The following is a 144179-nucleotide window of genomic DNA, read 5'->3' on the forward strand; positions in this document are numbered from 1 at the left end:
AAGTATGTTTGTCTCCATATACTCCTACCAAAAATATGTACTATCACCCATCTTCCTGAATTACTAACGGTTGATAACACTGAAGTAGAAACTATTTTAAGGTTAAAACAGAAATAATTTATATCTTCCAGCTCAAATTTTACTGATAGCAGATGTTATGGTTTGAATACTGAATGTACTCCCCAAAGCTCACGTGTCAGGAAGTGCAACAGTGTTCACAGGTGAAATGAGCAGATCATGAGAGCTATGATCCCAACAGTGGATCATCCATTGGAGGGTGAATAGTTTCAAATGAGTTAACGGGTAATAATGATAGGCAGGTAGGGCATGGCTGGAGGAAGTAGGTTAGTGGGGACATGACCTGGGGGACTCTCTCTCTCTCCTGGTCCTCCTCGTATCCTTTCTCTGTTTTCCAGCTGTCTTGAGCTGAACAACTTTTCTCTCCTGTGCCCACCTACCATGATGTTCTGCCTCCCTTCAGGCCCTGAGCACTGGAGTCAGCCTACATGGACTGAGACCTTTAAAACTATGAGCCCTCAATAAACCTCTTCCTCCTCTAAGTGGTTCTTGTCAGGTGTTTTGGTCCCAGTGATGAGAAGCTCAGTAACACAGAAGCCTTCTCTTTAGCAATCTGAATGATTTGAATGAACAAATAAGCAGCTATCAAACTGAAATCCAAGTTAAAAAAAAAAAAAACTCCTTCAACATTAACAATGATTAGTGATTTACTCTATTTAGCACACAGTTATTGCACTTTAAATAAATAGGTTCCTTGGATTTTGGCCTTCAAAGAAATGAAACACACTCATCTTGTGTAATCTAAAAGAGCTTTATTTAGTATATAATCTCCATACAATTCAGTACAACTTATATAAAAGCTCTTTGTAAGATTTTACCCATAGGATGTAAAAAACAGAAAATCAGTTGTCACAAGAGAGTAAGCCACTTTCTCACCTTAAAAAGACTCTTCTTCCATGAACAGACAAGCTTTCTCTTCTAGGTCAAAAGGTCGTCATATATGGAGCATTTGGGAGCGTGTTAACCAAGATACATGATCTGAGCACATTTTATTATCATCCTATTAACTCTAAGGATTGAATCAACATTTTAAAATTAAATATTTCTATAATTCTGTAGATTTGGGCCAACGATGAGCTAAATTTTTAACATCTTAGTCAAAGTTAATTCGAATCAGAACAAACATTTTCTAGTTAATTGTGAAATAAAGATGCAGATCTGATGAAATATTTACACATGCCCTTGCCCTGGCAGCACCCACCCAACACCACACACACACACACACACACACAAAACCAACTTATTAAGGTCAATTCACACAGGTCAGTCAGATCATCCTTAAGAGACAATGAGCAGCCTAGATAAACCTTTATTACATTCTTGGCCAACACATCTGAAATGAAGCCCTATCCTATAAATGCCTGTAATGAAAGTGTCCCCAGGGCCTTTCTACTGGAGTAGAATCTCTACGAGTCATTGTGATCTGTACTTATAGCTGGTCATTTAACAAAGTACCTAGGTTCAAGTAGGGAAGCATTACCTGCAACGTACAAATATACTTTCATTTGCCCATCTTTTCTTTCTTTCTTTCCTCCCCGGTGCTGGGGAAGGAACCCCGGCCTTTGCACATGTGAGGCAAATGCTCCTATACTGAGCTGCACCCCCAGTCCTTCATCTGCTAATCTTTTGATGTGAGGCTAATAAGGACTTTCTTCTGCATGAGGGTTCAGTGACTGTCGTTCACTTCTTGTACAAATCATACCAATAACACGATTTGGGTACATCTGACCACCTTCCTATTGGTTCAGACTTTTAAAAGGCAGAATGAGTACATAGAAAAATCTGCGATGCAATCTAAGTTCAGAAATTTTCTTGATTTTTATGTTTCCCTCAGTATTTCATGATTTTGTTAACCACATTAAATTTAAAAGTGATTTTTATTAGCAGTTGAAGTGTTTCCACATCAAAACGGTCAACTTAATTTTTACAGAAATAACTCTTTCACATCCATGTTTCCTAGGCTTATACACAGCTGACTGAGTTGTGTACTTATAATCAGAGGAACTCACATGGCGAGGTCTGGTGTGGGAATGAAACAGAAGGCGGGAGGGAGCAGGAGTGTTGGGAGCACCAGGGAGTGGCACCTGGCTGTGCTGGGCTGGAGCAGGTAGCTGCAGAGGGATGGAGACTCCAGGGCTCTGTGGAGTGATAAGCTGAGTCAGTTAAGAGCACTTCTATTGTACTTAGAGTTTCTCTTTGGGAACTAAGAAGCAAAATCTGATGTTTGTCTATTCACAAAAACAGAGCCTTCGTTTGAGGTTATTACCACACATTAAACAGCTACCAAGGCCTGTGTGACAGGGAGTTTAGGCCACAAGTCTCCTGCTCTGGCTTGCAGGGATGCTGAAAGCCAGAGCCAGAATCAGATGCTTTTTTTACTGTATGCTCCAATGAGAAGGTCATAAAAGAAAGAATTCTGACAAGTGCTAAAAAAATCTACCATGGTACTGTACATGGTCACAGTGTCTTGGAAAGAATGTATGCATGGATTCCGTCTTGCATGACTTTTTGGCACTTTATATTTTCACTGAAGACTGAACACTCAATGTGTTGGCAACAATGGCATTATGAAAAAAAATCACTACGCCATCACTGTTCGATGACAAGCATACAAATTTAAGTACATGATTCTTGTATACTGAGACTCTAAGTACTCAAATGCTTAGACTAATACAAATAGGAATATTTAAAATAGATTTAAATATATATGAAAAAGTAACAGAGATTTTTTTTTAAATGAAATCACGTAGTCTCAACATCTTGTACCTTACATGTGCTTGGTTTCAATTAGAGTAAGGCACTCGCCGAAGGATATACTGACCCATGCTGTCAGCTACAACAGACATGCATCATTACTGGCTTAATTAGAGTTTTAGTACTGATTAAAATGTTTTATTATTGTATTATCCTAAACTGCAGTGGTCTCCAACCTTATTAAGGGATACAGGAAAGATATAATTCAGGAATTTCGGTTGCATAATTTAATAACAGCCGGGTATTCTTGTGTCCAAAAAGACAATGTAAATTTTTTTTGAATGCTGCCTAATAAGTAGTAACTGAATATAAAATCATCTGAACATGTGATGCTGTCCATCTTGACGCCTATGGCAATTTACTTCAATACAACCACAAGGAGAAACATTTAAATCATCTCCAACTGGCAAGAACGGGGGAGAAAGTTAATTTCATTAGCCACATTGATTTAATTAAATGGACAATATGCTTTTATCAGCAACTTGTACACATCCCCCTATCATTAGAAATGAAGTATAAAAGCAATTATCAAAAAATTTTGAGCAGGTACATATAATCCCCTTTGTTGTTTACAAATAAGCATGACTTAGAGGCACTTGGTTACCTTTTAGTGAGGAAAACAATAACATTATCAGAGCCCACATGGTAAGATTGGAGACCCCAAGTCAAACCTGGTATGAAAATGCTATCTGCCAAAAATACTGTATTAATGAACTAGTCAAGATACAACACTGAAAAAATATTCAGGCTTTGCAAGGTTCTAGGCTGTAAAAAATACAAAGGCTAAAAACACAAAAGTTTACAAAATTTTGCAAACCCAGTAAATTGAAATGGGTAAGAAATGAAGCAGAACTATTTTACTTGCAAGAGAGACTGAAGAGTATCAATAAGGTTTACAATAATAAGAGTAAATAGTCTTGCTGTTTACTAAACAAATTCTACTTGACTATATCCACTTCTGCCCCTTTCAGGACTTACAATCTAGAACTTATACTTCTTCTGTGCCTAGCATTCTCACACAAACACACACACACACACACTCTCTCTCTCAATGTATGACACATACTATTGAACATATAAGATTTCAAAGAGAATACACGAAATGTTTAAGATACATACAAAGAGCTAACATGATTTTTTTTTTCACGTTAAAAGCACAATTGTTGGAAAACATTATAAAATTTTAAGGTGAAACAGCACAATAAAGAGTTTTTTTTTTTTTAAAAGCCACTGATTGGTTTTCACTAGTGAAATAATATTAAATAATTTAATTATACATCCTCTCAATTACACTCAACCAGTGCTGTCTTAAGTCCACCGAAAATCAAAGCATTTCAAATCCTGATGGGATCTCACTTTCTGGCATGGCATGTAGTTGTACAGGTCATCTGCGGAAAGCACACCACTCTCCCCAACAAAATCCTAGCTCAGGCATGTGAAACCCATTAAGCTAACGATCATTAATGGAAATGAGGGACGAGACAAAGACAGACTTAAGCTTGCCAAGATGCTTCCAAAGATATTAATGTTGTGTAAACATCTGCAGGACACCCTCACAGCACAGCTTTCAGGGACAGGCTGCCCACCACAAAGGAAGCGTCAGCTACCACGGTTCCTTACGTGGGAGTCTCAGTGTGTCAAAACAGAGATTGGACAGAGATCTCCATTACTTGCTCCTGGTCAGCTTGTAGACATGGAATGCTTTGTTCTGAAACACTCGAGTGAAGTGTGCCACGTAGGGGGGCAGGTTCCTCTTTATCTCTTCACAGAAGCGAGGGTGGTCTGCAGGCTTCAAATCTGGATCATTCTCTCCAGGGCCATCCATCATCTAAAACCCAAGCCAACCCAAATGTAATTTGGGAGGGGGTAAGAATCACAACCAAAGCTGGGGGCAGTGGCACATGCCCATAATCCCAGGTACTTAGGAGGCTGAGGCAGGATGATTCCAAGTTCAAGGTCAGCCTGGGCAACTTAGCAAGACCCCCATCTCAAAATAAAATAATAATTAGAAAAAAAAAAGGGCTGAGGATGTGGCTCAGTGGTAGTAAACTTGCCTAGGATGTGCAGGGCTCTGGGTTCAATTCCTAGTATGGGGGCGGGTGGAAACAATAGAAGCAAGAATAGCTACTAAGTTTCCTTAGGGATGATATGTTAGTGAAACTATTATCTCAATGTCAATGGCTACTAGAGATCACTCTTCTTATCCACCTTAGTTTATACTTTTGGAGGGGGAGTCCAGACTTCTCCCCCTTTGAAAGTATAAACTAAGGCAGATAAGAAGAGTTGTATCCCACAATGATCACCAATAATGGCAAAGTCAGGATTAGAACTTGAATCTCCTTGTTCTTAGACAGGTACTATACGGCTTCTCTCACAAAAATGAAATACAGATTTCTACTAAAATCAATATTCTCTAACTTGTCAGAAGGATTACTAAGAATAAGTTACACACAAAGCAAAATTCAAATGCATGTCTTTAGTCTGTATCACCTTTGAATTCAGGCTAGTTGCTATTATTTATTTTGGGCAAAATCTGAATTTCATAATCTGTACAGTAAAGTGTCCCCCCCCCCCAAATTTAGAGGTCTATCATTTGGTCCCACTTATTTACAAATAGCTGCTTTTACACAACAGTTATGGCAGACACCGCTCTCCCACAAAAGGAGAAAATTCTGTTGGCTCTACTTGAGACCCAGCAGAGCTCCAAGTATGTTTTCCTTGGGGGTAAAAGGCAGACACCATTTGCCATCTCTCTGGAGTGCAGCAAGGTACAGAAAGTTATTTCCATGGCTGTTCTCATGTGCAGACCAAGGTGGAACAGGAGGGCCTGACCCTCCTTCAAAGGGAACTAGCTTTTTGCTTTTATTTTTCTTTTCTGGCTGGGCTGGTGGCAGGAGGCCTCTGAGGCCCTAGCATCTCGACCCTTTCCCATGCCTGGCTGCTCTGCTTGGTGGAACAAAGGGAGATGAAGGTAGGGCAAAGACTGGGGCTGAGACTGCACCAACTGCAGTGCCAGCACCAGTTGCCCGCCTGCCAGGAAGGTTCAGGGAAGAAAGCAGTGGGTGTTTGTGGCTGCTGAGGCAACCATGCCACGTCCTGCCGCACCAAGCTTCGGACCACTCCTGTATCTTTCAATGTTCCTAATGTTTTACTGACAGCTCCCCTGGGTGCCCACTCTAGAGACACTAAAAAGTAGGCTAGATTGGGTAGAGATTGAGGGCTCCTGCTATCATCCACATGACTTGGAGCTGGGTGATAGTCAACACTATCACTGCTCCTAAAGTGTCACTGGAGGTGACAGCAGCTATGACTTCAGTCTCATTGCTTCTGTTGAAACTGTGGGAGCTGTCAATCAAGCAGCTTCCCCTTCAACAGTTGAGCTGACCTGTTATTGTGAACATTACAGCTACCCCAATATTCCCCACGCTCCTAATGGCTCCAGAAGATGTTGCTTTGGTTGCTACAGCTGTCCTAAACCACCCCAGGAGACCCGTGCCCTGGAATGGCTCTGTCTCTGTCTACCATGCATCTACTTCAGATGTCATCACTCTGGTCTGTGAATGATGACATCCATGACAGCCAGGACAGGCCAGCCTTTGCAGACTGGCATGATGGCACAGAAAGCCTGCAATTAGTGGGCAGGAGACTGTGTGCCTCTCAGCCTCACTGGGCCCATCTGGAAGTCCTGTTCCTTTGCTGCCCCTTTTGTGCTACAGCATAAGCCACAATGGTCTGGCTTAGTTTTATTTTGCCTATTCATGATTTCTATCTACAGCAGAAATAGGGCTGCCAGCCCTGAGAACACCTAGCAGTCAGAGAGCTGCGGAAGAGCTGCTGGGAGCTGATAGCTCTGACTGCAGAAGGCTGTGAGAAGCTGTTAGCTCCAGCTACTGAGAGTGGCTGGGATAGAACCAAGAGCTGCTGGCACACAGAGCTCCGAGCTGTTAAGACTAAAGGAGCACAATTTGCCTTTTTGTAATTTTTTTTTTGTGGGGGCGGGTACCAGGGATTGAACCCAGGGGCACTCGACCACTGAGGCACATCCCCAGCCCTATTTTTACTTTATTTAGAGACAGGGTCCCACTGAGTTGCTTAGTGCCATGGTGTTGCCGAGGCTGGCCTTTAACTCGCAGTCCTCCTGCCTCAGCCTCTTGGGTCACTGGGATTTAAAGGTATGGGCTACCATGCCTGGCCCTTTTTGCAATGTCTATCTGAAGAAAGAGAATATGTTCCAGGGCAGGCAGAAAGAACAGTAAGAATGGACCACCACCACTCACTCATGGAGGAACTAACATGATGCTTTGGAGCAGTGTTTTGAAGTTTGAAGTTTTGTTTTCAGTAGGAAGTTCTTAGAAACAGAGCTTCATCATGCAAACCAGCCAAAAGCAGAGTTACTGTTAAACACAGAATCGGGGACCTCAGAACTGCTCTCTCCCCTTGCCCAGCTCCTGTGGCAGTCACAAAAGTGCCAGGGCAGAGAATTCTGTAGAATGCATATAAATATAATTCTTGTGGATATATAAGGGGACTCTAGTCTATATGAATTTAAATTATAAAAAGATTTACATTACTTAGGATTCATATTGGAATTCCACCCCTTTGAGAGATTCCCTGCATGTGAGGAGGTGACATGCTCACGTGTCCATTGGCGACATCAAGCAGGTCCCGCAGCCGGCAGCCCCGGTGGTGCCTGCGTTCATAGCATATGCTGTCTTCCAGGATTATGTAGTCAGTGCCGAAGGACCTTAGAAGGGCATGCACGTCCTCTGGGGACCTCTTTGCGTATATCTGATAAACCTTCAAAATGAGATAAAAATGGAATATGGCAAAATACATCTTAATTGCCTGAGAGTTCATTGAGAAATATGAAGTAACCCCCATAAGGGGGTGAGCTAAGACCTAAACACACAGGTTTCCCACCTGCTGCCCCAGTTACTATCACTTATCTGCAGTGCTGGAATGTTGTATATGTGGGAATGGCTAAAAGAATACTGTAATTATTTACAGAGGGAGAGTGAGTCATGCTGAATACATTGAGATTCAGACACCAAATACACTTGAATTTGGAATGTATTATTTCAAATTATGAATATATTCATCAGTAGATGCCATGTCTAAGAATGCTTCATAAAGGTAATAACAACACAGGAAATAAGATAACATATGTGTTGGTAAGGAGGAGAGCTAGCTTCTGACGATGACAGGTGGGAAAAAGGACCCCTGAATGGGGTCCCTGGTCCTAGGTCATGGAAGCAACTGCTGCTATGCTGCTTCTCCCTTGACTAGGAGACGCTGACATCCACCTCCACCTCTCATCCTTCCCTGGAGCATGAGTAACCTGTAGCCCCTGGGAATTCACTCCTAGTGCCAAGGGCCCCAAGTAAATGCACACCCTTTTGAGTGTCTTGTGTTCTGAGACCTGGCATTGGGAAGAGGTTGTGTGGGGCAGAGTGTGTGTGAAGGTCTTAAGAGAGATGCTGCTTCCTTTGCTATTACCCAATTTCCAGTTAGGAGCCCTGACTTATGGGACTGGGTGTGAGGGCCTGATTCAGGATGTTCACATGGAGAGGTGAAATGGTAGGGAGGTGAGCTGCTGCTCCTGTGAAAACTGAGGTTGGCCACCCCTCAGTCTAGCACAAGGGCTCAGATGGAGGTGTTCCATGCATGTGAAGGTCACGACTAAGGACAAGCACCAAGACTTGCAGGAGGTCAGTTATAAGGGCATAACACGTGGTATCTCTTTGCAGGGGCAGTACACAAAAGGACAGGTCTTTCTATGGCTCTCCAGCCTACACAGCCTAGGCTATCTCCGACTGAACATTTCATTCTTCTTCTGAACCTGGAGCTGTCTGGAACACTAGGGCCATTTGAAAAATTCCAATTTTAGCAGGAGTCTAAGTTCAGATAATTTCCCCTAAAAATAGGGGATTTAGTAAAAATAATTTGCTTTAAAGCTAGTTATATCTCACCTAAAAATAAGACTCAACTAGTAACATTGAGAAATGACAAATATGAAACATTAAAAAGTTCGAAACCTTGCTGATGAGGACTAGGGAAGGGTAAGAGGTATCCTACTGCATTGTTAACTAGAATGTGAATTGATATAACCTGTGGGGGGGGGGACTTGATAATATCTAGCTATCTAAATTACAGATGCCTATACCCATTGGCTTAGTGATTACACATCTAAGAATCTGATGTACAGATGCAAATATGCATATCTAAGCTTATTATTTGGAGCACTGTATAGGATTGCAAAAAGACAGGAAAATGGCCAATAGTTAAATAAAAATTGCTACATCCACATAAAGTATTATGCAGCTTTAACAAAAACAAGGAAGCTGTTAATATGTTGATATAGAATGAGCTCCAAAATAGTGTTGAAAATGCAAGGTGTGCTAGGCACAGTGGGGCACACCTGATTCCTAGCAACTTCAGAGGTTGAGGCAGGAGGATCCCAAGTTTGAGGTCAGCCTCAGAAAATTAGTGGGAACCTCTCACAAAGTAAGGGGGAAAAAAGGAGGTGGAGCTGGAGATGTAGCTCAGTAGTCAAGTGTCTCTGGGTTCAATCCAAAGTACCACAAAAAAAAAAAAACAAAAAATAAATAAGTAAAATAAAGAAAAAAGCAAGGTGTAATATGGCTCATTTTTTTAGAAAAAAAGGAGGAATATATGTATACATATATTCATATTCTTCAAATATGCATACACATATACATATACACATATATTCAAATGCATTCTTTTTTTTCTTTTTTTTAAACAAAGAAGGAAAAAAGAACACCTTGCTTTTTTGACAATATATTTTGGAGATCATTCTATATTAGCAAATTGACAGCTCCTTTGTTTTAAATACACACACAATATATATTATGCATGCAATATATATATATGATTGTTGGTATATTAGTAAAATACCTTAGGGAGGATACCCAAGAAGCAATTCACATTATTTGCTTCAGGGGAGGGGCACTAGTAGCTGGAATACAGGGATGGGAGGAAAACTTTTCACTAATTCCCCTTTATATGTCCTGAACTTTGAACTATGTAGTCAGCATTATTTATTTTAAAAAGAGCAACAACAATAATACCACATATTAGAAAACATCCCTTAAAATGGTTTATAAAACTGTGACCAGTATGCCTCCACTCCTTTCCTTCCCTCCCCAACTCAAAACTCTGAGTGCTTTGTCCTAAACAATCTCTTCTGCACATCCCAGGCCATTTATCTTCTCAGCTATTCCTGTGAGAGGAGCACGTATCCTCCTAAACTGCCTCTATTTATCTGTCTATCTATCTATCTACCTACCTGCCTACCAATTCATTCATTCATCCATCCATCCATCTTGGGGATTATTGACCCAGGGGACTTGACCACTGAGCCACATCCTCAGCTCCTTTTATGCTTTATTTTGGGACAGGGTTTCGCTAAGTAACTTAGGGCCTCACTAAATTACTGTAGTTAGTCTTGAACTTGCCATCTTCCAGCCTCAGCCTTCCGAGTTGCTGGGATTACAGGTGTGCAGTGCCTTTCTGGGCACCCTGAACAGCCTTTAGCAGATGGGAGCAGGCTGAAACCAGAATAGGAGACCAAGCCCCAGTTCCTTATGTGAACCTTTACCAACATGGATAGCCTGGGCCTTGACTGTCCACAAGCAGTGGGCAAAGGTTGAGATGGGCCTTACCGCTTTGGTTCGCTCTCTCAGGCTGTTGTCTTCATAGTGCGGGTGGTTGGTCAAGGTCCTGCCCGTGCACAGCTTGACTCCGGCCAGCAACTGCATGCTTCCAGCAAACACAGCCTTCCTTGGAGTGTGAGAACTAAAATATTAAGAGTCAGAATTCACTCCACTGCTAAGATTTCCTTGAAGACATCCAAGAAGACAGTACCACACTCTCAGAATCACCTAGTTCTGCTAGGAAGTATAAGATTGGCATGGCCTATGTTCTGATTTACATGCCATCGATCTCACATTAACTTTCATATCCGTGCTTGACTATTCACTAGAACAATGGTCAAGAAGCATCTGACTTTCTGCTTTGATGCGTTTACTTTTATGATGAATTGTCTCAGGAGGAAGGCAGATATCTCCTGAATCTGAGGTTTCTGGGCTAACATCCATAGTTCTCTTCTCTTCTGCTCCTGTACCAAGGAGGCAGATTCTAACAAAGAGAACTCAGAAGATTGCCATTGTTTTTCATATTAAATGTAACTAATGGGCTGCCTAAAATAAACAAACTAGAAAGCCAGAAGATCTGAGATATTATTATGAATTACTTTAAAAGAAAAAAAAACATAATTAAAAAGAAAACATGGAAAGAAGATTCTGAAATAGCATATTTTTTACCAATCAGTATGGGGATGTACACAATTACTGATGTGGAATCATTCCTTTTCTTTAGTTCTGATTAAAACTATATGCATTTAGGAGACCTTATATTATATTACAATCTCGCTTTCCAATTACCACCAAGCTATGATTCTTTGCCTCCCTTAGGGTAGTGGGGTTGAGGGCCAATGATGGAGGATCAAGGAAAGATTCCCAAAACACAGTGAAAGCATTTTTCCTCTCCTGCTACCCAGGAAAAAAATAATCTTAGTACAGACCATTTAATTTCCTTCCATTTTTTGGAAACCTGCAAACCAATGAGGTGGTGTTGTTTTTCACCATGAGAAACACAACAGCTCTTCTAGGCATTCTCTCTTGTGCGGAATTCCCCATAGAAGCCACTAGGAATGTTGCAAGGTATGTTTATCTGTCTTATATTAACAAAAGGAGTCCATGTCTGCTGAACTGAGCTAACGCGATAGAGGCTTGAGGAGTCTATCTGAAGCCATTCAAGCTCAACCACCTCTGCAGGAAAAGCAATAGGAGAGTCTGCTCTCAAGGTTTTGGAGAGCAAAGCATGAAACTTGCTCTGCTGCTGAGGTTTCTAAGAGACGCCTCATCATATTCATATATCCCACCAGGATGTTCTATTTATTCCAGATTAATGCTAAAACTACTGCATGAATGCCATCCAACAAAGGCCTTTGGATGTCTATGAGCAAGACATCCTACTATTCAAATGATGACATGTACAAATAATTTACTTTTTGAAAAATTCAAGATTTTCTCTCTAACTATGACACTCCCTTTCACTTGCATTCCAATAAGCCTTCTTAAGCAAGGAAAAGAAGTAGATGGAATTACAATGAGCACACAAGGAATGACACATAATCTGCATTTTCCCTCACCCATGCCAGAGTCTAGAATGTGGATTCCAACAGAAAAAAGTTGTGCATGCGCTTGGCTGTATTTGATAGGTTGTCATCATTCTGACAATGAGACCCAGGAACACAAGAACAAATAGATCTATGCTCTGTCCCCCCTCACAACAATTTACACAGAGTCTTTGACACTTGTCCCACGTGGTCAGAGTAATAGGGTGGTTTAAATAAAAACATGAGAAGGTACACAGTGCTTGTGAAAGGTCTTACAGAAATTCCATTTAACTCAATACCTACTAAATACTTATTCTGGGCCTTATCTACAACGTCACTCTCATTTACAGTGTATCATAATTGCTAAAGAGGATAAATATGAACAAATATGAATTTTAAAAAGAGCCATCATTTTTCCAAGCCATTTACAAGCCATTCTTTCCTTTTGGAAACTCTCAACTGGCATAAGCCATTCTGCTGCAATAAATCATAGAGTCAACATCATGTATTAATGCCAAAAAGTGGATGGTCCTCGAACTGGACAGATTAAGAATGTAAGAAGAAAATGATCCTGGTTTCTATGTCTGGCAGAGCAGAAGGCAGAGGTGAGAGCTAACAGGCAAACAGTTCTGGCTTCTATAGTTTCACTGCCTCAAGATGCCAGGCTGGTCTTTCCATACAAAAGACACATCCAACAGCTGAACTTCCAACATCTATTCAAATCACTAGCCTGTCTGGGCATCACCATTTGGAATATATAACAGGAATCAGTACCAAGAAGATGCAAAGACCTGTTCATAGTGTGCATTTCCTAATTATGACAGAGACAGACGACGGACCCTCTTATCTATTCACAGTTAATGACCAAGGTTTCAGCCTGCTTCCTGAACCATAATCGTAACTCCTGATGAAGGACGAGTTCACAAAGGTTTGAGTGTCAGAAGTCCTGAACTGCGTGCTTATTCTCTATTCATTCAAAACATATTACTGAGGGCCCACTAGTGCTCAGCTGACAACTTGTCTTTGAAAAGCTGGTTAAGAGAGTCAGAAGCAGCTCCCACTACAGCAAATGCTTCAAAATACACCAGAAATTAGTCTACTGTATACTTACTAATGCTTATTGTGAGCTTTCAACTCTGCTGGGGTCTGAACACATCAGACATTAAACAGGATCTCTTCAGTATGCCCTACCTGCACCTGAGCAATGCCCTCCCCTGAGCCCCTAGCAGGTGCAGCCCCCGAGGCAGCAGCAGACCATCAGCAGGCAGAGTAAGAAGCTGCCATAACTGCATACAGGAATTGAGAAAACAACGGAAAACACATTAGACTGTAGCATGTCTTAAATGTTTGGTCTTAATAGCAAAAACTTCAACAAAAGTCTAAAAGAAATGCTATCTGTTTAAAACGGTTAGTGCAGCAATCTCTGGGTTGTTAACATACACTTTTACTGCAGCCCTTGGTTTTATTTTAAAATAGTAAAAATGAAATACTCTAAGGCCTAGAAAATGAATTAGAAATAATGCTTGTTTGAAAACTATTGACGTCCGAGGAGAGCAGAGATGACGTTTATTCACTGTATTCGGTTTGATCTGGTTTTATGTGCTGGGCTCATGGTAAATCTGAGTTATTTCACTGCTACTTTAAATATTTAACTTTACTGGTAAAGCAAATGCAAAAGTCAAAGCAACAAGCACAGTAAAAAAGACAAAGAATAATCACACATTTTCTAAACTTTAAAAAAAGTCTACATTTGTTGCATTTTATATTTTTTGTGGTGAAATCCACAGGCAAAGGGAGAATGGATTCTTTGTCCTTAACTTAGAATATGCACAATGACAGATCTGAAGACAGGCATTCTCCCTTTACAGACACTTGCACCTGATACAGTCTGTGGTCTGTATCTAAAATAGCTAATGTGCTTTTAACCATTGAATGACACTTCTCTATTATAGAAAAACAAAGCAAATTTTACAAATGTTTGAACAAATGATGTATAAAATGAAAGGATAATTTGTTTTTATAGCTCTCTGCCAAGCTCCATAGCAGGCTGCCCAACCTGCGAAGAATTTATTCTGTAAGAAATGTCACTAAATAATGACAAGGACTCACAGGTCAAATGGATTTACATTATATAATTTAAATGTCATTCTAGGAAGACCTGATGGCATTTTGAACAAATAATCTCATTTATTTTTGAAGCTCTAGGCTTCAACAAGTTAATTACTGTTGAACTAATGGGTAAACTGAGCATTATAATATCACGTGTGAACGTTTGCTTTATCTACACTTCAAAAATTTATAGAATTATGCAAATACCAAAAATGATTCATTGAACATCAAGGAGGTTTATAGGCACTTAAATTCTGGACTTAGCCCACCTCATCTTTAAAATATACAGTAATTCTTTCTACTTTGATTAAATACTTTGATTAAATCTCTGCATTTTTTCAGTCCCATTGAGAAAATACTGTGCATACAGGATTCATTATGGAAACAGAGTATTTCTAATGAAAATCTTCTAAAGCCAAGAAGTCAAAATGACATACCTCAAAATATTCAGATCTCTCTATATTAATTCACTACATCAAAGAAAACTTTCAGGAACCAAAAATGAGACTCTCAGGACACAAGGAATGTGGCATGCACCAGGCTGTTACTGCATTTGGCCCTACTGAGTGCTGCCTGGATTTTGCTAAGATACTGGAGAAGGCAAAAAAATCCAAGTATCTTACTTTTGTCCCCAGAAACATTACCAGCAATGAGGGCAAATATGAACATCTGAATTTCCCTGTGCTTGGGTGTGAGCCAGCCAGGTGACCACAGGAAAAGTGAGTTATTGTACCTGGGGGCCCACTCCCACCAAAATCCTCAAGGATTAAAATGACTTTAATTAAAACACCACAGTGAACCCACTATTTTGTATAATTACTCTGCACCAATGAATAAATTTTTAAGAATTTACAGTATTCTGGTAAAACAGAGAAATTTAATCCAGAAATATTTTTGGTTTTAAACCTAAATCTCCACTCCTTTAGAGAACTGGACAGGAAAGCATAAAACAACATTTCCTCTGACAAAAACTGGGACTCTAAAAACATTTTCCCACTAAACCTGTTAAGCCTTGAAAAATCATAAAATGGAGTGGAGAGCGGAAGAGAAGAACAAAGAGATAATGTCGAGAGAAAGTTTATTGCTTACTGCAGCTAAGAGGCAGTTAGAGCGGATGGCCTCTCAATGTTTACACCTTCAATACAATGTCCTGTATGTGCCTTTGGTGCTCAATAAGTATCTTTTGGATTGTGTTAATAATTGAGTAACTGTAAAACCGTGAAAACACTACAAGGCCTTCAAGACTTTCACAGAAATCCAGTCCTGTTTGTATGGCCCCTCTCATAAGTGAGATCCTAAAGTAACATACTTTGTTTTCCCTTGAGTTTCTCTCTTTACCTCTAAAAGGTTATAACCTCAAAAGGAAAAGAAAATAACTACCTGGGCTGCAGCTGAAGCTACGGCATTTTTCAATCTACCTCTGCAGCAGAGAAGCCCCCAAGAGTCCATGCCTTGAACCAAAGCTCAGTGGCCTTGGAGCACAACAGAGAAGCCTGACATGGTGTGTGGTCTACAAGGTGTAAAGCCTGGGAGATGGTAAGTTTCTTCTCAATACTCCCCAAGAATCACCCTGTGCCAAAATGAGGGGGGGGGTCACTTGAGGTATCCCTTAGAAATTCTGCAGGTCATCCTGAGGCAGTCATCCCGAGGCCTCCTGTATTGCTGGCCTGGAGAGATGCCATCATGACTGCCCTGACAAAGGACTGACATCTGAATGTGCCCACTTTGGCTTAAGACAGAGAAGACAGGATGGTGAGGACTGAGGCATCCCTTGCCAACAGGTCTGGGTCCCCCCAGGTGTCTGGAGCTGCTTTCAGACCCACACTGTGTATCCTTGGATTGCTGCCCTTCCTTTCGTGCAGTTCAGACTTTTTTTCTTTTTGTACCAGGAGTTGGATCCAGGGGCACTTAACCACTGAGCCATATCCCTTTTTTATTTTTATTTTTGGGACAGGATCTCATTAAATTGTTTAGGGCCTTGCTAAGTTGCTGAGGTTGGCTTTGAACTAGTGATCCTCCTACCTCATGCCCACCCCCTAGCAATGGGGATTACAGGCATGTGCCACTGCGCCTAGCCACAGCGAATAACATGGACGAAGTGTGTCCGTCAAATTAGTAAAGTTAAGTTGAAGGTCATACTTTATGTTTCAAAGATAGAATAAACCAGAGAGGTTAAAAGAATATTAAATACATTCCCTTGTGTTTGGAAAGCAAGCCTACGGACAAGAGCTGGTTTGAATGTTGATTTAAACAAACATATTTTGTGTCTAAATAGACCCTATTTTGGCATACATTCATCATCACTTAAGCTTATTTTACAAACATGCCTAGCAGCTATTTTTACAAAAATGATAATTTAGATTTGAAGAATTTTAGGGGAAAACAGGCAAGATTAGATGACAATGGAGCCATTTTTTTTTTTTTTTAGAACAATCTAAATCTTTCAGTTGCTGAGAAAGAAAACACCAACCAACCAAAAGACAGTCAAAGGGGTCTGTCTACCAGGGCACTCACTACTCAGGGAGAGGAGCTGCTGGGCCAAGGAGAATCTCAGGTGCAAAGACCACGTCCCCAACAGGGAGGAATAATAGATTAAGGGCTGCCATTTTCACACCTGAATAATTTCACACCCACAATTTTTCAGAGCCAGAAATGTTATTTTGATTTTCCTGGAGAAAAAGCATAAAAATAAAGGTACAGCAAATAAGCACATCCAGTTTGAGACAGCCAAAGACAAACTATGGCTCTGATAGAATACATTTTTAATGATTCCATAATTTTATAATTTCTGAATTGGGAAATGCAAATAGGGAAGCTTATGATGCTAATCCAGGCAGATCTGGAAGCTCCACCATCTTCAGGATGCTACCACAAGTGGATGCCCTGTAGCATTAATTCCAAAGGTATAATCTTAAAAATATAAAATATCAGTCTCACCTTCAGATGCATGTATCGTAAATTCCCAGTTGACTACAGTTAATGCAAAAGTAATTAGCTTTCTTTTATATGGAATAATCTTTCTTCCTCACATACAATAAATACTGAAGGAATTATTTACTCTATAATTGTCTGCCATGATTTAAAATTAAATAAATAAATAAAAACCCAGCACCGCGTACCACTCTCAGCACTAGAAATATGTGAAAAATTATACTCATTGCATCTAGACAAACCCAGTCCTACACTGGGACCAAAGCCACATATATATTTTAGACATAAATCTCTATAAAATCCATGCATTGCACTCAAGAGACCTCAGCTATCAAACATTTACCATCTCTTAATACACAAGCAGCACTAAACTGTACTGGTTAGTAAACATTAGTCATGAGCAAGTGCCAATACGGCTACTAAAATTCAAAGTGATGGAGACAACAGGGCCAATGCCTTCAGAATATGTCACACAAGATTTGCAATGTCTATTTACCTGTGAGTAATCACACTGCTGCTTTTTGGTTATAAAGTAGAGAGATACAATATTACAGTGTACAGAAATGCAGGTCAGGGTAGAAAAGTTTATTTTTGCTTGTGGGAGTCAGGTTTCATGAACAAAGCTTTGAAATACATGGATTTCACTCTGAGGCTCAGGCTGAGGCAAACCAACCAAATGCAGTAAAAATAAGAAACAATATAATGCTAAAGTATTTTATCTTCAAGAGAGGAAGAGCCCCTGTTTTATATTTAAAATTCTCCTGAGGCTCATGGATCAGTGAAAATGAAATCTGCAACGAGCTATTATGATTCTAATGAATGGTAGTTTATACTATAACTTTAAAATAATTAACAAGGAAAGAATACTTTCAAGCATCACCATTACCAGAACTTGAATGGTATTAAAGCGAAACAATAAAGGCAAAATTGGCAAAGAGTAGAAAACTCTTAAGTTTTAACATAAGTAAAAATTTTACTCTGATTTCTGTCAGTGTTTGAAAGAAATTTGTTTTCTGATCCTGTTGGAGAGAATATTTCTTGAATGGAAATAGCTATTTCCAGATACAGAGTTTTAAAGAAAAAAAATTAATAAAAATGAATGTTTCCTCACAATTAGATTAAGAAAAAACAAACAAAACAAAACAAAACCTCCACCCCTTCCCCCAAAGTAAATGAGATACACAGTGACTCTAAAAAAGTTGAAATTTTAAAGGTTAAAAAAACTCCTCTTACTTAATCCAGTTCATCAGCTCCACTGTATCTGGGTCATAGAATTCTCTCAACTCGGAGAGCTCATCCATCATTCCTGGCCAGAACTGAAATTAAAAACAAAACAAAACAAAAACAAAATCCACCCCCATACCCACAACTATCACTAAGATTGAATGGAAAAAAAGAGAAACTGTATATGGCTTGTGGACTAAGTAGACATGGAGACTGCGACACAGAACTGCGTCTTCTCTGCAGCCAACCCTCCCAACACCAGTGTGCTGAGGTCCAAGGAAAGTCTACAAAATTCTCCTGTGATGAGGCCATTCAGGACCAGAAATGTTGTCAAATTTTTAAAATGAGCTTTCATTTTACCCTAGGAGAAATGCTGTTGTAGGTGGTGCTAATATCTAGTGAAACAGTACTTTGCTATGACAAGAATATCAACCATGAAAAAGTTCACAGTGTATTACAAAAATGTAATTAACTAATATCATGCAATCCACACTTAAGAGTTGAATGTGTCCACAGGAGACAGCACCACATTACAGCTGTAAACATGTATTTAAATGCAGAATCTCATTTCTGTCCTCATGATAACCCATGAGACAGATGATTCAGCAGGAAGCATCGCTATCAGAGTTCTTTTTCATTACAAGTCTAGAAACTGGCTCAGAGAGAATACTGACTTGACCAGGTCACAAGTGGCAGAGCCACAGTTTTGAAGTTGCCCCCAATCTAGAACCTCTTGTCATTGTATAATATTGTAATTATATTTTTGGAGCTAAAAATATGGTCAAATGGTTTGACATACATTAATAGAATCACTAGTGCAATGGAAAAGAATATTTAAAAGCAGGATCCTCTAGGAAATTCTGATGTATTTGACTACCTGATTTATGCCACCAGTGCCTCTTGGTCAACCTAAAACTTCAAGTTATATAGATACAATATAAAAATTAGACTCTGAATCCACTGCTTATCTAATAACAACAGTCTGTTTATTTAATCATTTAATTAAATCTTAATTGCTTTATCAAATGATGGTTGACTAAAAAGATTTGATCATCTATGCACATCCTAAGGTTAACTGCAGAATTCATTTCATGTATTGGCAGAGAAGACCAATGACAATGTATTTATGCTTCCATGATACTGAAAATGTGATGATTTTAAGATCCACCAAGTAGAAACAAAGCAGCACCTGACTGGTCTAGGCTGGGTTTAGCCTGTTACTTTGTTATCCTGTATCTCATCTTTGGCCACTTTTTACTGTTCATTCACATGGTGTCTCCTGGGTGAGTGAATCAGGAAAAGTGCTAGGGATGGAAAACCAGGTGTCAGCGTTTCTGGTACTAGTTTTTGGAAGGCAAGTAGTAAAAATTACTGGTCAAATGATCATTTTGTAATACTGTAACTATTTTCCCTGTTAATTTGAAAATCAGAACACTAGACTTTTAAATGAAATGTTCTAATTCTTTTACTATGTGAATTCAATGGCCATTAGATATTTTTGTAGTTTTACAGTGCTGTTATCAATGCTAAAAATGTTAAAAGCTTCTAAGAGTCTTGTGGAAAATTTCTTAAATATGAAGGTGAGTGCTGTTTTTAAATAATTAAAGGCTATTTAAAAATAAATGGCAATAGTTTATCTGGGATTCCACAAATCAAATTAATAATCAAAACCACAGTAGCTTTTATTAATTCAGCCTTCAGAGTAGAGACTAGTACATACTTTTCTCTTTTAATAAAATTATCCTAAAGAGAAAGCAAGAATATTGGTACTACAAACAAATTTTGAAATCCTCATCATAATTGTCAGGTAACATTCGACTCAGGCTTTGGCAGACATGAATTTGTATTACATGTAAGTCTGTAATAGTTGGAATAGATGGAAAATAGATTGCTTCAGGATAACTCCTAATATGCACAACATCTTTTTTTCTCTGACTCTGTATTTCATAAATTTTGAGAACTATTTCAACTATTTTATGCAATGAAAACTGGATGTGGTGGGATTTCTCCTGAAGGCCTATTCCCAGAGATACTTGGCCGACAGGCTTCTGGAGGGTTCTCTCCAATACCAACCCTCTAACTCAGGGAGAAGTACATGGATTTCCTGGGGAGAATGGCTTTCCTAGTGCTCTCCCTGATTCTTCATTAGCAAGGGTTCATAAGAGGAGTGAGGAGAGGGATTCTGATACTCACTCCCACCTTGGGAAGCCTGGAAACGTAAGGGGCTAGGGATGTGGGGAGGGTGTGCTACTGGCATCCACTGAGTGGAAGGCAGGATGTGTCACACTATCCTATTAGGCTCAGTACAGCCCCCTATGACAGAATTATCCTGCCAGAAAGTCAACAGTGCACTGTTGAGAACCCTGATAACACTACAGCAGGGTTTTGTAAACGTGGTGGGACATGTGCAGCAGTAGCAGGACTAGAACGTCAATTGCTGGACTCTCCTTGCAGAGCTTCTGACTCAGTAGGTCTGGAGTGTGACCCAAGCACCTGTATTCCCAAGAGTTCCCAGATGCTGCTGGTGCTGCTTTTCTGAGAACTACGCCAAGGTTCTACAGCACAATTTCTTTCTTCTACCATGTCCTTCCTCAATTGTATCAAATCAAGAGACCAAAGTCCTCAAATAGTTTTTTAATAAAAAAATCTATAAAATACCAGTAAGTAGCTGAGACATGAAAGAACTCAGCCTATGTGTCTCCAGCTGATGGCCAAGACAGTCACAGCTCACACCCACCTCCAGAGGTGAGATGAGAATGACGAGGAGCTAGATTTTTTCTAGGAGGAGGGAGTTTTAGTTTCAAGGTCAATGTGTAAGATTACATTACCTGACTCCTCACTAAACATATACTGTTTAACACATAGCTGTTGCTTTCCAGATATTTTAAAGAAGTTTCACTTATTTACATCAGAGCAATAAAATTCCCAGAGGCAAGAAGGCAGAAATCTATTTCTATGTTTTGCAACATCTAGCAGTTGGCACAGATCTCTGTCTATAACAGTCCATGTTCTGATAGATAGAAAAATGACAGAACATAACCAAAAAAATACTTGTAATACAGTGATTATCAAATATATTTATTTTTAGCCTACAACCTTTGGTTCACAATATCTGACATGAAAATAGAAGCAATCAAGCAATCAAAAGCTGAGCAGCTTCTATAGCTGATCCTCTCTGGGGAGGACCCCATCTCCACATTTAACCACCCTCCCAAATCAGGGCCTTCATGACAGTAGAGTGATAAAGCCATTGTTCTAACTTAAAACAAAAACTGAAAAACAATCTAATCTTTAAAAATATGTATTTTTTCTTTAAAGAGAAGGCAGGAGTTCAATTGGATAAAATAATCTGTGCTACTTGCCCTGGTGATACTTCAAAGCCTATAAGCTCAAGGATGTACAAAAGAATCCAAAGTAGTCAAACTGATCAAGGATCGTTGCCTCTGACTGGATTCTCAGATCTGAAGCCCAGTTCATACTGTTTCAGAATTTAGTCAACTGAGCATATGAAAAATTTTGCTACTTCCTATTGAAAACAGAAAACAAATTTTTAAAAAGCCTAATCTCACACTGTATTTATTTTAAGACTTCAGTTCTCTTACGAAGTTTAGAACCCAATAAAATATTTTAAAATAGATTAAAATAAGATTTTTAAAATCTCTTATGCTGTATGAATTGGCTAACAGGAAAAAATAATTTTTCTATTTCATTCATTTCATAATAGGTCTGAAAACGTCTTATTTTCAGAATTTGCATCAGTAACAGTCAAAATCAAGATTAGAATGCCAGTGCTAATAGTTTCTGCTATGATATTTTTACTTAGTAAGAACTATCTGGGAAAGTCATCAGTTTTCCCATCAATGCTAACTGCAATAAAAAACTAAGGAGATTGTTTATAAACTCCAATGACCACTTTATTTGCCAAATAACACAAAAATACATTGAGTCAAAGCAAATTTTATGCTAAATAAATTAATGACAAGAATGAGGAAAATTGGTCTTACCTTGTAGCACAGATACAGCAGTATTAATATTGGTACTGAATATCGCATTATACATATCTATATAAGAAAGACACTATTTAGATTACAAGCATTTTGAATACTTTTGCCTTATGGTTTTGCTTTTTAAATATGTGCTTCTTTTGAAATAACAAAAACATAATATAATGGTGCATGAGTCTCCTGTATGCAAAACTGAGTCAATTTAAGGGTTTAATCATTCATAAAGATAGTTGTAGCTTCTACCATATTGCCACCTAGTGAACTGAGAGGGCAGAACAATTCAAAACTGCATTTTCAGGTTATTAAATATTGTAATACATTTGTTAATAATTATTTTGAGGAAAATACCTTATAATAATAAGTTATAATTCTGGATAAGAGGACTATTGATGAATTTTAATTGCCCCTTTTGTGTATATTTCTAAAATTTTTCAATTTCTATATAATAAACATATTTACCTTATAGTTTTGGGGAAAAGTTAATGATTTTTAAAAACAAAATTAAAATTAACAAGTTACTTAAAAAATAATTCCTTATAAATTCTTATAATATCAATTATTTTTAGTTTCAAATTTTAGTATCCATTTTACATGAGTAACATATGGGCAACTACTGAAGAAAAATCAAGAACAGGAATGAAAGAAATACTAAAAATCATTAAAAATTAAATGGAAAACACTGACCCTCTTTGGGTTATAAAGATGGACCAACTTCAGAAGCAACTCCCAAATCTCAGGGCTGCATAAGCCAAATGACGCGAACACACACATGTGAGATGTCCAGAGGTACTTCATCCTGAAAGGACAGAAACAGAGGAGGTCAGCAGTTCCCAGTGGGTATGCACCTGGGTTGGAGACAGCTGCAAGGGCAGCTGCACAGTCAGTAACAGGAACATCTTACTTAAAGCTATGCAGAAACCATTTGCCATGGGTTAGTTCTACTGCCTCTGGGAACTATCCCATGAGTAAAACATATTTCCAATTAAGAAAAAACTGATTATGAATAATATTTTGTAGTAAGGTATACATGAGGACAATTTTACGGGAATGATAATCATTAATGAAGATGACTACTAATTTCCAAATTATATTGCTAAGTAACATTAAGTTAAGAATGGATGAAGCTGGGCACAGTAGCACATGCCTGTAATCCCAGCATCTTGGAAGGCTAAGACAGGAGGATAGCCAATTTGAGGCCAGCCTTAGTAACTTAGTGAGGCCCTAATCAACACAGTAGGATCCTGTCTCAAAATCCAAAATAAAAAAGGCTGGGGATGTGACTCAGTGGTAAAGCACCCCTGGTTAAATTCCCAGTAACACCCTCCACCCAAAAGAACAGATGAATTAAAAAACAAATCAAATAGATTGGATAAGACAAAAATACCTCATGGTACTCAATGCTAAGAATCCAAACAGAATGGTGTGTATTAAGTTGTAAGCAGTTTCTGGTTTCAGGTCAACTGCGCATTTTCCCATTTTACCCAGGGATTGTTGATTTGCAGCATCACTGAACAAAATAGCAAACGTACAAATTTAAAGCTAGATCCATACTTTTAATTTAGTCACATCTTATTATTTCCCCTAAGATGAAATGAACTAGCATTGATCAAATTTTACTTTGAAGCTAAAACTGTCACAATGTAAATGGATAAGTAGTTAGAATAACTAAAATTTCACAGCAGATTTTAATTTAGGTAAAAATTTAAAGTACTTCAATTCTTTAAGAGAAATAGCAAAAAATAAGTCCTGCTGGAATCACTGAGATGGGAGGAGATCTTGAAGGATGTTTTATGTTATCATTGGCATTTTGTATATTTTTATAAAGAAGCAAAAGTCAAATATATCTGTAACTTGGAATTCAATTCTTTGTGAACCAGTGATCACATTTTTCACCTACCAATACTTCATTGTATGTTCAACAGATAACTTTTATCAAATAGTTACATTAAGATATAACCCCAGTATAATGAACACTAGCTCTTTAACATCATCCGACTACTCAGTATGTATTCTACTTTCCCTGTTTGCAGCAATTGCTTTTTTTCAGATAGTTCCTTTGGATCAGACTCTAAAGCTTGCATGTTGCATTTCTTGATGTTTCTCTTCAAATATCTTTTGATCTATAAAAGGATCTCTTTTTTTTTTCTTTCTTTCTTTTTTAAAGGGATACGTATTTAAAGAAAATGGAGCCTTTGTACAGTACCTCCACCCACCTTCTGGATCTGGCTGTCTCCTTATGGTGGTGGTTACTACCTCTCTCTGTTCCCATGTTTCTTGTAAAAATAGAATTAGATCTAGAGACCAAGTTCATCATTCTCCCCCTCTAAGAACACTTCCCACAGATAAGATCTACTCCAGCATCACACTGGGAAGCATGTGCTATCTGGCTGTCTCTACTCTAGTGAGGTTAGGACTGGGGAGTGAATTCAGATGTTGCACAATTTGTTTCAGAGGGGAAAAGAATACAATAGTAAGGGTTTCCAGGTTTAGAAAAAATCAATACTTTTAGAAGGGCCCTACTGATCCTTCATATAAATTCAACAGAACTGGATACATATATTGCTTTTCTAGGTAACAAGAGACTCTTATTTCTTAGAAATCCTCTTTTGACCACCACAGATTCATAGGAATATTAAAATGATACTCTATGGCAGCTTTTACCATTGATAATAATTACTTAAAATGATAATTCAAACATTGGCTTCTATGTACTTAAAGATTACTCCAGGAGAATATATGTTGGTAACTTCCTTTGACACATGAGAGAATTTGCAACTCCTTCTCTGTACCCTTGCCATGTTGGAAGGCTCTGATGAATGCCATGAATACAGAACATGGTGTCCCTTTCAGTTTTATCCTTCCTACCACTGTAGACGTGTTATGTCAACATCATAGTATTGTCTTAGCACTATAAAAGCAAAAATAATGGGTCTTGAAAAAATATCCTTTAAATACTTCAAAGTTAATTCATTAACTTAATTCATTAAGATACTATCATTTCTTAGTCTAGTAGTGCTTTCCTTCTAATAATCTTTCTAAAATCCCTACCTTATAGAAGAGGATGCTCGAAAATCTTTATCTATAGTCATATTCCAATTCAGCCTCCAGAGATGGCTGCTAGGTGCACCCTGAGCATGGCAGACATGCTCACAGAGCGCTGCAGCCCAGCTGAACTTCCTGCTTTGGATGTGGTCTAGAGTCCTGTCAACACTTGGCATGTCTGGAATAATATTAAATTATATAGACCAGGGCTAAATTTTACCTTGGGTTAGGCATAAAAAAAGAACACTTCTGAAAGATACTAAAATAGTTTAATAGTCAATGAAATATTTTCATGGTTCAATGTTGCTTCATTCTTAATAATCATAAAACACCTCAACTGATCTGGATCGCTTCAGCAACAGCTCTCTTGTGGCTGTGAATCACAGCTCACCAGCAACTTAATTGGCCAGGTAACTACAAATAGAAAGGAATTTCTTGGGAGCTTCATTAAGTTTTCACAAATGACAGTAGCTTCAACTTCTTACACTTAATTTTCTTTCAATTTTAACGTGGATAATAAATGCAAAAACCCCACAGGCTTGATAGATAGAAATTCTACAAGTTTTTAAAAAGGCTTTAAAACTCCCTGACTTTCTCTTTCAATGGATTGGTGGACATGCTGTAAGTTTTTAAAAACTGGCAATTATTACTTAAAACTTATCTATAGTCATATACTTTAGATAATAATATACCAACTCAGCTTCAGACCATTACATTGTTGGTTTCTGACATAAAAAATTGTAATCGCTGTGCTTCAGCCTTCTCCCTCCCCCTGACATCAAAAAGTCATCTTATATTTATTTTGTGTATTGAAAAGCATAAGATGTCTGAATAAAGTCTTATCTTCTAATAAAGTCCTAAAATAGATGACTTTGTAAGCCCTGAAATAAGATGTAAGAAAACAAATGAATAATAATTAACTTCTGACATTTCATGAGAAGGAGGTAGAAAAAACAGAAAAAAACAGAAAACCAATAATGGAAACAGAGACTTATGAATCACCAATAATAATACTATCGAATGACAGTTCACACCTACAACATATTCTAGTGTGAGACGCTATTTTTAAGTACTTTATGTTGTTTTAACTTACTTATTCCTCATAAAGTTGTGTGGAATAAGTACTCTCTGCATTCTCATTCTACAGACAAGGAAATGAGATACTAATAGATTATGTAACTGCCTCAAAGATCACATCATTCTCTAGTGTGCAGTTGAGACTTAAACTCAGACCTGTTTGCCATGTCCACTACTCTGGTGTCGTTTCACCCCTCAGAGTAAAATCCATTCTAAACTAGACATGTTCTCTATTTAGGATAACTGTTTTGTTCTATGTCTGATATTTTGATTTTCAGCTTAAGCAAATTTTCTATAAACCCAGGACAAGTTCATTAAATCATAAGTAGGTTTCTGAAACACTCCATACCTGAGATTTTGAAAGGCAACAACTAAGGCTGCAATCACTGTGATGGACAGAACAAATATGTAAGCATAAAAAAGCAGGGTATCTGAAAGCCTTTCAAATGTATTAAAGGGCAGGAGGCCAAAAGCTTCTTCACACAGATACAGATTTGCATCAAAATCCCTGGGGAACAAATGGAAGGAAAAGTGTTAAATTCAATACAAGGTAAGGGAACTACATAATACTTCTTGAAATAAGTCTGCAATTAATATTTGAAGGCATAATGATGACTTAGCTGTAAATTCCCTGATGCTTTAAGGTAAAATAGCAAACAGATTTTCAATTCAATCATACCTTGTTGCTCCAAACCCAAATTTTGCCTTTAGAAATTTAAATATGTGTTCATCTGACTTCAGGTTAAGAATTTTCTATTGAAGAGAGAGAAAACAAAACTTGCTATTAGTACCTTAGGCAGGTTTTGTGATAATTTTCTCAAGAAATATGCATATCCAGTGTCTAGTTTCATAGGAGTGTGTATGAAATTTGTAAACATGCACAGTATTTCTCCACACTGATTCTAAAGCAGGAACTTCAAACTCCCTTCTCTGCCTACACTTTCTCTTTAAGGATAATCCTTTATTCAAACATCTTATGCATATGTTCAATTTGCAAAATAGATAAAAGATGACTTTTTTGATTTCAGGGACAAGGAGAAGGCTGAAGCACAGTGATTTTAATTTTTTACATCAGAAACCAACAATATTATGGCCTAAAACTTCAAATAGGTATTTAGTCTGTTTGGCTTTAGGGTTTTAGTCAGCAGATACCAACCTAAAATTCATTCACTCGAAGACAATATTTAAGATAACAGTAACTCTCAAGAGGTGAAGAGACAAATGCCATGTTCATCATCTAGTCATTATAACTTTAATTCACATAATTTTATTTTTAATTTATAGTTTTCAAAAATAGATACAAATGATGAACAAATAAAAACAAAAGAAAGATGAAGATAGAAAAAAGTTGAAGCCAGAATTGAGGTTAGTACATAAAATATATCACTAGACATGAGCCACAAATCTGGTCTTCTGGATTTTAGCAGTAGATGCAAAGAAGAAGAGAAAAGCATGCATGATACTCATAGAGCTGTAAGATTAAAACTGAGGAGAGATGCTTACAGTCTGAGAACTAAGACTCAAGAGAGTCTTTCCCATGGTACAGTGAAAACAACAAGGAGTTTCACAGTTGACTTTTTCTAATTCTTCTCACTGGAGGTAGCTGGCAAAATATCAAACACCATTCAAGAGATACTACTGGGTGGGGGGATTGTCATAAAACAGAGATTGAGGCATGAAGCTCTCTGCTGGTTTAATTCAAGAGCCTATCAATAAATGTCTAAAGTGGGTAAGTGGATTAATCCTTATCTTTCATCCAATTTTACAGAAATGCTGGAACCCCCATGGATAGCAAAGTCCTCAAACACTAAAATCCTTGTGTAGCATGGTGTAGTATTTGCCTATAATCCGCACACATCGTCCTGTACACTTTAGATCATCTCTGGATTATTGTAATAACTAATACAATGCAAATGCTATGTCAATAGCTGTTAAACTATATTGTTTAGGAAATAATGACAAGAAAAACATCTGCAAGTGCACAGTACAGACACAATGTTTTTCCCAAATATTTTTCACCTGCAGTTGGATGCAGAGTCTGTGGATGTAGAACCTGTAGTTGTGGAACCCACAGATACAGAGGGCTGACTATATTGAACTGTATGGAATTGAAGAATACAGTGATGAGGACTTGGAATGAGATATTTATTGAGGCTGGCTGAGTGAAGAGACTTTTTTCTTTGATAGTGGGTAAAAACAATGACAGCCATTCTTCCCTGGAGGAAAAGAAGCCTGTTTTGCAGAAGTCTCCTATCCGGAGACCAGCCTTCTAGAAGAGGCAAAAATCATCTAATAAAATCATAGCAGCTTTGCTTGAGCATACAATGATGACCTCAAGGTCCAAGAGTTATATTCTGAAGCAAAGCCTACTCTCAAAAAGAAAAGAAAAAGCCAGTAAAAACATTAAAAAGCATGTTTAATGAAGCAGCCTCCTAAGGCACTTAAAGAAATTGTAGCCAAGCTTCTGGGTATGTAACAAATAAATGCCTAAATTACTAAATGACTTATTCTGCTACAGAGGGTCACTAATCTTATGTCAGTTAAGTATTAGAAAACTACCAAAAATGAGCTCTTCTTTCTAGCAGAAATTAGATAGTAAAGCTAGTGTATTAACTAACTGAATCCAATAAAAATCATGTCAATGTTTTTAGTAACACAGTGTAGAAAACTATGTAAATTTAGAGAAATATTTCATTTTTAAGGGTGAATCTTAAAAAATTTAATAATTGGGGAATTCAACGTAGAATATGTCAAACAAAGAGTGAACAGAAGTGAATGAGTAAAACTAACCAAAGTCATCCTTGTTAGTAGGACAAAGTTAAAACTGAGCCTGTTTAAAGTAAAACTGGTAATTCTTCAAGGAGCTAATATGCTTTATAATGCAAAAATTGACAAATTTATTTCTTTAAAATTAAAAGCTTAAAAAATTATTTCCAATGCCATAAGTAAATTTAAAAATACATTGTATGTTTCATTTCTTAACCTACCTTAATAATGCTGTTGAGAAGAAGTGTCAAACAGAAAACTACAAATAAATGTAACAAAAGTTTCCCAATCCTATTAAAGAAGCTTCCAGTTTTCAGGTTTTTCTAGAAATTAAAAGAGTTGTGTTTTAATTCTTACATTTTAATACAACTTCAAAAAACACTTAAGATGAGGTTACTTAAGGATTTAAAACATTGGCTCATGCAACAGGTAGGGAAAATGTATGTGGAAAATATAACGTACTACTTTATTAGGTTACAACTGTCTTAATATTTTAAATTTTCTAGTAGTAAATGAGTCCCTTAATAATGAACTTCATAGCCAGGCATGGTGGTACATGCTTGTAATTCCATGATTTGAGAGACTGAGGGAGGAGGATCACAAGTTCAAGGTTAGCCTCAGCAACTTAGTGAGACCTGTCTCAAAATAAAAAATAAAAAGGACTAGAGATGTAGCTTGGTGGTAAAGCACCTATGGTTTCAATGCCATAAATAAGCAAATAAATAAATGGGGATGTAGCTCAGTGGTAGAGTACTCCTGGGTTCAATACACAATACCACCCCCCCCCCCCGAAAAAAAAAAGGAGAGCATGCTTCAAAAGATGAAGGGATGTGTCCTACTCTTTTTCTTTCTTTTTAAAAATCTTTGCAACCAGAGTATTGAGGTCTGCCACTTGGAAAATACTTAGGATATACTGACTGAACAAACCTTTGTATCTTTTATCCATTAATTAACTTATCACACAGGGATAACCCAATTAAACAAAAGACAAATAGAAAAAAAAATAAATTCTGTTCTCTGATGTATAATAATTTTTATATAATCCCTAATAAATAAATTATATATATATATATATATATTCAAACATAAGAATATTAAGAGTTCAAATATGAATGATGTTTATTTATAAGAAAGGTTAAAAGGATGAGAACTACTGTTTTTTCGTTTGTTTGTTTGTGGTACTTGGGATTGAGCCCAAGGGTACTTCCTGACTGAGCTACATCCCCAACCCCTTTTTCCTTTTTTAATTTTAAAAAATATATATTTATTTTTTTTAGTTGTAGTTGGACATAATATCTTTATTTTATTTATTCTTATGTGGTGCTGAGGATCGAACCCAGGGCCTCGCACGGGCTAGGCGAGTGCTCCATCGCTGAGCCACAATCCCAGGCCCTCCTTTTTAAATTTTGAGACAGGGTTTTGCTAAAATTCCTAGATTGGCCTTGAACTTCTGATCCTCTTGCTTCAGCCTCCTGAGTTGCTAAGATTATAGGCATGTACAAACACATTCAGCAAGAACCACGGGTTCTTTTTTTTTGGTACTGGAGATTGAATCCAGGGCCTTGCACATACTAGGCAAGCACTCTATCACTGAGTCATATCCCCTTGTCTGAGAACCACTGTTTTCTTCTTCTTCTTCTTTTTTTTTTTTTGTAGTTGTAGATGGACAGAATGCCTTTATTTTATTTGTTTATTTTTATGTGGTGCTGAGGATCGAACCCAGTGCCTCACACATGCTAGGCGAGCACTCTGCCACTGAGCTACAGCCCCAGTCCCGAGAACCACTGTTTTAAAAAAAATGTTTTACAATTCATCCACAGCAATTCTCACTCAAAAGAGATTTTTCTTCCCAAAGCAGAATGCAAAATAGTTTCTTAATATAGAAATGTTTATAGCAAATGAGAAAGAAAATAGGCTTTTGTAACAATTTTAAGGAAAAACAAGTAAATTTAAACACTTAAATCTCATATAAATTTAAGAATCTCATATAAATTTAAAAAATATATATAAAGTATATATTGTTTATAGTTGGAGGTGGACAGAATACCTTTATTTAATTTATTTATATGTAGTGCTGAGGATCAAACCCAGGGCCTCACAATGCTAGGCCAGCACTTTACTGCTGAGCCACAATCCCAGCCCAAGAAATTTAATAATATAATAAAGTCAAAAGATTGGGTCAATGTTTAACTTTTTTATGGTGCTGGGGATCAAACTGAGAGCATCACACATGCTAAGCAAGCTCCACTGAGATACACTGCCAGCCCCAGGCCAATGTTTTCAAATTGGATTTCACAGTAACTTAGAAAATGACCATATGTCTAAAGGTATTTATTTGAATTCTTAAAATTCTCAAAATGGATTTAACTTTAGTTCAATTAAAAATCAGTACCAGAAAAAAAAAAAGAAAAAGAAAAAGAAAATCAATACTACGGTATGGAAAGTTGGGAAGTGTAGTATTATCAACTCCAACTATTGTGATGAATCACCACTCACACAAGCAGCAGATCCTTTCATTCTTAAATTTGTATACACACACATACACAACAATTTTAAAATTTATTTTTTAAAAAAATTTCAGGGTTAAGTCAATGGCTAATCACTGAATTAAGGTTTCAATTCTCTAAGAAATATGAATTGCCGAAAGGAAGGGATGGCAGGTGACCTCGGAAAGATTCAAACAGAAATGCTATAACATGCACTTAAAAAAAAAACAATGAATAATAACATTATGCTTTTTTCTGGGAATTGGGTCATAAATTTTCCCTTGTATGCTGTAGGAAAATAAGATCTGGGGAACAACACAATTTTTAAAAAGTTTAAGTACAAAAAAAGTCTTACCTGAAGTTTTCTTGCAATTAATACTGAAAGGTTAAAACTGATAAGCAATGAGCCAAGAATCATGGAATTAAAAAACTGAAGAACGCAGACCAGGAGTAAGCCTGTTATCTGTATTCCATACAGCCATGTGGCCTGCAACGAAGATGAGATGGTTAAAGAGGTTTTATCAAGAGACCACCACATGGCAACACGTTCACCAGCTGGATGCATCTCAGGTTATGAAGAATGCAGAAAAGACACCTCACTTCAAGAATCATGATCTAAATAAGGGACTAGATTGCTAAATTGTTGAGGATGGCTTTGAACTCACAATCCTCAGCCTCCCAAATCGCTGGGATTACAGGTATGCACCACCTTGCCTGGTTTGTAATCTGCTACAGTTACTGTCTACAGCCAACAGTCAGTACTTTATCACATTCCATTATTCCCTAGTTCTCTTCACTATGCACTTTAGGGCTGTATCACACCGGGGTTCATTTTTTCCTACCTCTTGTGTGTGCCTAATCCCCTGATAGCTGAAAACTCCCCCAGCAAGGCTTTCTGCTCTTTTACCTCATTGGTTCATAGCAGGTGAGAGTGTGAAGAGCGTGAGCCCTGGAGGTGACAGCTCCTGTACTGGGGTCTGACTAGCATGAATCAGCTGTGCAACATGCTGGAAATGTTTAGTCTGAGTTGGTCTGAGGGAGGTAATGCATTACCATGGCTGGACCGTAATAAGCACTGAGGTTAACTCTGATGTAATAAATAAAGCATGGTGGACAGGCTGTCACTGTAGTAAGCAAAATGCAGCAACTTGAACTCACAAATGGGACACAAAGGATAAAAGCCACGCCTAACAAAGAGTGGAGAACTTTTGTTACTTTTCCTTTTCCCTTTCAAATTCCGTGTTCATACTGGCATATGAAAAATATCACTTTTATTCAACAGTAAATCCAATCTCCCCCATGGTCAGATTCTCTTGACCTCAAAGGAAACAAACCTAATCAAGCATGAGAAAGTGAACTCTGCCCCTGTTCAGGGCTTTTGCTTGGTGTTAATAGCAACACAGGGCAATGGATGCGGCTGGGTAGAGTCCCAGAGACCTGGGAGGTTGAGGCTGGAGGACTGAAAATTTAAGGCCAGCTTGAGCAACTCAGCAAGCTGTCTCAGTGTTAAAAGGGCTGGAGGATGGGGCTGGGGCTCAGTGGTGGAGTGCTTGCCTCGCAAGTGTGAGGCACTAGGTTCAATCCTCAGCACTGCGTAAAAATAAATGAATAAAGATTAAAAGAAGGTGGGGAGCTGGAGAATACAGCTCAGTGAAGTGCCCCAGGGATCAATCCCAGTCCACAAATAAATTAATAAGTAAATATTTTAAAAATAAAAAATAAGTATCCAATTGTAGATAAGAAAACTCAGGAAAACATTAAAAAAAACAATAATCACTGAAAGGTGGGCTCAAGATTAAAAACCTCACACTATTATCTATGGAAATACTGATTTCATAGTGGGCATATATTTCATATATAGCACTTTATATATTTCACATTACACAGTATAATTTTCTCACATCACTTTTTCACTATTCTGTGAAAACTTAAATTGCAAATGGCTGAACAGTATTCTGCCATATGCTATAAGCTGTCTGCCTCTGGATCATTTAGGTGTTTCCACAATATCCCTTCAAAAATTCCTCAGATCAGGGCTGGGGTTGTGGCTCAGTGGTTGAGTGCTCGCCTAGCAAGCACAAGGCACCAGGTTCAATCCTCAGCACCACATAAATGTAAAATAAAGGTATTGTATCCACCTAAAAAAAAAAAAATTCCTCAGATCATTAGATTGCTTATTTAGTTTGGTGCTACTTCTCCAGTGTCTAAAAAAATGCCCACTAGAACAAAGTCACTCAGTAAATATTAAAAAATGAGTGAATAGATACCTTTTATTAGGATACTAGTTAAAGAAGGAAAAGCTTTACTAAGATATGATTGATACACTATCAAACTCACCCATTTAATATGTGCAATTCATAATTTCTGGTATATTCACAGAGTTGTGTGACTACCACCACAGTCTAATTTTAAGAAACCCTATACTCATTAGCCATCACCCCCATTACCCTCCCAGCCCTGACAGCCACAATGTATTGTCTCTGCAGATTTGCATATTCTGGACATTAAATATAAATGGAATAATGCAATATGAAGTCTTTAGTAACTGGTTTCTTTCACTTAGCAAAATGCTTCCAAGTTTTATTCATGTTGTAGTATTTATCAGTACTTCATTTTTTTTTTTTTTGGTTCAACATTACTGAAGTATGGATATACTAATTTTGTTTATCCACTCAACTGATTGAGCATTTGGGTGGTTCCTGTTTGGCTAAGAACCACACTGCTATGAACACACACACAGAGATTCTTGAATGAATCTATCTTTTCATTTCCTTGGGTATGTACCTAGGATTGGAAATGCTGGATTATAGGGTAGGTAGCCCTGTGTTTAAAGTTTGAGAAAATACTGTTTTTTAAAGTGAATGAATCCTTTTACATTCCTACCAGCAACATATGAGAATTCCAATTTCTCCATATGCTCATCAACACTTGTCATTATCTGTTTCTTTATTTTTATTTTTAGCTGTCTGAGTGGGTATAAAGTGGTATCTTGTGGCTCTGATCTGCAATTCTGTTAGCTAATAATGTAGAACATCTTTTCATGTGTTTATTGGACACTTATATATCTTATTTGAAGAAATCCTTTACCCATATTTTATTGTTGAAAGAGATGTAAGAGTTTTTTATATTCTCTAGAAATCTTTTTTTTTTTAAATTTTTTATTGTTGGCTGTTCAAAACATTACATAGTTCTTGATATATCATATTTCACAATTTGATTCAAGTGGGTTATGAGCTCCCATTTTTACCCCATATACAGGTTGCAGAATCACATCAGTTACACATCCATTGATTTACATATTGCCATACTAGTGTCTGTTGTATTCTGCTGCCTTTCCTATCCTCTACTATCCCCCCTCCCCTCCCCTCCCCTCCCCTCTTCTCTCTCTGCTCCCTCTACTGACATTCGTTTGTCCCCTTATATTATTTTTCCCCTTCCCCTCACTTCCTCTTGTATGTACTTTTGTATAACTCTGAGGGTCTCCTTCCATTTCCATGCATTTTCCCTTCTCTCTCCCTTTCCCTCCCACCTCTCATCCCTGTTTAATGTTAATCTTCTTCTCATGCTCTTCGACCCTACTCTGTTCTTAGTTACTCTCCTTATATCAAAGAAGACATTTGGCATTTGTTTTTTAGGGATTGGCTAGCTTCACTTAGCATAATCTGCTCTAATGCCATCCATTTCCCTGTAAATTCTATGATTTTGTCATTTTTTAATGCAGAGTAATACTCCATTGTGTATAAATGCCACATTTTTTTTTATCCATTCATCCATTGAAGGGCATCTAGGTTGGTTCCACAGTCTAGCTATTGTGAATTGTGCTGCTATGAACATCGATGTAGCAGTGTCCCTGTAGCATGCTCTTTTTAGGTCTTTAGGGAATAGACCGAGAAGGGGAATAGCTGGGTCAAATGGTGGCTCCATTCCCAGCTTTCCAAGAAATCTCCATACTGCTTTCCAAATTGGCTGCACCAATTTGCAGTCCCACCAGCAATGTACAAGTGTACCCTTTTCCCCACATCCTCGCCAGCACTTGTTGTTGTTTGACTTCATAATGGCTGCCAATCTAACTGGAGTGAGATGGTATCTTAGGGTGGTTTTGATTTGCATTTCTCTGACTGCTAGAGATGGTGAGCATTTTTTCATGTACTTGTTGATTGATTGTATGTCCTCCTCTGAGAAGTGTCTGTTCAGGTCCTTGGCCCATTTGTTGATTGGGTTGTTTGTTCTCTTATTGTCTAATTTTTTGAGTTCTTTGTATACTCTGGATATTAGGGCTCTATCTGAAGTGTGAGGAGTAAAGATTTGTTCCCAGGATGTAGGCTCTCTATTTACCTCTCTTATTGTATCTTTTGCTGAGAAAAAACTTTTTAGTTTGAGTAAGTCCCATTTGTCGATTCTAGTTATTAACTTTTGTGCTATGGGTGTCCTATTGAGGTCTAGAAATCTTTCATCTGATGTATAATTCACCAATATTATCTCCCAGAGACAGGAAAAGGAAGGAACTGCAGAACGAAATTGACAAAAATCATGTGTGTGTGTGTGTGTGTGTGTGTGTGTGTACTACAGTGAATTCCTGCTTTATGTGTGTTTATAAAGCACCAATTAAAAAAAAAACAATAAATAAAGACAAGGAAGACCAGTAGAGTAGAGGAAGGAGAATGGGAAAGGAGAAAGGGTGGGAAAGAGGAAGCCCTGAGAACTGAAATGGAGCAAATTATATTCTGTGCATGTATGATTTTGTCAAAATGAACCCCACTATTACTCATAACTATTATGCACTACTAAAAACATTTAAAAATATTCTCCCTCATTCCATGGGCTGTCTTTTCACTTTCTAGGAACACTTTGAAGCACAAGTCTTTAATTTTTTTTTTTTATTTTTTTTATTTTATTTTTTTTTTTTTAATTTTTTATTGTGGGTTGTTCAAAACATTACAAATTTCTTGACATATCATATTCCACACTTTGATTCTAGTGGGTTATGAACTCCCACCTTCACCCCATACACAGATTGCAGATTCACATCAGTTACACATCCATTGATTTACAAATTGCCATACTAGTGTCTGTTGTGCTCCGCTGCCTTTCCCATCATCCACCCTCCCCCCTCCCCACCTCTCCCCTCCCCTCCCCTCCTCTCTCTCTACCCCCTCCACTGTATAACCCTGAGGGTCTCCTTCCATTACCGTGCAATTTACCTTCTCTCTCCCTTTCCCTCCCACCTCTCATCCCTGTTAAATGTTAATCTTCTTCTCCTGTTCTTCGTCCCTACTCTGTTCTTAGTTACTTTCCTTATATCAAAGAAGACATTTGGCATTTGTTTTTTAGGGATTGGCTAGCTTCACTTAGCATAATCTGCTCTAATGCCATCCATTTCCCTGTAAATTCTATGATTTTGTCATTTTTTAATGCAGAGTAATACTCCATTGTGTATAAATGCCACATTTTTTTTATCCATTCGTCTATTGAAGGGCATCTAGGTTGGTTCCACAGTCTTGCTATTGTGAATTGTGCTGCTATGAACATCGATGTAGCAGTGTCCCTGTAGCATGCTCTTTTTAGGTCTTTAGGGAATAGACCAAGAAGGGGAATAGCTGGGTCAAATGGTGGCTCCATTCCCAGCTTTCCAAGAAATCTCCATACTGCTTTCCAAATTGGCTGCACCAATCTGCAGTCCCACCAGCAATGTAAAAGTGTACCCTTTTCCCCACATCCTCGCCAGCACTTGTTGTTGTTTGACTTCCTAATGGCTGCCAATCTTACTGGGGTGAGATGGTATCTTAGGGTGGTTTTGATTTGCATTTCTCTGACAGCTAGAGATGTTGAGCATTTTTTCATGTACTTGTTGATTGACTGTATGTCCTCCTCTGTGAAGTGTCTGTTCAGGTCCTTGGCCCATTTGTTGATTGGGTTGTTTGTTCTCTTATTGTCTAATTTTTTGAGTTCTTTGTATACTCTGGATATTAGGGCTCTATCTGAAGTGTGAGGAGTAAAGATTTGTTCCCAGGATGTAGGCTCCCTATTTACCTCTCTTATTGTTTCTTTTGCTGAGAAAAAACTTCTTAGTTTGAGTAAGTCCCATTTGTTGATTCTAGTTATTAACTTTTGTGCTATGGGTGTCCTATTGAGGAATTTGGAGCCCGACCCCACCGACTGTAGATCGTAGCCAACTTTTTCTTCTATCAGACGGCGCGTCTCTGATTTGATATCAAGTTCCTTGATCCATTTTGAATTCACTTTTGTGCATGGCGAGAGAAAGGGATTCAGTTTCATTTTGTTGCATATGGATTTCCAGTTTTCCCAGCACCATTTGTTGAAGATGCTATCCTTCCTCCATTGCATGCTTTTAGCCCCTTTATCAAATATAAGATAGTTGTAGTTTTGTGGATTGGTTTCTGTGTCCTCTATTCTGTACCATTGGTCCACACGCCTGTTTTGGTACCAGTACCATGCTGTTTTTGTTACTATTGCTCTGTAGTATAGTTTGAAGTCTGGTATCGCTATACCGCCTGATTCACACTTCTTGCTTAGCATTGTTTTTGCTATTCTGGGTCTTTTATTTTTCCATATGAATTTCATGATTGCTTTCTCTATTTCTACAAGAAATGCCATTGGGATTTTGATTGGCATTGCATTAAACCTATAGAGAACTTTTGGTAATATCGCCATTTTGATGATGTTAGTTCTGCCTATCCATGAACAGGGTATATTTTTCCATCTTCTAAGATCTTCTTCTATTTCTCTCTTTAGGGTTCTGTAGTTTTCATTGTATAAGTCTTTCACCTCTTTTGTTAGGTTGATTCCCAAGTATTTTATTTTTTTTGAAGATATTTTGAATGGAGTGGTTGTCCTCATTTCCATTTCAGAGGATTTGTCGCTGATATACAGGAATGCCTTTGATTTATGCGTGTTGATTTTAAATCCTGCCACTTTGCTGAATTCATTTATTAGCTCTAATAGTTTCTTTGTAGAGCCTTTTGGGTCTGCTAGATATAGAATCATATCATCTGCAAATAGTGATAATTTAATTTCTTCTTTTCCTATTTTTATGCCTTTAATTTCTTTCGTCTGTCTAATTGCTCTGGCCAGTGTTTCGAGAACTATGTTGAAGAGAAGTGGAGAGAGAGGGCATCCCTGTCTTGTTCCAGATTTTAGAGGGAATGCCTTCAGTTTTTCTCCATTCAGAATAATGCTAGCCTGAGGCTTAGCATAGATTGCTTTTACAATATTGAGGTATGTTCCTGTTATCCCTAGTTTTTCTAGAGTTTTGAACATAAAGGGATGCTGTACTTTGTCAAATGCTTTTTCCGCATCTATCGAGATGATCATATGGTTCTTATTTTTAAGTCTATTGATGTGGTGAATAACATTTATTGATTTCCGTATATTGAACCAGCCTTGCATCCCAGGGATGAATCCTACTTGATCATGGTGTACAATTTTTTTTATATGTTTTTGTATCCGATTCGCCAGAATTTTATTGAGGATTTTTGCATCTAGGTTCATTAGAGATATTGGTCTGTAGTTTTCTTTCTTTGAAGTGTCTTTGTCTGGTTTAGGTATCAGGGTGATGTTGGCCTCATAGAATGAATTTGGAAGTTCTCCCTCCTTTTCTATTTCCTGAAGTAGCTTGAAAAGTATTGGTATTAGTTCTTCTTTAAAGGTTTTGTAAAATTCTGCTGTATACCCATCGGGACCTGGGCTTTTCTTAGTTGGTAGTCTTTTGATGGTTTCTTCTATCTCCTCAATTGATATTGGTCTGTTTAGGTTTTCTATATCCTCCTGACTCAATCTGGGCAGATCATATGACTTAAGAAATTTATCTATGCCTTCACTATCTTCTAATTTATTGGAGTATAAGGATTCAAAATAGTTTTTGATTATCTTCTGTATTTCTGAAGTGTCTGTTGTGATATTGCCTTTTTCATCCCGTATGCTAGTAATTTGAGTTCTCTCTCTTCTTCTCTTCACTAGCATCGCTAAGGGTCTGTCGATTTTGTTTATTTTTTCAAAGAACCAACTTTTAGTTTTGTCAATTTTTTCAATTGTTTCTTTTGTTTCGATTTCATTAATTTCAGCTCTGATTTTAATTATTTCTTGCCTTCTACTTCTTTTGCTGTTGTTTTGCTCTTCTTTTTCAAGGATTTTGAGATGAAGTATGAGATCATTTATTTGTTGGTTTTTTCTTTTTTTAAGGAATGAACTCCAAGCAATGAATTTTCCTCTTAGAACTGCTTTCAATGTGTCCCATAGATTCCGATATGTTGTGTCTGTGTTTTCATTTATCTCTAAGAATTTTTTAATTTCCTCCTTGATGTCTTCTATAACCCATTGATCATTCAGTAACCTATTGTTCATTCTCCAATTGATGTATGCTTTTTCCTTCCTTCTTTTATCGTTGATTTTCAGTTTCATTCCATTATGATCAGATAAGATGCATGGTAATATCTCTACTCCTTTATATTGTCTAAGAGTTGCCCTGTGACATAATATATGATCTATTTTTGAGAAGGATCCATGTGCTGCTGAGAAAAAAGTGTAACTGCTTGATGTTGGGTGGTATACTCTATATATGTCAATTAGGTCTAGGTTATTAATAGTGTTATTGAGTTCTATAGTTTCCTTATTCAACTTTTGTTTGGAAGATCTGTCCAGTGGCGAGAGAGGTGTGTTGAAGTCTCCCATGATTATGGTGTGGTGGTCTATTAGACTCTTGAACTTGAGAAGAGTTTGTTTGACGAACATAGCTGCACCATTGTTTGGGGCATAAATATTTATGATTGTTATGTCTTGTTGGTGTATGGTTCCCTTAAGCAGTATGTAGTGTCCCTCTTTATCTCTTTTGATTAACTTTGGCTTGAAATCTATTTTATTTGATATGAGTATGGACACGCCTGCTTGTTTCCGAAGTCCATATGAGTGATATGATTTTTCCCAACCTTTCACCTTCAGCCTATGTATGTCTTTTCCTATCAAATGCGTCTCCTGTAGGCAGCATATTGTTGGGTCTTGTTTTGTGATCCATTCTACTAGCCTGTGTCTCTTAATTGGTGAGTTTAAGCCATTAACATTTAGGGTTATTATTGAGATATGGGTTGTTCTTCCAGCCATATTTGTTTATTTCTGTTACTAAACATTGTTTGTTTTCCTCTTTGATTGTTTCCCCCCCCCCTTTACTGTCCTACCTCCCACTGTTGGTTTTCATTGTTATTTTCCATTTCCTCTTCCTGTAATACTTTGGCTAGGATGTTTTGAAGAGATGGTTTTCTAGCTGCGAATTCTTTAAACTTTTGTTTATCGTGGAAGGTTTTAATTTCATTCTCCATCCTGAAGCTTAATTTCGCTGGATACACAATTCTTGGTTGGAACCCATTATCTTTCAGTGTTTGAAATATGTTATTCCAGGATCTTCTAGCTTTCAGAGTCTGTGTTGAAAGATCAGCTGTTATCCTGATTGGCTTGCCCCTAAATGTAATCTGCTTCCTTTCTCTTGTAGCTTTTAAAATTCTCTCCTTATTCTGTATGTTGGCCATCTTCATTATAATGTGTCTAGGTGTGGATCTCTTATGATTTTGCACATTCGGCGTCCTGTAGGCTTCTAGGATTTGGGATTCTGTCTCATTCTTCAAGTCTGGGAAGTTTTCTTGTATTATTTCATGGAATAGACTGCTCATTCCTTTGGTTTGGAGCTCTGTACCTTCCTGTATCCCAATGACTCTTAAGTTTGGTCTCTTAATGTTATCCCATATTTCTTGGATGTTCTGCTCATGGTTTCTTAACAGTCTTGCTGAGCTGTCTATGTTCTTTTCCAGTTGAAATACTTTGTCTTCATTGTCTGATGTTCTATCTTCTAAGTGTTCTACTCTGTTGGTAGTATTCTCCATTGAGTTTTTAAGTTGGTTTATTGCTTCCTGCATTTCTAGGATTTCTGATTGCTTGTTTTTTATAACCTCTATCTCCCTGTATAGTTGATCCTTTGCTTCCTGGATTTGTTTGCGTAATTCGTTGTCGAAGTGATCTTTCATTGTCTGATTTTGCTGTTTAATGTCTTCCTTGATACTCCAGATCATCTGAAGCATGTATATCCTGAATTCTTTATCTGACATTCCATCTGCTGCAGCTGTTACCTCTTCTAAAGTTGCGTTGACCTGCATTGCTTGAGGTCCTTTCTTTCCTTGTCTTTTCATACTGCTTGCGTATCTTTCCTGCAGGTGCGGGCGGCGGCTCTGCTCTCTCCTTATTCCAATTGGGGTGTCGTGGCTACCACGCCGGCAGGTCACTGGGCCTGTTCTGGGAGCTGGTGGCGGCTCTGTTCTGCCCCTACTCCAATTGGGGTGTCGTGTCTGTCGTACCAGCAGGCCACTGGGCCTGTCCTGCTGGTCGGTCGCAGATCTGCCCACCTTTCGGGCACGAGTGGAGGCTCTGCTTTGCCCCTACTCCAATTGGGGTGTCGTGACTACCCCGCCTGCAGGATGCTGGGTCTGTTCCTGGCAAGGGAGGCGACTCTGCTCTGTCCCTACTCCAATTAGGGTGGTGTTTGTACCCCGCCGGCAGGCTCCTGGGCCTGATCCGCCGGTCTGTTGTAGGTCTGCCTACCTTGAAGGCGCTGGCGGCGGATCTGCCCTGCCCCTCCTACCACGCCTGCGGACCCCTGGGCCTGATCTGCAGGTTGATCACTGGTCTGCTCACCCTGCGGGCACGGGTGGCGGTTCCGCTCCACCCCCACTCCAATTGGGGTCACGTGACCACCACACCGGCAGGGCCTGATCCGGGCGTGGGATAAGGATCTGCTCTGCCCCTACTCGAGTTGGGGTGACGTGTGTACCACACTGGCAGGCCACTGGGCCTGACCCGCCAGGCTGTCACAGGTCTGTTTACCTTGCAAGCGCGAAGGGCGGCTCTGCCCTGCCCCTCCTACCACGCCCATGTACTACTGGGTCGTGGGTCTGCCCACCTGGCGGGTGTGGGTGGCGGCTCCGCTCCGCCCCCTCTCCAATTGGGGTCACGCGGTCACCACGCTGGCGAGCCGCTGGGCCTGCTCCGGGGGCTGGCGGCGGCCCGGCTCCTTCCCTCCGGCTCGAGGACAAATTGAGGAGACTCGGGTGACTGAGCCTCACCCCCCTTACCAGAAGACCAACTGCTTATGTCACCGCTGGTATTGATGAAGATCTCTCCTCCACCGCTTTCTGCTGACATCAGATCTCTGCCATGTTGGTATCCTATGCGAATGGCAGCATTTCGTTCCCCTTGCCAGGCAACCCAAGCAATGGGTGAGTCCTGACCTGCCCTCAGCAGGACCCGGACCGAGACACAGTTTCCGCGGGCTCCTAGCCCCGGTCCAGGGAAGTTCCGGGAGCCGGAACTCGGCCGCTCCGTGCTCGGTGTAAGCTCCTATAAGTGTAGGCTCCAAGAAGCAGCCCCCGCGGGCTCAGTTCCGGGAGCCGGAATTCGGCCGCTTAGTGCTTGGTGTATGCTCTGATAGTAGCAGGGTCCAAGAAGCAGCCTCCGCGGGCTCCGCAGCCCTGAGCCAGGGCGGTTCCGGGACGGTTCCGGGAGCCGGAACTCGGCCGCTCTGTGCTCGGTGTAAGCTCCTATAAGTGTAAGCTCCAAGAAGCAGTCCCCGCGGGCTCAGTTCCGGGAGCTGGAATTCGGCTTCTTGGTGTTTCGTGTTTGCTCTGATATTAGCAGGGTCCAAGAAGCAGCCTCCGCAGGCTCCGCAGCCCGGAGCCAGGGCGGTTCCGGGACGGTTCCGGGAGCCGGGACTTGGCCGCCCCGCGCTCCGTGTTCACTCCGATAAGATCAGATTTTAAGAAGCCCCCAGGCGCTGAACCCTAGCAATCTGTCTGCAAGCCGCAGGCGAATTGCAGCCTGAAATTACCTGTTCTATGGCTGAATGAGCTGCGGTCAGTCAAAAACAGGTGTGGTGACGTCAGTTTACCAACATGGTGGCTGCTGGCCTCCTCTGTGGTCTGACCGGTGTGGAGAACCGAGATGGACCGCTTCCTTCCCCGTCTCGAACCCAGAATTCAGCCCTGAGTGCGGTGCTTGCGCGTCTGGCAGAAACTGCAGCGCTGTAACCCTGCGTCTCTATCCCAGCGCGCCTTGCAGACTCTAGCCGAGGGGGCGATTTGCTGAATAAGCAGTATTACCCTCCGTGCGACAAACCTCTCGCGTTTGAGTCCCCGTAGCCGATCCTCATGCGATGGAAATCCTTCCTCCAGGTTCCGGCGCACCCCACTATTGCTGGAAATTCCTAACAAGATATCCTTTAGCCGTCCTGACTTGTCATACTCCCACACAGTGAAGCAGCACACGGGGGTAATGCACTCCCCTCGCCGCCATCTTCCCCTCCACAAGTCTTTAATTTTGATGAAGTCTAATCTACTTTTAAAATTCCCTTGTGCGTTTGGAGCTGTATGTAAGAAGATCTGTACTACTCCAATGTTATGAAGAGTTGTTCCTATGTTTTCTTTTAAAACTTCTATAGTTGTAGCTCTTCTGCTTAGGTCTATGATCCAGTTTGTATGAATGTGTATAATAAGAGGAAGGGGGTCAACTTTATTCTTTTGCATGTGGATATTCAGTTATCCTAGCACCATTTGTTGAAGTGACTATTCTTTCTCCATTTGATCATCTTGGCATCCTTATTGAGAAAAACAATTGATTATATCTGGCAAGGGTTTATTCTGGTCTCTCAATCTATCACACTGATTTATGCCTATTCTGCTAGCATCACACTGTCTTGTTTATTGTAGCTTTGCAGTAAGTCTGAAATGAGCAAGTTTGAATCCCTTAACTTTGTTTTACTTTCTCATGATTGTTTTGGCTATTCTGGGTCCCTTGCATTTCCATATGAATTTTAGGATCAGTTGGTCAATTTCTGTTAAGTTGGAGATGATTTGGGGAGGCCACTTGAGATTCTGAGTGGGAGTACCACCATCCTCATAGGAAGCCTATCAATCTATGAACATGGAACATCTTTCCAATTTATTTAGGTCTTTCAAATTTTCAGAGTACAAGTTTATATTTCTTTGTTAAATTTATTCCTAAGTATTTTATTCTTTTTAATGCTGTGTCTTCTAGGAAGTGTTGGTGTCCTTTGTTTGCTTTTCTCATTATTTATTTTTTTTCCTTTTTTCATTGGTTTGTAGAAATTGTTTATGGATACCAACTCATTTATAAATACTTAAAAATTTTTTTGGACTATTTTTATTTGGAGAATGTTTTCTGATGTTGGCAGGTCTCTTTATATCAAGTGGGCATATTTCTAGAAAAAGGTTCAGTTTTTGTAATAACAAGATCTTATAATTTTGCAAATAAAATGATAGTATAGGTTAAAGAGAAACATTATTATTAGCCAGAAATGTAAAATTAAACAGTAATATATGTATTAAAGTCCTGGATTATCTGTGGTATATCTGATGTTCCTTTACAGGTTCTCTTAATATAGTGGCAATATAGAGACATGCAGCCATAATATATTCTTCCTGTGTAGAATAACTAGAATTTTCTTCAATGGATCATGCATCATAATTCATAATAATGACAGTTAACATTTGTTTAAGATTCATAAAAATGGCAGGTGCTGCTCTAAATGACTCACACATGTCTTGCAAATGATTCCTTTGAGCCTAGGCAGATTGGCTCTAGAGTTTATGTTCCTAACCACTTGTGTACACTGGCTAGAACATGAGTAGCACCAAAGAGACTCAGAATTCTGTTATGAAAATCTGTTAAGATTAAAAGACTTTTTTTTGTGTGTGTGTGTGGTGCTGGGGATTGAACCCAGGGCCATGTGAATGCAAGGCGAGCACTCTACCAACTGAGCTATATCCCCAGCCCCTAAAAGATTTTTTTAAAGCTCCATGGCAATTATGGAGCACTGCTGGGAGCTTGTTCTTTAACCCGTCTTTTCAAAGAACTTTTTAAAAAATATTTATTTTTTTAATTGTAGTTGAACACAGTACCTTTATTTATTTATTTTATATGATTCTGAAGATCGAACCCAGGGCCTGGCATCTGCTAGGCAAGCGCTCTACCACTGAGTCACAACACCAGCCCAAAGAACTAGCTCTTTTTATTCCAGTGATTCTGTATTCTTATGTTTTAAATTTCATTGTTTTCTGTTCTTTATTATTTTCTAACTTCTGCTTGCATGGGTTTATTTTGCTCTTATTTTTTTTCTTTAAGGTGAGACTTAGATGACTGATTTGAGGGAAACTTGTTTCCAAGGCAAGCATTGCTTGACATGTGTCTCAGAAGTTCTCAGAAACTCCTTTCCCTGTTAGCATTGCTTGACATGTGTCTCAGAAGTTCTGATACACTGAGGCCTTGTGCTTTGACCCACAGACTATTTAGAAAGGTGTTGTTTAGTTTCCAGGTAAAATCTTCCTGTTTTTTTTCTATACTATTTCTAATTTGTATTCACTGTGGTTAGAGATTTTATTCTCTATGACCCCAATCCTTTTATTTTTGTTGTTTTACAGCCCAGGATATGTAACCTATGTTGGTAAGCATGCTGTGAATATTTAAAAAACAGGTATTTACTGTTCTTGGGTGGAAAGCTCAATCAACTTAAAAAAAATTTTTTTTTTAGTTGTAGTTGGACACAATACCTTTATTTTATTTATGTGGTGCTGAGGCTCGAACCCAGAGCCCTGCACATGCCAGGCAAGCGCTCTTTAGCTGAGCCACCACCCCAGCCCCTCTATCAATTTTTATTAGATTTTGTTGCTTGATGGTGCTGCTGAGTTCTACCTATTAACTGTTGAGAGAGAGGGGGCCTGAAGTTCTCAACTCCTAACTGTGGATTTTTCTATTTCTCCTTTTACTTCTGACAGCTTTTGCTTCTGTCAGTTCTCTTCTTTGGTGCATATACATTTAAAATTGCTGTTTCTTCTGGGTTCACTGACTCTTATCATTATATAATATTTTGCTCTGTCCCCAGTAATTTTCTTCGATTTGATGTCTAATATATCCACTTCTTTCTTTTGATTAGTGTTTGTATAACATATCTTTTCTATTTTTATTCTCAACCTATCTTGTTATGTTTAAAGGGAGTTTTTGGTAGAAAATAGTTGGATAATGCTTTTCTAATCCCCTCTCTTACCTCCTTCAATTAGTACATTTAGATCACTTACTTTTTTTAAAAAAAGTATTTTAGTTACACATGGATATAATATTTGATTTTGTTTATTTATTTTTATCTGGTGCTGAGGATAGAACCCAGTGCCTCACATGTGTGAGGAAAGTGCCCTGCCACAGAGCCACAACCCCAGTCCCATACTTAGAAATTTATCATATTTATTCATGGCTCTTTTTTTTCTTTTTTGGTAGTACTAGGGATTAAATCCAGGACCCCATGCATGCCAAGCAAGTGCTCTACCTCTGAGCTGCAACCTCAGCCCTTTTTATTATATTGAGACAGGGTCTCACTAAATTACTCAGGCTGGCCTCAAACTTGTGATCCTCCTGTCTCAGCCTCCCAAGTAGTGTTTATAGCTGTGTCCCACCATGCCTGATATTCATGGTATTTTTTAGCATATCTATTTGTATAAACGTTTTAGTGATTGTTCTGAATATTACATTACACTCATAACTTATTACCATCTATTTATGTGAACATTTTAGCAGTTTAAGTGAAACATAGACATCTCCATTTAAGCCCTTTAACCTTCCCATTTAGAATATATTGCTTAAAATATTTCCTCTACATAGAGAATGACATAAGACAATGTTATAATTTTTGCCTCAATTGATGAAACACACTTTTAGAAACTCAAAGAGAAATTTTTATTTTCTCATATCTTTTCTTGCATTGCCTTTTCTTTCTTCCTAATGTTCTAAAATTCCTTCTTTTATCATTTTTTTTTTCTGTTTCAAGAATTCTTTTAGCCATTCTTTTAGGGTAAGTCTAATGACAACAAATTACATTAGTTTTCTGTTATTGAGAATGTTTCGATTTCTTTATTTCCCTTTTTTTTTCTGTCTTCAGGATTTGGTGTTTACAGTTCCGTTTTTTGTCCCTCTGTTTTCAAGATTTCTTCTTTGTCTTAGACTTCAGAAGTCTGATTATGGCTTATCTTGATGTGTATTTATTTGAATTTATCCAATTTGACATTAGCTCAGCTTCTTGATTCTGTATGTTTATTGTATAGTTTGCCAAATATGGGGAATTTTCAGCCATTTATTCAAAGAGTATTTTTTTTTAAATATGTTTTTCAACCTTATATTTTTTCTCCATTTCTTCGTAGATTCTGATACATAAATTTAAGACTTTCATTTTTCTTCTATTCTACCTTCTCTTGTTCAGAGCAGGTAATTTCTAAATTGTCCTATGCAAGTTCACTGAATATTTCCTTTGATTGCTTTATTTGGCTGCTAAACCCGTACATCAAGTTTTTAATTTTGGTTATTGGAATTTTTCTGTTCTAAGATTTCCATGTGTTTCATTTTTATATCCTCTATTTATTTGCTTCAAGTGGGTTTGTAATTGCTCAGTGAAGGCCTGTTATGATGACTGCTTTAAATCCTTGTCAGATAATTTCAACTTCTGTGTCTTGTACTGACATCTGTTAATTGTCTCTTTGAACAGCGTTTTTCTGTTTTTTAGTAAAATAAATTATTTTCAACTGTATCCTGTTACATGATGAAACTGTGGATTTTATTTAAATTTTGGCAAGCCTCCTCTGACTTCATGTGTCTGAGTCCACTTGGGCTGTGAGAACAAAATATCATAAACCAGGCAGCACATAAACAACAAAATTTTTGTTTCTTACAGCTCCGGAGTCTGGAAAGTCTAAGATTAAGGCATTGGCAGATTTTGCGTCTAGTGAGGATCCATTTCCTGGTTCATTGATGACATTTTGCTCTGTCTTCATGAAGTGGGCAAATAAGTCCCTTGGGCTGATTCTACAACGGAACTAATTCTCCCCCAAAAGCTCTACATCTAAAACCATCAACATATAAATTCTGGGGGTATACAAACATCAAGCCATAGCACCAGGCCAGTGCTGTGCCAGTGGGGGAGACCAGGGCTGCCCTGTTGTTTCCTGATGGGATGAGTCCAGGCACCCACTTGACCTCCACCGACATTGTGTTACTGTGCAGGGGCAAGGGCGCCTCATTACAGCTGGGTGGAGGTGAAAGACAGTCCAGACTCTCTACAAGGCTTCTGCTGGCCCCATCCTGGACAGGGAAGGGTGCTTCATCACTGCTCCTCACTGGATCTTCACTGATGATGTGGGAAGGGATAGTGGGGAGAGGGAGGGTCACTGCCTCAGAGCAATGGAAGAGTTTCAGCGTCCCTGGTGATTTCCTCTGACACCATTGTGGCGAGGAAGGGGAAAGACATCTTAGGACTGCTAAGTAGGGGCTGAAGTTCAGGTTCCCCATGTGGCCTTTACAGATGTCTTTGAGAGACTGGCTCCCCACTATACTTCTCTGATGTAGCCCTGAAGGGAAGCGAGTTGTGCTTTGTTGCAGGTGATTGAGGGCAGAAGTCTGGGTTCTTGTACTAACCTCTGAGATGGGAACGGGGCTGCAGTTTTGTCTGTGGTATTTGACTAGAACAGGCCAGATAATGTCTGAAAGTTTCGTATCTTGCTAAGCTTTTCCTTCTGGGGAAGGCTTTTTTGTCTGAGCCCACTGCTACCTCCAGGTCGCTGACTTCTCCAGTACCCAGTCTGGGATATATACAAGGCAAAAAGAAACCCAGGGAACTCACTACCATGGTTTTCCTTGGTCTTGTGGGGTCTAGGCAGTCTGCTTTCTGTACTTCTCAAACTCTTCTTATCTTTGTTTCAAGTATACTGTCCAGGGTTTTAAACTATCCTTGGGGAGGAATAGGGAGAAGATTGTCTACTCCACCTCATCTGGAATCATACAGGAAACTTAAAATTGCCTGTTAGGTATTTATCTTCATAATAGGTTAATTATACTTCATTAATTCACATCTTTCAGGCTTTAATGAAACCAAAGTATGTACGTACTAATAGCATTTGCTGTTCTGCTTTTAATTTTAAAGGCTTTGTTTGCATTGCTGACTGAAGACTTGAGCTCCTGTTGGTAAGAGATTTCCCATCATTTGTGAAGAGAAGCTGATGTGCTAAGATACTGCTTCTTCTGTCTTGCCTTTTTCTATTCCAATTACTCTGACTCCTTCCCGTTTGACATGATTAGAGATAAGTGACTGTAATTTAGGAAGAAATTATGGTTCTGAGAAGTTAAAACCCTTGCCGAGTTTAAAGTTTATTCTCAGATAGGAGCAACTTGGTTCTATAATCAGGATCTTTTCATGATAATAACTGTTTCTTCTTAAAATTGGATACTTAGAACTACTTCTAATACCAATATAGTTTCAAATATAAAAGATGAACAAAGTTCAGAATTGAATATAAAATAAGTCAGCTTATTTTATTAAATTGTGTGTGTGGAGCCAAAACAGTACCTTTTGTTCTGTTTCCTAATTTTATAAGAAATACTTTTCCCTATGGAAAAAAATTCCACTAAAGAATATACAGAACACGTACCATAAAAACAATTGTTAGCATTTCAATGTTTATTTTTTTTCCAGAATATTTTCTCACTTTCCCTATGTTCTATTTAAAAACAAAAGAAGGAAACCTAATGCTGAAATAGTACTCTAGTACACAGATATGCCGTACTTCATTTAACCATTCTCTGTTGATATTGATGTAAGTCATTTTCTGCTTTTTCTTATTATAATACAACTAGAATGAATATAGCTGATTATTTAAATAGAGGCCCAACTTCCCAAGGTAGAAGTGCCGGTGAAAGGACTAACACGGTTTTAGGCTTCTAATACCTACTGCAGAACCACCACAGAAGATGACAGCAGTCTACATTTTGCCGGCGTGTGTGGGTGGTCACTGCTCCCCACTGCAGCGGACACACACACTCCTGCTGAAGCTCCTTGCTTTCCCCTGCATGTTACCTTCCTATCCTGCTCCCTCACACCCCACCTAAATTCTCTCATTTGTAGCCCAGCTCTTGCCTCTCACTTCTGTGAAACCTTTTCTGCCTCAAAAGAACTTTCCCTTTAAACTTCCAGCACTCACCACTACTACACCTTTCAGGTCTCTAGTGGATCTAGATGTCCATATCTTTATTTCTCCAGTGAGATGGTGACTTCCTCATGGGATGGGCCGAGAATGTCCTGGGTTTGGGGGCATTATTAGTAGTGCCTATGCTATTAACAACATAGGTTTGTTAGTTGACTATAATGTTTCTTAATTTAGACCCTGGCACTTTCCAAAGATTACTGCATCTCTTTTGATAGGGAACACATCAAAATGGGGCACACTGCTTCCTTAGATCTGGAGACAATATTTTATTATACTTGGGAAATACTTAAGTGACTAGCTATGAGCAATCTAAAAAATGTACAAACCACATTAAAACATTTCTGCACATTCCTGGGTGCTGTGGTGCATGCCTATAATCCCAGTGATTGGGAGGCTGAGGCAGGAGGATTGCAAGTTCAAAGCCAGCCTCCGCAATTTAGCAAGGCCCTAAGCAACTTAGCAAGACCCTGAATCAAAATAAAAAACAAAAATGGCTAGGGACGTGGCTCAGAAGTTAAGCACCCTTGGGTTAAACAACAAACCTCATAATTATTTGATCAAGCAGCACACAATGGAAGATAGAGATGGTTTTCCTTATTTCACATGTGACATTTGGCCAGTCAATAGGGATTCACATCCCCTGTTGATCAAATGCTACTATGAAAAGTTTAGTGCTACATAAAAATCCTTATATGCCCATTAGGATCCTTTTAAAAAAAGGTGATACATACTAAGAAATTTTAAGAGAGCTATCTTATATTCTAAAATATAAGTCATATCTCTAGATGAAAATTGACCTAGGCATTTATGAACCAAATAGATCTAGTTTTTAACACAAAATAAGCAGAATAAAAGTTAAGATTGTCAAACTGGGCTGCATAAATTACTTAGCTTCAATTGACCCTGGCATATTTACATTAGATGTAAAAAGGAGCTTCAACTTTGTCATTAAGTACTTGCATATTTTCATCTGGTCCTGTGATATAAAACACTAAACAATGAAAATCACACACAGGGGAAGAAAGCAAAGATTACCTTCACAGCTGGCAGCATGTCTAAGGAGTCCAGTATGAACAGCACTACTGCTTGCATCAGCATCATAAATTGATTAAATTGCCATGTCAGACTAAAGAGAAAAGTTGATATGAAAATGGCGAGAAGTGTCAGCCTCTGTAAAAAGAAAACCTTTGTATAATTTATATGTCTCTAGTAATAAAAAACCCTGCAGACAAGTTTTCTCAAGAGCAGCCAATATCTTCTATAAACCAAATAGAAAAACCATAAACTGTTGCTCTGAAAACCCTTGCATTTGTTATTTAAGCTCTAAATATCCTAAAGTGACACTCTGCATATAAATATTCACATACGGTATGTGTATTCCACACTATTATGGAGGCGATAATGCACCAAATCACATCTCAAGAGCAAATGGCTTAAAAATTCTGACAGTTTCACAGAAAGTGTGTGTGGGCTTGCTGCAACTATTTAAGGGTAGATTATGTAGAGTACATTTTTAACATAGAAAATGAAAACATTTTCTTTGCAAAGTAGGAAAAAGCTCAGAAAAAGAAAATTTAACTCGAGTTAAAAACTTGGTCATGGAATAAGAACTATTCACATGGATTGGGACACTAGGCATCACACATTCTTCAAAGCTTCTTATATAAAATTGGGGAATTAAAAATATATAAAGTTTTATAGAAACTTACTTCAGAAAGAGAATGCAAGTTTGGTCTCAGGAAATATGTAATCGCTGCTATTTGAATTGCAAAGAAGGGCAGTGCCCAGTTCTCCCTCAGTGGGATGGTAAACTCAACTCTGGTGGTATCTATTCTGCACAAAGAGAACACAGTAGCCAAAGTGATAGTTTTTACAATAATTTCCCCAAAGATCTTCTAAAGTGAAAGATATATTACATTAAGCACAATCATACTTAGATCCTGGTAACTGACTCTCAATAGTTAAAATTGTCCTAAAAGTAGCTAAAATCATCAGCATCTCCATAACATAAAATTGGCACTGAGAAAATTTAAGCAACCTGTCCAAAGGTATGTATTTAAGTGGTGGAACTGAAAGTCCCACGAAAGTATCATGCCTAATATGCAGCATATGTCTAACGGCTCCTTACTTTATTCTCTAACTGCATTACTGCTGACAGACAACATTGTGTATTCTGCCTCTCTGTGTTTTTAGTGCTTTATATGTGAGTCTTCAATTTGTCACTGACAATAATTTTTGTTCTATTTCGTTTGTAGTACCAGGGATTGAACCCAGGTGCGTTCTACCAGTGAGCTACATTCCTAGTCCTTTTTGTTTCTTTATATTGAGATGGTGTTTCACTAAGTTGTCAAGGCTGACCTGGAATTTGTGACCTTCCTGCTTTAGCCTCCCCAGACACAGGGAATACAGGTGTAAGGCCACTGCATCTGGTTTATCAGTGGCAACACTTTGTAAAAACTTCTTGTCTGTCTAGAATGGGAACTCCTAGAGAGCAATTGTAGATAAGTGTTCATCTTTGCACACTTTATAGCAAGAACCATGTCTGCACATACTAGGCATTCAATACACGATTCTGTGTGTGTGCCTGTATAAAGTGACCTTCTCAGTCTCAATTTCCTTTCTCCAAAATGGGCATAATAGTTGGGCATGGTGATGCATGCCTGTAATCTCAACAGCTCCGGAGGCTGAGGCAGGAGGATCGTGAATTCAAAGCCAGCTTCAGCAACTTAGTGAGATCTTGTCTCAAAATAAAAAATTAAAAAACAAACAAAAAAAGGCTGGGGATGTGGCTCAGTGGTTAAGTGCCTATGAGTTCAATCCCTCCTACAAAAATAAATGAATAAATAGGACACAATAAAAGTACCTATACTACAGGGTTGTTAACAGAATACACGTAAAGTGCCTTTTAAAATGGCTGGCATAGTAAGCACTCAATAGGGCTACAAAAAAAGTAATTTGCTTAGGATTACAAAACAAAATCTGTATAAGAGCTCATGCTTAAGTTATAATTTCACTACCGAATATTCGTGTTGCTCCTGTAGATCAGGCAATGTATCTTTTCAATATATCTTGATTTTTTTTTTAAAGTTCTATTTCATATGGCTCCAGTGGTTTTGTACAGTGCTTTATGCTTTATACTTTGCTAATTGAGAACTAGACATAATCCTATTACGACTGATGGTAAAGATATTATTACAACTCTTTTTGAGAGATGAGATATGTGGCTGGAGAAATGTTGATCACATAGCAAACAGGTAATAAAACTGAAATTATTAGATATTTCCCTTGTTCTATAATATAGTGTTCTGTTTCTCAGCTGGAAATATAGGTAAAAAAGACTTCCTATCTTACCAAGCAAGAAAAATGTAGCAAACCACTAAGTGAACCAAAGAGAAAATGCTCCCAACCAAGTACAGCAGAAGAAATTTCTTTGAACTGAAAATAAAGTAACGTCAATTTTTACTTTCACTTTGGAAAGGAAGAGAGACATACTGATTCCAACTCACCTATTTGTGACATACCAGAAAGCTGCCAGCATTCCTGACAGCCAGGTACCACTAAGAAGCCAGCTGGTTATGTAAAGAGCTGTGACGTAGATTGCTTGGAGCCCAAATAAAGTGTAAATATAAAAATAAACCGGCTCTAAGTATTTCTGTTAAAGAGAGCAATAAAAAATGTTTGTCAGAGAAGCCACAACCCACCTTATTGCCCTTTAAAAAGATATGACAGGAGAAATTCAGTACTTGGAAGCTTGCCATTAATTCCCAGCAGCCCATCCAGACCACCCTTCCCATGCAGAAGTGTGTGAGCACTGGTCTTCCCACCTTCAGGAGAGGAGGGAAGAATGGCCCTTTTAAGCCTTCATACTTAAGACAACTTTACACTTAACTTTGTCCAATTTTGCCTAATTCACAGGAGAAGTAGTCATTGTGATGTGCTAATCTTACAATTTTTTTAATCTCAAAGATAAAACAGGAGTGATTACATATTTCCAAATGAAAATATTTCCAACTTTGCTATAAACTAGGAAATATCTATATGTAAGAATCTTACAAAATATAAATAAACAACAATATTATAAACAAAAAGTAAAGTTCACAGAATACATGGAGAAAAATTAGGGTGATGTTGATTTTCTACCAGACCACTTGAAGATTAGAAGAACACAGGTGAAACTTTCAATTCAAAATGGTGGATTTTGACTTTCATCTGATATTAACAACTCTATGTCACAGGATATGACATACCTGTATGGGTAGAACTCTATATAAAATACTGAGAAAAACCTCTTGGTAAATATTCATTCGTTGAAGAAGATTAATTGTCCTCATAGATTCAGTTTTATTATCATAAATTAAGCCACGAAAACCTAAGAATGATATTGGAAAATTCAGAGAAAAAAGTTATAATTGTTCATCCGTTCAAAATTATCCTATATTCTTTAGAATGTATCAGAGAATGTGGTGGGCATTGGGGTTGTAATGGTAAGCAAGAAAATAGTCCTACCCTCAAATAGCTTCACATGTGTTAGACAAGATGTAAACATTTATGCAAACATAGTACATTAAAAAATTTATGACAAAAAAAAAACCCAAACAACTGTTGTGATTGCAATGAAAAAAGAAGACACATTTTTTTTCTACAGAAGTTCAGGTAAGAGGATTTTACACCTTGCACACCCTCTTACATGTGACGTGCAGCACTCCCTGGGATGGGCTGGGCCATTTGACTCTCCCAGTCCCCTGGCATGTCAGCAGATGTGACACATGCCGTGTCTGAGCAGAGGCTCTAAGAGGGGACGTGTGTTTCCACCAGCTCTTGCTCTTTCCCTCTACCAAGACCCTGGCATGTTCCAAAAGAGGCTGGACTGAGAGATACGTGGGGGAGAGCAGAGCTACTGCTGCCTCTCAGCACATACAATGGGAGCAAGAAACAAACCCGTTGTTATAGAAATCCATGGTTACCCTGAAGTCATTTGCTACTGAAAAGGAGCTGACTAACATAAGGTATGAGTAGATGATTCCCAGAAGAAAACCTGCCTACCGTCCTTTAGTCCAGGAAAAGATGCTCAACCTTGCTCCTATTAAAAGAGTGCAAATTAAAACTGCACTGAGATACCATTTCTCACCTATCAGCTTGGCAAAAATCACCATTTCTCACCTATCAGCTTGGCAAAAATCAAGATCTTTGACAATCTACTGTGTTAGTGAGGTTTTAAGGAAGTCGACTCTCCCACACTGCAATGCAGCGCAAAATGGGATTATCTCTATGAAGAATTTTGCAACACACAACAAAATAATGTGTATTTGTCCTTTGATCTGGGAAGCCCGTAGCTAGGAATCAATTCCAAAGACAGACTGGCAAAAACACAAAATTACATGGGCACAAGGTCATTCATGCACAACCGTCTTTAACAGTAAAGAATCAGAAATGACCCAAGTGCCCATTGACAGGAGGTGTTGGGGATGAAACCACGTTCCCGTTGATTTCATATGTTGAAGCCCTAACCCCCAGTGTGACTGTATTTGGAAAGGGAGGGCCTCTACGATGTAATCAAAGTTAAGTGAGGGGCTGGGATCGTGGCTCAGTGGTAGAGCGCTCGCCTAGCACGGGCGATCCTCAGCACCACATAAAAATAAAGGCATTGTGTTGTGTCCATCTACACTTAAAAAAAATAAATATATATTTTAAAAAAAGTTAAGTGAGGTCATAAGGGTGGGGACTTAGTCTGAAAGGTTGGTGTCCTTAGAGGAAGAGGTACAGACAGCTTGCTTTCCAACTCACACACACTTTTCCCCTGCGTGCATAGAGGAAGGCATATGTGAGTACAAGAACTGGAATGGGCCTTTAAAACCAAGGAAGAGAGGCTTTACTCCCTGCCAGACATGGTGGAACCACCTGTAATCCCAAATGTTTAGTTAGGGAGGCTGAAGCAGGGGGATTGTGAATTCAAGGCCAGCCTCAGCAATTCAGCAAAGGCCTAAGCAACTTATGAGATTCTCTTTCAAATTAAAAAGGGATAGAGAAATGGCTCAGTGCCCCTGGGTTCCATTCCTACTACAAAAAAAAAAAAGAAAAAAGAAACCAACCCTAATGGCACCTTGTCTCCAGTATGGAGAGAAATGAACTTGTTTAAACTACATAGTCTGTGGCATTTTTATGGTAGACCTAGAATACTAAAGCAAGACTGTTAGATGTTGGGGTCCCTGCAAAATTCATATGTCAAAGGGCAGGGCCTTAAAAAAAAGGGACACAGAGAGTTTTATTGTCCTTAAAAAAAGGGACACCAGAGAGTTTGCCTTCTGCAAGTCTGGAGGACAGTCTTCACCAGAACCTGACCAGCACCCTGATCCCAGAGTTCCAGACTTCTAGAACTGTGAGAGAAGAGATTTCTGTGGCTGAAATCTATGGTATACCCAGTCTATGGTATTTTGTTATAGCAGCCCAAGCAGACTAATAAAGGAGATCACTTTTATAATTCATGTCTATCCATACAAAGGAGCATCTTTATACTCTACTACAGAATGATCTTCAAGATCTTTGTAAAGGTGGAAAAAGCAAAATAGGAGACAATGTATATAGTAAGCAGATTTTCTGTAACAAAGAGAGAAATATGAACATATTCAAGTAACTTAAAGCATTAACAGAAGAATAAATAGAAAACTAATAAAAAAGATTAAGGCTAGAGTGTAGCTCAGTGGCAGAGTGCCCACCTCACATGCACAAAGCCCTGGGCTGTATCCCCAGCACCACCACCAAAAAGCAAACAAACAAACAAACAAACAAAAGGTTCTCTGTTTATCATTTTGAGTTTGAAACTTTGTAAATATTTTTTTTAAAATAAGTTAAAAATAATAAATAAAAAATTTATAACATAATTCCTAAAAAAACAAAAACAAGATAAAACAAATAAGAGCTAGTGGCTTGGTCATGCAGACAGAACTCTTTCAGGTGATTTGAAAAACAAAGGAATGTGACTGTGTATCCCTAGGTAGCTTCAATCCTAAGGTAAGAAGAAAATACAGACAGCTTGAACTGTTTTCAGGTAATCATACTGTTAGTAGCAATATTATTGTCATTTTGAAAATCATATGTGTGTGTGTGTGTGTGTACCTATATATTTACATATAGCATGTAAGTGATAACATTAATGTTGTAAGGAATCAAAAATTTCACTTTAAGAAAAGATATAAATATGAAATTAAAAAATACAAATTGTTGAGGCTGGGGATATGGCTCAGTTGGTAGAGTGCTTGCCTCACATGTGCAAGGCCCTGGATTTAATCCCCAGGATCATAAAAAAAAAATTGTTATCATAACTTTGCTCTGAAAATAGTTACATTCATATTTTCTCTTAGGAAAAAAAATCATACTTCCTAGCTCTCTGCTCACTACAAAGGACTGGAAATAAAGACCAATCTAGTAACAATAAATGCTCCCAACACAAAAGTTAAAGTCTTTAAACAGAAGGAACTAGAGCTCCTTGGAGAAAGACCTGATTCTAGATCAGGGGTAGAAAATATACAAAATGGGCCTCAAATATTTTGTCATGCTCCTCAAAAGCAAGGGAGTTGTCAGAGACCACGGGTGGTCATGTCAAAAAGACAGCAGGCAATCCGAAGAGCACCCTAAACTACAACAGATTGAGCAATGTGAATACAAGAAGGTGGCTGAGCATCAAAACACATCAATATTATATTAAAAATCCACAAATTTCTTAAACAAACAAAATCTTAACTCATTCTAAGCTGAGTGTGGTGGCAGATGCCTGTAATCTCCACAATGCAGAAGGCTGAGGCAGGAAGGTCACAAGTTCAAGGACAGCCTCAGCAATTTAGTGAGACCCTGACTCAAAAATAAATAAATAAATAATGAATAGGCCCTAGATGTGGCTCGGTGGTAAAGAGCCTCTGGGTTCAACTCCTAGTACAAAAAAAAAAAAAAAAAAAAAAGAAAGAAAGAAAAAAGCAAAGAAAGGCAGGCAATTCATTTTAAAAAATAACAAAGGGAAAGGATTAAACTGGTTTACCGAATAGTTGCTGAGAACATATTTTTCTTTAGAGATGAATTTTGTCCAGCAATGAAAGAAGGAATGATGGAATTAGAATACCACCATTTTGTGTGAAATGAATATATAATTAATGGATGTAGATAATAATCATCATCAATTGTGCTGAAACAATTAGGGGGAAGCTTCTCTATTGAGGATTTAGTAATAGATAGATCATTTTTAGCCTGCAGATAGATACTGGGTACCCTCTGATGTGGAATACAGAACACCATCTAGGAAGTACTCTTTCCCAATAGTAGAACAACATCTGGGCAAACCTCAATCTAACAATTAACAGGAAATTCAGCAAAGAAATATTTAAATGACACTATAGGGCTCCAGAAAAATTCAGAAAGTGGGAAAATATGGGGACATTGGGTAAAAGACTTCTTCCAATTAATATATATTTTCAACAAAAAATTACAGGGAAAAAGATGAAAAGATACAAATTTAAGGAAACAGTTAAAGTGATATCAAATGATTGCAATGGAGACATTCTTTGCATTTCCAAACTATATTAAAAGTCTGTTAAGGCAAAAGGAAATGAGAATACTCACTACTGAAACATACTGATATATTTACAGATGAAGGAATGTTTTGGAGATTTACTCCAAAATGATCTAGGTTGAGGTCATTTGGATATAGAGAAAACAAGGTTGGTCATGAGTTGGTAACTGTTTTAGCTGAATGAAGGATATATAGAAATCCATTACAGGATTATCTCTACCATTTTATATGTTTGAAGTCTTCTAAAAGAATAATTTTAATGAATAACAAATTAATTGAAACAGGTCAAGCAATGAGTTCGTCGTGATACTTAGAGAATGCTTTCTCAATTTCAATACCACTGATATTTTGGGCCAGATAGTTCTTTGTTGTGGGGGCTGCTAGGTGCACTGTAGGAAGTTTGGCTGTACCCCAGCTTCTTGCTCACCAGATTTTAGTAGCACACCCCTTCGACTTGTGACAACAAAAAATATTTCCAGACATTCCATATCTCCCCCAAAGTGTAAAATTGCCCCCCTCCCAAATAAAAAGAATTGCTTTAGAGAATGCTAGATAAGCAACTCATAATTCTGAAAACTGGTAAATACAGTCTATTCTTATTACTCATGGTAGTTATTTTCTATAAAGTTATAGTAAAAAGTGAAATATTCAATACTGAACTAATAGGAAATAATGGGTTGGGTTCTTGCAAGTTGATGATTATAGACTTCTATTGACTGGTCAGTGTATAACCTTGTTATGTGTTTTGTTTAAAGACCCTTTCTTTAATATATTGTTTAAACTCACAGTCAAGCACTGTAACTCATGCCTGCACAAAGCTTATCTAACACACATTTTCATATGTAACCCGCATGTTTTCTCTTTCTTTCCTAAGCCTTCTTGCACTTAGGAACACAAGACAGCACTTTCACACTCTGTTTGGGGGCTATGTAAACTGCAAAATCAGCAACAAACAGCATAAAAATGCAAAAAACTATGACACAACAGAGACTGTAAAAAGGACACAATAATATGAGAGCTGAAACCAGAGGTAGAACATTGGCCCTGCTTTAGTCTCTGGTGAGAACATCCATGTTGGGCAACTAAGATTTTTTGATGCTCTGGACATGTCCATGAAGGACTGTAAAAGTGCCATGAATACTGATTTTGGGATCATAAATAAATTTTAGTGAGATGATTTTGGAAATAAGGAATTTGTGAAAAATGAGGATTGATCTTATGGGGCGAAATCAATACTTGGCCTGTCTTTCTTGTATGAACTGAACCTCAAGGTAACCAAACAAATGAGGAAAACGAAGAAAGGTTTTCTACAGAAGAGAGTTCCAACTAATAAATATAGGGAGAAATGAAAGAAGTAGGATATTATTATTTTTTAGTCATTGTATTTTGCAAAATGGAGATAGGTAATAATCATCAATGGTTGCTCAAACCATTAAGTGAAAGGCTATGGGTAATTAGCTTTGTTAGGGAGGAATCTGGTTATCAACACAGAAAACAAGTGATTTGTTTTTATGGCGCAAAAAGATAACCAAAATTTCATGTTTCCTACTGTGATAAAATTAGAAGTAGAAAACATTACCCATGAAGAATTCCCACCCAAAATATCACAGCTGAGTCCAGCCAAATCCCAGAAAAGGGCAATTCTCTCAGGTATACTCAGGTTAGGGATAAAGGATATATTAAATAGAAGAGGTTCTTTGGGGGGCTTCCACCAGGTGGAAGAAAAGCAGAGTATGGGTCTGACCCACTTAGGTCAAGCGAGAACATAGGACTATGGCAACTGCAAAATAAAGAAATGAATGGGGACATTGGGAACAAGAGGGACAACTTAGTTTTCAGAACCAAAATATCCACTGTTTTTAGATCATACTCCTTTCGCCTGCAAAGACTTCTTCCAAAATCATCACAAAAAGAATCAACAAAACTTAAAAAAAAAACAACAAAAAAAAACCTGCAGAGAGGTTAGTTTGGGGATGGAACAGAGATGGAAGGCAAGGCCAGGAGGATTATATAAAGTATTATATAACCTCTTCCAGAGCAAAACAATTTCATGAAATGATTAGAAATTAACAAGGAAAAACTGCATAAGTTCAGAGTAAAACTACACAAATTCTACAAAGCATTTAAGATGCTTTAGTGCAAAAGATGCTTTGACTGAAATTTTGTAAAGATGCAGTCGACTCCCAATGAAACTGTTAATTGTAATTACCTTGCATGAGGGTTGGAGCCTGCAGCATTTGCTTGTAGTAGGAGTAATACAGTCCACATTCTGTTCTGAATGAGATTTCTCGCTCCACTTCCTGAAATAAAGTCAGATCTACTGGGTTTATGTGACCTAGTTTTGTTTAAATGTGTATTATCACTGTAGAAACAGGTTACACAACTACAACTTTAAAGAGAAAAATAACTCTGCAAACGTAGTCTCAAGAACACCGTCCTGAGATCTTGACAAACCAGAACCACAGAAGGCTGATGATTGCTGGAATTGGAGGATGGGCACATGGGCACATACACTGTTTTACCTTTGTGGATATTTAAAGTTTTCCACAATAAACCATTTCTAAAAATGGAGATATGGTTTATTAGTTCTATGTAAGTTTATGTATCAGAGTTAATTTATTTCATACAAAATTAAATTTCATGAAAATATGGGGACACTGGGTAATGAGGATGAGGAAGACTTTCTGGAATAATCCTATTAATACTCTTAGATGGTGCATCTAATGCACATGTAAAAGTATCAACAAACAGAAAGTTCTGATCTATGTCATGACAGATTCATTTAACCCAGTGTTTTAAAAACCAGGATCTGTACCAATTTAACTCAGAGAAATTAAACATTGAAAAAAGGTCCACTGGGTTCTGGAATTCAATTCCATCAGTACACTTCTTTACAGAAGGGTCCAGAGAGGATGACACGGCTTTCTTAGTTCTCACAGTGGCTACTGATTCGTGCTGTTGTCCACGGCAGTGCAGGCGACCTGGGAGTGATGTTGACCCAGTCATCTTTAGTCTCCGAGAAAAACTGCTCCATTGCTCTTGATGACAAAAACCCCCAAACTGTAAAGATTCATTTCTGGATTGTTCAAACTCCTACTTTGTCAAATAACCACAGAGGCCGTGATTTGATGTTAACTGAGCATATAATTGCTTTTGTCCACGTAAATAAGGGGGAAAACAAACAAACCAACAACGTTAATTACAGGCCTCTTCTTTTCTCCAGCTGCCTTAAAGGGAAGTACTAACTGTTCCTTTTGATGGAACATCCTACAATGACAACTGGAGGGCCCAATTAGCCCTCCACATCTATGGGCTTAATTTCCTATATAGTTCTAGAATAAAAAACCAGCCTGATAAAAGGCCCAGGGTGGGGGAAACACTGCTCAGAGTTCTAAAAGTGGAAAGCTTATGTGCCCCACCCCGCTCTGTAATATACCCAGAACAGTGAAAAACAGAGGGGGATCTAATTAGTAAAAATGCATTCAAACATGATTAATTGGTAATCTTGGCACCAGCTGTATAGAACCAAATGCTATACTTTATTAGACAGACACTTGCAAGTTTTACATCTGCTTCATGCTAAGAGAACATCTGCTTTGCTCAAACACTTTTCCAGTTTTACAGCAATTTATACTTTGCCTGGTAGATCATGCCAACGCAAATGTACATCAATAGAAGTTACCCTCTACAGAATGCAAAACGAACAAATATTCCACATTTTAATTTGCATAGGTTCCATAGGGAAAGCGATGTTTGTGGAGAGAATGAAAACATCTCTGAAAATAATGAGAAAAATAAGTAGAAAGACAGAAGAACTGCGTTTTTAAGGAACAGTACAGCAAAACCACTCTAGTAGCTTATATAGCAATTTAATATGAGTACTAAAAGGAAATAGCATTGAGGGGAAAAAATGGCTGTTTACAATTAATGATTTGCATCTCTCTCAGGCATTAAGGCAAGTTGCTGGCAATGAAGGAAAGGTTAATGAGCCCTTTTAGACTGATGACACTAAATTTGGAAACACATCAAATTAATTAAAAAATAAAGTCTAAAACTAATTTCATAACTTTTGTTTATAAAAATTGTGCCTCTCCCTGCAAACAATTAGGCTCCTGGAAGTCAGGGGCCAAAGAACAATTAACTTCATGAATGTAATCCATTTCAGAATTTGGTGAGCAAATCATCTCACCAAGAAACAGTGGCGCATGATAAGACAGCTGTTCTTAAAGTTCTGCACTGGGAATCATGCCCTCAGCACACATATTTATGGCACATACATGGTTTATTGTCTGGTTAAATTCATGTCCATCTGTTAGAATGGAATGATTCTTGCCCTAGAGTCGATCAGAGCCGTGACACGTGAGGGCTGCCAAGCAGCGTGTGCGGAAGGTTAGAGTGCTGGGGAAGGGCCAGTCAGTCCAGTGGGCCTGAGCCGAAGCAATCAGAGTCTTGGTGCTTCTGCAGTTACTACTGTGTGGATTAACCCTGTCTATTCCAGAGACCTCTTGCTTTGCTGGAGAACTCAATGGGAAGACATGCAATCTGAAATGTCGAATAGAGTAACAGTGCAAAACATTAGCAAAATATGTAGAAAAAACACAAGTGACCCGAGTGCTTGTAGTCAATGAGAATTACCTCTCCTCAGTATTTATTTGAACATTCATTGGCTAGGGAAATACATAGGTATAAGAATTGAGTCCCTGACCCCAAGGAGTTTATGTCTCAAGAAAAAAGAACAATGCATTGTAAACAAAGAAAATGACCAATCAAGGAAACAGGTATCAGAATTAAAGAATGAATCGCCTTTTGCCTCAACCATTAAACTAGCTTTTCTACTGGAGATTGTGCATCTTTCTCCAATCTATCTTCCTCAATCATTCATTCAGTAAATACCTAATTTTTACATTTTTATTTTTTTATGGTGCTGGGCCTTGCATATGCTCTACTGCTGAGCCAAATCCCCAGCCCTCAGTAGATAACTCTGACTACCAAGCGAGGAGCATTTTTCTGCTGAGAGATTCAGCAGGGAATAAAATGGACAAAAATCTGGCCAGTGCAGTGGTGTCCACCTGTAGTCCCAGCAGCTCCAGAGGCTGAGGCAGAAGGATTTTGAGTTCAAAGCCTGCCTCAGCAAAAGTGAGGTGCTAAGCAACTCAGTGAGACCCTGTCTCTAAATAAAATACAAAATAGGGCTGGAGGTGTGGCTCAGTGGTTGAGTGCCCCTGAGTGCAATTCCTAATACCACCCCCCCCCCCAAAAAAAAGGATAAAAATCTGCCTTCATCAAATTTATAATCTAGGGTAGAGAGAGAAGAGAGCAAATTATCAAGCAAAATCCAAATTACACCAGGCAGTCCAGTGCTATGAGGAAAGCAGAGAACAGGGATGGGAGGGCGGGGGAGGTGCTGTGACTTCACAGGAGGTGGGGAGGGACACAACGGAAACTGGAGGGGTGATAAGACCAGGTAGGGAGCTACACGGATACCTGGGGAAGAGCATGCCAGTCAGACAGCAGCCCAAGGATACCCTGAACAGCAAGGAGGGCAGGCAGCCTGAGTGGGGGAACAGGAGAGGCAGTTAATAATGCCCGGAGGGGCGGGAGAGAGGTCACAGGGGCCAGATCACCTGGTCTTGGTAGGTGTCAGGACTTCCAGCTTGTAACTGAGAGCCAGAAGGGGCATAGGGTGTGTGTGTATAGGTCAGGAGTTCGGTTTCAGGTATGTCAAGTTTGAATGTGAAGAGTTTTGAACCGAGACACAAAATGATTTTAAAAGGTCCACTGACTGCTGTGTGCAGAATGGACTATTTAGAATAAGAGCAAAAACAAATAACAACAAAAAACCACACACGCATACATTCACACAGACACACACACAGACACACACACCCCAAACCAGTAAGGAAACTGCTGTAATAATCCAGGTGAGGAAAAAGGCTGAGGCCATGAAAGATGACTGGATTCCAGACACTGTAAAGACTGAGAGGATCCGGGGAGGGATTTCATGTGGCCTTGAGAGAGCTCTGGTTCTTGGAGGTTTCTGCCCTGAGCGGCTGAAGGATGAGGGTGCATGTTATAGATATGGAGACCTAGGGAGAAACAGCTGAGGGAGGGGAGGCCAGGTGTCTGATTTTGGAACTGTCATGTCTAAACATGCTACTGGACATTTAAATGAAGGTGGCCAAGAAGGCTGCTGATAAAAAGGCCTGGAGCCCAGAGGGAGTCTGAGAAGGGTCTGAGAGGGAGTCCCCAGATGAAGATGGCATTTAAGGCTAAAGAGAAGGCTATTTTCAGAAATAAGGGGGGGGGGGGCAGGAAAGTCCTGGGGTTCTCTTACCCATGGTGTAAGAGGCCAGGAGGCTCTAAAAGGGCTGAAGGATCAGCTGGAGAGGCAGCAGTAAATCCAGGAGAATGTATCTCAGGAGCCAAGGAAAAATGCCAACAGGCCAAGTGAAATGGGGTCTGAGAAATGACCACTAAATTAAGCATCTTGGAGGTCACTGTGACTCCAACAAGAACATTTATGCTTAAAGCCTGACTGCAGTGGTTTCAAGAAAGAGACATTCAGAGGAGAGAAAATAGGAATCTACTGTTGGTTGACCAACTGTTTGTTGGTGCCGAGGTGAATGGAAAAATGGGTCAGCCTCAGAAAGGGGAAGTGCAGTCTCAATAGGTGTTTTCTTCCAGGATGGAAGAAAGGGAAAAATGAGAGACTCGATTCCAAGAGCAGTGTGCTTCAGCGGGAGGCAGGGATAACTGACAAGAAGAGAAGTAGGCACAGATGGGCAGGAATCAGGCAGCTGCAGTGTGAAAGCACAACTATGCTTTGCTCCTACTTCCTCAGTTAAACAGGAGCCAGTGTCACCCTCGGATAGTGAAGAAGGCAGGGCTGGTGAGAGTGAGGAAGGAAGGGGTTACAACAGCGGGTGAGGAGAGCTGCAGTCTAGGCTCAAAGGAAGTGGAAGAGGACAGCCAGGCAGCACCGAACGGGCCCCTTCCAGCTCTTCCTTCTCTATTCATTTAGAGTCAACAAATTTGAAAATAAGATATTTTGGTTTCCACATATTTAATTTTTTATACTGCAACCGGCTAAGTTTACTTTTTGCTTGTAATAGTTTTTTCCCCTGATTATTTGCTTGGGTCTTTTTGGTTACATAATCATATCATCTGCAAATCAGACCTTTACCTTTTTTTTCTTCTTGGTACTGGGGATTAACTCAGGGGCACTTGACCACTGAGCCACACCCCCAGCCCTATTTTGTATTTCATTCCGAGACAGGGTCTCACTGAGTTGCTTAGTGCCTTGCTGTGGCTGAGGCTCCCAAGCAGGGATTACAGGCATGTGCCACCACGCCCTGCTAGTGTGCCACCACCTTTTGCTTTCCAATTTTTCCAATTTTTATACTTTCTACTTCTTCTGATGTCATGCAGCTGGCACCTCCTAAGCAGTGTTAAAAGCACTAGTAACAACGTATAGCTCTGGCTTGGGGGTTTATTTCTAGTCCCACGCTGTCCAATTCATTAGCGTCTAGTTCCATGTCCTCATTTAAATCTAATTAAAATTAAAAAGCCAGTTCCTCAGTGCCTGAATACGTTTGGCTAGTGATTATCATATTAAACAGCAAACCATGGGTAAAGAACTTCCCATCATCACAGAAAGTTCTACCACACACCAGTTTTCTTATTTAGTGGGTTCTTGGCATTTGGGCTGAGATATATGCAATATATCTATCTATCTATATATATATATATCTATATATATATATATATATTTTTTTTTTAAATGCATCTATTATTTTTAACAGATTGAATTCTCATACCACATATTTAATCAATTCAAAGTGTATGATTCAATGGCTTTTATTACATTCTCAAGAGTTGTGCATGTATCACTATTGTCAATTTTATACCATCTTTATTACCCCCCAAAATAAACCATACACCACTGATCTGTCACTCTGCAAATCCTTACACCCTCCAGCTCTAGGCAACCTCGAAACTACTTTCTGTCACTTTTTTGGACATTCCATGCAGATGGAATCATACAATATGGGGCCTTTTCTGCCTAGATCTTTCATTGAGCATGTTTTCCAGGTTTTGCTATGTTGTGGCATGTATTGGTAATGATTTTCAAAACTACACAATTTATTCATTGATCAGTTGATGGATATCTGTGTTGTTCCTACATTTTGGCTATTACAAAAAGTGTTATGAACATTGTGTTCAAGTTTTTGTGTGGATGTGCTTTTATTTTTCTTGGGTATGTATTCGAAAGCACAAAACCTAAGATTATATGGTAAACTGAGCATGGTGGTACACACCTCTAGTCCTGGCTACTGGGTTGGCTGAGCCAGGAGGATCTCTTAAGTCTAAGAGTCTGAGGCCAGCCTGAGAAACATAATGAGAGCCCATCTCAACAGCAGCAGCAGCAACAACAAAATGATCATATGGTAGCTCTATGTTTAAGTGTTTGAAGAACAACTAGACTATTTTTCAAAGCAGTTACACTGTTTAAAATTTCTACCAGGAATGTAAAAAGGTTCAGATTTTTCCACGTCTTTGTCAACACTTGTTATTACCTTAACTTAGAACCCTACTAGTGGATGTGAAATAGTATTGCGTTTTTTTGTTTTTTTTTTTTTTAACTTTTTGGGAATATTGATTAAGGAACTTTGTTACAGAAAATAAATGCATCCAACATTCCCAAGTATATATGTGACAAGAACAGACACAAGGGAGATACAGACAAAAGTTGCTACATTACAACCTTGTTCTTTCCAAAAGATAAACTGTCACTCAAGAATAGGGTAAGGGGACTGGAAGAGAGGTGTTTAGAGGAAACAAGTACTATCCTTTTAACTTAAAAAAAAAAAAAGTAACAGGATGGCATTGCAAGAACACTGGTCCAGAAATCAAGCTAAGCCTAAACCTTTGGTGGTAACATCATACCAGAGTAGTGGTCTTGTAACAAGCAGCTAACAGGACAAACGGCCTCAATTGGAGTCTCTCTACAACCAAAAGTCTGCTTAATCAAACATTATTTAGCTAAAAAGCTACCTCACTTCTATTTGGCCACTGAGGGAGCATAAAAGCTACCCCTTCCATAGTCAGAAACTGCTTCCTTAGGACTACAGGTTGAGCTTCTCCTCCACATCTGTTGAGCTTTTCCTCCATATCTCCTCCATATCTTCTCCTCTATATTGGCCTGTAGGTTGTACATTGGGAGGTAGCAGCAGTTTCAGTTTGGAATTGCAAGTGACAAGGGTGTGGTTAAAGAGGATGAAAAATCCTGGAACAAGTGCCTCTGGGCAAACCTAACAACCTAGGGTTTTTAGATTAGTGGAAGAATAAAGAATTAAGGACAAACAGTTCTGATGGAGAGGGAGTTGATATGAATGGAGATAAGGTTGTGACCATGACTTGTACCCATCTAGGACCTGACAGGGTAGAGAGGACAGCTCCTTAGACATGCAAAGTTCCAAGTAGTTAACTTTTTTAAAAAAGCTGCTTTCTCTTAAAATACCACCAAAAAACAAAAACAACAACAACAGCAACAAAAAAGAAACAAAACACCCACATGCTCCACAGCCTCAAATTTCTATATCCAGGTGTTAATGCTAGGCAATGCTGACACTTACTCACAACCCAGTACCCTTTCTTACTGCAAGTACAGATCAGCCACCCAGTGATATTTAGTATCACCATTTGCCACTATAGCAACCACCCCCTTCCTAGCCTTGGCAAAATGTTAACACCATTTACTAATATAACCACTGACACACAAACCGAGCTTCTTCTAGTTTAAGAACATTGAACAACAATCTACATTTCTGGTGAATAAGCTCAAATCATGCATAGGCCACTCTACTTTTCATGATACAGTTGGTGCTTAGAAATGGTCGATTCCATCAAACTGTTCAGGTGACCCAAATGGAGCCTAGGATCTTGCTTTGGATGTTTGGTTTTTTTGAAGGAGGAAAACAGGACCAAATAGATGGATAAAGTCCCCACCCCATATCCCTTATTGGTGGTAGTGGGGGGGGAATCTAGGAGTCAAGCAACATTTTGAGGCGTCTTCAAATATTGAGCACAAGAAATAACTATGTGTCCCACTACATGTGCAGAGGTCGGGGAAGAGAGAAGAAATAAAGTCTGAGGTTTTATAACCTCTATATACACTGGAAGACATTCTTGCTGTTTAGCAATCCCAAAGAACCAAAGTCCGAATGTTTTCTCTGATATGTGGATGCTAATTCACAAAAATGGGGGTTAGTGGCTAAGGAATAGAGGTACTTTGGATTTGACAGAGGGGAGTGAAGGGAGGCAAGAAGCCTAGGGGTAGGAAGGAAAGTAGAATGAATCAGACATTATTACCCTATGTGCATATATCATTACACGACCAGTGTTATTCTACATCAGGTTCGACCAGAAGAATGAGAAGTTGCACTCCATTTAAGCATGATGTGTCAAATGCCTTTTACTGTCATGTATAATTAGAATAAAAAAAGGTTGTCTTGTTGTTATATTCTTTTTACAGACTGTAGATATGTACAGGTGATAACTGAGGATCTCTAGCCAATAACCATATAATTAACACCACCTTACAAATTACAAAAGAAATGCCAGAAACATCTTCAAATGCCTTGTCACACTGACAGCAAAGTGCACAGAGGGAGGAGAACACAAGAGTGAGTGCCTTTTTCTTTTTGAAAATGCTTGGAAATACATACAACTTTGATACTGTTTTGAGGGGCTCTGGGATACCTAAGGCCACTTATGTAAACCACTTACAATTTCTAGAGCACTTTGAAAGACTACAATATGACTGTGATCAAATTCTATAATTGAACCTAAATCCAGTAACAGACACATCTCAAAGACCATGTGTCAATCAGGGTGAGGCACTAAGCAACTCAGTGAGACCCTGTCTCCAAAGAAATTACAACATAGGGCTGGAGATGTGGCTCAAAACAGATTTTTATTCGTCCTCCTCTTCTTCTTCCACCTTTTTCTGGGCAACTTTCCCAGGACCCTTTGTGCCATCAAACTTCCTTCAGACTGACAGTTAGCAACAGCCTTCTCATACTTCTCCTTCAGCTTTGTAGTCTTAGCGATGCTTTTTGCTGTCACTTAAGTCACTTCACATCTCTCCCAGCTTTTCCCCCCATCTCCAATGGAGATACTAGGATTTGTGTTTTTTTGGGGATTGGCTTACTTGATCTTGGGTTGGAATTCTTTTTTTTTTTCCCCAGAAATTTTTTTTTCACAATACCTTTATCTATCTATCTATCTATCTTTCTACTTTATAATAGATATGAGACAGTCTTTAATGTTTGGTAAAAAAATTTAAAGTCATGTAACTTCCCCATTGATTATTTTTTTTAATTTGTTCTAAATGACAGCAGAATGTATTTCACTTCATTGTACACAAACGGGGCACAGCTTTTCATTTCTCTGGTAGTATACGATGTAGAGTTGCACCATATGTGCAACTGAACCTGGGGTAATCATGTCTGTCTCATTCCACCATCTTCCCTACCCCCATGTCTTCTCCCCTCTTCTCCCTCCCCTTTGTCCAATCAAAGTTCCTCCACACACACCCCCCAACCACTATGGATCAGCATCTATTTATCAAGGAGACCATTTGGCCTTTATTTTTTGGGGATTGGCTTACTTTGCTTAGTATGATATTCTCCAACTCCATCTATTTACCTGCAAATGCCATGATTTTATTCTCTTTAAAAAGTGGAATAATATTCCATTGTGTATCTATACCACAGTTTCTTTATCCAGTCATCTACTGAAGGGATCTAGGTTGGTTCACCTCATTTATTTTTTTGTGGTGCTAAGGATCAAACCCAGTGCCTCACACATGCTAGGCAAGCGTTACATCCCCAGCCCTTCAGGCTGAATTCTGAACAGAACAGGAAGAATCCAGACGGTGCTCTTTTGGGGGCATTAGGGTCCTTTTTCTCCTTGCCTCCCTTGGTTTCCTTCATTTCCTGATCATAGCGTACTTTATCCACCTTTGCCATTTCATTAAATTTAGATTTCTCTTTCCTAGATGTTGCCTTCCACCTCTCAAACCACTTCTTGGAAAAATCTGCAAAACTGACAGGGACTTCTGGATTTATCTTATGTTCTTCTCTGCAAGTCTGCACAAACAAGGCATAAGCAGACATCTTGCCCTTTGGTTTCCTGGGGGTCACCTTTAGCCATCCTGACTGTGTTGTTCACTGGTCTGGGCAGTGTAGGGCACTACACGAGGCTCAGCACTCCCCAGTCTTGCACGAGCTGCCTCCATGAGAGTCATCTGATTGGCCAGCAGGTTCCCCACATTGTGACTGTGATGTGTATTTCCCAGAGAGCTAATGATGGGGAGCATCTTTTCCTGCGCTTTTTAGTGAATTGGAGAAATGTCTATTCAAGGCCTGTACCCATTCTAAAAACTGGGGTTTTTTTTTTTTTTTTTCAATTGAGTTGTAACAGCTCTTGATATATTCTCTGTTAAGGTCTCTTAGCAGATACAAAAGTTGTAAAAAATTCCTCTCATTCTAAGTGCGATGCCTTTCATTTTCTTTGATAGTGTATTTGTAGAGTACAGAAATTTCTAATTTTGATGAAGACAACTTCTTTTAGTCATTTGTGCTTTCATTGTTGTTTCTAAGAAGTCTTGTCCTACTCAAGGCCATGAAGATTTATTTATATTTTCTTTTTAAATGTTGTATAGTTTTAGAAAAGACCTAAAGACCTAAATTTTGATTCTTGTGTATGGTGTGAAGAAGGGGTTCAACTTCAATTTGCATGTGACTAGCCAGTGAGTTTCCATAGAAATTTTAGGGTCAGTGTGTCAATTTCTGTGAAAAGCTCACCTGGAATTAGGAAAGAGATCACATTGAACTTGTAGATGAACTCAAGGAATGCTGCCCTCCTAATAACACTGTCTTCTGATTCACAAACATGGTATAAGTTCATGTCAAATTTATTCCTTTTATCCTTTTTATTGCTATTATAGACAGAATCATTCTCTTAATTTCATTTTTGGTTTGCACATGATTACTATATAGAAACAATATTTGTACACTGGTCTTGTGTTCTGCAATCTTGGTGAATTAACTTATTAATTTTAGTGACTTTTTAGTGGATTTTATATACAAAGACCACGTCATCTACAGCTCTACTTCTTCCTTGCCTAAGTTCCCTCAGAATTCCCAGGAGTGATATCAACGAAGAGAGAGGACATTCTTTTCTTGTACTCGATCTTAGAGGGAAAGATTTCAGTCTTTTTGCCATTGAGTATGTTAGCTTGAGGGTTTTGGGACAGACACCCTTTGTGAGGTTGAAGTTCCCCTCTATTCCTAGTTGGTTGAGTATTTTTACACATTCACCTAAAGGGATATTGAATTTTGCCAAGTGTTTTTCCTGTGTCATCTGAGATGACTGCATAGCTTTTCTCCTTTATTCTACTGATGTGGTGGGCTCAACTGGTATCTTCATTTTTCAAGTTATACATGCTATAAGGAAATGATAATATATTTTTTTCAAATACTTTGTGTCTTTTGCAGTACTGATATGGCAAATGAATATGTGAATAGGTTTCCCAACAATTTCCTTTGCAATCTTGGCATCAAAATGAGTTGTTCATGGGGTGTCATATATTTAATGTGCTACTGGATTTTTTTTAGCAATAGGATTTTTTTCTTTAACATTCATAAGTAGGATTTGCCTCTGAGTTTCATTCTTTAAATATTATTTGATTATATACTATCTACTCTCATTATTCATTGACTCATTTGCAATTTTGCCTACTCACTAAAATTTACTTGTAATGATAAAACTCAACAAAATTAATACTTGTAGTGTTTTCTGTACTCATTTGTGGGCAGACCGGAACAGAACTGTTCAAGTTGCCCAGTGTTCATGGTTCCCAGCTGTGGTTAGTGTCTTTTCTTCAGCTCTCCTGAGGGATGCCAAGATGATGAAGACAGAAAGGTCAGGGAAGCCCAGTGTGAAAAGCTGCAGCTTTGGGGCCAGCTGGATGAGATCTGAATTCCAACCCTAGCAAGATCAGCAGGGTGGCCTCAGACAAGCTACTTAATGATTCTGAGCCTCAACTTCTCTTTTGTAAAATAAGAAGAATCCATGAGTTTTCAATACTTCAGACTACACTCTCTGTGTGATGTGTATATATGTATATATGTGTATACACGTATACACACACAGGCATGTACATGTTTCCTCTAGCAGTAATGGTTCAGTATTCACTAATTCTTTGTTCTCAGCCACTATACAGAAGGTAATTGCTGTATAGAGAATTGATTAGAGTTTAGGTGTAAGTGTTCTGCCTACTTTTGTTTCTGAAATTTTCTTCCTCTTCTATGTTCTAGAATGGTTCAAACAGTACTGGAGCATTTTAATTCTTTAAGAGTTTGGCAAAATTCCTCCACAAAACCAGTGGAATCTGGTATTTTTAGGGGTAGGGGATGGGAGCTCTTTATCGTGTTTTCCCTATTACATCTACAGAAATTGTGTTCTCTGGAGTCACTCTTGGTAATTTACATTACCTGAGAAAGTCATCCACTTCATCCAAGACCTCTAACTTGCATGGAATCAAACAAAACAGTCTCCTGTGGCTCTTTCCTACGTCATGGTATCGGTAGTTATTCTTCGTTGCTGTTATCTCATGATCTCTGTAATTATTTTTCATTTTGGCATTTTAACTTCCTAACCATCTCCCTCCCACCTTTGTGTGTGAGGTTAACTAATGTTTTAGTTTTCACTAAATAACCATTTATTTATGTCATGCTTTCCTAGTTTCTAGTTTATTTCTTCTTATTCCTTTATCCCTCCTTCTGTTACCAGATTTTCTTTACTTTCCAATTTCAGAGGATGGTTAATTCATTTATGCTTATTCATTCTTACTCCATGATATATTTAAAGCTACATATTTTCTTCTGAGTACTGTTCTCTCTGTATTCCATAATCCTAAATGTATTTTCATCCTTTTCTAGATTTCATTTATAATTTTGATAAATTCAATTTTAATTTCTTCTGTGATCCAAGAGTTATTTAAGAAATACTTTTAAATTTCTAGTGAGGATTTTATTTTGTTTTAGTTAGAGACAACTTTTATTTAAATGAATGAATAAATTAACAAAAGAGGTTACCCTGAGTCTATGACATTATCCCAAGATAGGAACCAGCGTCTTAATTTTATTAGGTAAGTAAAGGTCATTTGTATTTAGTTGTATAAAAATGTTTGGGAGGCACTGGGGCTGTAGCTCAGTTGTAGAGCACTTGCCTAGCATGTGTGAGGCACCGGTTTGATTCTCAGCACCACATTAAAATAAATACACAAAATAAAGGCCCATCTACAACTAAAAAAAAAAAATATTAAGGAAAATGTTTGGATACATTTGTGTTGGCATAATTTGTGTCATGTTTTTTTGGAACCATCTTTCACTACGTGACCTGTGTCTGCTTGGTATTCTCTGCATGCTTCTTTTAATTTGGGAAGCTTACCTTGTTGCTCTAGGGGTTACTTCATAACTATAACTTAATTATCTCTATTCCTAGTATGACTGATTTCCCATAACATGTAATAACAATTTAATGATGTTTACACTTGTCTCCTGCCCAGCTGTACTTTATATTGTTTTTTTTTAATTAAAAATTTGTTGCCTATGGACCTTTATTTTATTTATATACAGTGCTGAGAATCGAACCCAGTGCCTCACACATACTAGACAAGTGCTCCACCACTGAGCTACAACTCTGGCCCTTGATACTATTTTTCTTAGTGTCTTCTTTCATATATACTATTCCTCTATTTCTTATCAGTTTTAAATAGAATTTTTGACCTCTAACTACAAAAGAGATATCAGGATTTCCCCATGATCTTTTCCCTTCTCTTTCCCTTCCTTTCTTAACTTGTATTGTTCTATATTATTTTGTTATTATTACATTATATAATTATATTATTACATGTTAACATATTATGTTATTAAATTGTTTATACCAAATATTTTTGTCCTGTAATTTTTTTTTGCAGTATTAAAGATTATCCCCAGCTCTGTTTCATCATTTTTACCTAGTCTCAGTCCCAGAGTAAATAAATTTGACTGTGGCACAACTATAATTCCAGCTGAGGCAGGAGGATCATGAGTTTCAGATTAGTCTGGGTAACTTAATGATACTCTGTCTCAAAAAAAAAAAAAAAAAAAAAAAAGGCTAGGGATTTAGCTCAGTGGCAAAGCACCCCTGGGTTCAATTCCCAGTACCACAAAAATAAATAAATAAAAATTAAGACCTACTGACAGCTTTTCTGCCCTTGTTTTACAGTATCTCTCAGCTGGATTTTCTTCTTGCAATTTTTCAAGTGTTCTTAAATATATATACATATATGTGTATAATATATTTTTAAGGTTGTAAGGAATTTGTACACTGCCTTTACACATGTTGGAATGACTAGATTAAAATGTGGAAACCACTTAAAGTATTTTGTAGGCATTACTCAGTGACCTTTGAGCATTAAATGTTACCATGAAAAATTTGGAAGCCAGTTTGACTGCTGTCTCCCCTTATGGGTAACTTGATCTTTATGTCTGTAATGCCCAAATTCATTGAGCTAAATTATGCTGATGATTTTTTAAGCCAATATTTTTCTGGGACCCACTTTGCTCTTTTATTTTGTAGATTCAAATTTTGTTTTATTTTGGAGAAGTTTCCTTGAATAATTTCTTTGTACGTATATGAGTGTGTGTGTGTGTTTGTTTCACTGTTTCTCTGCTTTTAGGACACAAATTATGCATGTTTGCTGTTCGTTGTCTTTCTTTGCTGTCACTTTGTCTCTAATACTTTTAATTTTTAAATTTTTGCTTAGTTTTATTTAGTGTCATCAGTTCTGAACAAACTTTTTGGGTTTTCTGCAGATTTGGTCTCTGGTGAGCTGCACCCAATATGATCATGATATGTGTTTAGTTTTTTTTTTTTTTGTTTGTACTGGGGATTGAACCCAGGGGTGCTTAACCACTGAACCACATCCCTAGCTCTTTTTATTTTGAGACAGGGTCTTGTTAAGTTGCTTGGAGTCTCACTAAATGGCTGAGGCTGGCTTTGAACTTAGGATCCTCCTACCTCAGCATCTTGAGTCACTGGGATTATAGGCACATGCCACCAATTCCAGCTTAGACTTTCAAATGCCCTTTCTTGTTTAAGTTCTGCCAGATCCAGTTTCATTTCCTTTTGTTATCTTTATATAACTCCATCTAGAAAGTATACACCTTCCTGAGTCTCTTCTTAGAATTCATCTTCCACAGTGGCCAACACTTTATTCTCCTCTGTGACGTTTGGTCATAATTTTCATGTCTCTGCTGTAAGATTTCTCTGGTGACTGTTCTTCATCAACCACTGGTTCTTGTTTTCTTTCGCCCTTCCCTCTTTTCTGACAGTATCACTCTATAGACCTGTGCTAATCCTTCCCAATTATTTGTCTTTTCTGAGCATGGCAAGTTCTTACTACCCCAACTACTTGAATGCAGCAAGCTCACATAGGGGAGAGTGAGAGATATAACTCAGGCCAGTAAGATTTACCTTAGGATATAGGGTAGTTTACAAGACAGTTTTTAAGTATTTTTCTTAATTTAGAGATTGATAGCTTCAGGGTTGTTCAGATTCTAAGTCATGTCTATAACTTTATTTCTAGCCTTTTAAGTTTCACTTCCTGCAAATATGGCTTGTCTCCGTGATGACTTTTCAGTCTGCCTGGCGTGCTCCTCCTGCCCACAAGGAGAAGCTTCTGTCATTACTCCTCACACCCATTTCCATGCCCTAATTAGGAGACTGTTGGTTTTTACCCTTCAGGAAACTACAGGTCTGTGTTTTGCCAGCTTCTCTGAAATCTACAGCCTGGAGAGTCCTCTTTCAGGATCTTTTACACTTCTTTGAGTTTTACTGGATTTGGCTGCAATCCATATTACAGGCCTTTCTTAGTTTCATTAAAGATGGGCTCTGGGCTAGGAGTACAGGTTAATGGTAGAGGAGCGTGTACTTAGCATGTGCAAGGCCCTAGGTTTGATCTCTAACATTAAAAAAAAAGAGAGAGAGAGAAAGATGGAATCTTATCTTCATTCTCTTTAATTGCTCTGAGGTAATTCCAAGAAAGGAGGATATTTACACTGCCACTTTAAAGTGAGACATTAAATAGGCAATTTTAGGAGTTTAACACCACAATTAGAAACACTCTAGCTCCCCCAAATTGGGAAGCACAGAAATAGTAAAATAACAAGAGTATAAAAATTTCAAAGATATGAAATTATATAATTATTTACAAAATTACTATGAAAGCTTTATGAAGATATGAAACTATATATGGAAAACATAACATTAGAAAAATTAAAATTATAAAAACTATATTAGGGTTATAAGTAAAAATACACACACACACACACACACACAAAAATAGGATGAAGAATGGAAGGTATTTTTTTTTTTTTAACAGGGCTAAGAATCAAACCCAGGGCCTAGTCTTGCTTAGCCCAGTGCTCCCCAGTTGTGCTCTATCTCCAGACCTAAAAACATTTTTGACAAGAGTAGTGAGGATTAAGCAATGTTTTCTGTTTTAAAATCTGTGTCACTGCCACAGCATAGTTTGTACAAGAACCACAACAACAAAATACAATACATGTGTGTTAAATAAAAAGAAGGAAGACCCGATTGATTTTTCACTATAGCATCTACTAAACAGGAATCATTAGAATGCGTGCCTGGCTTCCTTCCCCGCTTGTCAGCACCAAGGACGTCCTCTCCCTGGAGGCGAGCTCCACAAGCTGCACCTCTGCCCAGCTCCAAGCCGGATCTTTCACAGCAGCCAGCAGATTCCCCCCTCTCTGCCTTCCCTCCTGCTCATAACCCCAGAGGTCAACTCTACTCCAAACAGACCGTTATTTACTTAGCACTGATAATGTGCCAGGCATTAAGGGCAGCAACAGCAAGCAGGAACATGCGCTTTGCCCTTTTAGTTTGTTTTGTTTATACTAAAGGGCAGTGAAAAAGCAGGATGCATTTAAAGGACAATTTAGAACTGAAGTGTTTGGGCTCTGGAGATAGCCAGATTAAGTAAAAATATGTACAAATGTACCTAAACAGTGCCAAGCACATAACAGACATTCAACAAAGAGTATTTTTTTTTTTTTTGAAAATTCTAATACCTTCAATTTCCCAGCAAGGGGAATATAACACATTGGTTAAGACAGTAGGAAAATAATTTTTTAATTTAAAAAATAAGCTGAGAAAAAATACAACATACAAATTTTCTATAACCATTTAAACCAGTATATTTTCCTTCAAGATGCTGCTTCAGGGTTCCTGTTTTTTCAAACACTAACATTGCAACAAACGTTTAAAACATCATTTTGAATTTTGAAAACTCAATGTATGACTTGTTTATTTTACAAGGAATTTTTTACTCTCTGAATAAGTACATTTGATTCAAGGTATTCAAAATAAAACCAAAGGATTTTTATTAAAAACAAGCCTAGTAATTTTGATAAGAATAAGTTACAAACCACAAATATGAAAGGAAAACAGATTCACCTTTCTCAAAGATTCCCTAATTCCACAATATGAACATGGTGTAAATTTTTAGTTAATTTATGAAGATCTATATGCTCTGAAAATGAGCTTTTCCTTTAACTAAGTTAGGTCCCTGATCAGTAATGGTAATAATTTTTATTTTTATAGACAGAAAATTAAAGTTAAAATGAAGTTACATTTTAAAATTGAAGTTGAAATAAAAGTTAAATAAACAGTTCCCACGTTGCATTAGTTATATTGTGAATGCTCAGTAGCCATATGTGGCTTATGCCTACTACAGGAGACAGTGCAGAAATAAAACAGTCCCTTTATTCCAGAGAGTTTGATTAGACAATAAAGAATAGATCATCTAAGCAGAAAAATAATCTGAATGTTCATGCAGAGGTATGACGCTTGAGAAATGGTTACCACATCAGAGGACTCCTCTTGTGATGGGGAGTGGGGGTCTGTGCTATGAGGTGCCGCTTGAATAAAGGGAAAAGACTCACTAAGACTCTGAGCTCAATTGTAGCTTTTAGAGGACAGGGTGGTGGGTGGGGAGAAACCTGTTAGAGGATATGCCAGTTTCATGGCTTCCCAGATGGCATCTGAGGCACAGACAGAAGCTGGCCTTGGTTCTCTTTCTTTTCTCATGCTACACATTTCTGAAACAATCTCGCCCACACATCTACAAGCTGGTAATATGAAAATGTCCATTCCCAAACAGATGGGCTCCTGCCTTCACAGCCATAAACCCAGCTTCCCCTACTCCCTGTCTTTACTTGGACTGCTTTGAAAGTGCCTTCCAGTACAAGCAAACCTGAACTCATCAATTTCTGCCTTGGCCCTTTGTATAATAAAGAATTTGGCTGGTCTTTGTCCCCAGGTCTTGGGAGGTAACCTCTACACCCTAGGAATAAAGCAGTCAACTGTTCTTTGTCCTTAGTTCCTAGGAAAGAGCCTCTAAATACTTGGAATTTGAGTGACAGGAGTGTCTCTCTGTTATTTGAGATGTGTTCTGCAGACCACATCTGACAGCTGTGCTAATAGGTAAGCCAGGGTGGAGGCTGGCCTTGCCAGTGGATAGAGAATCAAGAGGACTCTGAGCTATATGGTGTCAGCCCAACCTGTGGAGGAGGGGAATGGAGATCAACCTTGTGGCCAATGATTCAATCAATTCCGCTTACACAATGAAACCCCACTGAAAGCTGGACACTTTGACACCCTGGAGGGCTTCCCTAGTTTGCAATACTCTACATATTGTCACATGGTGAAGTGCCAAGGGGGTAATGCAGTCTGACTCCACAGGAAAAGGACAATGGAAGCTTTGATTTGTGTCTCTTCCTTTGGCTGGTTCTAGCTGGCATCCTTTTGCCACAATGAAACTGTAATTTTTTTTTTTTTTTGGTACTGGGAATAGAACCCAGAGCCTTGTGAATCCAAGGCAAACACTCTAACAACTGAGCTATATCCCCAAGCCCAAAACTGTAATTTTAAGTGTAATGCTTTCCCAAGTTCTCCAGAGTTGTTCTAGTGAATTACAGATTGATAGCTGTTCAGAACCGAGGGTCACCTGGACCTCCAAACTGTCTGAAGTGGGGGCAGTTTTGTGGACTCTGAGTGGCTGGAGTCATAAGTCACTGCACTCTCCAGCACAGCTCCTCACAGTGTTCACTGTCACAGCGAATGGCATGTGCATCCATCTACCCAGCAGCTCAAGGTACAAAGCAGGCTGTCACGGGCCATTCCTCCCTCTGAATCCCCTCCCACATAAGCACCGAATCACACATCCTTCTAACTGAGAAGTCTCAGTTCTAGTCACTTCTCTCCAGTTCCCTTCAGGCTATGACACCTAACATGATGGTTCTTTGCCTTTCCTGTACCACTCTTCTCATTGCTCATAGAATTCTGGCCACAGTACCTTCTCTCTGATTCTAGACTTGTTGAATTTATTCCTACACTGAGGCTTGCTGCTTGCTGTTTCTTCTGCTCTGACTGTTCTCACAGGTCTCTGCCTAGCTGCTCCTCATCATTTAGGACATGCCTCATCCTCGAAGTGGTCTGTTTCACTCTCCAGTTCCAAGCAGCTGTCTAGCAACCATCTCATCCTGTTTGATTTCCACCACAGCTTATTTTTATTTTGATTTTTTTCTTCCTTGTCAGAATTAAGTTCCACATCATATTCAACACTGTATTTCCAGGGCCTAGAAGAATATCTGGCACACAGAAGATGATCATTTACTGAATACCTTAATTGGATATTCAGATCTTACTGAATCTGCAGAACATGAATATCTCAGCAGCTTCCTCTGACTTTTGTTTTGCCCTCTTCAAACCTACTCTCCACACTGTAGCCTGAGCCACCCTTTCAAAATACCAAAATGATGACATCACTAAAATGGGGCTCACTACTTTATTCACAGAGCTCTTTCTCTGGGACACAAAGCACAGGCCCTTTGTGATCTGGCTTGTTACCACTCCTGGTCTATCCTCATCTATTCAGGCTTGCTGCACTATGGCCAACATCCAACATCCAGGCTCTCTAGCCCCTGGATTTCCTGTAAATGGCTCTCTTCTATGACAATCACCTCTCCTCCTTAGTGTGCCTTGTTAACTCATGCTTCAGGTCCCCTTAACCACCATTTCCTCTAGAAAACCTTCCCTGTCCTCCCATAGTCCAATCAGACTGTCCCATCCCCTGTGCTCCCAGTGTTCTCTGTCCCATCCATCATACTGTTGATATGGGATGTCCTGTAACTGTCTGGATACTTGCCTGTATACTCAAGAGCACAAGCCTCTTGGGGGCAAAGCCTTGTCTTATTCAGTGGTACTGTTAGTCAGTGGTACTGTTACCATAAGGGAAGAGCCTGTGGGCACACTGTAAGGTGCCTAATATATATGTACTGAATTCATTTATTATACTAGAAAATTTGCTGGCAAATTTAGATGTCTTTGTTATTCCTTCCATGCTCCCTATAGAGTTCAATTCAATGTTCTCAGAATAGGCACTCAATAAATACTGTGTAAAAGTAAAATGATTTCCTTAACCCAGTGAAAGTAAAGAGAAAAATCAAGGAGGCTCAGGTTTCTTGATAATGCAATATGCTTATTTAAGGAGACTAGCAAGACCACTAATAAGCTTCAAGTTAAAGAGCTAAACTTATAGTTCATAATTAAGTTATATGATCTCTTTCAACATGCTTCTTTTCTATACTGCTGCTAACATTTTATTGTGGCTATATACTCACAGAGGGATATTTCAGCCTTTGTTCAAAAATACCTGTGATAATAAATAAGCACTGCATTCCTTAATTGTAGGGAATCTGTTTATAAGTGCTGTACTGTAAAGACATGAATGAGTAAAATTTTTCTTGGCAAGAAAATCCAACCACGTGTTACTGAAGGATAAGAATACTATTCTCTGTTATTATGATAATTTACATAAAAATATGTACAAAGATGTATGTTCTACCCATAAAGTAATCCATCAGTTTTTAAAACAAATGTGCTAGAAGTTACTGGTATTATGTGTCATTCAAAGCAGTCTTCTGTGGGAACTTATTCCCATAATAAGACCAAAGCTCAAAGAGTTTTAGGAAACACTTTTGAAAATGCCATTAGATCTGCATCTATGCTTTTGAACATCCTCATGGACGACCAATCTTCACTTTGAAAGTGACTATTTACCCCTGCAAGCAACTAGTGAGTAGAACATGGCTAGTACACAAGATTACAGATCATGATATATTGGATCAAAAACAAGGCACGTTTGGGTCAAGAACACTGACAATGTGTAATCTTCCTTGTGTAAAGTTATATGCTCATTCTGAAAACAATACCAAGAGAAGTTCTAGAAATGTTGAGACAGAGTAAAATAGTGTTTAAAAGAAATAATGTCTATGGAGTCATAGACCCTCATGAAAATTATGGCTCCCCTGCCTCCTCCCCCAAATTGCATATAATATCAGAAAGGTATAAACATGCTAAGGTCCATTTATGTGGCCAGATATTTTTTGTTTTGTTTTCATTTTAATTTATTCTGTGCAGTTTAAAATGAAAGTTAAATCATACAAACCACAGAAACAGAAATAGTACTGACCAATTTTTAAAGAAAATCACTGATTGTTTATGCACATTCCCCACCTTTAAGGTTATACCTTGCTGTATGTATAAAGGTACTATTAACATACACAGGCTATTCCTCATATGCTTATTTGTGGAGCAGCAGGATGACAATGCATCAGAGCACAGCATACAAGGTTTCCTTTAAGAAACCACAGCAGCAGTATTTGGTGAATGGTTATGCATAGAACTGACTCTGAGGTAATGCTGAACATTCCTTATTGAATGTAGCAAGGTACACTAACAAATGGAAAATGTAACTTTTAATATAAAATGTTACTCTTTATGCCTTAAATGTAAAATTCTGAGACACTTTAAAAGCACACAACACAAGATGCTTTAACTCCAGACTCCATAACCAAATGCTATTCTATTGGTTGCTGAGCCCATGACATTTGAGGATGGCTCATTGGCTTTTTAAAGTTAACTTCAAATACATAAGCATTTAGTTTACCAGTCAAAATCTATAGCTACATTGATTACATGTTACATTAAAACATAACTATGGAGAAAGGCTGACTTTTAAAAGGATTGCATTGTTTTCTTCAAAAGTGTTATTCTTAAAAGCAACAATGCACTACTTCCAATCTTACAACATGTTGTGTGAATCCATAACTTTATGTCTTTTAAATCTTTCAACAAAATATTTTGAAATGGTTCTTAAACCCAATAACATCTAAAGAAATGGGTAGGCATGTCTGTGAAATGGCTGTCCAATACATAACAATGCTTCCCCTATGAAAATCCAGTGAGTGCATTCTATATTTACCTTGACATAAATATTTCAGACCTCCTTTAACAGAGCTATATAAATATTTAGTGTTTTTGGCATTTAAATCCGAGCAATGCTACCATACAGGCAATTTTCACTAAAAGGTTCAGAAGCAAAAGACTGATGTGGGAATGGTTAGCTGAGAAGGAAATGAAACCAATCTACCCGAGTTCCTGAGTTTAGAATCAATCCTTAAAAAGATGGTGATTTCCAGAACCATCATTTTGGGGGAGGGTTTAGGTAAGAGTTTACTGTTTGTGGTCTGGATGCAGTTCTGGTAAAATTCAGCTACAAAAACAATAAAACAAAACAGGAAAAAGAACAGAAGCACCATACCACATAAATAAGTCTGAGTTAATAACTATTTCTCTTCTATCTCTTAGTGGCCATAGATATAGGTACTATGTTAAGTGGGGTGCATGAAACGAAAGTTTTAAATAAATAATTACTCTGCAGATTCTTCATTATTGACATCTGTAATTCCTCTTCACTCTCTCATAATGAGTTATAGCATGGCAAGTGTGAGCTATTAATATGCTCTTAGGTATATTTCTTAAGTAAGTAGAACATTTCTTAAAATTCTATAAAATAAGCTTGAAGCATAAGTACCAATAAATAATTATGAGGCCAGATTAAAACTCCATTGTTTAGAACAGTAGCTCTTAGCCACGATGGTGGTACATGCCTCTAATCCCAGCAACTCAGTAGGCTGAGGCAGGAGGATCCCAAGTTCAAGCCCAGCCTCTTAGCAACTTAGGTCCTACACAACTTATCAGGACACTATCTCAAGATAAAAAAACAAAATAAAGGGCTGGGGATGTAGGTCAGTGGTAGAGTGCCCCTGAATTCAATGGGAGGGAGGGAGGGAGGAAGGAAGGAAGGAAGAAAAGGTACACTTTCTTTTTTTTTTTCCTTTGCAAACAACAGGGGGAAAAAATTCATTTTTTACTGTGACCCAGTTTGAACTTACATACATAAAATCAAAATCAAAAGTTCACAAAACAGCTGGGCTGTAATCCCGGCGGGTTGGGAGTCGGAAGCAGGAGGATTGTGAGTTCAAAGCCAGCCACAGCAATTCAGTGAGGTGCTAAGCAACTCAATGAGACCCCGTCTCTAATAAAATACAAAATAGGGCTAGGGATGTGGTTCAGTGGTCAAGTGCCCCTGAGTTTAAAAAAAAAAAAAAAGTTCACAAAACAATTTTTAACCCTATCATACATGACAGTATTTTCTTGTATTTAAGAACAGTGTTACTTATGATTTACTACACCTTCACAATTCATAGTCTGAAATTACTAGTAACTTGGAGTAACTGAAGCATAACTAGAGTAAGTTAATGAAAAAAAAAAAAGGGAACTCATTTGATTATAAAAATTCTGATATGTTATTTTAAAATAACAAACACAAGCCTTTTTTATCTACAGTCAAACCTCCCAAGAGATTAGATCCTTTATGTCAAAACTATCTTGACTTAGGTCATTCATCCACATGGCTAACTACTGGAGACTCTGATGGGTAAATCATATAACACAGAAACCCCATACCTTAATATTAGAGAACCATAAATCATTCTCATGTAAGGTGGCAAGGTAGACAGATGTAAGAAGTCCAATGCAAAGGGCAATGGTCCCTCCAATTGTAAATGACAGAATCTTCCAAAATCTTCGGCTGGCACAACCTTTTAGAAAAATCAAACAGGTAAATGAGTATAAGGAATTTAGCATTTCAAAGTTGTATTTTATACTATAAAGTAAGCTAAATTCCAGCTGCCTGTCACTGGTGAAGGCTTCCCTATCCCCAGAAACTAGTTAAGGGCACCTTTCTGTGATGCCACAGACACAGTCTTATTTTCATTCTCTTGCTCTTTTTTTTTTTTTAAATACGGGGTCTTACTATGTTGACGAGGCTGGTCTCAAATTCCTGGCCTGAATTGATCCTTTTGCCTCAGCCTCGCAAGTAGCTGGGACCATAGGCATGCACCACTGTGCCTGGCTTATTTTCATTCTAATTTTTTAACCCCACTATATCTAATAGTTCATTTTTCCAACTAGAATATGAGTTTATCATACCCACGCACACTGTTTTATTCATTTATAATGCCTAAGACCTGTGCCTGGCATAGGTGAATAGCTAGAGTTCACATATAAAGTCTGCTAAATGGAGGAATAAATAGGTTATAAGTATAGGATGTGAATAATCTTCTAGATGATCTACTTATAATTTGTATTTTCTACATTAAAACCTTGCAAAAAACTTGATTACTTACAATTAAAAAAAAAAGGAAAAATAACCTCCTAACTTAAAGGAGATATATAAAACAGAAAAAATATAGCACATTTAAGAGAGTTTAAATGTCCTTAATACTGGATACTTTCGGGATAATAAAAATGATTAATATTTTAGTAGGAAACAGATGCACAAAAGAAAAAAATGGCCAATAAATGTAACAGACTGAAGAAAAGATGTTCAAATTCATTCAAATTTATTAGTGTTAAAGAAATGCAAATCAAAACAATGAGCTATACTTTTTAAAACTCTCCGCTAAGCCATACAGGGTGGTGCATGTGTCTAATCCCAGTGGCTCAGGAGGCTGAGGCAGGAGGATTGCAAATCTAAAGCAATTTAGTGAGACCCTGTCTCAAGATAAAAAATTAAAAAACAAACAAATAAACAAACTAAAAAGTGTTGGGAATGTGGCTCAGTGGTTGAATCAGGGCCCTCAGCCAGCCTCATGCTCCTGGGTTCAATCCCTGGTACCAAAACCAAAAGCAAACAATACAAAACTTGGCAATGTGGTAGCTTACAAATGTTAATACTCTTGTTTGGAAAGGGTATTTTTTAAAAAGTTGACATTTTCAAACACTGCTGGTAGAAGAACTAGTACCTTTCTGAAATGCAATATGGCAAGAAGAATTAAAGCTACTAATTGAGCAAACCATTTGACCAGGAATTCCAAGACTAGGCATTTACCCCAAGGAAATAATTAAAGTTTTAAATAAATATTTATAATAATTCTATTTGTATTAGTAGAAAGGATATTTATCATAATTCTATTTTTATTAGTAGAAAGTTAAAAAAGCCATCATAATATTCACCAACAAGTACAGCTACATAATGGAATATTATACACTATGATGTTTTAAAATTATGCCTATAATTCTAGTGATTCGAGCAGCTGAGACATGAGGATTGCAAGTTTGAGGCCAGCCTCAGTAACTTAGTCTCAAAAAAACAAAACAAAAAAACAAACAAAAAACCCCCCCAAAAACAAAAATTGCTGGGTATGTAGCTCAGTGGTAAAGCACTTCTTGGTTTGCTCCCTAGTACCACAAATAAATAAATAAATTTTAAAAATTTATTGTCTGACTTACATGTTCATAACATAATAAGGAAAAATAGCAACTTTCAAAACAGCATGTGGGTCTCAATTTTGTAAAAGTAAATATGAATGCTTATTGGTATACATATTCCAAGAACAAGCTAAACAGGTCATCCATGGCAGACTTGGGATGGGTGAGTTTGGGGGAGTGTTTTTTCCTTTTCCATTTTTCTTTAGTTTTCAGTTTTTTTTTTTTTTTTCCTGATGTGAATAAATATTGCTTTAGTAAAAAAAACAATCCTCAAAGTTGTGTTTAAATGTAAAACAAATAAACAAATTCGAATTTGCATTGCATAAGGTCAACTATTCTGTATTGTCTAAAATGCATTAGATATAAACAGCTGAGCTGAGTGACAAGACCTCCCAATACACATTTATTTTACCAAACTGCTTTCTCAAATGCATACTAACTCTGGTAAGAATTGACATGGCTGCAAAGAATATAAATTGTCAGATATTCAAAATGGCCAACAGGCTTGGAATTTTTCATGTTTGCTTTTAAAATTCTGATCATTCTTAGTTAGAAAAGCAACTCAGAAGGCAAAAAGTTGGCAATTAATGCTATCTGATGTGTTGCTTAGTGAGTCTTCTGTATTATGTGAACACTTTATCAAGTTCTGATCACTCTTCCTGTCCCCCTCTCCAAAAATGATCAATTTCAGGAATTCAACTGTGAATAAAGAATACAAAATATTTTCATTCATCTTTCAATACTTTAATGAAATGAGAAACTCATTCAAGGTAGGCTGCTTATGGTAAATAGCATTCACAAACCAGAAAAATAGGAATAAACTAAAATCTGGATGATGGGTAAAGTACTAGAGTCATAGAATCAGATTGGCATAACCACAAATTAATGAATACACAACACATGAAGAATTCTAATCAAAGTTCTTTCATCTAATTATAACTGTAAAACCAATATAATCTAATAGCAGTCAGACTATTAGGGGTGCTAGAACAAGGTTCCTCAATAGTTAAGTCTCACCTAGTTTTTACCCTATTAGAGTGAAATTTTAATATGCACATATAAAAGCAATCCCAAACACTGCTTTAATTTAAATCACCTACCAGAAGACAATTTATTTTCCAACTTCACATTTTCTTTTTGTGCTGGAAAATCCTCAGAAACTTCTGTGGTTTTTACCTCTTTTCTTTGCCGGATGTACATCATGATGTCAAAGACATGCATGCATTGTTCTTCCAGTCACTTCTACAAATAACACAGAAATAAAATGGCCCATCTATATGCCAGTCCCCTCTCCCCAACACACCCCATGCTCATGTGTGCTTAAGTGACAACCTGGGCTGTTGTCCCTTGTTTAGTAGGCCCTTCCATTTTCTCATCCAAATCTCAATCAGTTTTCAAAGCTACACTCAAGATACAATATAAAATATTTAACTCAAGTCTATGAAGTGCTTGTTCTCCAACAGGTACTGCCAGAAATTAGGATTACAGGTGAGCTACACCCCTGCCCATGACCTTCCAGGAAGCCTTCTTGGATGCTTCAAGTGGGCTGATATTTTTCTTCCCAGATATATGGCACATAAGCATACAATTTGTTACACAGTCACAGAGTTTCAGGTTATATTCTACAGTTCCACAGGCAATAGATTTTCAGTATCTCCCACAGAACTGATCACGTGGGAGAGATTTAATAGTAAACTGTTGTCAGCCAGATTTTAAAAAACTGAGAGTTTTTTTTTTTCTGTCTCTGAATTTTAACACCTGTGTTCTTTACAACAATTCATGCTGGAAGATTTATGCCTCAGTGGTGATGACAGCGGGGGTGTACCAATCAGGGCAGCTGCTATCCCGGGGAGCAACAGTGGGTGTTAAGGCAGGGAGCAGCAGCCTAGTTTGGAAGCTGCAAGTGGGAGGCGGGGGTGTGGTGGCAGTGAGTAAGCTGGTTCCAGGCCCCCAGAACATCTTGCTTCACTCCTCTGAACAATGAGTAGCATTTTGCTAATTACTTATTAATATGATCAGTAGCCTGACATGATTGTTTCAACAGTTTATTAAATCCTAAAGGCAAACAGCTTACTCTATGTAACAATTCAACCAATAGGATTCATTCATTCAAAAAACCGTGAGAAGGAAAACAGACTTAAGTTCTTTGCCTTCAAGCACGGGAGACTGAAGCTGGAGCAGTGAGAAAGGAGTACAGCAATGTCCTACAGCCAGAAATGAGCTTATTCCCCCAGATGGCCTAATCCTAGAACCATGCCCTCTCTAAGGTGGAGAGGAGTTTTAAAGACAACAGTGTACACATTCTAATATATTAAGTCAGAGAGTCTACAAATACTAAGAGAGCTAATTATGTGTCTAGACTGCGGTAGTTTCACTTACCGTGAAACAAAAGTTCCTCCAGCAAACGAAACAAAATGCCATTTTAAACGTATGCAAAAAGGATCTGCTAGCAATTCTTTATTAGTGGGAATGACTAGTACAGCAGTGCGCATCCTCTGGCCGCGGCAGGGCTCTGTGTTCCGCTTACCTGCGCACCACACCCCAACATCACCTGGCGTCCCCATCTGAGAGACAACCAGGGAGAGGCCGGCTGCTGAAGTTCAGGCGCTTTGCTCCAGCTCACCAGGACGGCGAGTGGTCGCGGAGAATCGAGTCCACGCCCTCCCTCCGCCCGCGCGGCCAACTGCGGAGAGGTAGCTCCGCAAAGTTGCTCTCTCCGGAGTTTCTGCCCCTGACCCCGCATTTCCGCCCGACATTCGCGTGCTCGGTCCCCTCCGGACGCCCCGAGTGCCACGGCCGCGCCTCCCCGACTGCGCTCGCGACGGGGCGGGGCCGCCCGAGAGCCTTTGGGCCGTCGCCGCGGGTTCCGCGAGACGCCACCAGGCAGGGCGCAGCAGGCACCCGCCCGCCCCGCGAGACCTCTGGGGCCCTCCGCGAAAGCCTGGCGCCCGCGTGTTCCCTCGCGGCCCGACACGCAGCCACAGACCTGCGGTCTCAGCCGTCCTCACGCGCTGCTCCGGTGGGGTAGGAAGCGGGCCAGGCTAGGCGGCGCCGAGGGCCGCGGAGGCGGGGCCTCACTACGGACCGCAGCGCGCGGCAGGGACAGGAAGGACTGGGCAGCAGCGGAGCTTTGTGCAACGCGGTGGAATAGGGGGCCGGGGGGCGTTGGCAGCCCCGGGAAAGGGGCGCGCCGGGGAGGCCGGTCCGCCACGGCTGCACCCATAGGTCCCGGAAGCTGCCTGTTAACGGGAGGCTCCACCCCCTCCCGCGCCGCCACGCCCCGTCTCGTGCGGCGCCGGCCGGAAGGAAGAGGCGAGCTTCCGCTTGCTGGTCCCGCCCAGCCTGTTGGCAGCCCTGGGAAGAGCCTGCCAGCGGAGCTGCTGTACAAGCCCCGCGGTCAGCGGGTGGTAGAAATTAGTTCGCTCATGCCGACGTCCGTCACCCGGGGCTGGAGCGAGAGGTGCGGTTGAGGGGAGGAGGGACTCGGTCGCTCTGAGGAAGGGTCGCTCCAGGTCCGACGATTGAGAGCCCCACTTGGGCCCCTGTTTGGGCCTGGGAGCCACCAAGGCTGGGTTTGCGGAGTGTGCTATTTAAAACAAAACAAAACAAAACAACCCCCCCCCCAAAAAAAAAACTTTCTTCCTACCTGTACCCTCCTGTGCCCATGTCCTGCTGGATGCGATGTTCGTAAGGGAAGGTATGACGGATTGAGCAGTCAGGTCACTTGGACAAGTCCCGGCTTCCCACGTTGCAAGGACTGCTGCGCCCCTCCCTGGGTCCTGACGCCCCAACCCTCCGATTTCTGCTGATTTGGGCTTGGGTGTTAGTTACTGACTGCCAGTGAGAGTACCCGCGGAAAAGCTTTTGCATCTCCTACGATGCTTCTGTAGTGTTGGTGTCCCGGGCACTGTTTTGTCAGTTTTTTCTTCCAGAATATGGTCCTGCAGTGTTGAATCTGGTATGTTATTCCATCACCAAACTGGATTTTAAGTCTTTTTTTGAGGGGACCTACTGTGCTTATACCTAGATAGATATCTTTAGTAATTACATTGCGAAAACCCGAAGGTAAAACCTTTTACTTAGCACATACTCAAAATAGATGTTAATTGAATTTTGATGACGAACTGCCATTTGGGACCTTCACCTGTGAAAAGGCGGCTCATCCATCTAATGCCTAATTCCAACACGAAATTACTGCATCCAGGAAACCTTTTCTAGTAACCCCTGCCTCTTCGACATTTTTCTCCTTTTTGTTTCCATTGCTATTAATAACAAGCACACTCCGTGAATGGTCGAGATATTTGCTGCGTTGCTTTAATAAAAATGATGCCAACTTTTTTTTCAGATGGTATTTGTTGTATTTCTTAATGGTTGTTGGGTTCTCTCTCCTATGGACTTGAGGGCAGGAACTGCATATTTATAATTTTTAATATTTATTCCTTACATAAAATATTTGTTAAGTACATATGTGTATTGATTCCTCTTTAATTAGCATTTTCCCTTATTGTACTCAGTAAGTTTTTTTTTTTTTAATTTTAAGTTGTCTCACTCTGGGGGAAAATGTGACTTGTGAAATAGCAAGGAAGTACTACTTATCAGCTACGTTTATTTTAATATTATGAAATGGTTTTACTAAGCAAGATAAAGCTTTAAGACTTTAATAAGAAGTAGGACCCCCCCCCCCCCCCCCGTATGAGCAAGGAGTTAGGGAGGGACCCTAAAAGGCATAAGCTCTGGAATGGATAAGACTGACTGCAGTAGTACACGAGTATACTGATTGTTTGCACTGTGTTTGGAAGTCCTAGGTTTTTTCTGCTCTGTTGAGCAATAGTTGAGTTTTGCAATTGTTAAGTGTGGTATGGGGACCTGCTGCATCACTAGCACCATCACCTGGGAACTTGTAAGAAATGCACATTATCAGGTCCTCCATACCTATTGAATTAGTCTCAGTAAGAGTTGCCACCCACTAGTCTGATTTGAAGTTCTCCAGATGATTTTTACTTCGAGAACCACACCAGAACCTTGCTACTCAAAATATGGTCTGGATTGGCAGCATGGCCATCACCTGGGACCTTAGAAATTCAAGATCTCAGGCCCTGCCCAAGAGGTATTAAATCAGAAGCTGTATTTTAATATGATCTCCAGGTGATTATATATCATACTTTGAGAAGCACTGCACCAGAAAACATTAATACTGTTCATCACATCCCTCCCATAGAAGTGTCATGCCTTGGGACCAAGGGTGAGAGCTCTCCTGTTGATGTCTTTCTTTTCTGGTGTATGATGTTCAGTGTTAAGTTGCTTGACTTAGAAGTATGAACACTCTTGATCATTCCTGCTTTCTGCAACAATAGACTGTTCCTTCATTTACCTTTCTGGTATTCTTTTTCAGTCTCTTGTGCATTCTTTCCTCTTAAAAATATTTTTTTGTTGGGGGGGGGCGTGGCTCCAATATTTACTGATCTTCTGATAAAAAAACACGATTTTTTAAATGTCTAGATATATTTCCTGATGTTCAAGTCCCATATGTCCACTGCCTGTTGGACATTTGTATATGCAAACACCTCAAACTTAACATGTGCAAACGTTAAACTTTTTAAAAAGCCTGGGTTTTCTTCTTTGTGCCTTGTTCACTTAACTGCTCACATACAAAACATAGAAACCAGCCTTGACTCCTCCCTGTTGTGTAATCTGTATTATCCAAACACGGACTCCTGTGTTGCCTATCTCCTAAATATCTGAGAACTTTCCCACTTCATTTCTGTTGCCACCACCTAAGTCTACCATTTCTTACCTGGATCATTTCAGTAAAATTTTTATTTCCTTACCTCCATTCCTGTTCCTTGTCCTTGTTCTTTCAATCCACCCTCCATCTAATGAGTGGTCATACAAAAATAGATATCCCTTGTTGGCTTATAACAAAGTTTGCAAGGACTGTCACAATCAGGCTCCATTCGTTTGTCTTCATCTTCATATAAATTTTTCAAAGTTTTGCTCATGACTTTATATAAATGATTCTTGCACTCATTTTACCTGGCAACTTTAAATGTCAGCTTAAATGATCCTTGCTGCCTGGTATTCATACCCTTGTGTAGTCCTGTCTCAATGAATCATAGCTTGGGACTTCTGAGGCTAAGTTATAAAAGACCTTCCAGTTTCAGCTTTAGCCTCTCTTGGATTACTTTCTTGGGGAGGATACCAATCACTGTCTTTTGAGCACACTCCAATAGCCTGTAGAGAAAGCCATGTGGGCTGCAACTGGCTGTTAGTCACCAAACTAGCCATCCATGGAGTGAGTGAGCCATCTTGGAAGATGATCAGCCAGCTCCAGGTCACCCTTTTGCTGACATCAGAAGACCCCCTCCCCCAGTCAGAACTGCCTGTGTTATTCAAATATCTACCACAGAAACAGGATAATAAATGTGTACTGTTGTTTTATACCACTAAGTTTTGGGGTAATTTTGTTAATGCAACAGTAGTTAGCCAATAGAGTAATAATCACTTCTGTGGATGTGTTTTAATTTAATTTCTTCTCACCTAATGGGACATTTGCATTGTTTCTGATTTTGAGCTTTTATAAGCAGTGCAGTAAGAACACTCTTATACATATGTAATTCTTTAGGAAATGTTTCTAGAAATAGAATTGCTAGAGCTCATATTCTAAATTGTGTTAAAAATTGGCAAACTACACTCCAAAAAGGTTAAAAATTCTATTACTTTTTTTTTATTGCCAATAACGTGTATTACAGTGCTCATTTCTGTATGCCCTTGCCAACAATGGGTATCTTTAATCTTTGCCAATCTTAGGTGATGGTATATCATTAATTTATGTGTATGTATTGGTGGGCTGAAGGCAATGATAACAGGCATTTATTGGCATTTTTTTGTTCCTTTTTCTGATTTGTCTTTCTGTGTTTGTTGGCCAATTCATCTATTTAGTCGTGATGTGAAGGGATTATTTGTAGATTACGGATATATATTAACCTTTTGTCATATTCATTGCAGGTATTTTTTTCATTATTGTGTATCTCTTTTGGTGTATTTTACTCTACTGGGATCTTCCATTTTTATATGGTTTAATTTACCATCTTTCCTTTATAGTTCTAGGTTTTCCCATCATGCTTACAAAAACATTCCTCATATTAAAACTAAATTTTTATACTTTCTTCTAGTATTTTAAAATATTCTATCTTTTTAATAGTGAGATAGAGCTGACATAATCCTTTTTCTAATTGGACAGTTCATTAGTTCAGCGTCCTTAGTCTACTGATTTGAATTATTTTTACAATATACTAAGTTCCTATATGTGAATGACCTATGTATAAATTATTATGCTTCAATGATTAAAACAAGGAACTAGTCTTACAATAGTCTCACATGTTTTTAATTACTGTTTCTTGATAGAATGCATTTTGATATTTGGGAAAGCAACTCTTATGCCTCTTTTTAAAAAATTGGTTTTTTTACTTGTCAATGGACTTTGTTTATGGTCTCTCTCTCCTCACACATTTAACTGTGTCACTACAAATGGAAATCCCAATATCTTCTATCTGCATCCCATTGCCTTATTTTATACACTCCTTGTATACAACTCATGTCAGAGACCACAGAGGTGGGTTGTGTTGATGGCATTCTTCTGAGCCTCGTTTGAACACTTGGTTCTCAAGGGACCCAGGCCAAGTCATAGGGATCAGCTTTTTTGGTGCTCACAGATCATTCCAGTCACACAGGAATTAATGTTATGGTAGATTCCTTCTTCTCTCCTTTCTAATACTTGTCCATATATAGCTCCTTTTCTTGTGAGAGTCTTCAGAAAAGCATTTTGGAATAGTATTTTTCTCTTCTTTTGATCAACACTGTATTAATTAAATCTGAAGTGGTTTAAAATAGCAAAATTCATAGATGGACTGGCAGAGGTGCAGACTTACTTAAGGATTCTATTAAGCAAAATTAAAGTTACCAAAGTATTTAAACACGATCAGTTTTGTTTCATTTTCTTCCTTAACACCTGCTATTCTTCTTACCTCTACTTTCTTGTACTTTTTTTCATTTCCATGGTTACCACCTACGCTTTTTTCATTTTCATGGCTAGAATAACCGTTATATATTTTTGAACAAGGACATGAATAGTCAAGCTATTCAACTAAAGCAGATGATGATGCTTTATCACATAAGCTTTTTGCCAAATCTGATGATTCCTAAATGTTAGCTGTTCAAGTCCAAGAATCAGTGGCCTCAGCTGGTCCTTCCAGTTTCTTTCTTTGGACTTCTCTAATGTCACTCCCTTAACAACAGGTGTATATACAGGTGTCTAAAAATCCCAGAAACAGATTTTTTTCCTAGTAACAGACGCCAAGGCGTATTGTGAAGCTTGGGACTTTTTGGATTTTCTGTTAAGAAAGTAGAACTTTGAGCCAGAAAAGCGTGTTTCTAACACTCTCAAATTCAGACATTTTATCCCGTGTGAAGTCATGGCTAATCTAGTGCTGGGGTGGATTTTACTAACACCTATCAAGTGTTCCCCCTTCCTGAGTCCATCCATGATTGTGGTGAGCTAGTCTGAAGGGCTCCCTATGCATTAGAAGAATTCCCAAGTTGGGTTGCTCCTCTCCAGGCAGGCCTGAAAGATTCTAGGACTCAAACTAGCCCAACAACTGTGTGGAGACTATACTGGGTGGATTCACTATTTTTAATGACTGACCTTCATGGATGGAAGTCACAAAATTGGCCTCCTATTAAAGTTTTATAATCACAATCTTTTTGATGACTTCTTTGAATTTCCAGTCAAAATATCAGGAAATGAAGTTCTCTCCCTATAACTACCTCAACCAGCCCATTTATACAAGAGCATACATTCTCAATGGTGATACTCATCCCAGTGGGGAGAACATTATTTCTTGGGAATTGAAAAAAAAAAAAAAAACCAACTTACTTTTTTAATGTCACACAGTACCTAAACATACCTACTTTACATCTGTGGTAGTAAAATTTCATGGAGAGGGACCTGATTAGGAAAAAAAATGTCTGGAAAAGCCTCCTTAGGAGGGTGATAATGAAAAAAACAACCAGTTGAAATATTGATATAGTCTAGGTTTTGTGATGAGAATTCTAGCAGAATGCTTTTCTCTTTAATGGATTTCTCTATGCATAGATGGGAGGAGGGACAGTCTAGAAATAATACTGAAGGTTTGGCATTGACTAGGATATAGATGCCATTTCTGAAACAATAACTCAAAAGCCAATAGCTTATTTGTCAAGGCAATTATTTGTCTATCTGTTATGCACAAAGTCCAGTGCTGCAGTGTTAGGGACCCAGAAACCTTGTAACCAGATAATCACATAAATTTTTTTAATTGTTATAAAACTTACTTTTTTTGCACTGCGGATGGAACCTGGGAGTGCTTTACCATTGAGCTACATCTTCAGCTTTTTTTTAATTTTTAAATTTTGAGACAGGGTCTAAGTTGTTGAGGCTAGCCTCAACCTTGCAATCCTCCTGCCTCACCCCGCCCCAGAGTCACGGGGATTACAGGCATGTGCCTCTGCACTTGGCTCCATCTTACCCATTTTTAAGTATACAGTTCAATGGTATTAAAACATTCATAATGTTGTGCAATTATCACCATTATACAGCTCTGTAACTTTATGTCTTGTGAGACTGAAATTTTAGGTTGACTCACAATACTCCCCATTTCACCTTCACTCAGTGCCTGGCAACTACCATTCTACTGTATCTATGAATTTGACTCCTCTAAATTACCCCCAATAAGTGGAAGCAAACATTTTGTTTTTGTGACTTGCTTATTTCACTCAGCATTATGTCTTCTTTAAGGTTCAGGTATGTTGTAGCATACTGCAAAATTTCTTTCCTTTTTGAGCTGAATAATATTCCATTGTATGAATATACCATATTTTGCTTATCATTCATCCATTGATGGACACCTAGATTGCTTATGAACCTGGGCATACAATTATCTCCTTGAGAACTTGCTTCCAATTCTTTTGGGTATATGCCCCCAAATGGAATTGCTGGATCACATGGTATTTCTCTTTTTAACTTTTTGAGTAACTGCCATACTAATAACTGCCACTTATCCACAGTGGCTGTACCATTTTACATTCCCATAAACAGTGTACAAGGGTTCCAATGTTTCCATATCCTTACAACACTGATTTTTTGATAATAGTCATCCCAATGGGTGCAGAATCTCACTATAGTTTAAAGGATTTTTTTTTTGTGTGTGTGTGTGTGTGACCATAGATTGAGCTTGGGGTACCACTTTACCATTAAACCACATCCTTGCCCCCTCTTTTTAAACCTTTAATTAATTAAACCCAGCCCTGTCCTTTTTTTCCCCCTTTGGTGATGTATTTAGAGACAGATTCTCCCCACGTTACTGAGGGCCTAGCTAAGTTTCTAAGGCTGGCTTTAAACTTGCAAATCTCCTGCGCTGCTGATTATAGGCATGCACTACCACACTACGCTTCTTCATGCCCAGTTTCATTGTAGTTTTGATTTGCATTTCCCTGATTGTGATGTTTAGCATTTTTATATGCATATTGGCCACCTGTATATCTTCTTTAGGGAAATGTCTATTCAAGTTCATTGCACATTTCTTAATTGATTTCTTTTTTTTCTTGTTGCACTTCAGTTCTGGACCACATTTGATATCATCATCAGTGTTAGTTCACCACATTCACATGACAGCCAGCGGAAAAGTGAAAGAAGTGAAGGGAAGGGAACTCTCCTTAATTTTAAGTGCATAATCCAGATGTTTCATGTATCACTATTCATATCTGATTGGCCATGATTTAGTCACATGGCTCATGCAGCTACAAAGAAGAGTGGGAAATACAGTCTAGCCGGGCTGCTATGTGTTCAACTAAACAGTCTACCATGATGAAAGAGAAGAATGGATGTTGTGGAATAACTGGCTGCATCTGCTACAACTCAAGTGGGAACTTCTTTCTTTTTGGAAGGTGAAGGTCAAATGTGTCTGGCTTCTTTGATGATCATAAACCTTGAAGCATAAGCAGCATAAAAATAAAGATGCTAGCATGTAGGATTTAGGACTGAGAAGCAGAATCAGAATAATTCATTTAAGAGTATCAGTAATGGATCCAAAACCAAAATATATCTATTCAGCTGATTTGGTGCTGAATGAAGATTCCTTAGTTAAGTGTTCCCCCGACTACTTCATGGAAAAGGAGAAATTTCTTTTTTCCTTCTTTCTCCATGCTAGGGATCAAAAACAAGGTCTCCAGCTTGTGTTCTGAGCTGAACTTCAGCCCTAGACTTCATTAGCCCCACCGCTACTGGAAATTGAATCCTATTGGATGGGTTTTACTAGAAGAGCTCTCTCATGGACATTTAGAAACTCAGTAAGAGATGTTTTAAGTTTTTGAGTAAATCAGCTGAAAGGTGCTATGTAAATGCAAATTACTGTGCAGGCAAGATTTGGTGTTTCCTTGAATTTCAAAAACCCTTAGGTTATTTAATAACAGGCATGGATGCAGCTACACATGAATTCTAGCACTTCTCTTTGCAGGAAATAAATGTTAACCGTTTTAGGATTTTGATTTACTTGTATATACTGCCCTTTATGTTTCACTTCCATGTTTTTTAAAATATATTTGGAAAGTGTAGCATGACTGGAAATATGGCCACTAAGCTTTTACTCCATTTAGTCTTTTAAGGGTGACATCTATGGATTATGGCTAAAAATGCTGGTTTTTTTTGTTTTTTTTTTTAACTTTTGTCAGTTTCCTACTTGATCACAAATAGTGGCAAATCAGTAGAACTAGGAGAGCTACATCCCAGGTCTGCAGGAGAGCACCCAGCACAAAGGAGCTGGCACCTGGATTGGCTTGTGAATCCACTTCAGGGTTAGGACTTCTCTGCACCAGAGTCCTTGTGAAATGGCTAGAAGACTGACTCCTGTGTGACAGCCCTGCACGACCTGGGACAGGCCATTTCACACTTCTCCAAGAATACTCCAAACCAGATAAGCTAACAATACACATATTCTGGAGCTCTTGGAGGGCTGGATAGCTGGTTTGTCTTCCCCTTGCTTCAGATAGGACATGGTGACTGCTTTCCCATTAGGAAGATTCATGCTTCCTCCCTCTGCTATTACAAAGAAAACAAAACTGTCAAGAGACTGCACTGGATGCTTTATCAGCATTTGCAGGCTCAACACAGAGTTGCTCCAGGTGGGCATAGATGTGGAGGCTTCACCCATGTGGTGGTACTCTGCTGGACTCCAGCATCAGATCATCATTGTAGGGGGGGCACTACCTCACCAACCGTGTTCTCCCACTTCCTACAGAGAAGGTCTAGAAAGTGAAGATAACCTTGCAACCACTAGTTTCCTACAATTGCTTAATTATTTCAGTGTAACTCTCTGTAGAATGTTAGCTGTAGAGGAGCCAAAATAAATACAGCTTAAGATTTGAATCACATTCTGTTGTACTTGCTCTCATAAGCCTGAAATAGAATTTTCTAACACCTTTTGTGGTTGGATATACTGAATTTAAATAGGACTGTAGTGTGGTTTGTGGCTTCTTTGATGTAAACAAAAAGAGCAAGATGTGGATTGATGTGCCTATTTCAGTAAAATGTAGCCACGTTATTTTGGAAATACCGATACTATAATTAATAAAATGACAAGTAGGGGAAAAAACACACAAATTTGGAGAACTGCACTGTAGTGATAATAAAACAAAAAGGACCTGAAGAAAGAATAACGGGTTTTATTTTGTTGAGGATCTTTTCAGGTCTCTATAGTTTACACATTTAAGATAACATACTTTCTTACTAACTTTAATTTTGGTGTGGGAGATGGAACCCAGGGCCTCATGCATATTAGGTATGTACTCTACCATTGAGTTACACCTCAGCTCTATTATTACTAGTTTTAAAAACCATATTTGATCATTACTGATGCCAGTGGCCATGACATGGATCATTATAAATACTTTTCATTTTGCCTTTTACAAAGGCCAAAAATGAGAAATGAGAAAGATGAAATGGTCGGGGCCAAGTTCATGGGCAAGGAGTTATCATTTTCTGATTTTTGTTTTCATGATACTGGATACTGCATGCAGGCATGCTCTACCACTGAGCTACATCCCCAGACCTTTTGACACATGTTCTCACTAAGTTTCCCAGGCTGCCTCAGACTTGTGATCCTTCCTACCTCAGTGTCTCAAGTCAGTGGGATTACAGGCTTGCACCACTGTGTCCAGCTCATTTTCTGATTTGTGTAAATAAAATTCCATCTACATAATATGTAGAGTCTTTTTGAAACAAAGGCTTCCATGTACCTCAGCATTGCCTGAAAGTACCTGTCTTACATTCAATTTTGCAAACTATTAAAGAATGGAACCTTTATTATGTGGATCCAGTGAAACACCTGGTATAAATCTGGTAAAGTTTGGAACACAAAAATACCAACATCTGACAATTTCAATATATGGCAGTAAGAATTTATATTAGAAGCCTAAAATTAAGGGTTTTTCTTTCTTTCTTTCTTTCTTTTTTTCCCTTGGTGCTGGGAATTGAACCCAGGGGCGCTTAACCACTGAGCCACACCCCCAGCTCTTTTTTGTATTTTATTTGGAGACACGGTCTTGCTGAGTTGTTTAGGGCCTTGCTAATTTGCTGAGGCTGATTTTGAATTCGTGATTCTCCTGCCTCAGCCTCCCAAGCTGCTGGGATTACAGGCATATACTACCACACCCAGTTAAATTAAGGGTTTTTAATTTAAAGGAAGATCTATACTCTTTTGTAAGGCAAAAAATTTAAACAGTGGTTACCTATTACTGGGAAAAAAAAGTATCTGTAAATTAATAAAAAGAATAAAGCTGGCATAATTTTATAAACACTTCCTGGCTCAAATGATAAAACTAGATAGATTTATTAATACACCACTATATTATGCAATTACATAAAATGAGGTCTATAATTCCCTAAAACAGGCAAACTGGGCTTTTCTGCATATATGATTCTGGAAGTGGTTTAAGCATTTGGATTCTGAGATACACACCAAAACACATTACCTAAGTAAGATTTTCATATGGCACCAATTAAGAACAGAGACTTCTCTTAAGAATTTACAGGGCCAAATATGTTCTCATTTTACATCTTTGCTGATTGATCTGGAAGAAATCTATGTAGGAGAGTACTGTGACTTTTTCGTAGCTCTGCCAGTTTAATCAACAGCTCTACATCAAAGCCAGCTACACCCCCCTCTCCATCTATGAATTTGGCTTTAGAGTCAGACATGCTATTCAATATAAAGAGTGTTATCTTTAGATTCTTTTCATTATATCCTGGATAATTCAAGTCAATAGTCACCCCAGTTGAGTGGATTGGTTACTGTGGTCATCTTGTCCCATGGTTATTCAAGCAGTGCCCAACTGTTTGCAAGTGTGAAACAGTCAGAGCTAACACAGACATGATAAGGTCATCAGGAGGAAAGCAGTACTTTCCATGGTGGCATTAATTTATATTTAATAATGCGTGTTACTTTAAACAAGTTGTATTTAGGTTTAAATATTAGAGATGACAAAATAGTGAGACAGGTTCAAGTCATAAAACATGCATAAGACTGAGGAAGAAGAGGTAGATGATAAGAATGACAGAAGAAGAAACAATATAGTTCTAAAACATTTCTCTAAAAAAGCTTTCTTTGTGTTGGCTTTCCATCCATGGTTACCAAAATACCTGACACAAACCACTTGTAGAAGGAAAGATTTATTTTGGTTCATGGTTTCAGTCTATGGTTGGCTGGCTCCATTGCTCTGGGCCTGAGATGAGGCAGAACATCATGGATGAAAGGTGTGGCAGAGGAAAACCACTCAGCTCAAGGCAGCTGGGAAGCAGAGAGGAAGGGACCAAAGATATAGTCTCCAAGGGCATACCCCAAATGAACTGCTTCCTCCAACCATGCCCCTCTGCCTTCAGTTTCCATTACCTCCCAATAGTCCACTGAAGTTACTAATTCATCAAGTGGTTAATCCTCTGATGAGGTCAGGACTCTCATCATCCAATCATTTTTCAAAAGCCCCACCTCTGGACATTATTGCTTTGGGGACCAAGCCTTCAACATATGAGTTTTGGGGGACATTCCAGGTGTAAACTCTAGCACTTTTTAATAAAAAAAGTCTTTTCTTTCAGGTAGTTTTAAAGCACAGGTTATACCATTGTTCTGTAGTTCAATGAACTTCCTGATGGTAAATAATTTGGACTTTGTGGGTCATACCGTCTTTGCCACTAACAAATAGTGCTGAATTGTTCCTTGAAAACAGCCACATGACATGTAAAAAAGTGGTTGTGAATTGGGTATGGTGGTGCATGCCTATAATCCCAGAAGCTCAAGGAGGATGAGGCAGGAGCATCATGAATTTAAAGCCAGCCTCAGCAACAGTTAGGTACTAACCAACTCAGTGAGACCCTGTCTCTAAATTAAAATACAAAATAGGGCTTGGGGATGTGACTCAGTGGATGAGTGCCCCTGAGTTCAATCCCCATTCCAAAAGGAAATAAAAAAAAAAGTGGGTGTGGCTGTTCTAAGAAAACATTCATTTACAAAAACAGGTGGCAGCCTAAATTTAAAGTAAGGGCCATAGTTTGCCAATTTTTCTTCTAAACTAGCACAATCCAAGAGAAATATAATGTGAGTCATATGTAATTTAAATTTTTCTAGTAGCTACATTTATAAAATAAAAATAGGTGAAATTAACTTTTTTTAAAAAAATATTTTTCTTTAGTTGTAGATGGACACATGACTTTTTATTTATTTATTTTTATGTGGTACTGAGGATTGAACCCAGTGCCTCAAACGGCTAGGTGAGCACTCTACCACTGAGCCACAACCCCAGCCCTGAAATTTTTATTTAACCCAATATATTAAAAATTTTATTTTAACATGTAATCAATATAAAAAAACTATTTAGATATATTTCTTTTGCAACTATTGGAGCATTATAGTTATATTTCAAGTGATCAATAGTCACATTGGGTATGGGTACCAAATTGGACCATTATGTTCTAAATTTTCCAAGATAGGAATTCTACAACTAATTTACAGTTTAGTGACACAGTGTTGGGATTTGGATTTTGAAAGATAGGGGATATGATTATATTGCTCCAGGGAGTACAGGACCAGGGATTAAAGCTACTGGGACGAAATATGTGGTGTCAGTCACTTTCAAGCTGAGGTGGCCCAGGATTCTAAAGCACAAACTGATAACTAAACTAATAATGCAGTCAGATGATGTTAGCATCACTTAGCAATGCAACAAACCATCTGTCAGAAGACATGAGACATTAGACCATAGAATGATGACAAGTGAGAACTCATTGCTGTAATCTCTGGCTTTCAGTAAACAATGCCAACCATCCTAAGTATGACTAGTCTTCAGAACTTTGACCACAGCAGAATTGGAAACATAAGTGTGTGATTTGGAAGACAAAATTAAGACCTACTTAGCAAGGGGAAAAGCTCCAAACTTAGACTGAATTTTAAAAATGATTTCAGAAGCCAAATGCTTTTTCAATTATTTTTGTTTAACAGTTTAATACAAGTCAGCAATAGTTTAAAAAGTTACTAGAGGGTGATCATAAGCCTTACCTTTGGGAATCTTTTAATTATTTAAATATAGCTATCTAATCAAATCAACATTTCTAAGATAAGAACAGACATCATGTATAGTTAATAAAACTTAAAGGCAAGTGTTTTTAACAAAAAATTTATTACCAAAATACAATATTAAAGTCAATACATGACAAACTCCTGTAAAGCAAAATAAATTATTCTAACATTGTACAGTATTTCCAAAGGTAGTTAAAGAAGCGCTATAGACCTTGCTTCACTGTTCTGAACAGATAAACTGTTCTACCATGAACACAATCCTAGAGTTTCAGCTTTAAGGCATGCAGCTCAATGTGCAGGATAATTTTACAAAATGCAAATCATCCTATTTTTAATAAGATACAGTGTCAGAATTAACTGTAGTCTTTACATGTCAGTGTTCCAGAAACTTTTATACTTTGGCTATAGAAGCAATGCCATAGTGTTACACAATACTTATTTCTTAAAAAAATACATGTATTCATGTCCATGAATATCAAACTCAAATTTCTATTAAATATATTTTATAGAATATTACTTAGAGCACCTTGCTGTACAATAAAAAAAGATTAAATAAGTGTCTATGAAAACTAAAAATATAAGTCTCATAGAGAAGCCTGCTTGTCTTTGCCAAGCCAAGTACGCTACAGGAAGATACAATGTAAACATGGATGCCCACCATTTGCTTTGTGAGAAAAAAACAGAAAATCATTATAAAGCCATCAACAGCTACCCTGAAGAAGATGAAAGATCTAAATCAAAGGCTTCAGTCAGTGTCACACACACACTGTCTGGCCACAGAACTTAAGTCTACAGATCAAGAGGAATATAAGCACAGTACTGTTGGAACACTGGGGACACCAACCACACTCTGGATTATTAAAGAAAGGGAGAAAACATTAGAGCCCTGAAAAGTGTTATTTATAATGATCAGAATGCATTATCTCCCTGATTCTCACCTTTGCTGAATTTAGTTTCTTTTAAAACTATTTTCACTATCAAATCTTAGAACTGTTAAGTGTTCAGAGCAGAAAACAAACAGTATGAACTCTATATGACAAAATGTCTAGTAGCAATAAGTAATTATTCCTATAAAGGGATTCCCTATTCATTATTTTAATAACTCTTTTTTACAATTATAATTGCATATTTAATCTTCATTATTACTTTTAGAAAACTCAATTGTTCTTGGCAGAAACAGTTTTAAGCCTTGCCACAAAATAATATTGGGAAGATTTAAAATATTCTTGGTACATTTTTTTCCTCCTGTAGGCCAAGAGAAAGTTTTTATGGACAATTGAAAGCCAGAATCAGGTGAAAGTTTAAGGGGGCTGAACTTCTGGGTTAACTTTTCCCTAAGGGGTAGGGAATTAAATTCATGATTTCAAATGGAATATTTAAGTAACAATCAAAGGAAGTGGTTTAAGAAAATTAAGAAAGGCAATTTAAAAAGTCACACTTGAAATTTTGGGATTTTTTTTTTTGCGGGGGGGCGTTATTAGTATTTTCCAAAGGATTATGGAAAAGTAAAGCCAAGGAAAATTCTTCTAAGATTGTTACTTTTCTATATGGTTCAATTCTGAAATAGGAGAAAATGCATTTATTTAAATCCATGTATAGTGGATTTGGGAAATATAGTTTAGTATATATAAATTCATTTTATCTTTTCAAAAAGCATATATCAGAAATGAATTAACTTTCACAAATAAATTAAAGCTACCTAAATCAAAGAGCTGCAAAGTTACAGCCAACTGTATGTTTAACTATCATCATCAAAATGAGAAAAATAAAAACAAATTAGACAGTGTTTCAAGATGGCTGGCCCCACTTACATAGTTCCTAATGCTATCTTAAAAATATTAATTCATTTTATTTATACCTGGACTTTGGGAGCAAAATTCTTTCTGAAAACTTTGCCTATATAGTATTCCATTCATGAAACTCTTGCTTTTGGTGTTCTAAGTTTATCAGAGTCACAACCTCAACTCTAAATGTTAGAAATGGATATTCAGAATGTTCATCTGATATAGCACCGTGAAGATGGCGCACTGAATGGTGCACCTGCCTTTTGACTGGAGGCAGAATTTAACAAAAAAATAATGTATAAATAAGTGATCAGAACTACAAAAACAAAACACCCTGTTTTTTTTCACCCACTGAAACAATTATAATACAAAATATGTAATTAATGAGAAACTTATGTGTATTTGATGGCAAGTTTTACTGCGACAGCACATTTACTTAGTTTTCCACATCACACTCTAAACAGAATTTCTTAGAAAGAAACCCTATAGAATTGCCAAATTCTGTTTGCTAATTAAAATTTTTACAAACAACTTGAATTTTTACTATATTTTGGTCACATTTGGTTATTTCTCTTCTGCTAAAAATATAACTAAATAAACTTCAGAAAGGAAAATCTCAACAGCAGTACTAAGTTTAAGAGTCCTCTGAATTTTCTCCCTCAACTTCATTTTTATCTTAGTGTTCAAACTATTGCTAAGGCCTGATGTAATTTTTCCATACTCTGTTGCTGCTTTTAGAGACTCATTCAAATAACAAGGAATCCTCACTTAGCACTGAGGATCAGGAAAGCCTATTTAACTATCAAACGTATGCTGTGTTCTTCCAGACACTCTGAAAGGAACCTGTGAGAAGTGCCCTGCTGTGCTCAACTAGTCACCAGTTCTGTGAACTTGAGATTGATTTGAGTCTGGTTGGAATGAACCCATTTCTTCCTATTCCTACCAAAAACTCACTGTAAATTTAAGACAACAATTTACTTCTTAAATGTCTATTTATAATCCAGATTTGGTTTAGAGGTCTTTCTTTTGTTTTTGGGAATAAAGGAACGTATTCCACATTGAGTATATGATAAATTCTTATTGAGTATATGATAAATCCAGGGGAAGATTTAAGTGGATCATTTCAAAGCCCTCTATCTGCTTCCTTGTAGACTCTGAAAAAAACCCCTCTAGAAGCTATGTGCCATTCTCACAAGAGACCCAGCGATTCCAGAGCTCGCATGTCAAAAGTAAACACAAGAAAGTTAAGCTCTGCTAAGACTGTGACACTTTTATAACAAGTTTTAGAAGAGTTCCTGAAAAGCCCTTTCTTAACTTTTGCTTGCATGTATGTCTAAACTATAATAAGCTTTTAATAATAAATACACTCAACACTAAGAAGGGGTGACAGAGGATTAATACCGATTACATCTTTGTTCCTCCTCAACCCACTTCCCCTCACTCAAAATATTTAAATATTACTATTTATCCATTTGGAATTCATTTTATTACATCACAAGTTTGGTTCCAAAGTCACACCTGTCATTTCCTCTCACACCAACTAGTTTTTCTGCATCTAGTAGGTTAGTTATCTGACAGCACAAAGGTGAAACTGTGGTTAACTATTCCAGCTAATTTGTGTTTACAGCTGTGCTGTGGTCTTTATTTAGGATGATGTTTACAATTTCACCCTCATGCTCTTTCATATGATCCAAGAGATTTTCTTTGCTGGTTGATTCAAAACCACAAATGCAACAACAGAAGAGCAAAACGCAATACTCCATTCCAGGAGGGGCTAGACTGGAGTTCTTTTCTAAACTATATGAGGTATTATTCGTAGGGCTCAGTTTCTCATTCTCATTGGGATCTATGACTTCACTGGGTGCTTGGGAAATCAGCTCGGAGGATGACACCAAATTTTCTGAACTTCCAGTGACAGGATCGGCTCTCTCTTCACTGCTGTTTAACAGAGTTTTTCCAGAGGATTTCCCCAGAACTCTTCAAAACAAAACAAAACACACCAGACCTTGAGTGGGCTACCTATACTGTAGGACTAGTAGTTTTAATTCTAACTTTAATTCATATACAGTAATAAAGGGAGGGGGTAGAATCAAATACCTGCCACTTTGTGAAATTGCATCATTAATAGCCTTGTTTACTTGTTCATAGTTGTAATTTTGGTCACTTGCATGCTTCCACATATGAGACTTCAAAGACGGAGGATGGCTGCACACATACCCACATAGAGAACATCTGAAAGACACATAAGAGAAAAATCAGAACACTCCCATGATGTTATTTAAAATTTAGAATGATCTCTAATAATGATTATAATCCTTCTGCAGTTTTACTAGATATATCATATTTCACGGAATCTCAGATGACTAGTTCTAAGAGATATGGGATTCAGTCATAAGAATGATATTCTAGAGTCAATAAATGAAAGAGGCATTTTATAGAGAACTTACAGGAATCAAGACATCTTGGATTATTTCAGTTATTATATGATCTTGAAAATATTTCTAACAGTAACATATAAAATCTTGACTCTATATTATTTAACAACATACATAAAGAAAACAAAATTAACATTTTATACCACTATATTACTACTTTGTGTGTATGTGGGGGTGATACAGGGGATTGAACCTAGGGACACTTTACCACTGAGCTATATCCTCAGTCCTTTTTTTTTTGGTAGTGGGGGATTGAACTCTAGGGCACTTGATTACTGAGCCACATCTCCAGCCCTATTTTGTATTTTATTTAGAGACAGGGTCTCACTGAGTTACTTAGCACCTCATTTTTGCTAAGGCTGGCTCAGAACTCTCAATCCTCCTGCCTCAGCCTCCTGAGCTGCTAGGATTACAGGTGTGTGCCACAATGCCTGGCTTACCCCAGTCCTTTTAGGGGAAAAAAAAAAAAATTTTTTTTTTTTTTTAATCTTGACACAGGATCTTGCTAAGTTGACTATGCTGTCTTCAAACTTCCTCCTCAGCTTCCCAAGTTGCTAGGATTATGGGCATGTGCCACTGTACCTGGCTATACCACTCTATTTCTTAATCAAGAAAGCCAAAAGGAAACCAAATGACTTACAACATGAACTTTGCAGATCCACAGAAAATGGAAGTAGTCATGAAAAAGTTTCAACAATTTAGATTTCATAAATATAATTGTCTTAATATCTTGCATTAGTAGTGTGGTATATTTGTTAAAACTGATGAACCAATATCAACACATTTAAAAAAAATATTAGATCTAATTCACAATTTATACTAGGGTTCTCAGTTTGTACTGTATAATTCTGTTTTGACACCATGACAGTGTTATGCTAGTTCCACTGTCCTTGAAATCCCCATGTTCTACAGACATTGAGCTATCCTTCCTGCCCCTCAATTATAGGCAACCACTGATCTTTTTATTGTCTCCACAGTTCTGCCTTTTCCATAATGCCATATAATTGGAATCACAACAATACGCAATTAATGTTTTTCACATCTTTTAGTGGATTGGTAGTCCTTGTTTACTGATAATAAGAGATATTGTTTGGATGTACCATAGTTTCCTTATTCATCCACCTCCTGAAAGACATCTCAGTTGCTTCCAATTTTTTTGCAATTATGAAAACTGCTATGAACATTCATATGCAGGTTTTATGTGGATAAAAGTTTTCATCATATGGGTAAATACCTGAGGGCTTAATTGCAAGACTGTATTATAACACTGCTTATCGTTTTTTGGGGGGGCAGGGGTATTGGGGCTTAAACTCAAGGGCACTCAACCACTGAGCCACATCCCCAGCCCTATTTTGTATCTTATTTAGAGACAGGGTCTCACTGACTTGCTTAGCACCTCAATTTTTGCCGAGGCTGGCTTTGAACTTGAGATCCTCCTGCCTCAGCCTGTGCCTGGCAAAACTGTTTATCTTTTTAGGAAACCACAAATGTAGTTTTTCAGAAATATTTCTCTTAAAATATAATTAGAAAATCAAATCAGATAACTCAATTGAACTCTTCCCTAAACCAATAAGAGACACGGTCAATAAATCTAAAGGCATAAGAGTAAAATGAAACCATTAAATATGGGGAAGGAATATAATCTTATTCTAACCCACCACCTCTAATTTAACTTTATGATGGAATGCAGCAATATTTCTATATTAACATGTTCTGAGGATTGGATCCAGGGTCATCAGACTTTGACTTTACAAAATACCACTTTAGGTTTATTTTTTATTTTTTGGTAGTTGTAGATTGACAGAATGCCTTTATTTTATCTGTTCATTTTTATGTGGTGCTAAGGATTGAACCCAGTGCCTCACACATGCTAGGTAAGCGCTCTGCCACTGAGCCACAACCACAGCCCTAGGTTAATTCTTGACAGACCTTTCAGCTGGATGTGGTGGCACATGCCTATAATCCCAGCAATTTGGGAGTCTAAGCCAGAAGGATTGCAAATTTGAGGATAGTCCGGCCAACATAGTGAGACCCTGTCACAAAATTAAAAAATAAAAAGGCTGGGGATGTAGCTCAGTGGTAAGCACCCCTGGGTTCAATCTCTAAAGAAAAAAAAAAAGTAATGCAATTTCCCTATTAGTGAGGAACTGGCAAAGATGAGTAAGTCTGATAAGATTCTTCATAGATGTGGAAATGCACAATTGATCAAGAGAATGACATACCTGTAACCCCATAAATTCTTAGTTATCTACCCTAGAGACATTCTTGCACCTGTTTACAAGGATACACATACAAGAATGACTACTGTAGCAGTGAACAGAGTGGGAAAAAAGGACATAACCCATAATCAGTTCCTGCACAGGGCCACAGAAATCAATTGGTTTTTCTTCATATAATGCAAAATTAGAAAGTCGTTAAAGTCAAAAGAACGAGATTTATATTTTTCACCATGAACCAATGTCAATAATAATCAGTGAAGAGAAAAAAAAAATTTTGTGTGGTGCACAATTTAAATATATTGTTTAAAAAAAACCCAGTATGTATGTATAACCTGTAAGTTTATGTATATACATGTTTATATGCTGAACACACACACACAAAAACACATATACACACACACATACACACACAGTTATTTAAAAATGCCTGGAAATGACACATATCAACATCAGGAAAATGGGTTACCCTAGGAAAGAAGGGGTGAAGAAAAGAATAGATGAAGAAGAAAGAAAACGAGATTTTTATTTTTTGGTAGTGGGGATTGAAATTGAACCCAGGAACACTCAACCCCTGAGGCACATCAAAGCCCATTTTATATTTTATTTAGAGACAGGGTCTTGCTAAGTTGCTTAAGAGCCTCACTAAGTTGCTGAGGCTGAACTTAGCCTCCCAAAACACTGGGATTACAGGCATGTGCCACCGTGCCCAGCAAGGTCTTAGTTTTATCTACAATGTTTTATTTCTTCAAAATGTAGTAAAATGTTTTAAAATGTTCCTTTTCAAAAATACTTTAAAAAAATCATTAGCCTATTCTCTTTAAAAACTTATAGTTTGTATTCTAAGCCTTTAAGATTCTATAGCTTAAAAAAAAAAAAAAAAGATTCTATAGCTAGCATAAGACTGTCACCAACTCACTGGCTACACACAAAAAAAGTAACCCTAATTAGATGCATCATATTTTAACAAAGCCCAGCTAATCTGTTTTTACTAATATGTTTATAAAAGGGCCGGCATGGTATCACCTCCACTGCTCAACCATTGAATATTGTGTCTGTATCTATTGTTTTACTGTCACACTATAGTGTGTACTACCATGTGCTCACAATCTCCCACTTAAGTGGCTCCAGATCAGTCCCTTGAAAAGAGTGATTGCCCTGAGCCACTGGGGCTTGGCACCCAGGTGACAATGGGCAACAGATGCTATGTATTTCCAGCTAGTATCTCCACTAACTACAATGCTTCGATACATGTTGAATACGGCAACTTATAATATAAATACCTTTTTGTTATGTTATACAAAAGGGAAATATACATCAAATCTTGTTTTTTAGGAATACTTGTGTCCTCACACAGACTACTGCCCAGAAACCTCAGCAGAAAACTTTTATCCATAATGAGCCACAGAATTCTGTGTACAGCAAAGGATCTCCTGAGTGAAAAGTCAGACTTATACAACCAGAATTTCATACTTTGGGAAAACTGGGTCAAAAAATATTAAAAATTTATCTTATAGAACATCTCTAATGTTACCAAAACTTATTTAAAAAATAAGGATGATGAGGTATTTAAGTAACTTTTCTTAGAAATAAACTTCTAATTTTAGAATAGTTACAGATTTACAGGAATACTGAGTTCCCCCTATTGTTAACATGTTACATTCGTGTGTTATACCTGCCACAAATAAGGAACAGTGTTGATATAGTATTAACTGATGTCCATACTTTATTCAGATTTCCTGAACTTTTACCTAAATATCCTTTTTCTGTTCCAGAATCCCATCCAGTATTTCACATTGAGTCATCCTGTCTCTTTAGGACCTTCTAGACTGGAACAGTTCTCCTCAGACTTGCCTAGTTTCAATTGACCTTGACAGATGTGAGGAACACCAGTCATTTTTTAAACTGCCTCTCATTTGGGGTTGTCTAATGTTTTTTCAGTGAACCTGGGGTTATGGGTTCTTGGGAGAAGCACCAGAGTGGTGAAGTGCCACTGTCATCAACTCATACTATCAATGTGATTTATCATTGTGGATGCTGACCTCAATCACCTGGCCGAGGTCAGGTTTCTCAGTAAGTGACTCTTTCCACACTGTACACTTTGGAAGGAAGTGACCATTTGAAGCCCCTACTTTACGAGGGGAGTATTAGCCGCCTCTCTGAGGACAGAGTATCTATAAAAATTATTTGGAATTCTCCTGCACTAGTGATTTGTCTCTTCTCACCCACTTATTTATTTGTTCAATCATTATTTCTATCAATATGGGCACATGAATAATTACTTACACTGTTGGACAAAATTCAGTTCATTGCTAACATCATTCCAGCTTTGACCACTTTCCATTAGTCCCTCTGTCCTGTTGACTCTGTCATTTTGTTGGTTTAGTACTTTGTTACTTGCTGGTGCTACAAGATGCACAGGATTATCATTTCTTTAGTTTTTAACTAGTGAATGATATTAGAAACCTAGACTTGGGGGCTAGTGAACTACTTTCATTTTGTAGTGATTTTTTTTTCTGATTTCAAAAATTGATCATGTGGTGGTGCATGCCTATAATCCCAGGTGCTTATGAGGCTGAGACAGGAGAATCATTGAGTTTGAAGCCAGCCTGAGCAAAAGCAAGGTGCTAAGCAACTCAGTGAGACTCTGTCTCTAAATAAAATACAAAAAATAGGGCTGGGTGTCAAGTGCCCCTGAGTTAAATCCCCGTTACGCAACGCCCTCCCACCAAAAAAAACTGATTGTAGAAAATTAGAAATATCCAGGAAAAAACACAGAAAATAAAAGTCACTCACAATTTTATCAATAGATAAAACCAATATTATCTTTTAACATATTTTCTAATATCTTAAAATACATATAGAATTTTTATAAAATTGGGATCATGCAAGCCTGTTTTATTAATATTCCATTCCCTAGTATGACTTAAACTTTCCATAATAACATATTTAACAGATGCCTTGTATCCTATCATTGAGTGGAACTGACAGAATTCTATCCACCAAGACTCTATTACAAGCAAAAAACAGTTACTATGGTTTAGTTAAATGTTACCAGTCCCCCACCAGCATTGTTCAAATTTCAGTTACTAACTGGTACAGATATGCTAAATGACTAACTGTATAGCAGTAACTTCATTGGTAGCTTTCAGTTCATGACTTCAACACAACTGCAGCATCGTCAGTGAACAGTCAATTTGTTCCTTTCAAAGTCTGCCCAAATTGGTCACTATGCTTCTAGTCAGTTCCCTCACAGTCAGCAAAACATACAGTTTGTGTTGTGTCCTTGTCTCCCAGTGATATACCCATATATACCCACTTTTAAAAAATTGGATACTCAAAAAGAGGGAATTGGTGGGAAAAAAATGGAAGTGCAGGAAAAAACCTGAAAGAATAATGCTGGAAGCAAAATTAGAAAGAAATGTCAATGGAATTATAGAACAAATAATTGACCAATAGGAAGGCTGACACTGTGGCCATGGAAGAAACCCTGGATGCACAGCAAGAGGATAAAATAGAAGGTGACCTTAATGGCATAAATAAAGAATATGGTTGCCAGAGGAAGTGATGTTGTCAAGATATTCCACATGGAAGAAGCTCTTGGAGAAGAGCTGAAGAGCAAAGGATAAAATGTCTAAAGTGGATCCAGACTTAGAAAGGACAACTGACAATCTGCCACAGAATAGAAAAGATGCTCACTTCCCTGTATCAAGGAAGAATGCAAGCCCTGTTCAAACTATTCTTGGTAAGTTTCTTTTGTACTGAGAATTGAATCCAGGGGTGCTTAACTACTGGCCACATTCCCAGTCCTTTTAATTTTAAAATTTTGAGACAGGGTTTTACTAAGTTGCTTTAGAGCCTTGCTAAGTTGATGAGGCTGGTTTTGAACTTGCAATCCTCCTGCCTCAACTTCCCGAGTTGCTGGGATTACATGTGTGCACCACCACACCAGCCTTGGCAAGTTTTTTTTATAAAGAGATTTAAAAAAAAAAAAAAACCTTCTGAATAAATCTAAATTTTAAATTATAGTATGCTATGGACTACATCTATATGGTCTCCCAAATTCACATTTTGAAACCTAAACTGTCAAGGTGATGATATTAAAGAGATGAGGCCTTTGGGAAGTGACGAGGTTATGAGAGTGGAACCCTTGTTATGAGAGTAGTGCCTTTATAAAAGAGGCTGATGGAGCTTTTTTGGCCCCATTACACCATGTGAGGATTCAGTAAGGCACCATCGCTGAAGAAGAGCACAATCCCTTATCAGACATCAAATAGGCTGGTCCCTTGATCTTGGATTTCCCAGAATCCGGAACATAAGAAATAAATTTTCATTTATAAATTACAGGGTCTAAGGTATTTTGTTACAGCAGCCTGAATGGACTAAGGTACAATGTATTAAAATATATTTCACACTATATTTATAATAATTGACAATAAGAAAAAAGGTCATAGAACAATTATAATTTCCCTATTAATTATTAGAATTACTTTGCATGGTTTCAACTTGCATGGTCATATTTATGGTCCCACACTATTGTATAAACTATACATATATGTGTGTATATACATATACTCAGACAAAACAAGAAATTTATAAGATAGTATACATAAAGAAAGCTTTAAAACACTACTTAGGTACAGAATATATGACTTGAGAGATGAAAAAGCCCATAATTGGGTAAAGTTCTTAATTCTTCCTAAATTAATCCAGAACCTCAACATTACAATACTAATTTTAAGAGACTAGGCAAGCTCATTCTGAAGTTCATATTTGCATGCATTTATCACTCATTCAAAATAACAAGAAAGTGAATTACCTACAAAATCTTCATACTTAACTCTACTTCTTCACTTCTCCCATAGAGTTTGGTTTAATTTGAATACACAATTGAAAAAAATGTTTTATTATGAAACACATTGTAAAAAGAGTGGTTTAAGGTGTATATGCAGTTCAGAAAATAATAAATACTGTACACAACACCTGCTAAAGGGGAACATTACCACCACTGCAGGAGCTCTTTATTTGTTTCCCCCAAGATCTCATAAACCTTCTTCCCCAATTGAGGCATTGACTTTCTAAATTTTTAATTTTATGATTTGCTTGTCTTCTCTCAGTTTTACCTCTCTGTTATCTCTGAACTCCTATTTGTTTTCACGTCTTTGAGTGTAAAGAGAATATTTTATGTATTCTTTGGTGACCTGCTTAGCTCAGTATTTTTGAGATTCAACCAAGTTAACAGGCTTACAGAGAACCTGCTCTTCTTTTAATTTTTACTTGTGCAGTTTCTCAATTTCCGTGATAGAATGTGAAAAGGTTTTTAATATTCATCTAGCATTGTGGTTATCTTTGTATGGAGTGCTTCAGGTTACCTAGTCTGCTGTCTGAAATGGGAGCTCTCTGTTTATTAGTTTAAATTGCTGAGTCAATTTTTGCCCTGCTTAACTGGTCAGCAAATGCTGTGTTTATTTAAAACCTTTTCTGATGATATGACCTATATCCCTTATACTCAAATGAAATATACAGGCAAGTACAAAGATAAATTCTAAAATACTACTTGTATAATTCCCTTATTTTTTTAAATGTAGATCTGATGTAAAGTGGGATTACACTATAGATTTTCAATCCTGTTTTGCTAATGCTGAGTATTTTCTCATTAAAATTATGCATTTTCAATGGGAATATAATGTTCCATCCTAAAGCATCATTAATTAACCATTTTACTCATTATACAGCTAAAATTTAAAAAATCCTTTTTGCATTCTAAATAATGCTATAATAAATACCTTGTACATCAAACTAAAAACATTGTTGATTATTCTTTAGAATAAAGTCTATTTCTCTCATAAAATTCTTGAAAAGAAAACAAAGAAGTGCACATTCACAGTTAAGAAACAGAACATTACCAATGTATTTTTGAGACTCCCTATGTGCCCCAAACCTTGATGGCCTCCGCATTCCTGGACTGCTGGACAGACTTTTTTAAGCCTTTTATTTGTTAGCATTTACTATGTCAGGGAGAAACCAGGTATAATGAAATATGTATATTTAATTAATAATGGATATTTATGTAAGCAGTGAACCACACATTTTAGCAGTAAATGCTCAAGTTTCTTTTAGAAGTTTATGAAGAACAAGTACAGCGTTCTTCAAGATTTTGAGAATAGTTAAAATTCACTACCAGAAATGCTCTTTTGTGACATGGTTAAATGTTGCTGATGTGACTAATCAATATCCTTTAATATGAATAAGTCCTTAAAATCTTTTTTAAAGGGAGAAGAAAGGGATAAAGTGTGTGCTTGACAAATAAGCCCTAATTTCATGAATACCTTCCTTTCAGGCTATTCTGGGGGCTGGGTTGTGGCTCAGTGGTAGAGTGCTTGCCTAGCACATGTGAGACACTGGGCTCGATCCTCAGGACTACATAAAAAATAAGTAAATAAAATAAAGGTCCACCTACAACTAAAAAAGTATTTTAAAATTAAAAAAAAAAAAGAAGGCTATTCTGAAGGAACACTAACAATGGTGAACATTCATGTCTGGATCTAATCTAAGTATGGAAGGAAAATTGAGAATCAATTGATAACATTAAACACTAAAGTGATTTTCAACTGATTAAATAAGAAAGGATATTACAAAGTTGCATAAGGTGGCCTAAATTCATTTATACTCCCTTTTAACCATTTTATTTTTTTGAACCCAGAGGGGCTTAACCAGTGAGCCACATCCCCAGTTCTTTTAATTTTTTTTATTTTGAGACAGGGTCTCATTAAGTTGCTGAGGATCCTGCTAAATTGCTGGGGCTGGTCTGGGACTTTTGATCCCCCTGTCTTAGCCTCTCAAGTTGCTGAGATTACAAGCATGTGCCACCATGCCCAGCTGCGATCCTCCTTTTTTAAAGAATATGCTTCCTTTAGTTAAAATTTCTCATTTTCCATTCCCTCCTCACTTCTCCTATACAATCCCAGGGAGCAACCCAAATTTTATTAGCATAAAAAATTAGAGAAAACCATTATTACATCATCATCCTGACTTATATTTTACCATACTTGTTTCCTGAAATCCTCCTTACTGTCTACCTTCTTTCATGAAGATGCAAATTTTACAATCATGTGTTTTACTGAGTTGGAAAGGGAAAAGCTGACTCTATTCCGTTGTGACCAAGATACATGTAGTACCCAGGGAAAGGAAAAATGACAGAAAGTATATTTTAAAATAGAAAATATGTCTAATAAACCATTTCTAACCACTGTGTCCAACAGTCCAGCAACATCCACATTTCCATTTAGATAACTTACTTTTTCCTAGCCCACCCTGTGCACTGTGTGTGTGGGGAAACCCAAAGTAAAACAAAATCATCAAAAGTAAGCAGCAGCATGGGTACATTTACCATGATATCACCTGTCACAATTTTGTTTTGATCCTTTGGTAGAGCTGCCAAATGCTCATGATAGAGCTGTTTGGTACTTAATTATTCAAGTCTATCAAGGCAAAGTCATATATCTGACATGAGAAGAAGAAAGAACACCCTGGCAGCTTAGCTCGGCAGTCCTGGTAGCCTGTCAATAAGGCCACTGCTGGAGCAAAGCTTTGGAATGCCAGAACCAACAGAATATCCATGTTAATCAATAATATTCCAACCATCTGTATAAAGATGATCTCTTCCCCATGCAGAAAAACTGTATTTTGGCAGCTTAAAGAAAGCCAATGTAGAAAGTCAAGGTTTGTTTTAATCAGCTTTTTCATTGCTGTGACCAAAAGACCTGACAAGAAAAATTAGAGGAGAAAAAGTTTATTTTGGGGCTCACAGTTTCAGCGGTCTCAGACCATAGATAGCGGGCTCCATTCCTTGGGGCCTGAAGTGAGACAGAACATAAAGGCTGAATAGTGTGGCAGAAGAAAGCAGGTCAGCCAGGAGGACATGGCCACCAAGAAGCAATAGAGAGACTCCACTCACCAGATATAAAATATATACTCCAACGGCACTCCCCCAGGGACACACCCTCTCCAGCCACACTCTACATTCAGTAGTCACAACTCAATTAATCCCTATCAGGGGATTAATTCACTGATAGGGTTAATGCTTTCATAACCCAATCATTTCATCTCTAAGCCTCATGCATTGTCTCACACATGAGCTTTTGGGGGTTACCTAATATCTAAACCATAACTAGATTTCTTACAACTTGGGTAAAAAACTTGGGTCTGAATTTTTCTACAGGCTTTCTCCATTGCTAATAAGTCCCCAAACTCCAGGATGCTGGTTAAAATAATCCTATTTCCCAAGCCTGGGACTTTATTTGGTGAGTCTCTAGAGCTGGTCAAATTAGGAACAGTTGCTGTGAGGGGTATCGAAGAAAAAAGAAGTTGAGTGTTTTACAAGTATGGGGCAACTCATAGGATTTGAACATACACACAAAGATTTCAAAAGAAATCTTGCAACAGGGTTTGTCTTATTACACTCAATTTATTTTCTATGCTGAGAGAGAGAGAGAGAGAGAGAGAGAAAGAGAGAGACAGACAGACACTCTTAAGAGATTTAGCAACCAAACTTGGTGTTTGGACTTTGTTAGGCTCCTAATATAAACAAAAAAACATTTAGGGGAAATTGGGTATTTTTGGACCGTGTATCAAAATTGGACCCGTATTAAAATAATTTGAGCTGGAAGTGGTGCTACCTGCCTATAATCCTAGCAACTTGGGAGGCTGAGGCAGTAGGACCACAAGTTTGAGGCCAGCCTCTGTAATGTAGGGAGGCCCTAAGTAACTTAGTGAGACTCTGTCTCAAAACAAAAAACAAATAGGGATAGAGATATGGCTCAGTGGTAAAGTACCTCTGGGTTCAATCCCTGGTACCAAAATGTAACAAAACCAAAATGATTTCACACACACACACACACACACACACACACACACATATGTGTGTGTGTGTGTGTATAAGTGTATATATTTGGGCAACTCTTTTATACCATGAAATATTTATTTTCAATAATAAATTTTACAGTAAGTTTATAGAACCAAAGCAATTTTATACATGAGATAACCTGAGGCACATATCAGCAAGCATTTACTGAGTAACTATTATGTGTCAGGCAGTATGCTGAATGATTTAGTGCAAAGTCCACCCTCTATGTCAAGTTTTACCCTGAAGAGTGTTTTGGAACCTAAATATCAATATAATTATGTTGATAAAGGAAAATGGGTTAAATGGTATATGGTTAGAAAACAACTTGGTAACCACAGGAAAAGATTTTATTCTCCACAAAAGTAGTATTAGGGGATGTAAATGGAAAGCAGGGGATTCTAGTACTGCAATATTAAACCAAAAACAATCTATTGTTTGAAAATTCTGAAATTTTCTTTCAGAAAAATTTGGGGGCCACTGTTATATCAGGTATAACTACAATTGGTGTGTGGTTAACATAGAATAAACACAAAGTTAGCTGAGTCTTGCAGAGATTGGGATAGGATGATGTCATTTTAATCTTTCCCAATCCTTACACAGAATGGTTTGAGATGATCTCATGACTCCATGAACAGGAAGAACCAGTTCCTTCAACATAACAGAAAACATTCTGGGGCTTCACGAATATAATCTCATTCAATCCTTGCAAAGCCTTATGAGCCAGGCAGCATTCTCCCCAGTTTCATATAGGGCATAAGACTGAAATAACATTCCCAAGGTCACTGGGAGGGTACAGGAAGTTTGTGGTTCAGGCCTGGGTCTTTTAAGCATCAGTACTTCCCATGACACTGGATTGTCTCTGAAGCAGTCAGACAGCACGGGGACCTCAGCAGTGACAGTGTTTCCACCTGGGCATAACACTTCTATTTTAAAATAAGCTATGCCTGACTACCCAGGAATAGGATTCTTTGTTTCCCAAATGATAAGACAAGTCAGCATTTTCTTTCTTTTTTAGTTACCAATGAATCACTGGGAAGAGATAAAGACAAACCTGGGCCAGTGACTATTAGGCAAGTACTGTTTCCTGGCTGCTTATTATGTGTAGCACTTATTATGGCATTCCATAGACTCTTCACCACCTCAATTATCTTCATTTTATAAATGACAAAACCAAGCAAAGAGAGGGGGCACAGTTTGCTCAAGGTTACAGATCCCCTAAGTGAGCTTGCTCACCCAGGACTCTCTGTCCCCATAGCCAGGACTCTTAGCACATAAAGCTTGTATTGTCCAGATTACACAAATAGATTGAGTGAAGGACTAGAAAGGCAACATAAAAAGCAAGGCAAGAGGAAGAAACAGGTGTTGCCACTGCAGATATCTATTACACAATGGGCACATATCAATACATGAAGAAGCTTTTGTGCCCTGGAAAAAGACTAGTTGTGCAACAAGGCATTTTGCTGTGTAAGAAATTCACCACTGCTTCTTATGAACAAAATGTAGGAACCAGAAACGCTTAGAGTATGGACTCTGAGAAAACCAACCCAAACTCTGATCATAAGTGAACCAGGCAACAAAACTGAATGAAGTAGGTAGGAAATAAGATAGGAAAACTACTGTGACCTTTAGATTAAGGCTCAGCTCATGGCAAACTATATGAAAGTGAAAAGAAAGTCCTAGAAACATACTGGAATAGAACACGTTAATTTATAATGCTCTGCAGACTACAAATCCCATTACGACAGAGGAGGATACATATTTAAAGAGTTTAAAGAAGGTTAAAAGGAGTCACAAGGTTATAGATAATGAGATGCTACATGAAGAAGGTTCTCATAGGATGTTGTCCACTGGTAGGAAGATCTAAGGATAACTGCAACCAATCCCATGAGCCTATGACTATTTTAAGAACATAAGAAAACATCCTTAAGACACCAACAGCTACCAAAATGAGTCTTATAAGACTCATCAATTTAGGTCAACACAAAATGCTGCATAGAATCAGAAATCAATTATTATGAGTCTCTTTTGTAAATTTATCATTAAAATCCATAAGTTCCCAATAAGGAACCAACTGAAAAAAAAATTTATCATTATATACAGGTTGAGTGTACCTTACTTGAAATGCTTGTGACTAGAAGTCTTTCAGATTTTATATTCTTTCAGTTTTAGAATATTTGCATATGATAATGAGGTATCTTGGAGATGAGATCCATTTCTAATCAAAAAATTCATCTGTTTCATATATACATTATACATATAGCCAGAAGGTAACTCTACCCCGTACTCTTCTTTGTGCACCTGTGTTTTGGCTTTAATTCACTGTATGTGGTCACATGTGGAATTTCTACTTGTGGCATCATGCTAGCACTCAAAAAGTTTTAGATCTTTTTTTGTGTGTGGTGCTAGGCATGTGCTCTTCCACTGAGCTTTACTCCTAGCCCTGGACTTTTGGATTAACCTGTACTTGAGAGAAGTGTTTGTCTACAAGCTCCATGATAACAAAGATGATGTCTCTTCTCTTATGAATACAGTCTCAGAGCCTAGCACAGTTCCTGGAACAAAATATTTGTTCAATGTTTCTGAGTGAATAAATGAACAGTCTACTTCTAGACCCAGAGACTATCTCTGCCCAAATCATGTGAATTTGGCATGGTACATCATTGCATTTGAGAACAAAGACACAGAACATTAAGGCAGAGCTTTCTCTTTATATCAGAAAATACTAGTATCTCCAGTTTCTGTGATGTTCTCCCAGTATGAATCATAAATGAAATACGTTCACTTCCACTTATCATACCTTATGAATTTAGGACACTGAGTTACCATTAATAATGGCCTTCATTATGCCTGGAAAAAAAAATCTTTCTTAGGAACTGTAATTTTGAAAATACTACAAATGAAAACAAAGATGCTGAGGTCAAGATCAAATACCTTCCACTAAGCAACTTAGTAAGACCTAAGCAACTTAGTAAGACCCTTTCTCAAAATAAAAAATAAAAAGAACTGGGGATGTGGCTCAATGGTTAAGTGTCCCTGGGATTCTGGGTTCAATCTCTGGTACTCAAAAAAAAAAAAAAATTAAAAGGGCTCAGTGGCAGAGCACCCCGGTATCAAAACAACCAAAAACAACAACAAAAACCCCACCATATATATAGAGAACTCCTTGCTATAGGCCCAAATAATGCCATTTTATGGCATAGTCTGTCAGGTTTTCATGTAGATTAACAGAGCAACTTTTCCACACTCATTTGTGTCATATCTATTAAACTTGGGAAAAGAGTTGAAACCTGAAAAAATGTTTTGATGAGTGGTTAAACTATGGCCTAGAACTATCAGTCACAGAATTTGGTTAAGTTCTGATGTAGGAATCTTACGTTACACTGTAGCTTCAGGTAAAACAAACCGCATTTGGACACTTGGAGAAACTCTGTAAAACATCTGTATCTTCACATATTTATTTTGCAGTACTGAGTATTGAACCCAGGGCCTTGTACATGCTAGGCAAGCACTCAACCACGGAGCTATACTTCTAGCCCACGCCTGTACCTTTATTATATGCAAACAACAGTTTATTCTCAAAAAGCAGTTTATTTAAGAAATAATGATTTCTGTTTATCAGAATCCTGAGAATGCTTATATTTTCTCTAAATACAAGGTGTAATTAGTTTTTATGAAAAATCAATAAAATTAAATTATTATATAGGACAGTTAATTACCCTTTTGCAGTGAATTTTACTTTTAAATAGTAAGGATTAATTATTTCTATTTTACTTATTTACTATACAAAATTTTAATATAAACATTGAAATTCCAGGATCATCACACTTACCTGTACGGCTTGTCAGAGTTATGAATTCGTCTGTGGTTTCTGACACCAACATATGTTGTACTTGTATAATCGCACACATCACATCTATACTGTTTCTGGGTTGAAGACTTACTCCCTAGACAAGGTATTTCAGAGTTTCAGAGATAGGTTTTAATAAGATTCAAATGACAGCATTTATATTCCGTTGTAAATGAATATTTATACACCAGAGAGTACTATTATTTTAATCAAGGTTTTCTTACTGTTTAACAAGTTTGAAGTGGCTTTATAGATTGTGCTGTACCTAGACTATCAGCAGATATAAACTGATCATCATCTGATCTGTACACATAGATAAGGCGGGTTTCTGCAAAACCTTATAAAAATTCTAAAGTATACTGAACTTGCTTCCAGCTGCCCTGCTGGCTGTATAGCAGTTATATTAATCAGAGATCCACTTTGATCAGAGAGGTGTTAAGTCTAATCAGCATTGGATACAGTATCCTAAGGAAACACTGGTTTGAAAATCAGCTGTAATTTATTATAATCCAATATTATAAACTTTAACCACAAGTCATATATAGCAAACTCAATATAAAAAGCCTAAGCTGGGTGTGGTGGCGCAAGCCTATAATCCCAGCTACTTGAGAGGCTAAGGCAGGAGAGGAATGAAAGTTTGGGGCTAGCCTGGACTATATAAGTTTTCTCACTCTGTGCATTTACAGGTTACAGCTAACTGTCAGCTATCAATTCAACATAAGAAGAAAAGCAACTACATATTTTGAGGGGCTCTATTAACATAGAATAATTACATTTAGTAAACTGACACTTTACAGGGACAAAGACTATAAATACGCAAGTTCTCTGAAATGCAGGAAATATGGATCCAATGAAAACAGACCATACTACTAACTCATTCTGCAACAATAGGGCTGAGTAATTTAAGTGTGAAAATACAAGTTGAATAACTTGATCAAATGAAACTGTTTCCTGAAGATATCTGATGCTTTATTTATTCACTGTCAGCATAAAATCCACAGGCTATTCCTACTCAGAATGCTTTATATTCAGGAACAAAGCAAGCATTTAAGCTCAAGAATCAGGCAGAGCAGGAAGAGCTATGTGTCCCTTGGCAGGAAGAAAGCTTAGGTAAAACACAAGTAACAGGGTGTAAGAGCAAACTTCGTGGTACAAAAGAAAACCTGCACTGAAATTTTAACAAAAAAAATCCTTATGTTACATTTAAACTTTTTAAAATTGAAATTTTCTTTGCCTAATAAATACTGCCAGGCAGAACAAAATATCCTAATTTCCTGGTATAAATCTATAACATTAATACATGTACTAATCATAATTATAATCTAAGTATTGCTCTTAATTGGTAGGTTAAAAACTTGGACTTGATTATAAATGGCACTGTTCCAAATATAGTTTAAAAAAAAACTTGAAAAAATGAAGTGTGAAATATTGGATAATGGTTTTGTGTGAAAAATATTACAGATCAATGACAACTAATAAAACTGACAGATGGAAAAACTTAATATAGCACAGAATGAGAGCTTGTGCTACTTCAAGCAAATGTTTCCAATGAAAAAGAAGATTGGATTTAAAGTTCAAAAACTTGGGCTTAGTCCTTGCTCTGCCACTTACTACCAGTATGATTATAGGTAAATTATTTCACCTCTTGAGGTCTCAAGTTTTCTTATCTACAAAACAGAAATACTAGAATCTCATGCATGGTTTAGTAAGTCATGTATTTTTCCTTCACCAAAGTATGTACATTTACTTGCTTCTCTGGGTAGTATCTGCCTTGTTACTGAGCTGTAGATTCTTTGAGGGTAAGGATCTACCCGTTTGGTTTGCACTGAATACCCATGGATTGGCAAATTGTGGGTTTCTGAGAAAGGTCAATTTAACTGAATTTCAAGAATAAACACCATGCCAAAGTGCTTTGCTTCACAGGGCCACTGATGGATTTTGAAGATATACCCATCAGTCCACTTCTGACTTCTTCACTGGGCTGGATTCCTCAAGGGCAAAGATGCCCGTCATTGTATATCCAGCACCTGGCACTACTCTTGAAGGGCATGCCATGCCTTCTGGATGAAGGAATGCCTGAAGTACAATTACACTGGACCTATGTGTTGAAAGTTATGTCCAGAGGTATCGGTGGTATAATAATGGGCAGACTGGGGATCAAAGGAGACATACATCTCCTCTCTTGTTTAATAAATTGACTAAGTGGTTAAAGAAGTTTTAACAAAATATGACTTGAAAAGTTGTTCTGTCATCTGTCAACCAGATTTCAAAATAGCTAATATTGAATTAATAAAGTACCTATCCAGGTGGAAGTATGCAGGAAGCTATTGGCAACCTGCACTGTTTTATACTACTATGACAAAGAATAGCCAAGGAAGTTTGCAGGGGTAGGAAAGAATGGTAACCAATTAAAAACTGATACATTTAACTCTAAGAAAAAGTATAACCCACAAAGAAAAGAAGTTGTGAGATGGAATATGGTGGGCAGATGCTAACACTGTAAAATTACGGTTATTTTAATTTTGAACCAATGTTTTATCTTTTTTTATTAAAATAGTGACTTTAATCTATGTACCCATTCAGATTTAAATTTTTGTTGCTGCAATACGTATTCTAGCACTGGTATTTAACTGCAGGTGACGCTACTGAGTCATTTCTTCATTAGGGATTTATGGTCCAATCATTTCTAAATGTTTTAATGTCTCCTTTATAGGCGATATGGAAACATAATGAATTAAAATAAAAGGAGGCATTTAGGGCTATTTTATAAAAAGGAAACAAAACTGTTTTAGCTCAGCCATCTATTGCAGAAACAGATGCCATGTCATAAACTCCTTTTGTTTTGGAGAGTTTTACAGGGATGACATCTGTTTGACAAGAGAATTTTGGTACTACAGTGGTGTCAAAATCAGTTCTTTCAGAAACATTGTAGAATCAGTTATGCTTTCTGGGGTATAATTTAATGAAACATTATGGTAAAACATTTCACTCTGCAGTTGTTTCTAACTTTAATTCTTAGGAAATCTAAACAGGAAAGTCACCCCAATATGTTTTATTTCCCATAAACACTATGTACCACACTCGAGACATTTAAAGTATATCAATTTAAGTGAGCGGATGCAAGGAAGTACAGCTTATTACACTTTATCCCTAATTCTCCGGATGTGGCATCCGCCTTTTCATGGAACTCTAATTAAATCTTTTGATTCTAATATTCCTATTACCAGAAACTTGGCTGACTGGTACCTAAGTAGTACATAACGTTTGTGTGTGTTTTTAAATAATGCAGATGAAATCTGGCAGTATACTTAGAGAAGAATAAGATCACAGCAGGAAGCCTCAGTTAAAGTTTGAGGTGGGGGCCTACCATCTGCAAAAGTTATGTTTGCTTTAGGTCAATTGGTGCTGGGAGAGGGAGAGGCTTCTTTCTATGCTGCAGTTTCTCTGGCTTGCTGATGTCACCTTCTGAGGGTCTATGCTATAGCTTGGCTTTTACTGGAGAGCATAAATTTTAATTGAAATATCTACCTGCACAGTTTAAGTTGAGTCCTTACTAATCTAGCCCTACTTACCCAGGATCTAGTAATAATTTACTGCATTTAGTGCATGAAATTTTCTTAGGAGCAAAGGTAACAATCACTCACATCCACAGTATAAAAACAGAGGATAATATATGCTTTAGTCCTGAAAATAACCTATGTGACAAGTACGGGTATTTTTTACTGCATATACTAGTCATTGCAGCCTGTATTTAAAAATGCACAGATACCTTCCTGAACACATTTTCCATCAGTTGTATCACTGGAAATTCTTGGCTCATTAGAAGCTGCTATTGACAAGGTGTCTGGAAGGCTGTGCTGTTCTCTCTCATGATTCCTCAGCTGACTCTAAAAAGTTGAGAGAAATTAATATGTAAGTTTTCAATAAAAATACACATCCAATTACTAGGAGGCTGTGGAAAAAGCAGCTAATTGCTTTCATGGCCTCCTACTGAGAACATATTACCAATATTTTTAAATAAAATCTGCTAAATGACCATTTGATTGACACATTTCACAATTTATAGAAAGAAATTCATCAGAAGGGTCACAATCGCATCACAAAGGCAGCTCCTCTTTTTATACTCTCTGAAAAAAGGAAGTTACCACTTCTTAAGAGGTGTTTATGCATAGCATAACATATACACATACTGGTAGGCCCAGAGCTGGCAGGAGCAGAGTGCTCAGGATAATGCAACACTTCTACAAAAATTAATTCAGTCAGTAACCACTAAACTTTATGCTAATTTCTGTCTTTAAACATCAAGCAGATGCATGAGAGGACCTAATTAGAACTGTTCCTCCAATGATATCCTCTTCTATTTCTACTCTACAAATCAAGAGTACGGCAGCAGCAAAAAAAAAAAAAAAAAAACTTCCAGAACTTGCCTTTATAGTCTACTTGGATATTCTCCTTGGAATTTCATTAGGGTAATTCAAGCAGCTGGATCTCTCAACATTTTTATTCTTGAATACCTTTCTTTTAACCACCAACTCTGGGTGATCTGACAGGAAAAGTCTACCTTCAGTTAGTCAATTAAGATATATTTTAAATTTTTACCAAATTTTCAGAGATTGAAGAAGTTCTAAACCAATGATTGATTCAACGGATGCACGTTTTCTTTACAAAAGAATGAGGAGCATTTCATACTAGCTGTTTCATTTAAGGTCAACAATAAGATGAAAATCAGGCAGCATAAATAACCCTTGAAAATTCCTTAAACTGCCCATTAAACATAGAGTATGTGACTTTATTTCTACCAGACTCTCTTTTAGTAAGTCTAATACAGCCCATTTTCCCTTTTGCAATGATATAAATCATTGTTCATTGTATAGCAGCTAATATAACTGACTTGCATTTGGGGGCCATGTAAAATGAGAAATACACATTTTTCTGGGGTTAAGTAAGTCAAATGTGTACATGACGTCAATCCACTGTATATACATTCCCTTGCAAATGAAAATCAACACTTTAAAAAGATATGCACATTAAAACACTGAAGTAGTAAATATAAAGACTATTAAGGAGGCAGTAAAATGGGGAACGAATTCTGGAGTGGAAACTATGAAGGCCTGGATTTCAGTCCCAACTTTAATACTATTTAGCTGGGATCCCTGGGGCAAATTATTAAACTTTTCTAGAACTCATTTTCCTTTTCTATAAGATGAGGTGGCTGGACTAAATTAAGAAAGTTCCTTCCTCACTCTAAAATTCTAAAATCCTCTGAAAGATTTCACTAACCAAGGCTTACCTTATAATGAAAGGATTCTTCACATTGTTTACATTGGTATATTCTTGTTTTACAGTGGTTGATCATGTGGCTCTCCAAATCTTTGCTGTTGTCAGCTATGTGCTCACAAATAGGACACTGATATGGCTGTCTCTGTCGATGAACTCGTAGATGCTGCTTGATGTAACCCTTGTTACCACTTGTATAGTGACATAGGCGACAACGGTAAGGCCGTTCAGCATTAGGGATATATTCTACCACATTGGTTCCCAACAAACTTGTATCACTGTTGGGTTGGCACTGGGCATTGTCCTGCAACTCTTTCAAAATGTCATCATCTGAAGCATTTTGATCTGTCCTTTCTCTCAATTTTTCAATTACAGTAAGTAGGGACATGCTGATGCCTGTCTTAACTTGTCCATCTGACAATTCCTGTCTACCCTCTGGAAGTGCTACCAAGGTAGAGTTGCTTTGGTTAAAACTAGTTAAGCCATCTGAAGAGTTTTTAAGCGGTGACATCATTTTTGAATATGCTGCCAATGGATTATCTACTTGCTTTTGTCCAGTATCTGGATCTAAGAGGTTTATATCCCCATAATGTCCAAGATTGGCTCTTGTTAGTTCTACAGCTCGTATAGGCATTGTGACAAGGGCTTCTGCAGCTAATGAATGTAGTCTAAGGGACTCAGAATTTGTCCTTCTTCGGCCAGGTGGGGCATTTTCATCAGTAGCTAAGCCTTTACTTATTAACTCACTGTCTTTCTTTTCTGGATTGCTCCAGCCTATGATCAACCCCCCAATGTCAACAGTACATTTGTCAGCATGATAAATGTCATCAGTTTCTCCACAGCCAGTCTGGGTTTCTGTTGGGTTCAAGTTTTTCCCTTCTTCAATTTCAGTATTCATGAGGAAATGTTTCTGTGAAAGTGTTTCTTCTGCACTTGGTAAACGCTCCACTATCACATTAACATGACCTTTCTTATTTGGGCTACTGCTGATGATTTTCTGTGCCGATGAAAGTAGGCTATCAGCAATCAGATTCTCCTCTGAATCAGAGATCACCTCTAGCATTTCTTCCTCATTAGGGTCAAGGGTAACTGACTGACTTAGGTCTACGCCCCCTTCTGCACTATGTTCTAAAGCAGATGAAGATGACGACAACGGTTCTGAGCTGCAAATTTGCACTTGTACTGATGGTCCATTGTGGATACTCAGTTCACTGTCTCCAATAGCAATGACTACTGCATCAACCCCACCTGGTGCAGCAGATACTGAAGAATCCAGCAAGCCGAGAGGCTCATTTTCATTTTCAAAGATTGGATAGGAGCAGTCAACTTCCCCTGCATGTTTCCAAGCATGTGTTTTCAACATTCTCTGCTGGCCACAAGTATAACTACAAAACAAGCATCGATACATGCCATATTGTTCATATGCATACCATTTCCTCCTACCCATTTCAGTCACGGATGAAGTTTGTACAGTATGAGTTTGCGAACTATCCACGTTTATTGGGATGTCAGGAATGGTTTCATTATTTCTTTCAGTGGTTCTTGGACATGAGGAGTTGGAGGGGCTTATGCACTGTTGGGCTTTGGACTGGATGTGACTATTGGCTTCATTTTCATGGTCATTTACCACGTGAGCTTCAAGCTCCTCTTGGCTTTTGGATGTAATATGGCACTCTGAGCACATTAATATCACTTCATTCTGCTGACCATGCTGCTTGATATGGTCTTTTAACACAGAAAAAGAGGATGACAGAAACTTACAAAGGCTACACTGGTAAGACATTGCCTTCCCATCATTCTGGGCAAGAGAGTCAGGTGTGAAATTTGCTTGAGACATCTCAGCCTTTCTAATGTCAGCAGCAGGTGACTGGGTTACTTTTGCTGGAATTTCACAAAGTTCTTGGGTTTCAAGACAGTGTGCTGTAGTATTTGAACGTGAGCGTTTTTTCCCAATCAGAAGACATTTTTGTGACTTTTCATGCTCCACTATCTTGCTTAACTTCTGTATAACATGAATTAATGGATCTGCTTTAGTTTTTCTTTGCTCATCGATTTCTAATGAAGGAGTGATGATACCTTCAGCCGTCAATATAGTTTCTTGTTCCCCTGTATCTGGCACCAACATGGCAATACTGCTGCTGTCTTCCATATCTAGAAGGATAACATACAAGAGTAAGAAATACCGGGTACAGGATAATTACAGGTATGTAATTCAGGAGATACATGTCAATTTTGGTGTCTAAGGTAATCTAAATATTTTCTAAGGTGGGAGTTCCACATCAATGTAACTAGCTGTCCCCAACACAGAGTTAAAATGCTTAGAATTCCACTTTGGAATGTAACCTCCCACCAAATTTGATGATGAAGATCTTGCCATCCTTTACATATTTCTCTGGAAATAACTTTAATAACCTTTATTTCCTTTTTTCTTCATCATGTTTGCCTTCGACATCAAGTTGGACCCAATCAGTTCTCTGTCCCTTTATGTACAATGCCAAAAACAAAAATAACACAGCCATTCTCAGAACCTGTGGAACCACCTCAAGTTACTGTGAAATGTCACTCTTTTAAGTCATATGTTTCCTGAAAAACTATTTCTTAAATCAAAATGTAGCTATAGACTTTTTTACTAAAATCATAATTTTTTCCCCTCCTTAATCTTTGAAATTATAAAAAAAAGCATCATGTAATAAAAGACACAGTGAATTTTGAGAAGTACTATGCAAATGAAACTAAATAAAAGCAATAACCCAGTTCCTTCTTTTACTTCCTTTGATTTATCATCCTGAAGATAAACCACAAACTATGCTGTGGTTTTTTTTCTAGAGGTTATATTAGTGGCCAACTATTACTCATACCCACATGCATGTTCTTTTTCCTGAAAGGGAAAGGGCCATCAGAGAAGGAAAAAGTTGATATCCCAGTTGTGCTTCAGGTCCAGAAATGAACAGAGTCCTTCAAAGGGCTTATCTGTAGGTCTTAATAATGCACTATGACCTCGGAAGCCTCTAAACATAAAATGCTCATAAATTTTTCTGCCTAAGACTCAAATACTCTTTATATTTCCTGGCAGTACTATCATTTTAAACATTTCCTTTGGCTTAAAGTGAGACTAATTTGTTGACTTGGATCACATTTTTAAGTTTAGGCTTTTTTCCAGCAACAAGTTTTGTTTTTCCACATTTAGGTGCATTCTGGAATCTTACTCACAACATACAACAAATGCCAGCAAAATTTTTAGTGGCACTAGCTATAGACCAAAGACCATGCTATTCTTAAACTTTAGTACAGACTTTGAGTTCTTATTTTAGTTAGTGAATCATGGCTCTTCTTCCCCACATGGCTGAATCAACATATAAAGGTCTTTCAGCCCCTTGCCAGAATCATACCTAACCCATCCTTCTAGACCTCTAACCAGCTTCAGTACTAGTTTGCCCATATCCACTTTGGCAGCAATTGCAACTTTCCCTCTTATTTTCTGTTCTTTCTGGCATACCAGTTTTCTATATCTAGGTCCACATCAGGCAAAAATGCAAACATTTTACTCTTGGCTTCTTTAGTATTCCTTCTTCCCTCCTTGCTAATACTCTGCCCTATGAAATCAGCTTTCTTCTTTTCAGGGATTGCTTCTAATCTGCCTCACAGCAGGGAGTGCATTTCACCAAGGGTACAACACTGACAGTGATCCCCTTCCCAAAGGCCAATGGGCCTTCAGCTACTCTCTCCCCAAACCAACTCTCAAAAGAATAAGTTTCTTTTCATCTTTCTCAGGTAGAAAAAACAAGTCTTTTTAGATTTCTACTCAACCTTAAGTCACTGAAGAGGAGACCAATGGGGGAATAATAGTTTCTTTGGAAAAACCCTTTGCCACTTCTTAAATCACTTTACTGCCTTAGAAATGCACATTTTTAGGCCAAGGGGAATTTTGGCTCTTCATGTGACCACTGATTTATTTTTTGGACCATTAACTTAAGGCTATATTTTTTTCAGTTCAATGGTTTCACGCAGTTACACAATATGTTTAATAATAGGAATCCCCAAACATTCAGTATCTTGGACAAGATATGGCTCACCACTGTAGACCAAAGGTCTCCTCCCTTGAAATGTAACATCCACAGAGGCTAATTGATAATCGGAAGTTAAAAGTGAATGTTTGCTCAATAGACTTGGCACACCTACAGTTACAAAGGTGACTCAGTTACCGTACTTCTACTTAATGACATAATAGGAAGGATACAGAGCAATGCAAATTGTTCCCCATGGATATTTCAGTGTGATCCTTGGGAAGAAAAAAAAAAAAGGAAAATAAAGAGAAGGAGGAGTTCATCTAATCTCAAGTCTAAAAGAATCTGACAAAACACTTAAAGCTATGTCTGCTCAGGCATTAGGAGCTAATGGAAATTTGCAGCAGATGCTCCAATTTTCCCTGAACATTTATATAAGTATCTCATTTTAGATGCTGCATACATTTGGGGAAAAGTACAGTAATGGCAGCTATAAAACAGATATGACAACATAAAATACATCAGGAAACACCTGAGAAACCAGTTTGGGTCCACATGCAAAATTAATACACAAGTCAAAACTCATCAAGACAAAAGTTGTTTAAAAAAAAAAAAAAAGGCAAAACAGCTCATAATAAAGTATACACAGAAGGCACATTACCTTAAAGCTGACCCTCCAAATTTTGACAAAAATTTTACTTAGACTACTCATGCAATCACATCTATATCTACCCATCTATATATACAACACATCAAACAAAGTAAAGTTTATTGGAATAAGAGAGATGAAAATAAGGAGTATATGTACAATCCCAGTGAAAACAATGACTATAATATGGATCACTTGAATACTATCCGTGAACTCTAAGAGATGGACTAAACACAACCTAAAAAAATTACCTGGATAGTGGAGGGGTGGGGAAGGTGGAGACAAAATAAAAATGACAACATCTGTGAGTGAAGTTGTGTGATGAGTGCCCAGAAGTTCAATATATTATTCTTTCCACTTGGGTGAATGTCTACATTTTTCATAATATAAAGTTATTAAAAAAAAAAAAAAGTTATGTGCAAAGCCCAACACAAAGTAGCAGGAAAAATGGAAACATTTGAAATTCATAGTACTCACAGTTTTAAACCAAACTGAGTGCATAAGACACTGAAAAGCTAAAAAGAATTAAGTAACAGCTTTTGAATGAAGTAATAATACACAGAGTAAAACTGACAGAGGGCAACAGTTAATAGCCAAATCCTAAGAGAGACAGAAGAGCTCCCCTGGGCTAGGAAGGTATGCAAAAGGCTTTTTGAAGAGGTAAGACGTACACTGGATCCCAAAGGATGGACACTGTGCAAGACATCATCCATTTGCCCTGTATCCCCCTCTCCAATCTGCATTCCGCCCAGGAGAGATTAAATCATTAGTCTTCCCTGACCTCTAGTTTCTGGTTGAATTCTGCCAATGGAGAGTCTTACAGATCTAAGGGATACAGGAGAATGAGAACAGGATATTCACTGTCCTAGATCCCTGCCTCTAAGTTGCCCTGAGGACTGTGTTCCTCAAAATAGCCACTTCTCTCCAGATAGGCTGCTCTTAAGATTCTGCTTCTGGTTCTGGGGCCTCTCCCTTCTCCTGATGCAGCTAGGCTCCCAATAACTGTTCTATCCCTGTGCTCTGCCTACATAATTCCAACACTTTTATTAATAGTATCTTTGTAAATATACCCTTCTTGCATTAATCTAATTTGAATTTGCCATTTTCTTCCTTGGAATACTTCTGATACAAGGATAAGATTGACAAGAAAGGCAGCCATAACATTATTATATTTTTAGAAGTGAGAATAAGCATGCTATCTAAGGGTTAGCAAAAAGATCAAAATGGCTGCATAGGAAGGTTCACTCTGAGGACAGAATACTAGAGGCATAAGCAAAACCCATTGCTTGTTTGAAATCATTAGAAATGATAATAGATCAAATATATCAAACTGTTACAAATAAAAAAAATTGCATCCCACACCAGAAAAGTTCTATAACCTTTTCCACAGAGTCTCTTAAATCTTTCTTTGACAATAGTAATTCTCAGGCAGAAGCTTAGAATTAATGTCTTACCCAAGAAAAGTTAAGAGCTAAATTATTTCCTTATAATTTGCTGTTTGGTTTATTTGTGTTTCTAATTAGTTCCTTTTAGTTATAGTAGTACAGTTATCACAAGTCAAATCAAGTTGAACAATGTGGGCCTGGAGAAAAGGCTGTAATTTTCTGTGTATATATAAAAACAGTACAATATGATATAAAGAGTCTTCTCTTTCACACTCAGAATTTGTCTTTTCCAACTAGAAAAAACATTGTGCAACAGAAATAAAAGCCAATTCCCTATTTTTTTCAGAGTCTCATAATTTAAAAATATAAAACATTTGTTTTGCTCCAGACAAAAGGAAGTAGGGGACAAAAGCTCATGTGTCCCTTCTCTATAGTGCCCTTAGTTAGCTGTGTGACTTTAGGCAAGTCACTATCTCTGTGGGTTTTAGATTATTCAGATATAAAACAAGAGGGTGGAACTGGAGAGACTTTACGGTCCCTGAACTATAAACTGCTTATAAATAGTTACTGGGAAACTGCTTAAACTTTATAGGTTTACCTTACTAATGTCAGCTATAATTTATATGACTTAAAATCTCCTCACACAATGTAATTATTAATTGTCACTTTGAAAAAAAAACTGAGTGTAAATATCACAAGTACATGAATTTCATAGTCTAGAATTCTTAGCTGGCAGCTAGCCTGAGAGAATATTCTAATTTGGCAGCTGCAATTAAGACATAAGGTCTAACTAATATTAACCAACATTCAGATTTACTATGATTTGTTGAGTACCTATAATGTGCCAAGCATAGTGCTGGAGACTATAAAAATGATTAAGAGGAAATTCTTGTCCTTGAGGTACAAGTCCAGGGAGTAGTGCCTATGCAGATTTTTCTGTGATGCTCATGTATTTCCTGGTAATACTAGCCTTTTTTTTTTTTTTTTTGCAGATGAAGAACTTCAAAGATGTAAAGTAATACATCTGAGGCTCACAGATATAAAGTAACGAATGGTTTAAGAACTGTAAGAACTGGAATACAGCTGAGTATGGCAGTATATGCCTGTAATTCCAACAGCAAGGGAGGCTGAGGCAGAAGGATTGCAAGTTCAAAGTCAGTCTTAGCAACTTAACGAGACCCTGTCTCAAAATAAAAAGCATATGTATTTTAAAAAAGAGCTGAGGATGTGGCTCAGTGGTTAAATACATCTGGGTTCAATCCCTGGTACCACTCCTTCTCCCCCCCAAAAAAAGAGAAAGAAAAAGAAAGAAAGATCTGGAATCCAGGCAGGACAATCTTATGCTTTCCCTAATACAAGTTTCCTCTCAACTTTCAGTGAGAACATAAATGCATAAAGTTATTCATACTGAAGAGTAACAGCCTCTCACAGCTAGGCTGCAAACATGTTAATGTATTTGATCCTCATAACTCTTTGGGACAGGCTAGGTGGTGTTATACAATTTTATAAATATGGAAACTCAGTGAGGTTTAAGTGACTTACCCAAGGTTACATGGTTGTTAAGTGGCAGAGCCAGTGTCTTTCAAATCAATTTCTGAAATTAATACAGTCCCTTGGATCAATCTTCAAAATCCAGCTGTGGCCAAGAATGAAAGTATACAGTATCAAACATTTCTCTTTTTTGGTGAAACAAAGTAATGATTAATTTGGGCAGTGAAAAATTTTCCAATACTCCATGTCAAAAAAGAAATTTAGAATAATATTCATGCAATCTGATTATGTGATGCAAGTTTACATAATTCAACAAGTAGACTTGAGGATTTTTCAGAAGTTAGGAAAAAAATAGCTCTGGAAACTTCTCCCAATTAATTGTATATTTCCTTTTACCTCAGACTGTATGTAACTGACTCAACACACTGCTGGTCTTACTGACATCAATATGGAATAATAAGTTTCATATTGCTATTTTAACCTTAACCAAAAATACAATCTAAAGGATGAGTACGCAAATTTTACAAGCACAGCGGGCAGAATGGCAGCATGAAAAGATATGACACAACGGCTTGACCTATATAGGTCTTTCTAATGTCATTTCCTACCCTGGTCCTACATTTCTTTGCTATTGCTTCTTATGCTAGCTGGTATGAACCTAAGAGTCAAAGAATGATTATGGGTTTCATCTAGAAAGCGACTAATTTATTGATTATACTTAAATAAAATAGTTCACTGCTGGGGGAGAAAACATGTTTTCAGGCCTCCTCTGAAGTTAATTTTTAACGAGTTACTGTGATAAAAAAATGAAGGGCCAGACTTTCTCCTTTAATCAATGACACAACCCATTCACTGAGTCAGAGTGGAGTACTTAAGAAAGTACAAACTCAAAGAGGTGATAAATCTGGTAATTGCCTGATAAGAGCATTGTAGATGAATAGCGAATTTACAGCCCACAGCAGGAACTAAAAAGACAGCCTTCGGGTTGGGAGGGTAGACTTTGCCCAATTAATCGTCCAGGCCTTCCACACAAACCATGCACTCCGAATGCCCCCAGGTCTTAAAAGGTGGACACTTTCCCCAATGATCTGGAGAGATCCTTCCATTGGGATGATAAGTGCCATAGGCCAGAACTGCTGTTTCTGTACTAGGCTGTTATTACACCATGCAGTGCCCAAAGGGCTGAGGCGATTGGGGTTGAGAAAAGTAATCAAGAGATGCGGCAAGAACAGTAGTTAGCTCCATCCTGGCTGGCTTAAGCGATATTACATTTGCACAGGGAAGGAAGCAACGCCTCAGACAGGCCTGCCTGGGGGCGCCAAGCTGGAGACCGTATGCGGGCAGCGGCAGGTTCCCCCACCCCCAGCTGCAGGGCAAGGCCGGGGTCTCCGCAGGCCTTCCTGTGGACGGCACAGAGGGCAGAAAGGGGACATGGAATTTGGGCCATGGGGCAAGCACCGGGAGGGTGTCAGCCGGCTGAGGAGGAAGCGGACGCCGGTAGAGGCCTGAGGGGAGGATGCACATGGCCGGCGGCGGCGCTAACAGCGAGCGGAGGGGCGGCCCCGGGGCGCCGTACCTGCGGTCGGGCGGCGGCTGCTGCTTCCGCGAGCCTCTTTTGGCCGGCCAGGGCCCTGCCGTGCCCTTGCCCGCGTCCTCGCCCACCTCTCTCCCGGCTCTTTTCCCTCTTTTCCCCTACTTTCCCCCTCCTCATCCAGAGCTCCAAGATGGCGGCGCTGAGGCCAGATCACGTGAGCCGCAGGCAGGTCAGGTGACCCGAGTGGCGGGCGAAGGGGCGGGGCAACGGCCAGGCCCCGCCCTCTGCCGCCCATGGCCGCGGGGGCCAACCGGGTTATCCGGGCGCAAAGAGGGTATCACCTGGTTCGCTGCGGCCTCTGAAACGGCTGCGGGTTCTGCCGGCGTGGTCCGGTTCTCAGGTCCCCTGCCCTGCTCTATCAGAAGCTCTCTAGGTCTAGAAGTCGACGCGTGTTCTCTTCGGAGCCTTCCCACGTGGCCTAGATCTACTGTGGGCTAACTTTATCACCCCACCCTCCCCTTAATTCGCATTCAACCATGGGCATTGACATTCTTTTCACCCCTGTGACCGTGGATTTGTGTTGTTTCTTCTGGTTGGGCTATACTTCTTGGCTAAAATATAGAGGTCCTGGCTAGGACTGTGACTTTAATTCAGGTGTGCCTGCTGAGGGACAATCCTGGGGAAATCTATTTGCTTCAGAGAATGTTCCAGGGTTGTAGGATCGCAATTGATAAACTCTGACCTGGTAACACAACCTTAGCTCTCTGAGGGCATGATACCATTTGTCATTTAGATCTGTTTCAAGAAAAACCATGGTGTAAACAGCGTTGTTGGGGTCCCCCTGCTCACATGATAACAACTTCACCAAGGGTACTAGGCAGTTTTGGTGGATTAGGAATTATGCAGGCTGAATTCTTGGGTCTAGAGTCAGCAGATGGGCCACAGACACAGGGGGCGAAGTAAAACTGAAGATTCTGCTCACAGCAATGGACTGGACTTGTTTGGTGAGATGTCTTTTGGATACTTCCTGATATATTTAGAGGCCTTTATGAGCAGGATGGGCTGTCAAGTGAGTACATAGGGAGAAGACCCCAAATACACAAAATAATAAAATTTATAGTCATTGTTTACATTGGTCAATAATTTAACTTACTGAATCTCAGGATACAAATACACCTGAATTTGAGTGTTGGGAAACCCACAAATGAAAGAAAGTAAATATGTCTTTGTCTGAAGTTCCAGGGATCATTTCTGGTATTTACTGGCTATTTTCCTTTGTTTCTCTTCCAGCACATGCTGAGATGAACTTGCTGTTGCTCTTCTGTTTTGAAGGTGTGACCTATGTCTGGTATGGGCTAATGAACTGTATGTGGAAGTGAGGGGCATCACCCCTATACTGGAGCTTTTAATTATCCGTGTACTCCTTTCTGTCTGGTTTGGAAATTGACAATGTCACTCTGTCAGACTGTATCTTAGAGTGATGGTGATGAGCTGAACTCATAGCTGATCAACGATAAGAACCTTGGGTAAGCAAGTCACTGAGGTTTTGGAGCTATTTGTTACAGCAGCATGGTACAGCTATTGCTGGCATTCTCCACTCCAGGGAAGCAACTGGAAAAGGCAGAGTGTTACAGGCAGAAAGGAATGTTAACAAAAGAATTAGGAGCAAGGTATAAGAAGCAGAATCTGATAGAAAAACCTAGGCAATTTTTAAAAGCCTCAGTATTTTTTTTTTCCTGCAAAAGAACTCTCCAAAAAAAAAAAAAAATCACAGTAAACAATTTTAAGTCAGAGGAATGAAGAGACATTCAGGTGTAGTTCAATTGAACTTGTGGATGTCTCATCTAAACTCTTCTCAGCACCTTCCACCTGCCACAGAACATTATTTATCATGATTTAATTAACCAATCATAGTAAGATTTAATGTTACAGATAGGAAACTTGCTTACTCGGTTATCTTGTACCTATTCAGTGGAATCTGATTCTGTTTCCAGATGAGAGATGACCCAGATAACTGAATCCCTGTCTCCACACACCTCATTATTCTACTTTGGGGCCATTAATTAGTTGATAAGGTTAAAGGTTTCACTTCTTCTACAAGTATCATGGGTCTGTATCTCCTAAAGTAGCCAGATAGTCTGATAATACATATTGCTTTACAACTTAAACCAGAGCTCTGTTTAAATTTTGGGAACACAAAGGATAGCACAGTAAGTAAGTTGCAAGGTGGTAACTGGCCATAAACTGAATGGGTCACTAAACCAGTTGAAATTTAAGGGAGAGCTACCTGTTTCCAGCCCTCATACTTATGAAGGACACCTTGTCTTCAGTGTAAGAAGATTAGATGAGATTTCTTTGAAGAGATTAATCATGTAAGTCTTTGGCATAGCACAGAAAATTGGATGAGACATGTAGCCTGTATTTCTTTTAGCAGTAATTTTTATCATGACCTTTAAAAAATATACTGCCTTTAAAAAAAAAAGGAAAGATGGAGGAAGGGTTAGAGGAGACAGGTAGGCTGCTAAAAGAGAAAAGGACATAGTAGTGTGAGCTGCAAAAATAAACTCAAAAATTATTCCAGACTTTGCTATTTAGCTCCCATGGGGACTGTGAGCAGGTGGATTCCATCTTTCTGATGTTTTCACCTTGCTTGTAAAACAAGAAATACCATTTATCCTTTTTTTTTTAAAGCATCAACTATCTTATATATAGAAGTACAGAGTTTAATTATAGGAGTTTTCTGGGTTCAAAATGGGACTTCGTTATTAAAAATAATAGCAAGACCTGATTTTATTAATGAATGAAAAGATTGCTTGATATAAGTCAGAAGGAATGTAAGATTAAAAGACATGATATATTATTATATATACAGCTGTCAGCAATAAATTAACATTAACTCTGGATTCTGTACACTTTGCATCCTGAATATACACCTAGAAATACTTCATAATTATAGTTCAGGTCTCAAGAATCATCATAAATTATCCATCTGTCATTCATTCCCTGCTAAAAGCCACAGACCTACGTTATTCTAGCAGCATATTGATATCTAAAATCCCTAGTGCTACGAGGCACACATACAAATTTATTTATTATTGAAGGCCCGGATAAACCAGAAGAATACACAGCAACACAGCAACCATCTATGACAAGGAATAAGAGGAGAAAGAGCAGAAAACTCGATTGTGAGAAGTGGGGTTTGCTCTAACAGATATCAGTCTTGTGTAAATTTCAGCCCTGTTGTTTTGGGTCTGAGATACTAACTGGTTTGGAAAAGGCCCACAAAGGAGCTTGGATAGCCCTGCAATCAAGGTCACGATAGAATTCAGTCTGAAATTCTCCTAGCCTTGGGGCTCTGCCTTATGCTCAGGACCTGGGCATGAGGACAAGAATCAATGGTGGTGACATCTAGTGGCATATCTGGAATGTGCAGTCAAACCGCAAAGCACTCCAGTGGGAAGTGGGACATTTGCCTTGTCCAGCTAACCCAGGCTTGACCCTGAGGTCCCTGAATCAGTCTGAGTTTGGTTTCTGGCAGAGATTCCCTGAATGCATGTTGATTTATGGTTGAGATCCAGGAAATGCAGCAGCAGGCTGGGAGTGGAGGTGGAGAAGGGCTGCTTTTGGGGACGACAGGAGGCTCCTTTCAGTCTAGTCTGCATATGCCACAGACTTGTGCTGCAGCAAGCGTGGCTCAGCGGAGCTGCGCGATGGAGCAGGGAGCTTGCCTCCGCCAGACTGTCTCTCTGCTTCAACGCAGACTGGTTATTGGAACGCTCAGGCAATTTTCAGTCGTCTTTGTCAATAAAACCAGTCTCTTCTCTGCAAGGGGAATGAAAATGAGATTCGGAGGCCTCCAAAGGGCTCTTTTCTTTTGCCACTTTATCTGCCCAGGATCCAGGTAGTAGCTCAGCGGAGATGGGTGGTAGCTATTTGCTATGCCCCAAACCCTGTTGACAGGTAATACCCCCTGCTTCTGAAAAAGACAATCTGATTGTAATAGGATACTGTTAAATTCTCCCCAGAGAAGAAGCAGTTTCCTTAAAGCAGTGACCTTTATTGATGAGAAGTTCCAAGGAAGAAAATGAAAAGAAGAAGAAGATGGTGAAGAAAGACACTAAGAGCAGAAGTAACTGCTAATCAAACCCAGAGAGCCTACCTAAAGGGTAACCACGTGGCTTAAAAATATGTCATTTGTTATTTTGACATCTTGTCTTTAGGTGATAGACTAGGAGGAGCCACTCAGTGGGACTAGAGTACCACTTCTTGCTTTTAAAGGTATCAGGAAATGGATAGATAACAAGAGATAGCAAATAGTCTTGGAAGATAGAGGACCTTCTATGGTCTTCCAGCTTTGAGTTTCTCAGATACCATGGGAGACCAAGCACAGGGAACATTGTATAGTTCTTGACCTCTTGGGATTTTTTTTTTTTTACTGATAAAGAAACATGAATGAGAAAGAGAAAAAGAAGGTGAGATGCATGTAGTACCTACAGAAAGTCCTCGCTGCAATATTCATGCCCTTTGGGACCTCATTATAAGCTCCATCAAGCTATAAGGCCAGAGGACCCTGCTGGAAGTGGCATTTCAGTGTCAGGTATGAGTAGGGCTGTGGGGTGCAAGGAAGTTTATGGACAGGTGACTAGGCTCCTGTGTCATCTACCCCACTTGCACCCTTCTCTTTCATCTCACACCTTTGGGTCACATGCAGGGAGACACCTATGGTCAGCCAGTGGTAGGAAGAAGCCCGAGAAAAGCTCAAGAATGGGTCAGCTTGGAAGAAAACGGACCAATAAGAATGAAGGTGTGAAGTGAGGGTAGACATAGGGCATCTATCTGGACAGTGGAGACCCTTCTGGAGGGCTTGGAGTGGGGAGCAGAGAGAGCTACAGCCAGAAGGGCATGTTGGAGCTGGGACTGGACCAGGCAGAGACAGGCAGTGAGCTCCGTGGAGGGCCCTGTGCTAGGGGCCCTACGTGCATTATTTCACACATCTTGGTGCACTTAGCTCTGCTGTCATTAATTACCAGTGCAATCACTGCATTAACATCTTCCCAGTAGGCCCAGGGAGCTTGTCAGTCTTACTCATTGATATTCCCCTTGGCCTAGAACAGGGTCCAGAATGAAGCTACATTCAGTAAATACTTGGTGAGTGAATGAAAAAGTGATTTCATTTAGCAGACAAGCTCCCAGGTAGGTATTTAATTGGGGAATCCACTCAAGAGCCTTCTTTTGGAAAGACAGAGTATCACATGGAGGCCTGGGGGCTTGGGAAAAAGAATAAAAAATGACAGCCAGTTTGGGACCAGGGAGTTGGCCTGAGAGAGGGCCCAAGAATCCAGCCTGTTGACTGGTTCACTCTGAACTTCAAAATCTATTAGCACTCACTAGCTGTGCGACTTAGGATGAGTTACTTAACCTCTCTGTGCCTCACTTCATCCGTAAAATGGGAATAGTGATACTCTTAAAGGCTGTTGAAAGTTTAAAGGATGCCATGTACATGAAGCACTGGGGTACCTGACTCAGAATATACAATGTGATTATATATATTGCAATACTATTATATTTGCAAAGATTGAGACAGGTGTGATGTGGAGTAGAAGGAAAAGATGGAGATGAGGGACACTGGAACAAAGAATATGGAGCATTTGGAAATAGGGTGTGAAGTCGAGGGCCAGTAAGCACCTCGGCTCATTCAGCACGACCTTGACTGAAGCTGTCATTTGCAAGGCTCCAGACATCAATGCACCAATGACAGAGGCCAGCACAGAAGTCAGAGGACACACAGAAAAGGAGAAGAGGGACAGCATCACGAAGCTACTCTATAATCAGCTTAGGAGTCGTGGAATTTGATGTGAGCTTGTTAGTAATGTCACATATGACTACGTGGGTTTTCAGCCTATTTTTCTTAAATGCGGATTTTGTTGGCAACTGAATGTATGCTAACACCCTAAGATTTAGTTACATTTTGGTTAAGAAGTCCAGAAGACTTTGGACTTGGCTTTGAAACATTGAAAGTGAATCAAATTTGCATTATTTAAATGGCTTATTCAGATTAACACTGCTATCTCTTCAGATTTAAAAATTCAAAGACTCAAGATTTGATATTTCAGCAGCAACAATGACATCTAGGGGTTGGTTTCTACAGGTTTAATCTTAGATATATATCCTCTGCATTTTGAGAAATAAGAGTGCTAACAGGCTGATGCATTCCAGAATGTCTGTTTGGACCATGTGAACTTGGTGGGTGGCCAGGGCAACACTGATGGATCAAAGGAAGGAAGGAGCTGGAAGTGGCTCTAGCTGTCATCTTTTACTTTCCTTCTGACATGGCAACACCTTGCAGTTTGCTTAATCCACTCATTTTCTCCTGACCTTTCAGCCAGCCATGTGATATCCTTCTTGACTTTCCCATTTGACCCTAGTTCTTTTGGTCCCTGGATGGCAGGTCTGCCTTGCCAGCATGCAGATGGGCTCAGTATCAGGTTCTAGCTCCTTCCATTTTTTCTCTTTTTGGTGTGTGGTGCTGGTGATTGAACCCAGAGCCTTGTGCATGTAAGGCAAGCACTCTACCAAACTGAGCTATATCTCCAGCCCTCCTTCTGGTTTTTATTCCCCACAATTCTTTTGGGGATCAGTGGACTAAATTTTGGCATTGTACTTCATCTTTACCCTATGTTTTTAGCACATTCCATGAAATCAATCTCTCAGCTTTATGGTTCTGACCATCAGACTCAGAGGCAGCCGTTATCTACCGTCTGAAAGTCAATCAGCATCATCCGGGTACAGTTTTTTGTTTTTTTTTTTTTTTTTTGTGTGTGTGTGTGTCCTGCTGGGGTTTTGGTGGTAATAATGAGGACTTG

The 144179-nt window shown here is 38.3% G+C and overlaps 2 protein-coding genes across 4 annotated transcripts; both read right to left on the minus strand.

The window, feature by feature from the left end:
- Nucleotides 1–810: 810 nt before the first annotated feature.
- Dpy19l3 (dpy-19 like C-mannosyltransferase 3) lies at nucleotides 811–90257 on the minus strand. 2 transcript variants are annotated; one of them, XM_046447913.2, is made up of 19 exons: nucleotides 90118–90257; nucleotides 88232–88373; nucleotides 85326–85459; nucleotides 61528–61618; nucleotides 55009–55130; nucleotides 54268–54413; nucleotides 52471–52594; nucleotides 51797–51931; nucleotides 32029–32160; nucleotides 29409–29510; nucleotides 27101–27174; nucleotides 26771–26929; nucleotides 23687–23809; nucleotides 22987–23098; nucleotides 22303–22359; nucleotides 18308–18390; nucleotides 10518–10650; nucleotides 7471–7629; nucleotides 811–4660 (listed from the first exon to the last, which is right to left on the minus strand). In XM_046447913.2, exons 2-19 carry the CDS (start codon nucleotides 88350–88352, stop codon nucleotides 4499–4501), a joined length of 2169 nt encoding a protein of 722 aa, XP_046303869.1. In that variant the 5' UTR covers nucleotides 88353–88373; nucleotides 90118–90257; the 3' UTR covers nucleotides 811–4498. The 2 variants fall into 2 exon arrangements, with proteins under 2 accessions (XP_046303869.1, XP_046303870.1); XM_046447914.2 differs by lacking the exon at nucleotides 90118–90257 and adding an exon at nucleotides 89659–89892.
- A 13613-nt stretch (nucleotides 90258–103870) lies between these two features.
- Nucleotides 103871–137516, minus strand: Znf507 (zinc finger protein 507). Of its 2 annotated transcripts, XM_046447924.2 has the most exons (7): nucleotides 137359–137515; nucleotides 135834–135927; nucleotides 128267–130404; nucleotides 126746–126863; nucleotides 122959–123073; nucleotides 107671–107805; nucleotides 103871–107550 (listed from the first exon to the last, which is right to left on the minus strand). In XM_046447924.2, the coding sequence occupies exons 3-7, from the start codon at nucleotides 130400–130402 to the stop codon at nucleotides 107184–107186; spliced, it is 2871 nt and encodes a 956-aa protein (XP_046303880.1). In that variant the 5' UTR covers nucleotides 130403–130404; nucleotides 135834–135927; nucleotides 137359–137515; the 3' UTR covers nucleotides 103871–107183. The 2 variants fall into 2 exon arrangements, with proteins under 2 accessions (XP_046303880.1, XP_046303881.1); XM_046447925.2 differs by lacking the exon at nucleotides 135834–135927 and having other exon boundaries at nucleotides 137359–137516.
- Between the last annotated feature and the right edge of the window lie 6663 nt (nucleotides 137517–144179).

The sequence above is a fragment of the Marmota monax genome, unplaced genomic scaffold (assembly GCF_021218885.2).
Source record: "Marmota monax isolate L192 unplaced genomic scaffold, Marmota_monax_Labrador192_F-V1.1 WCK01_AAM20220418_F8-fsc00101, whole genome shotgun sequence".
In the NCBI taxonomy this organism is placed as follows: domain Eukaryota; kingdom Metazoa; phylum Chordata; class Mammalia; order Rodentia; family Sciuridae; genus Marmota; species Marmota monax.

Coding starts and splice junctions, on each gene's coding strand:
- Dpy19l3 (XM_046447913.2), bottom strand. CDS start 88,352: ATGCATGTCTTTGACATCATGATGTACATCCGGCAAAGAAAAGAGGTA. Junction 51,932..52,470: donor ACTTGCATTCTCTTTCTGAA/GTAAGTTTCTAT, acceptor TTCTTTTTACAG/AGGCTGACACTTCTCGCCAT. Junction 32,161..51,796: donor ACATGCTGCCAGCTGTGAAG/GTAATCTTTGCT, acceptor TCTTCGTTGCAG/GCCACATGGCTGTATGGAAT.
- Znf507 (XM_046447925.2), bottom strand. CDS start 130,402: ATGGAAGACAGCAGCAGTATTGCCATGTTGGTGCCAGATACAGGGGAA. Junction 107,806..122,958: donor AACTCTGACAAGCCGTACAG/GTAAGTGTGATG, acceptor TGTGTCTTTCAG/ATGTTCTCTATGTGGGTATG. Junction 107,551..107,670: donor GCAATTTCACAAAGTGGCAG/GTATTTGATTCT, acceptor TTTGTTTTGAAG/AGTTCTGGGGAAATCCTCTG.